This window comes from Sylvia atricapilla, chromosome 5 (assembly GCF_009819655.1).
Source record: "Sylvia atricapilla isolate bSylAtr1 chromosome 5, bSylAtr1.pri, whole genome shotgun sequence".
Classification (NCBI taxonomy): Eukaryota; Metazoa; Chordata; class Aves; order Passeriformes; family Sylviidae; genus Sylvia; species Sylvia atricapilla.
The window spans coordinates 20,121,460-20,265,638 of record NC_089144.1 but is presented as its reverse complement, the minus strand read 5'-3'; the positions used below and the strand labels follow the sequence as shown (position 1 = coordinate 20,265,638).

At 43.9% G+C, this 144,179-nt stretch overlaps 1 protein-coding gene across 1 annotated transcript; it reads right to left on the bottom strand.

The window, feature by feature from the left end:
* Positions 1-61,225: 61,225 nt before the first annotated feature.
* On the bottom strand, positions 61,226-115,915 carry PRKCQ (protein kinase C theta). Its single transcript, XM_066318855.1, has 19 exons — positions 115,703-115,915; positions 98,851-99,242; positions 97,610-97,735; positions 92,594-92,793; positions 91,432-91,492; positions 89,659-89,821; positions 89,027-89,058; positions 88,843-88,928; positions 87,590-87,719; positions 86,837-86,946; positions 86,559-86,682; positions 85,361-85,536; positions 82,143-82,316; positions 72,469-72,560; positions 70,915-70,977; positions 67,246-67,384; positions 64,449-64,637; positions 63,781-63,909; positions 61,226-63,164 (listed from the first exon to the last, which is right to left on the bottom strand). Exons 3-19 carry the CDS (start codon positions 97,725-97,727, stop codon positions 63,009-63,011), a joined length of 2,142 nt encoding a protein of 713 aa, XP_066174952.1. The 5' UTR covers positions 97,728-97,735; positions 98,851-99,242; positions 115,703-115,915; the 3' UTR covers positions 61,226-63,008.
* Between the last annotated feature and the right edge of the window lie 28,264 nt (positions 115,916-144,179).

Here is a 144,179-nt window from a genome sequence, read left to right as displayed (position 1 = left end):
CCTTGGCCAGGACATTTAAACATCTCTGGCTCACATTACCAGTGTGCTAAACAGGAGGAACAATGAGGACTCTGCAGGAGGGATGAATTCTTCACTGTCTGCAGCTTGACTGGAGAAGACTTGGGTGCCAGGGAATGCAAAGATCCTTATATTTTCCAGTTTGTGGCTTCAGTTTGTGATCTCAGCATCCATGCCACGCTCTGGAGTGGCCTGTGATGGCAAGTTTGGGTTTGGCTTATGACAACCAACAGGAACAAAGGGATCCACACCTCTGGGAGAAAATGCTCTAAAATCAGGGAGGCAGATGCCGGGGGGGGGAGTAAAAGCTTGGGTTACTCTGCCCTATTCAAGGCCATGCTGGATGGAGGTTTTCACCTGGTCTAGTGGAAGGTGTCCTGCCTGTAGCAGAGATGTTGGTCTAGGTGACCATTTTAACGTCCCTTCCAACCCAGACCGTTCTGTGATTCTGTTCCAAACGCACAATAACAGAGATTTAAAAAGCTTTGTATATTAATAGAATCTAACTTTATGAACTAGTGACTCTTTATGAGTAGCCATCAAATTCTGCTCATGTGGGCTCTGGTCTGAGCTGTCTGTCATATTGACTCTACCCGTGGGTGGAGTTTCCACAAGGAATTTCTCCACTGAGAAGTTGCTTCTCTTTTACTCTAACAGAGGTTAAATTAGTCAGATGTCAACTTTGGGCCACCTTCCCGGAGATGTGCCTATTTCCGGATTTACAGAGATAAACATTTCCAAGCAAAGAGCTAAAAGCAGCTCAACTTTCCCTGGTGGGAAAAAAAGGACATGTTTAATCTGCTCTTATCCAGCACAGGATCATCTCTTACACTTGCCCTTCATCCTTTCCTGTCAGTAGTGCTTTAGCAAATTTTTTTTCTTTATTTCCTTTTAATTTTTCCCCAGGTTCTTGTCTACTCTGAGTCATCTGTGGAAGACATAGAACGAATATTTTGTAAGAGTAACAAAAGCTCCTGGAGGACACGGTTTGCCATGCCTTTCACCCATCCTCAAGGATGGCTTGGGGCAGAATTGCCTCTTCAGTGCCACTTTACACATGGATTGAATGAAATTGTGGTAACTTGCAGTGAGAAATCCCACCAAAATCATTGGGAATAAAGATGAGTCACACCAAGTAATCCAACACAAAGAGTTTCCATTATTCTCACCACTCCCTCTTGTTTAGAGCCTGCTAACACGCTTGAAACAATAGTGAGCAAAAACAATTCAGGGAGGGGTGTGATGTTGAACTTGGCTAGAGCCTCCCAGGAGTTCTAAAGCGCCTGAAGATTCTTGGAAGAAAAACGGATTATAAGGGCAATTATTATCAATTGTTAATTATCACTATTATCAGTTTAATTTCTGCTTTCCAGGCACGTTAAGTAACAAGATCCCAAGGTCAGGGCAAGAGAGAGCTGCACTTCACATTCAGCAGTGGAATTTGATCCATGCTGAAGGGTGAGCTGCTTTTTGGACTTAGTACCACCTCAGACAACATTTCCATTCACAGGTTGCTTACAAGACTGGAAAATTAAGTTTTGAAGCAAGCAGATAATTTGGCAGCCCAATGCAAAACCCCTGAGATTTAATTCTGAGATGTTCTCAAAGACACAAGGCAGAATCACACTGTTCTTGGCAAATTAATCTCTTGGTGTGGGAGCTGACCTGGACTTAGACAACTCCCAGAATATCGGAAAATTTTATTCTCACCTTTCAGGCATTATTAGCAAAATAATGTGTTTCGTGTGTGGCTTCCTTTGTTTGTTGCTTTTTTGCTTTCTTTCTCTTCCACATCAGAAATTTGCAGAAATAAAACCAAAAGTAAAACTGCGTTTGGCACATGAGGAGCTACATGTACCCATTCTTGACTCATGGTCATGCAGCGAGGAGGGGCCTGTTATGGGCAGCATCTTGGAGCTCATTGCCTGGACCTGAGGACTGCTGGAGACCTTGGCTGAGAAGTGCTCCAATCCCACACTGTAATTGCCTCTGGCTGCAAAATTAACTAACAAAATCAAGAAAAACTGCCTTATTTTGATTAATTGATCAGAATTGCTGTATCTTCAGTAGGAATGCTGATGTCAAATGGAATGGCTTTTGTCTCTGGCTCTTCCTCTTGAGCACTGCACAAGACCCTACAGGTGAAAATCTGGTTATTTGGTCTCAGGCATCTCCATGGTGAGTGCACTGATAGCCTGAGATGACAAGTGAAGGTTTGCAAAGCCCAAAGCTCCTTTCTCTTCTGTGTTGCCCTCTGTCAGAGCTCTGTCAGCTGTTCCCCACGCTCTGGGAGATCTCCTGGGCCTAAAGTTCAGGGTGATGGGAAAAGTCAGCTCCTCCCCCGGAGATAACCAACACGTGGAAAGGTGATGCCTCTACCTGGACCTTGTGCCTTCCAGAAGTCTTCTAAGAACTCCTGAAATAAAACCCAGGTGTGACTGTACAGCAATAGCAGGGTGATCTTTCCATGGATCTGCCATTCCCCTGGGCCCAGCAGAGCTGGGCAGGGAGCCTTTTCCTTCCCAAAAGCTCCCATTGTCCTGGTGAGAACAGCACTGGAGATAGAGCTGGTCCTTCTCTGGTGAAACCTCTCAATCCCACCCTCACCAAAAACTCCATAGGAGCCCCTCCAGGTGAACACGTGGCTGGATGAAGCCCATATCCCTTCTGAGGAGGAGCAAACCTGTCACATAGAGAAATTCAGTGGAAGATCTCTTCAAGGATCAACTACAGTGGGCCACTAGGACTTACATCCCTGCAGAAGAAAGGGGAGGCTGGAGAGAGCAAGTGAGACATGGATCCAAAGTGGATCCTGGTGGTGTTAAGTCATTGCTACACATCTACTTTATTTTGTGCAGGGGCTGCAGATTATTTTGCAAAAGAAAATGAGACAACATAAATGAGAATTAGTCCTCAAGCTTTTGGTTTTGGGTTAGTGTCACCCAAAAAACAAGGCTGGATTCTGTTTGGCTGACCTTGAAGGCTGGAGAGGGACTTTTTGCAAAAGCATGCTGTGATAGGACAAGGAGGGATGGCTTTAAACTGATTGAATATATTTTAATTGGATATTAGGGATAAATTTTTCACTTTGAGGGCACAGAAGCTGTGGCTGCCCCATCCCTGGAAGTGTCCAAGGCCAGGTTGGATGGGGCTTGGAGCAGCCTGGGACAGTGGAAGGTGTCCTTACCCATAGCAGGGGGTCCGAATGAGATGATCTTTAAGGTTCCTTTCCAACAAAACCATTCTGTGGCTGTATAATGACATTTCTCTCACATAAATCCTTTTGGGACCAGGTTGCCCCTAAAGCAGCTGACAAGGACAACGTGGTGCAAGACAAGTGACAAGACTCATTTTCTCATGTTCTTGTGAGCAATTTCTGCCCAAAACGAGAGGGACACAGCAACATCACCTGCTGCAGTGCCAGCCTTTGTGAGGCCTGGGGGGAGGTGTTGATAATTAGGCTCCTGACTCATGCCTTGGGTGCGGAATTTCTGCTCTAGCGCTCTGCTAATTAGCGCACACTTCCTGATCAATGGCGCGGTAATTACGAGATTAGGGTTAATGGGTCAGGCTCATTGAAGGCTCCCTCCTCTAAGTCAGATTACTCCTGCTGTCATTGGCTTTACCTTTCCAGGTTGCTGGATACAGACAGAAGGAAGCACCCACAGGGACAGTGATGAGGCTCCAAGGACCAAGACACTGTCAAGGGAATTTTACTTCCATGACTGTGCCAAAACCCACAAACTTTAAACACACTGAAGTCTTCAAAGTGATGCTTTTCATATACCCACGGAATCCTTTGTTTCTCTGCTAGAAGGCAGGCAAAAATAGTCCCTCTGCAAGGATTATTCCAGTGAAGTGGTGTGAGTGGACCTATTTTGCTTCAACAGGCTCTGTTCAAGTAGCAGCCTGTCTGAGAAACAGAAATTCACCACACAAGCTGGCAGTGTTCATATTTCCCTTGCAACTGTATCTGAACCAGATTTTGACATTGCACTGATGATTTCAGTCATTTAAAGTAAATTTTCCCGTATTTTTTAAGGTTTAAAGAAGAGCTATTTGGTCCTGTAACATCACAGAATCGTAGTATCATTAATGTCAGAAAAGACCTCCAAGGTCATTAAGTCCAACCTTCAACCAAGTATCGCCATGCCCACTAAACCATATTGAGAAGTGCCACATCTACAAAGTTTTTTGAACATTTGAACACTCACTGACAGGGATGGTGACTCCACCACTTCCCTGGGGAGCCTGTTCTGGCTTCCTTTTCACACTTCCTCAAGGTTTTTTCCTCACCATTTAAATTCAGTTAACTTTGAGCCTCAGTTTGGGTGTGTGTGTTTTTTGGGTTGTTTTTTGTTTTGTTGTGTTTGTTTGTTTTTTGTTTTTGTTTTGTGGTTTGTTTGGGGTTTTTTGTTTGGTTTTTTTTTTTTTTTTGGTCGTTGTTTCCAGGAGTCACAGCCACGTTGTAGCCTCTCTTCTGGGATATTTGCAGCCAAACACTAAAAACAACCGACATACCTGGCAGCAAAATCTAAGGTCTGCCCATGAGGATGTACAACTTTTGGGGACACGAAGAGTTTCTTATCCAGCGCACCAAACATCTGGATACACCCTTTGCTGCTCATGCAGCAGGACTATCCTTCACAGAGTTATTCCAGTAACACAGGTCAGGCAAAATCCTGTTTATTTGATAATAGGGATCCCATTAAACATCCCCAAATAACCCAAATCTGACTATGGAAAAAGAGCAGTGTTGGGAGCTGAGGCTTTTCTGTGCTGTGTGCTCTCCTGTTTCCCTGGGACCTTCACCCCTATCCTGGTGCTGCTCTCGGAGCTGCAGCACCTTTACCTCAGTCTTTTTAAAGCACAGGGGATGAAAAAGCAAAGCTCTGTGTATCCACAGATGTTCTCCATTGCCAGGGACATATTTTCCATTACCAAATATGCCACGGACAGAGTCCTGCTGCTTTCAGGGTTTTGAAAGTTATTTGCACAAATTCACTGGGACAGCATTCAGGAAAAATGTGGCCATGTGTTTATCTTGTCATATTTTCCCTTAAATCACTTCTGTAAACCAAAATACTGGGCTAGATGGCCCTTGGCTAGTCATTTTTATGTTATTTCCTACAACTAAGTACAAGACTTGTGTTTGTACTCTCTGGTTCCAGCCCACAGTGCACAGGATGAACACAAGAGTGGGATGAGAGAGGATCAGGTCAATGTCATCCCTGAAATTAAAGGAAACAAACATGTAAGAACAGGATGAGGAGGAGAGCAGCTGTACAGGATCACACTGATAGTCCACATGAAGCACTGCCAGCACTGACTGAGCAGAATATGGGAGCCTTCTCCTAGGACAGCCTTCCTGTGGCTGTGAGTCATGGAATACTCAAGGGAAGGGCTGAGGTTGGAGGGAAAGTCTTGGCCTGAGCAGTTTGGAAAGTGAAGCTCACCTCTGGACATAGTTGCTGGCTGTTCTGAATCCTGTCTCTTCCACACTGGGTCTCAGCTGTTCAGTGTAAAGCACTGACCTTAAACATCAGCAAGGAAAATGTACAGAAATTCATGGGATCCTGCGGGACTGTGAGCAGCAGGCATTGAGGTGGTTGTGTCCACAACAGACACTGGAGAGGATGAGTTGGGAGAGCTGACAGGGCTCAGGGCAGAGGACAGGTTCACCTCTGCAGGCACAGAAGAGGTGTTTGGCCACCTTCAAGCCCATCCCAGAAATGTGGGAAGCTTCTGGGGGAGGTGCATCCATGACAGAGGGGCAGAGGTGCTGCTGGCTCATTTTTGCCACACCCGGCTAAAAACCCATCAGCTCTGGAGAAAAAGCCAGCCCAAAATCCCTGCCCTGAAAGTTTGATATTTGCCAAAATCTCCCCTTGAAACCTAGGGGACCTTGAATCTCCCTCCCTCCCCAGGTAGGCAAGATTTCCCTACCGGGACATGTCTGCTCTGATCCCTCAACCCCAAATTCCCCAAATAGTTTAGATACTGAAAAAGTGCCTGTTTGCATTTGCTTAGAATATTATTTCTACCTTTTATGAGCAGGGTGGCAGTTTTCACAGGGAAATAATTCCAGACAGAGTTATTAAAAGATTAAAAACACACCCAAAAAGGAAAAAGAAGAAGAAGGAAAAAAAAAAAGAAGAAATCCAAGCTGAAAAACCAAATATCTCTACCAGAACTCTAGGGCGTTTCTCATAACATCTTGCTTATGTTATGAAGTCTGTTTTATTTTTGGGTGGTTTTTTGGTGTTGATTTTTTTGTTTTGTTTTGTTTTTTTTTTTTTTTTTTTTTTTTGTTGTGTTTTTTTTTTTTTTTTTTTTTTTTTTTTTTTTTTTTTGTTTTTTTTTTTTTTTTTTTTTTTTTTTTTTTTTTTTTTTTTTTTTTAATGGGGTAAGGTAGATTCAATTACTTCTCTGAGATTCATACGACCTGCTGATAAACCAGATTAAAAGTCACCTGTTGCAGTACCTGGAAGTATTGTAAGAACCTCCCCAGCTCTGTAATCTCCTTGGTTCCTATGCTGACAGGAGATGCCTGGCTGGCATTTCCAACAGGTTCATGCCTTGTTCTCGTGACAGCTCCTGTGTGGACACATGTTACCTGTGGCCTGGCAGCTCCCTGGGGCTCGTGGCTGCTGGCTGAGCTGAGTCACAGCCCCAGGTAGTGCTTGCAGGTGTGTCACCTTGTCCTGGAAAGAAAAGGTGACGTGATTGCAAGTGGCTCTGTTTGTACTCCAGCTGAAGGACTGAGATATCAAGGAGGTGAACCTGGAAACCGTGCAAAGAAAAAAATATGCAAAAATAATACTAAAAAAACCCCAGAAAAGCTGCGATTTCAAGTGAATCTCAGTGGAAACTCAGAATCTCTAAAAATGATGAAGGATTTTAGGGGGCTTGTGTTTAAGCTGGTGCAAAATTTGCTGTGCTGAAGGCCACTACAAACAGTGTCAATACTACAGCTTTCCATGGAATTGTTCAAGGCCAGGAGGGATGGGGCCCTGAGGAAGCTGATGTAGTGGGTGGCATCCACAGCAGGAGTTTAAAACTGGATGATTTTTAGAGTCCCTTGCTACCCAAACCTTTCTGTGATTCTCTGAGATTCACCTGCTGCCCCAGCACTGCTTCACCTTGCCCATGTAGGACGAGATATTTGCTTCTTTCTAAAGTAAAAAGTGAATATAAGACATCTAGTAGGGAAAGCAGATTTATTTATAGAGTTACTGATGTTTGCTTGAGCAGGCAGATGCTGGGCATGTCTGAAATATCTTCACTGTTTTGTTTTGTTTGGGTTTTTTTTTTCAAGTCACCGAGTCTCCTGGAGATGAAGTCATCTCAGAGGTGACTTCAGGACACGGAAATCACCTCTAAGCTGTGTTGGACTTTTGCCTTATGTCTATACCAGGTGTTCTGTAGCACTGTTTGCTTTACACATACTTCTGCCCCTTGAGACACCCAGGACCAAAACAAAACCCTTTGATGCCCTCTCTCTCCTTTGGCCATTAAAATCACAGTGATTCCTGGCAGCAGGCGTGCTGCAGCTCTGGTCTAAACATGGCTTTAGAGGAAACTCAACATCCTCACTCGAAGAAAAAAAAAAAAAAAAGCCAAACAAGCTCTCTCCCTGCCTCCCCCGTAATTACACTTCGACATAATAAGTGGAGTTTATTAACTTCTGGTCTCAGAGCTGATGTCACTGCTGAGCTGGGGTCCGGGAAGCCTCTGAGTCATGTGGAAGGTGCAGAGACAGGAAATGTCAGCAGAAGAAAAAGGAGTTAATATTAAGGTGAAAGATGTTAAAACCTGCTGGCAGCTTCCTGTAGGAAGCTGTGGGGAGCTGGACAGTGCTCAGAGCAAATCGTGGCCTTGGATTAAAGGTCAGTATTCAGCTTGGTTGGCAAATTAAGGCAGAATATTTCCCTGTGATGGCTCCCTAAGGATGTAAAGGAAAAGGGAGACAAAATGCTCATATGTGACCCAAGGTCCTGTATTGTAAAGTGTCTTTTTCCTTCACTGTTTCAGATATTTGAGAAAGCAACCAATGCCTGAATAGGGGGATGGGGAGCACTCTGTTCATTTTCCTAGTAGATCCAACCTTGCAATATGTGGGTTAGGACTGGGCTTTGGTGTTCCAGAGACTTTAAAGGCTCAGGACTTGGTTTTGGCATGACTCAGAGCTTCAGATGGGCAGAAGCTTGCTGTGGATTCTGCATGAATTCAGCAAATGATCACAGGTGAAGATGATTTTGGAAACATATATGTTTGGTTTTTTTTTAAATCTAGGGTGCAGGCATCTTTTAATAATCACTGTCTGCTAAAATCCATGTAGTTTTAATATTTTTTCCTCATTTTTACCCACTGTATTGGTGGGAGGTGTTTTGTCACTAGATAAGCAGGAGAAAGGGGACAGTCTTGTGGTGGGAAGAGAAGCCAAGGACCCATGAGACCCTGATGGTCTGCACTGAGTATAAATTCAGACTGGGCTGCCCCTGTTCTGGGTGGCTTGGTGGAGTGTCTGAAAGCACATGGGACTGAGGCAGATTGTGGCTTCTGAAAACAGTTGAAGAAAACCCACAGAACCAAACCACAAACAAAACCCTAAGTCTATTTTTTAAAAAAAACTTTTCTCTTATTTTAGATTCCAATTTTTCCTTGTGAGGTCATCTTAGTTACAAGAGTGCAGGGCTTCGTATAGACAAGCAGAGGACCAGGTAAGAAGAGAAGATTTGTCCTCTCCTGCATCAGTGAAGAGAAAATGTCTGTCTGATGACTTCATGTAACCCTGGTGTGTTTCTGCTTGATCTGGCGAAGAAATCTGAGTTTCACTTCGCTGTGGGGACTTTGCCTGTGGTCTGAGTTTGCCGTCACTTGCAGCGTCGGGTATTTTTTGACACAAAGCTTTCGTTGGTGTGTGCCGAAGCATGGCAGAATTTTGTCTGATTTCACTTCTGCAACTGCAGCCCTGAACTGGGGAAATGGAGTGTGAGCACAGGGAGAGCCCAGGACTTTGCTTCCAACACTGGATGTGCCTGGCCATGGAGCAGAAGCTCCACGTTCATACTTTCCTCTCCACCCCTTGGATATGGCAGCACAATGAGGAGGAAGCTGCTGGTTTAAGTTTTCTTTCAGATGTGTCCTTTCACAGCATGACTCTTTCTGTGCCCATCTTTGCCACGTAATTTTTAACAGCTTTTTCGTCTAAAATAAAAAGCTCTTTAGCCAGGAAGAATATCCCTTGGTTCTGAGGGATGTGTGAATGCAGTATAGAGGTGATGGAGTGGTGTGTGAACAAATTTAGGAAGGATGTCTCAATGAGATTGGCTTGCACCAGAAATCATGAACCTTTTCTCCAGTTTCCCAAAGTTACTGAGAGAAGCTTTTTATCATCTCCAGCCTCTCAGAAATCCCAAAGCTGGTGCTGTGTCTTGGTTGCATCTCTTTTAAGCTGAGCTCTCTGGATGTAAATGGGTTGAGGCAGATGGGAGTTGCAGGGGATGTTTTCAGACCACGCTTCCCCCTGCTCTCCTGCTGCTCTTCCTCCATCACATGTGGCTCCATCCCTCACTGAGTCCTGCAGCTGCACAGTCTAGACAACCTGCCCTTCCACAAGGTTCAGAGTGAGCAGACACAGCTGCACTTCATGTGCCTTTCTGCTCAGTCTCATGCATTTGCATTTTTTTATCGTGGGTGCTTCTTGCCTTTTGTCCTCGTTCTGCTCCTTTGAACTCTTTCTGACCTCCTGCGAGGCTTATCTCTGCCTCATGCCAACTTGTGATATGCTCTGGGGAGCTGGAACAGCTGACTCTGGATAAGGCAGTGAAGGTTGGCATAATCTCTTGTAAGTACGTCTGGAAATAAAAACTTTGAATAAAATCAGGAGGATTCAGGTGGCTGCAATTTCCCCTTTTTTGGCTAACTCTGAAGAAATCTTTGTCCTGTTTTAAAGCACAGTGACAACAACTTGCAGTGCTGGTTCTCTTCAATTAATCATATTTGATAGAATGAAAGTGATTTTAAAATCACCCCCAAAGGGCTTTATTCCCCAAAAGGGCTGGGATCAAAGACCTTTCGCAGGGTAATTCCTTTGAGACTCAGATTAATGCTATTTACAAGATGATTAATGATTAAAGGAAAAGTTTAGCATTAAGCTCTCTGGTGCATTAATGCCACATGACTTGATGTTGCTCCAATATTTTGGCGACCCTGCAATCCCAGTTTTATCTCTCATTGCTATAGTCCAGTTGAAAAAAAAAGCCATGGGAGACAGCAACAACATTTCCGGTTGTTCTCTCTATAGTAAAGAGCCTAAAAATGTGGCACATCCTGTATTGATACATGGTGGAAGGGTGAAACAGGACCTGACTGCTCATCTGCCCTTCTAAAAGGATCAGCCACACACAGAGGGTTTCTCAGTGCTTTTATTCAGCCTGCAGGATGTGCATATTTCTTACCACATGATGATTTTGAAGTAAAATCAGTACCCATAAAATTGTGGTCTCTGAAAAAATAGAGGAAAAAAACAACCCCCTGAAGGCTGGGCTCTCCATCAGCCCCATCAGATCTTCAGGTCTTTAAGTGGTGACACAACTTGCACCAGTCCAAATTTAGTTTCTGTTGAACTTTTTCCCCTTGTTTGTTTCCTTTATGGGATGTGTCATCCAAAAACTGACTCTCCTGTATCTGTTTTAAGGAGGTGTTTGAGTGAAGACCTGCCAGGCGGGGAACAGGGAGTCCTGAAGGAGGAATTTGGATGTGGATGGAGACATGGAGCAGCTTTATTCCTGCAGAAAAGGCTGTGTGGTTGGTGAAGGGTAAGAAATGAGGGCAGAGGTGTAACACTGATTGGAAGGGAAGGCTGGGATATGTCAACATGATGCAGAAGCTGAATGGAAGCTTAAAAATCTTAATAGTCAAGGAAAAATGGATATAATCTGATGTGTTTTGGGTGGAGAAATCTGAGGGAGCAGACAGGAAGAGCAGTAGAGATTCACAATATTTTCATTCTGAGTTCTAGGACTCATGTGTCTACTATTGAACTGTCTATTACAGAACTGTTTGTATATTTTAGTGTAGGATTCTAAACTTTTACTGATATTTGCTCCAAAGTGGGACTTCCCACCTTCTTCATCTGCTTCTGACTTCCCAGAGATGATGTGTCCCATCTGCAAGTCCTTTGCAGATGTTTCTGGACCCATGGGTGTCTCAAATGGCCCTGGAGCCTCTGTGCCATCGAAACAACCAACTGCATCAGTCTCCTGGATTTGGTCCCAGCCACCTCCACAAGGCAGAAGGGATTATAAGTGGGATTTTTGTGTCTTCTTGGAAGAGCTGATCAGTGGGATCTGGATGTGTCAAGACACAGAGCCTTAAGGCAGTGAGGCCACACAGCTCTGGGTGAGAGCAGAAATAAAGGGCAGGAGGGAAGTGCTCTGGCAGATAGAACAGTTCTCTACACTCTGTGATTCCTTCCTCATTTCACCTGTTTCCTGTTTCGAGCACTAGTGGTCATGCCAACACAGACCGTGCAGAAAACTGTGGTTTGGGCATAAATTTTGTGTTGGAATGACAAACTTCCTTCCTGCCAGTCTATGAAGAAGTCAAAGGAGGACACATTGCAGAAAACATCATCAATGGATACCATCTCCACTTTAAAGAGTCATCCCTGCTATTTAGTGGCTCTGTAAAACCCTGGAGGGTTGCACTAAAGTGTAAATTATAGCTGTGACACTTAGAGACAGCTATGTTGTGCCGTGGTTGTTGTTTGAAGGCTGGGAAATGGAGCCTGCAGGGCAGAAAAGTTGAAATCTCACATTTGGAAGGCACAAGAAGGTGAAGCAGAGATGGGTCTGAGTCAGTTTGTAGCTCATTCCTGCCCTGGCTGGGAATTGGACTTTTCCATCACTGAGGTACACTTAGGAAGATTTTAAATTAATATCACCTTTTTGAGGATCTGTGGATGAAGATGCCAGCACAGCTTGTGGGGACTTCTGCTGGCAAAGCTTTTGCCTTACTTTTGCAGTCACCAGCTACAGGTGAATTCCCCTGTAGTTGTTTAGGGATGGAGTTGGCAATAATCTCACCCCACTTCAGGACCTTGATTCATAAGTTCAAACTCACCCCAGGGTGTGAGACATCCATGTGCAGCTGGCAGATATGACCCAGGATCTACAGGACCACAAGGCTGCCTTTGGGGGTGGCAGCTGGAGGCCAGACAGGTCTTGTTGGTTGACACTGGGTGTCCTCTTCAAGGGACTTCTCCACAATAAGGATGGTAAGAGTGGAATTCTAAGGGCTGGATCCACAGGGATAACGAGGTGTGGTGCCTTGTTGAAACCCTGGAAGCTGAGAATTTCAGGCTTTCTGTGCTAAAAGGCACTGACTCTCAAAGAGGCACCACATTTGACCTGAGGCTGTGGAACAAGCTTCCCAAAGTGAGTGATAGCATTATTTGATAGCACTATTCAAACTAGCACTATAGTTTGAATAGTATTGTGTGATCTCACAGAGGGAAAAACTTAGAATTTAAGGTTTTGGTATATAGTAATATATATGGGGCAAGATAGAGTATTTTAGGCATTGACTAAGTCCTTCTTTTTCACCTTTTTCTTCATGGTTTTGGGTGTTTTTTCCCAACTGGGTGAAAATGATCCATCTTGCAGACCTTGAGTGGTCAGTATTGGATTAAAAGCAAAAATAATGTCGGTGTCATCTCATTATTGAGCAGTTTATATTTAAAAAGACCTTGGAAAGAGTTAGAGGAATCCATTTTCCACTTTGTTAGTTAGAACTCACCACTTGTGAGACTGTACTTTAGATAAGAATTAATAAACACTGAGTTGGAACATGAAAAACTGCATCAATCCCAGCTCTAACAGGAAGAAAAGGAGATAACAACCCCACAGTGCCTCCTTTAGCACTCAGCCACCCACGGGTCTTTGTGGAGGCTTTATTTGACTCACCTGCACCCAGGCAAAGTGGCTGCTCCAGCTAAAGCTGAGAGAATCTGTCAGAAAATTCTTAGGAAGCTACCCAGGAAGCCCCAGGGATGTCTGGCACATTAGGAACACAGTGTGAAAAGGCAACCTCTGTTCTGAATTGCTGTGTATGAGGCTTGAACATTGGCTTTGAAGAATGAGGCTCCTGACCTTAATCTCAACCATCCCACAAATTAAAAAAAAAAAAAAAAAAGGAGGAAAGCTACAACTGTAATTTAATAAAATAAAGCTCTTTTTTTCCTCCTTTTTTTCCCTCCTAGATAAATTGCTTTCCTTATTTATCTCAGTTTTCTCAGACTTTTCAATGCAGCTGAGAGTATTTTTCATATTGAACCATTTCCACTGACAGTACCTTTCTTCCAGTAAAATCACAGCACATTCCCTTTGTTTTCAGGCTTGTAGACAATCACATTTATCTGCTCACTGCCCTTCAATAGCAAGCAGCTTCTAATGGATTTCTGCATGAGGACTGTACCCCCTACCCACTAATTGAAATTCAGTGCACAGAGTCACGTCAGTGCACTGGGGTGGTGGAGAATATCAATGCACACAGCCAGAAGGGGGAATGGGCAGAGGGAATTTTCAAATTTTCAGTGCTCAGCAGCAAATGGGAGTGAGAATTCTGAGTGCATCAAAGCACTGGGATGCAGTCATGTGCTTCAAACCTTCCTCTGAGGGTCCCAAAATGTAAATGGGATTGACATTTGTCCTCCAGTCACTTTAGGAGTGAGGCTTAGGGGTTTAGATAAAATTAATGTTGGAAACTTCAGTACTTTTCTCTGTAGTACATAACTCTAGTCATGGGAAAAAAGCAGCCTTCAGCTGGCAGCTGTGCTCCATCTGAGGATCAGAGCCTGGCATGCAGAGCTTCACCTCGTGGTTAGAGGGCCTGGACTGATGGTCAGGAGAACCTGGCTTTGTTCCCAGCTCTGCCTTCTGGATGACCACAGGCATCTCAGCTCCCCTCGCTGTGCCACACTTCCCTCACCCATGAAACAGATCCTTTCCCTGTGGAAAGTCATTTGGGGTGCTGCTGGAAAATAGTCACAAGAACAGATGAACTCATAAGGAAGATGATGAGAGATTTTTAAGACCTGACAGAGGAGGATGCACTGGATGGAAGGGATTTCTCTCGAAGGTTGGGGACACGATTCAGCTTCCCAACAGAAGCGTCCTGTGCATTATGTCAGCACCTCCCACCTTCCAGCTGCCACTCCAAAAGGGAATAATTTTCCAGAAGATATCATGTCTTTTGTATTTGTGCTGCTTAGATGTTTCAGGAAAGCCAGAACACCTCACGTGGCTCTTGGCAGCTCCAAGTGCTTAGTGGAGCCCTCTCCACTGGTTGTAACAGGGGGTTAAAGGGAGACACCTGCACAGAGAGAAGGATCTGCTGCTTAAACAGAGGTCTGTTGTCACTTGAGATGTCCCCACATGGGGCAGGCAGATATGACAGAGGTCTGTGAGTCATCCATGCCTTGAGGAGGAGCAGCTGGAGAGCTGCTGGGAAAGTGTGGTGTGGAAAGAATGATGCACAATGCTTATATTTACTCAGTTGAGTCCTGTCCCTGTGTCACCTTAGGCACTGTAGGTCTCCTGTATACCCCAATTCTCTGGTGCCCTAGAAAACGGATGCCTATTTTAAACAAGTCCCTAAGAACCCCAGCTGGACTATGACTGAATCCCTAAGGAGACCAGGACAACGAGATTCCCTTAATGAGTTTCTTTGGAAGCTTGACTTTAAGAGGTGGGTTCAGGTCGCCTGGGTCAGGTGGTCCCAGGCAGTGACATCTGTGATCAAAACCACCTGTGACCAAACTCCAGTTTAGAAGAAACCTGCTCCTCTGAACTAGGAAGGCTGAGCTTCAGGAGATCTTCTCGTAGGTTTTGGCGGAGAGTTGCTTCATCTCCCTGTTCCTCAGAAGGAAGTGGCAGTACTTCACTATTTCTTATCTAACTAGGAGATAAAACTCCTTGGTAAGAGGAGCTATCTCTCAGATAGATGATTTGGGCTGCACTTATTAGAACTTCCTTGCATATCCAGAAGTCTCCTCTCCTTGTACACACAGGGCAACCTTGCTGTTACTGAAAAGGAATATTTTTTTAACATTTGTGTTTATTTTTGCCCTGGGAGAAGGGACCGTTTCTCACAATATTTGCAGACAGGCCTCGCTAAAAGGAGAGCTGATCTCAAGCACCAGAACTATAATTCGAGTGGTGATAATAATAATAATATCAAACACAGCAATAATCATGCCCAAATATAGCACTTGGCACTGCTTTTCCTGTTCAAATCCCGGTTCCTGTGACTGCCATTCTTTGCACGCTTCCAAATGCTGGCATTTGGAAATGACAGCCGCTTCCAACAAGGCCTTTTTGTCCCAAAGGGATTATTTCCAGTCGAGTGCACTGCAAACTGCCATGCTGCACTTCATCCCTCCAAGGTAGGGATGGGGACAGCGTGTGACTCATGCCTCTCATATGATCCTGGAAAGGGAATTGTTGGTGCAGGCTTCAGCTGAGCACTCTAATTTCAACTTGTACCTCCTCCTTTTAGGCAAAGGCAAGTCAGTCCACTCCAGTGATTTCCTCTTTAGGATCTACAAGCTCACCACAGATCCTCCTCTTTCCCCATTATTCTTGCAGTGCTTTCCTCAAACTTGCTCCATCTCTTCTTTCACCCACCAGGACAGGAGCCAGCCTCCAAAGAGCCTGGGCAAATTGTGTTTCTCATGAAAGATGTGGATTGCCCAGTTCCCAGAAGGTCTGGAGATGCTGGATGTGGGGCTGCATTACAGGCAGTCAAAGCAAGAGCTGTGGGCCCAGAAAAATGCCATTATTCCCAAATTATTCAAAACCAGTCTGAAATATTCTCCGTTCTAGAACAGCTGTCCCTCCCTTTTAACATGTCTCTGGAAAGACTTTATTTTGGTATTTCTAGTCCAAAGGAAACATTTTCAAATTCCTGGATTTAATAATGTTTTTATTTGGGTTTGGTTTGTTTTATGATTTATTTTTTTTAAGTTATTATTTTTTGTTGTGGGTTGTTGTTTTTTATGGGGGTGGAGTGTTTTTTCCATAACAATTAACCTGAATCTTTCTGAGCTGTCAGAGACCATCTGTGTTTGGGTTTAATGATGTCAGGCTCCATTCTACCCCCACCCAGGCGCTTCATTCCCCTCTTTTACTGGATGAACATGGACATGGTGCAAGTCAAGGTCTAGGACGTACCAAGGAAAATGTTGTCCATCCTGGAATGTTGCATTCTAGCTGAAGAAAAAGGTCTAAGACACTGGAAAGCACTTTATAACAAAAAGCCCCTGTATAATGAAAATAGGCATAACATGAGGTCAGCACGACTCAAGCAAAATGCTTCATTTCTGCTTAACAAAACAAAACAAATGGTTTCAAGAGATTTTAAGCAGAAATGAAGTGGTTTGTTTTCATTTTCCCCAAGGGAAAAGAGCAAAACTGTGCGTACATGTGGAAATTCAAATTCGCAGGCAAATTACATGAACCTCCAGCTATACAGAGACTGTATTTTTCATTAACCTAATGCACAGGAATGGGTAGAAAATCCTCAGGCTGATGGAGTGATGGGATTTCTCAGACATGCTTGGTCTCATGAGCATTCAAGAGAAATTAATGAAAATGCAAAAAATTAAAAAGCTTCTTTATCCAGGAAGAAGAGTGGATTGTCAGCCTCCCTCACAACTTGGGATGCAATCAGGAGAAATAAAATCACATCAAAAACAACCTCTTAGATGGGTGGGAATGTAATGTGGAGGGCAAAGAACAGCAGTGAAGAGGGAGAGGAGACTCTAAGAGGTTGAAGGAAGAAATGGGAGGGGATGGACCCAAAGACAAATCAACTTCTCTGCCTGCACTGTTTGGGGTAGGATTTACTGGACAGATGAAGAGGGATGGACAATGATAAAGTTTTCATCCCTTCTGTCCCACTGTGGCTGGTGTAGCTCACACTGACAGCATGGCATATTCATACAGACCCTGCTCTGGGCTGGATGAGGGGGATTGATCCTTCCCAGGACTCAGGGACATGAACTCCCTGTGCTGTGGTGGACTGGAGTGCCTTGGCCTTGCTGTGAGGCAAACGGAATCACAGAATGGTTTGGGTTGCAAGTGATCTCAAAAATCATTTAGTTCCAACCCCCTACCATGTGCAGGGGCACCTTCCACTATCCCAGGTTGCTCCAAGACCCATCCAACCTGGCCTTGGACACTGCCAGAGTTCTCTGGAAAACCCATGTCAGGGCCTCACCACCCTCAAACTGTAGAATTTCTTCCTAATACCTAATCCAAACCTGCCCTCTATCAGATTCATGGCCACATCCAAGATACTTGTGACTGCCAGGGTTTATTTCTCCCTTCTCAATCCAATCATTTTCAGTGCCTAAAACCATTGGGCAGGTTCTGGGCATAATGCTGTGATTACTGTCACCTCCCTTAGATCAAGGCAAAGCAATGGTTTAACTTTTGTTGCTATAACTGGTATTCTGGATATCAGATGGAATAGCACAGGCTCAGACATGTCTTTGCACTTCAGCGCTGAAAGACCAACCTGTCAGTGTGGGCACTCTTTTGGAATGGTGGTTTTTAAATAGTCACAACTTTGTAAGACAGAAAGGAGCATCATGATAATCTAATCTATTCTTCACACCTGTCAGAAACACAGGATTCCATCCTGTGTTTTCAGTCCTGCAACGTGGTCTTAGATCAGTATTCCTTGGCATTGCAGCTGAACCTATGGCCTAGAAGAGGAAAGTCTAGGCCAAGGAATGGACCCCAAGCATGGAAGGACTAGAGAAGAGATTTGAAGGTTTCTCCTGACCCCTAACCTGGTATATTCCTCTTCCCAGAAGTTGAGAAGGAATTTGGGACCACAAAAGAGCTTAAGTAAAGAGACAGAGGTTTTCTTTTCCTTCTCTCCCAATCCCAATGCATCCATGTGGTTCCTGTCCCATCCCAATAAGTTGAATCCCCACCGAGAAGCCAGTGCTGACCACACCTGCTGATTTTACTCACATTGGGAAGGCTGTGTCCTTACCCGCTGTCCTGGGTGAGGGAAGCCAAGGGATGTGGGGAGCTGGCTGGAAGCAAGGACAAGTTGGACCTGCTTTCCAAAATCTGTGGATCTGTGGGAATCCAACAGGACAGGAACTCAGCTGTCCAGCTCCCACCTGTGCTTCCTTCCAGGAATTCACTTGTGGTGAGCACTTGACTTTCCTGAACCTCCAAGAAACCACACAGACCCAGGAAATGATGTGTGAAAATGGAGGGGGACAACATTGACTTGACTTGTTATCCCCAGACAACAGTGTTTAGCGTTAAATTGCACTTTCAGTGTCTGCTGTCCTGATGACACCTCGAGCTAACCACTGACAGCTTCCTTCTGAATCCCTGGAAGACCTCAGCCACTTGGAAGTGTAATTCCTTTGCCCTGTTGAGGTTAAATAACCCTCCATCCAGACAGTTCATCTTTATTGACATTGGAAACAACTGGCTCAGATGTTGATAGATCTGAGTGTTGGATCTGTTGAGTCCCATCCCTACATCTTAAACCAATCAGGATATTTTCTTACAGTGTCCAGCTCCATCAGGACAGCAGAGCTGAGTCACTACCAGGCTGATGAGATGGTCACAATGACCCCCTTCAGGCTCCAACCTTTGTGTCTGTGAATAATCACTGCTGAGTGGTAAACTCAGGGCTTTAATGAGATCCAGGGTTGCTTTCTTTGGCTCTCAAAGGTCAGTTGTCGTCCTGCATCTCATCCACCCTGAGTCCAAGTTACACTCAGTAATTTCAGGGCTGAGTGGTCAGACCAGAAGTGGCAAGATCTCTCCTCATTTATCCCTGCTCTGTTAGATTTATTGTATGTATTTATACAGGGAAGGGAGGAAACTTCAAATTCTAAGATTTTTACCTTTTGGTGTGTGTGTGCTTATATGTGGTGGTTTTATTCTTGCTGTCAGTTTTTCTTCATTAGGAAATGCCATTTAAACACCCCTTTATCTTGCCTTATCTACAGTGTGGATTGTTTGATGACTTGTGTCCATAACCACCATCTGTGCAGGCCCCATCAAAGGCTGCTGGATTTATCTTCCTCTTGCATCATATCCTGGATCTGGCAGTGCCTGATGTTATATACTCCAGCATGAGGTCAAACCAGAACCCGTCATCTCCTTTCCTCACGTGTCCCTCTCTTTCCCCTTTTCCTGGCCACTCCAGATGGGTTCAGCTCCATGCTTTGGCACAGGTTGTGACTCTGCAAGCAGATCACTTGCCTTGCCTTTCATTCCCCCAGTAAAACCACAAAATTTTAAATGATCCCAGCTCAAATCTCATTTATCACCTCTGCTGACAAGTTTCCAGTTACTACAAACTGTGATTCCCACTTTTTTTTTTCATTTCTATTGTTTTTTTCTGCAACATCCCAATCAGATGGGGATGGTTGTTGTTCTGCAGAAGGCAGCAGTGTCAGGAGTAACAGGGAAGCTCAAAGGATACTCAGGTGAATTTTTTCCTGGATTTAATGAGGAAATCTGGAATTTCTTCATGGTAGCTGGAAGAAATTCTGGATGACTTGTTTGTTGAAACTTTAGAAAAAAATCTTTGTTAGGGAGGAAGGGGAGTGGTTACAATGACAGAAGAGAGGACAATGATAGAGGAAATTACATTAAGAGTGCCAGAAAAAGAGAAACAAGTTTTTTTCTTGCTACTTCTATTTTTCAGGCTTCTAAAGCTCCCCTTTAAATTAAACTTAACCTTTACTTTCACAGACAGCTGAGGAAATATATTTTCAGCTGAAAAACAGGCAGTTGCTCTCTCTGAGACAGGCTTCCCCTTTGGGGCTGCCAAATCTCAATGCAGCTCTCAGCACTGTCCTCACTTAACCTCTCCCAGAGCCAAAAAAATATCCAAACAACTGGCTGTCTCCTGCCCTGGCCATTAATGCAGCTCACACCGATCAGGCAAATTAATTCCAGTGCATTTAAACAAAACCCTCCTGTGGCTCTCAGACAGCCAGTGGAGTCTCCCAGCTTTACTGGAAAGAAAGTGGGAAAGGTAAATTATTCCCATCAGAAGTCTTCTCCAAGTGTGTGAGTGTGGCTGTCCAAGGAGTCCTCTGGAGGTGAAGATCCTACAAGCAGCAGGGACTTTGCTGTCCTTGAGGGACATATCCGTGCTGACCTTTCCAGAATCACCAGGACACCCCTGGATTTCTGTGATGTGGCCAGGGGTTCTCTCCTGGAATCATGGAATCACTAAGGGTGGAAAAAACCCTCAAGAGAGTAGAGAATAGAGTCTTCTTATCATTGCAATTATCAATGTTAATTCACCTGAGATCACAGTGTGAACTTTTCAGAAAATTGCTTTTCAGCATGTGGCATCTCCTAAGAAGAGATACAAGTGCTAATTTTTTTTTTTTTTTTTTTTTTTTATCTTCATGTTGTGCAGGAATGGGAAGATGAATGTTGAAATCCCCTAAAGCCCTCTAGGTGAAGTGTTAGGGTAAACCCCAGTTAAAATCTCTTTGATAGAAATAAGTCAAATATCCTGAAAAACAGTGAGATGTCCATGGACACACACATATATAGATAAACATATAGATAAATAGATAGATAGACAGATATTTACACACACACACTCTGCATGAGTATATATATATAAATATGTCTGATTGTGGTTAGATATCTGGTAATACATTTAATTTCTGATCAATCTATAAAGTCAGAATAACATTTTAAGCCCCAATACAGTAAATTTAGTTCAAAGCACTGGATTCTTAATAAGACTTGTGTTTGATATAAGTGGTTCCTGCAGATTGATGTCTGGTGTGACCCAGAAAGAAGCATCCAGCTCATCTCATATCTCATCTCATATCTCATCTCATATCTCATCTCATCTCATCTCATCTCATCTCATCTCATCTCATCTCATCTCATCTCATCTCATCTCATCTCATCTCATCATCCTATCTCATGCCTTTTTTAAGGAAGAGGAGGCACTGCACTGAGACTTAAACTGAGGACCTGCCACAGAGGAACATCAGTTCCACAACTTTCATTGGATGCTGCAGTAGGGAAACCTTTCCTCAGCAGAGTATGGACAGAGTACAGAAGGGCTTGTGTGCACTTAGTGGCCCTAATGGCAAGGAGCTACTACAGACGTAATAAAATGGGAGAGATAAACTATAACCAACATAGATAAGGAGAGAGAACATTCCCAGGCTCTTGGCACTGCTCAGGCCAATACCCATGTGCAAACTTGGGTTTGGAATCTCTTATAATGACTGAGGGGAACAGGCAGTGTTGTCCCCAGGGAGATGTTGTCCTCCAACATCTCACTGTGGTTGCATTGGCCAACCCCACCACACTTCTCCCTTGGTTTTTCTTGGTTTGCTGCCTGCTCAGAGGTCACCACCTGCCCCTGGGACAGAAACCCTGGCAGGGCTGAGCAAGTTGTTGCCTCAGTCCAGCATCCCTTGGTGAAATGAAGATGTGAAGTGGCATGGTGCCATCTGTAGCAGATGGGCACAAACATCTTGTCACCCCTAATGCAGGCCCATGTCCCTCCTAGGAGAGCTCTGTGGGAGTGCCAGACTTTGTCTGGGATGTCACCTTCTGTCCATCCATGTGCTGGTTCTGCACTCACTGAGTTACCCCAGCTCAGAATAAATGGTGCTGTGTTTTGTCTTCCTGAGAAACAATATTTACATCCATAGCACTGTGGAAGAAGTTAAAGGTCCAAGCTGATGGTCTCCAAGGCTGAAGGCAGCTCTGCCTCTTCCCTCAGCTCTGCTCTGATTTAATTTCCTTCTCTCTTCTCCAATCCTTCTGACTCACTGATGTCACCTACAGCTGGGGCTGGAACACAGTTTCTGTAGCAATCATGGCTTGAAGAAAAAAAGCAATATGGAACTTTAGTCCCAATGTTCTCCCAGATGCTCTTTTATCCATAAGACCTTAGGGCCAAGGACATGTCCTATTCACCAGGACAGGGAGTTCTGTGACAGCTTCTCAGCTAGCCTGAGGAGTGGGGAGATTGATCCTGGTACCACACCAGCTTTCAAAAAGATACTGTAGAAATTTAAGGTGGGGATTGGGTTATAGGATGACTAAGGATGGACCCTGGAAATGTTTTGTGACTTCATGTTTCTGGAGACATTGAATTTAGGTGTTTAACTGAGCCAAGGCCAGAACGGAGCAGGGGCCACTCAGGAAAACCAGTTGTTTGGGAATCCCGAACGGGTTAAATTTGTCCAGCAGGAACTGGCGGTTACTGGAAGTCTTTGATTCTCTTTCCCAGCTGCTTTCATAAAGGGTTTGTTGCTGTCTGAGTCTGCCCCAGCCTGACTGTCTGCAGCAAAGTCAACAATCCTGAGTGTGCTCGGCCAGGAGCATCCCCGCTGCCGGGAGTAGGGCTCTGCAGTACCTGCCCTGGGCTACGCGGGGTGAAATCCCCTCCTGCCTTTGCCCTGCAGCTCTGCACTCTGCCACTCATCTCCAGGGGCTGTCACACAGCAGTGCTGAAGTTCCTTGGCCGGGTCAGGCTGCAGTGATAAATTTTTTTTAGTGAATGAGGGCGCTGTGAATGATCTCACAGTGTTTTGTTAATTTATTCCCTGTCTTGCAGGCTGATAACACACACACACAAAAAGGATGAATTGTGTATTTTTGCCTAATTCTGAATAAAACTGCTACGAATTTCTCAAGATGTGCATGATTTAGACTCAAGGGGTCCTTTCTAGCAGATGCCTGAAGCCAAAAGCAGATAAATTTTTTTAGCAGGGTCTGATTTATGGTCTGATTTGACAAATATTCATAGGGGTGTGAAAAAGCTTCTGAAGAAGTGCCACAGAGCATTGCATCCTCTGTCATCTTCCTCTCTGCTTGCTCCCCCTCAAATTAGATTTGGTAATTCAAGTGGTTTCAGCTTCAGGCTGATTTTTCTTGCTTCAGTTAAATCTCAGGTTTCAAGCTGATGATGTTTCACACATGGCAGATTGGCACCTGTTATCTAAGGGTCCAGCAACACCGACCATGATTGAGTTTGGCCCAGACAACACACTGGAATAAATCAACATGATAGGTTGGAAGCGTTGTTGCTGGGCTGTTTTACACCAGGCTGGTTTTACTCTCCAGCAGGATTAATAACGGGCAATTTTCTAATGAGCCCATAAAGTTCTTACCCATAAAGGTCTTTGCCCTTTGCTGTCTCACAATCCTGCAGCACATTTCTGTGGCTCCAAATGCCAGGGATGACAGGAGAAAATCTCAGTTTAATTGCCCAGCTGCGCAGGCAGGAGCCACGCAGGAGGTGCATGCCCAGCACAGGACACGGCAAGACGAGAAGGCAAAGGAAAATGTGTGGTTATAAAGCAATAGAAAGAAAGTAATGCAAAGATAAACATTTCGTGCACACTCGGGGCACCTTTGCTGCCTCGAGTAATATCCAAAACGATGTCAGTTATTTCTGAGTATTTTCTGGAGTGTTTTCCTTTCTTTCCTCTTGGCCCGGAACAGGTGGAAACTCCGTTTCATTATGTTTTGTAACAAAAGAAAGGCAGCTCTCGCAGTCTCTCACGCACTGTGTAAAGTTCTTTTCCAGCCTTAAGGATTCCGTGATTCTTCACCAGCAGCAGTAGTGGCTGACAATGTTTCCTCAAGAGAAACACCTGAAACTTGGGTAGCAGGTGGAGATAAACAAAAAAAGACAAAACTTGCCCAACAGCTTGGTTTCCTTGTGTGACTAATTCAGTGTCTGTTCACAGACTGTTTTCCTGAAGAGCTGGGAAATGACTTAAAACAAAATTATGGTTTTGCAGAACCAAGTTCCCTTGTTTGAGTTGGTGAATAATAATGTTGTCAATGTTTTATGCAGAATTTGCAGCTCAAAGATCTTTGCAAAACAAGGGGTGAAGAACCAGATCCTCATTTTACAGAGGGTAAAACAGAAGCATAGAGAAGTAAAAAGTCTTTTCGAGTTCGCCCTAAAGGTTTTCTGCAACTGATGCTTTGGCTGTGCTGCTTCTAGCAAAGAAGCTAGATTTTTTTTTTTTCTTCTAGCAAAAAAATTCTAGCAAATTTCTTCAAAACCTGAAGAAAGGAGGTTATCCAAATCCCCCTGACCTCACTGAACTCCTTGAATCTCACTTCCAGCCTAATATCTGAGTTCATTTATGAAAGGAAAAAAAAAAAAGCCTACTTTAGGAGCAAAGAGTCGATGAAAGACATAGACTCATTTGAAAGTCTCATCTTAAAGCCATTTAGTGACACACGCATTTTACCAGAAAGGTTTAATGAAGTCTTTCAGATGGACAATTGCCCTTAGCATGTGACAGCTCACAGTGAGTTGTTTTTGGAAATGAATACAAGCAACGAGCCAAGACGGGCAGTCTGCAAGAGGCAGGGCCAGGAGTGGGTCACTGGGACACCCGGAGCTGGAGCACAAAATGGGTCTATGAAAATCAGCTCAGGATTTGCAGGAGGATGTGTGGATACAGTCTCCCTTTTTAACCACTACTGTCTGTGTCCTACATAGGAGGATCAAGAGAAACTCACTCCCAAATAGCCTCAGAGCACAAAAATTTTCACAGAAGCCACTGTCACTGATTTTTTTCTTCTCTGTATGGTTGTTTTATGACTTTGCTCAAATTTCTGAGAAATATTGGCTCTGTTTGGGTTTGACTCCAAGCACAGTTACCACCCCCCTTTGTGGCTTGGGATAGGAAGTCTTTAAAATGGAGAGTGGACCATCTCTGGTTTTCAAAACCTGACTTTGCCAAATGTATCTATTGGGTACAGGAAACAAGGAAACCAGGATTAAAAAAAAAAAAAAAAAAAAAAAGGGGAAATGACTGACAGAAGTGCGGCCAGGATACCCCTCATGCATTTTCCCCTGTTGATATTTTCTCCCGTGACTGCTGAATCAGCATTTTCCTTCTGCTAGCCTGTAAACAAGAAAATAAAGAGGCTGCTGACCTTGGCCAAAGAAGCCCATTCCACTCCCCTGGAAGTCTTGGATCAAGGAGAAAATCTTTGTCCATCTCAAGGCACAAAGCCCAGCCAGCCCTCCTGGAGTGCCCAGCTATTGGTGAAAGGCTTTCCAAGCATGCAGAGCTAAGACCTTTGAATCCCTCAAGAAGGGGAGTGAAGCCAAAAATTTCAACAGAAGCTGCCATCCTCAGCTGTCATTGCCACAGTAAAGATTTTGTCTCAATACAATAGAGGAAAAAACCCCAAAAAAGCAGGAGAAAGAGAAAAGGGTGTTTCAAGACCAGAGAAGGGCTTGGAGAAGAAGTTGCTTCTAAGTTCACCCTGAAGTAAAATGTAACCTTGCAGAACTGAGACTCCTTGGTGCTTTGCCATGTAGGGTTGAAATCAGCTTTTTCTTTGAATTCAGATGCTAAGCAGACCCAGAGCTGCTCAGTGCTTGCACCATGAAGACACCACAAGCATAACTGAAGAAGTCAGGGTCAGGTGCCCTACTCCAGAAAATGCTGAGATAGAAATCCCCCAAATCCACCCAAGAACAGCAACAACAACAACAATAACAACGTCTTCCCACCAGCTTTGGGCTGGCAGAGGGGGAACGAGGAGAATCTTGCCATGCTGACTCACAGGGTACAGCCTGCATGTCGTTGACTTTGCTCTCTGTTTCCAGGGATTTCCCTTCTACCAGCAAAGGAGCAACTGGGCCTTAGCAAAAAGGAGAAACTGATATTTTGGTCACATGTCGGTGGCAAAGAGAGGCTTGACAATGAGCTATTTTCTTCTTGGACTGAACAAGGAGCCTCAGTTACAGGGAGAAAACAATATCATCTGAAAACCTCTCTGTTTCCTCAGCTGGCAGAGGCTATCAAGGGTCAGGCTGGCTGGGAAGTGTCTGGACAGAATTATTTGCAACTCCCAGATCTCAGATCAAGTGCTTCTTAACTGTGGTGACCACGGGGTGCTGGGGGATGAAAAAGGATGTGTATTTATTGTAACCTCTGTGTGACATATGATCTTGCCATATACTACTAAATTCCCAGAGGTTTTCTAAGTGAATGGCAGGGATTCTCTGCCTCAGAGCAGAGGGAAAACCTGCTGGAGCAGTGCCAGTCAGCAGGGGCACAAGAAAGGGTGGGGACCTTTCTGTTTTGAGGGTGAGAAAATCATTTCAGGAGACAGTCTGCCTGTGTAGGCTTCCATCCGAGGGCTCCTGGAAAAACTGCTATGATCAGCCTTGAGAACACAAGGAAGGAAGCTGCTCTCCACTGTTTTGCCTCGTGATTGGGTCAAGAAGCCAAGTGGCTTTCAGTTTCACTGGCTTATCCATCATCTGAAGGATGGGTACGAAGTGGCGCCTGCTCAAGGAGCCTTTCCTTGGATATGTCATCAGCATCATGCATTAGCCAAATCTTCTTCCCTCAGAAAACTGTTTAATTGATGACACATCATTAGTGGAAACTGTTTAGGCCTGTTTTTGTTTCAGCAAAGCTGGTCAGACAAACAGGGCTTAGCATTCCCAGAAGGGTAAAAATTCCCCCTCCCTCCACGGCGCCTTTTGGAAGAGGGAATATATTTTGAGCGTATAAACTGCATTTCATGACAGATTCGCTCAGGCTCCAGGGCTGATGTGTTTGGCAGCCTCTTGAACTTGGTCCTTCACCAAGAGAACGAATCGGATGTGTCGGGGTCGGGAGGAGGTTTCACATGCTCCGATCCCTCCAGGCTCTGTGAAAGCAGCACTTTCAGTGTTTTTTGCCAGTGTTCAGTCACAGTCAATTTGTGGGACACCCCATCAAAAGGCAGGCATCAGAGAGCACCCACGGGCTGTTTCCAGTGATGGTCTGGAGGAGCTGAGGCCTCCAGAGAAGTGGGCAGGCACCTTTTTGTAGAGTGAGGGAGAATTGGCCAGCTGGAAGTATTGCACAAAGAACTCTTTTGGAGCAGATTTTCTGAGACCAAAGTTCTGTGGCTCCATAAAGATCTTGAGTGGAAGCCACATGGGATGTCCAGCTGCTGTCATGGCCCAGCCTTAGCACCCCAAAGCCAAAACACAGTCAGGTCTCCTTACCCCAGTGGAGGGACTGTGAGTGGGTGTATGCACGGCTCGCTGGGGTGAATTCGGTGGACAGCAGATCCACTTCCCTGGAGAATCCTGCTCCGTGCCAAGGGGCAGGGAAGGTTGGTGATGTGTCACCTCCTGGTGTTCGTGCTCTGGGGTTCAGCTGGGGCACTGTGGACGTGTGTGCTCGTGCCCCCATCTAGTGGCTGTCCCCAAGGCTGCACTGTCCTCTCCTCTTCCTCAGGTGACATCTTGCTCAGTGCTCCCAGAGAGAGCTGTGACTCTGCTCTTGATATTTTTGGAGTTCTATCTGACTTGGGATTGTGCCTTTTTGCAATCAGGCTGTATGGCTGGTAAATCACTCGTGCACAAAATTCCTCGGGGGGCAAAAAGTCAAACTCTGATAAGTTGAAATGCCTGTAAGTGAAACAGGATTATGTTTCTTACTTCTTTCCACGTTCCCAACACACAATCTGGCATTGAGGAATGTGTCCTTGAATGGAGCCCATCATCCCAGATAGAGCTTCAAAGAGAAGAAAATGTTTTGGTGATGATAAATCAGGTTTTCTCTCACTCTCACGTGTATGACTCGCTTTTGTGTGAGCAAAATTCACTTTGCAATGTGGTTACCTAAAGGAAAAAAAAGTAACAAAATCATTGAATAGTTTGGGCTGTAAGAAACCTTAAAGACCATCCAGTTCCAACCATCCTGCCATGGCCAGATTGTTCCAAACCCCATCCAATTTGGCCTTGGACACTTCCAGGGATGGGGCAGCCACAGCTTCTCTGGGCACCCTGTGCCAGGACCTCACCACTCTCACAAGGAACAATTTCTTTATAATTTTTAACCTAAATCTCTTCTCTTTTAGTTTAAAATTGTTTCTCTCTATCACATCACTGCCTGTATCAGAAAGATTCTTTCCTTCTTTTTTATAAACCCCCAAAAGTTCCCTAAAATCACCACCAGCAACAAAACAAAGGACTATGTGTTCAGGTGTGAGCTGCTTCCCCAGGCACGGGGTGAGCTTTCAGACGGTGCCTGAAGTGAAAGTGGAAGTTGGGTGTAAACATTTGGCTGCTCTGCCAGAGGCTGGGAAACAACACGATGTGATTTTAGTGCTGGGTGTAACTGGATTCCCCCAGTGAGCCCGAGACACTCCAGCAGACATGTGCCTTTCCCACAAGCTGCATCACTTATCAGCTCCAGTGGTCGTATAAAGAGATCTCTATTTTCTGTAGGTATTTTTTACAGCTCCTGTTACAACATTATCTCAGCTCTTTACAGCCTTTATTGTATCTCCCCCCACTCTTCAGGCAGGTAGTTAGAGTCATTTCTGGGAAAATTGAAGTGTACAGAAAGATGTAATGAAGATCCCAGAGGAAATAACGACCAAAGAATGTAGGGAATTAAACTTAGATCTCTGCTTACCTCTGATCTGCTTTATCTTAAATAATCCCCAAACAAAAGCCACAGAACCTCTACAGCAAGAGCAAGTTCCTATAGAGTCTAAATTTGTGAATAGATGTCCTTTAGGTGCATCCTTAGGGGTCTCTGGTTGGTTTTTCATAGCGTGCCTTGTCTGCTCTTGCAGGCATAAAATAATTTTCAGCAGGAGAAACCCATTATCTTTCAGCCATGCCTGCCTGACTGAGCAAGTGCAACCCTTTGTGAAGAAAAACCACTTGTCACGACACATGGATTGGGGACCGCCAACTCTGTCAGTCAGAGAGGCACAGCCAAGGCTCAGGAGATGAAGGTGGGGTTGGTTCCCCCTGAATTTTTTATCTGGCAGGCCACTCATGATCTTTTAGGCATTTTATTCCACTCACAACACCCCATTTCTAGCTGAAATGCTTTATTTCTTGAAATACAAGGTCAGATCTTATATCTCAGCTCTCCTGTTGCTCCTTTCTGTATCTCTTCCAGTTTTGCTAGTATTTTTTGGAAAGCAAGAACTGCACCTCATACAGACGTGGAGAAGGGTCTGTATATCTGATCTTTCCAGTTACATGCTGGCTTTCATTCCCATTCTTCCAATGTCCTTCTTCACCACCCTCCTTGAGCTGTCCCCAAAACTCTCCCCTATCTCTCTGGGTTCTCACATGACAAAGTGGAGAGGTGAGTAACATCTGATATAAAGCCTTCTCAGGCCTTTTTTCTGCCAGAAAGAACAGCAGCACTGAGTAAAGTCTTCCAGAATTAAGTTATTCAGTCAACAGCTTCCTGGAGGCATGGAGGGGAGCAGGATGATCTCGTGAATCTGTTTTTCTGTACTCTCAGCCAAAGGTTGCCAACTGGGAAGCTGTCCTGGTGAAAACTATCCAATCTAAGGGCTAATAAACAAGCCCTCTTGGATGCAGTATGGTTTACTGTTGGGCTGGAAGAGAGAGGAAGAAAGTTTTCTTTTCAGGCCCTGCAGCGATCTCAGATTTTATAAACCCACTCTTTTCCTTCCCTCTTGTTTCCTCACCTCCCAGAGGTACAGCTCCAGTATTTATGAATGCAAATGTTCTGGGGTCGAAAGCAGGTCAGAAGACTCTGTGCAAGCAGGATAACACATCCTCTGTTCCACCAGGGCACATGCTGCAACACAGAAAATGCTGCCCATACCCTTTAAGTGCTCTGTTCTCACTGCCCTCCCCTGTCCTACCCTGTGGAGACTTCAGCTTTCTGAGCTCATGAAGGCTGAAATGATCAATATTATCCTGATCTGCTGAGCCCTGGTCTGCCTTTCTAAAAATGGATGGGATTATGTAATTTTTCTGGCGGGGAGGGAAGTAAAGGATGGAAAATCACCATCAAAAACTAAGGCTATTCTCATCAGCTGCAGGTCATTGCTAAGGCAGAGAGATTTCTCAGGAAATTCACAAACTCACCACCTCTGTGGCAACAAGCACTAAGTGCCCATGGATTTTGGAAGGGAAAACATGATCCTCGGCCTCCCAAGGCACAGTGCCTGTGCACACTGTGGGCTAGGCTGAGCTCTTTGGCACTTTGTTCACCTGCCTAAAACCCTCCTGAAGCCTCTAGGGAGAATTCTGACCCTTATTCCCTGTCTTTGCCAACTGAGTGTAGAGGAGTAAGGTCTCCTCCTCGGCAGGCAGCAGCCTGAACCTCCTCTTCCATCCATCTTGATCTCCTCAGCAGTGTCAGTCATTCAAGCAGGTTCCTGTGCTGTGTGAATGGTGCTGTGAACTCTAGAAGACAGTTTGGCTTTCACTGGAGCCTAAACCCAGAGAAAACCCTTCTGATCCACGCCAGCATTCCGGCCTCCACAGGCAGCACATCCCGGCATCATCCATGTTTCTGCCTGCCTGGGGACATTGGCATCTTATTAACTAATTGGTCCTCATGACAGTCCTGTGCTGGGTCTGCCCCGGGCCAGGGGGAGGGGAAAGCTGATTTCCCATTTCCATCATTGCCTGGGGAGTTGATGGGGAGCACAGATCCACCCTGCCCAGCTGGCAGGATCCCAGCCCTCTCCTGTCTGCCCGTGGTGCCTTCAAAGATCCCCTGATGCTCGTAACAAGGTCTTTTATAAATGCTCGTCGTGCTCAGCCCCCTGCACAGGAAATACAGGCAGAATCCGAGCATGATCACAGTATATTAATATACTGGTTATTCTTTTAACCTTGGTCACCATCTGTAAGTCCTGATCCTATTTATACAGCGGCTGTCATGCTAAGCAGCGTTGTACTGACCCAGCTGGCCTCCTTCCTGCAGATAAAGATGAGATAATCTAACTTATCATCCTGCTTCCTGCTTGGAGGACTAAGAAACATATTTAAACACGGGCAGCTGGGAGGGTAGAGTTAATTGTCACCCTCACTGATGCTCTAAGAACTAGCTTGTAGGTAACCCAAGAAATCGAAATCATCCCTTCCCTGTCTGTTTTCTGCTGAGCAATAGCTGACACAGGTCATGCTGTTCAGTGAGCAGTGGAGACCATGTTCAGTGGAGAAGAGGGATGACTCCTGAGACTGTAAAGTCACCTCTGGACCAAATTTGACTCCTAATGTCAATGGAAAAGCATTTCCAGCCTGGGCTGCACATGACACTGCATGAAAGTGATCTGTGATCTGTGTGTGAATGAGCCTGGAGCTGCACTGGTTGCTTAGACAAAGTTGATATATGGAAATCATACACAAGACTTTGTAGAACTGATTAAAGGTAAGGCTAGCAGGGGTAGGACACCCTCCAAAGAAAGCAGGTGCTCCTATCACTTTTACTTCACCCCAGTTCTTCCTTCCCCAGCAGAACACTGACCCATCCTTGAAGAGCTGCTCATCCTGTGCATGGAGAAGAAAGACATTTTGGGGGAGAAGAAGCTGAAGACCTAGTCCTGGTGTGTGAGGAGGCCAAATTGCAGTTTCCCAAGCATCAATCAGCTGTCAGCTTCCAACAGTTTGCCATCACAGCTTGGCAGCTCACTTATCTGATGGAACACGTCAGAATGTAATCCACAGTCGCACAGGCACAGATTAACTTCACTAAGAGCACTCATGGCCTTTACAAAGAAAAGGACAGCCTAACGAAATTCAGTGGATGTATTTCTACTAAAACCCATGTGCCTGCAACTGTCTGGGTTAGAGCACACACAGCCTGGCTGCAGTTCCCCTCCAAATGAGCTCATCTGAAACGGTACAGCAAACATTGCTAATGCTGCTGCATCATGCTGGGCTGTCAGACAGATCCCAGGGCTTTAATGCAATGCTATATACATATTTATAGAGTTGCCCACACTTATTTAATTAGGAGATGCAAATGCGGGTGAGAGACAAAGCAGAAAATGCCAACAGAGGCAGACCATGCTTTCCCTGGCATGGAGGTGTTTGCTGCTGGAGGGATACAGCTGCATCAGCGGCTTCTCTCGGGGCTGTATCTGCCCCTGTTAAATCCTATTGATGAGCAGTAAATTGTCTGGAGTGCTGTCATTTCCACAGGAGGCAGAGGGGTAGGCATAGAGGGGTAGGGGTTTTCCTAAGCTGATGGTTCTGTGGGAGGATGTACTCATAGAATCACAGAAAAATAACAGAATAATTAATATTGGAGAAGACCTCTTATATCGTTGAGTCTAACCATTAACCCAACACTAAAGCACATTCCCAAGTGCCACATCTACACATCTTTTAAATCCTTCTAGGGATGGTGACTCCACCACCTCCCTGGAAAACCTGTTGCAGTGCTTGATAACCCTGTGGTGAAGAAATTTTCCCTAACATCCAGTATGAACCCCGCCTGGAACAACTTGAAGCTGTTTCCCCTCAACCTATCATTTGTTACTTGTGAAAAAAGCCCGACCCCCACCTGTCTACAATCTCCTTTCAGGGAGATGTAGAGAGTGATAAGATCCCTCCTGAGCCTCCTTTCCTCCAGATTTCACAACCCCAGTTCCCTCAGCTGCTCCTCATAAGGCTTGTGCTTCAGACCCTCAAGGCAGGAGACAACAATGCCTGGGATGGAAGGGCACATGATCTAGGAGAAACTTGGGAAAGGCTGCCTGGCACAGGACAGCATGGAGGTGACTGTCCCTCCTTGGTCTGGTCCAAAATTTCCTGGTGCTGCAGCTGTGGGTGGGTAGGGGCATGAAGGGGATGAATGTAGTGCCCTTTGCAAAGCACAGTGTGGATGTGTGGGATGGGGCTGCAAGAAGCAGTTTGGATGAAATGAACTTCAGAACAGCTGACCCTGATCATAGAATCATAGAATCAAAGTATCATTGATGCCTTGGGAAGGCTGACCTGGAACAGAGATTAGACAGTGCTAGGAATGTTTATTGAAAGGCCTTTAGGGTACACCTTGAGCAGTACAAAAGCCTGGCCATGGCTACACTCAAGGTGGACCTAAAATGGTCACAAAATGGACAACTGGTCATGAGGTTTCACACTTTTATAAGTTTTGGTCCATTTGCATATTGGGGTTTAATTGTCCAACTACAGCTTCAGATTAGGAAGTCTCATCCTTGGTCTCCATCCGGGAAAAGATTTGTTTTGTGTATCTACTCCGTGAAGAGAGCTGACTAACACTTAATATGACCCTCAGAACTGCACCCCTAGGCAGCACAGAATCTGAAAAACATGAAGCTAAAACTTAAGGCATCATCATAGAATCGCAGAATGGTTTGGGTTGGAGAGGATTTTAAAGATCATTTAGTTCCAACCCCCTGCCATGGGCAGGAACACCTTCCTCTAGACCAGGTTGCTTCCTGTCTTCTGTTGGCTGGGTGTGCCCAATCATCTGCAGCATGTGGTGGTAGGAAATGTCCAAAGTTTGGATAAGGAGGCTTTGATATTTTCTCTGTTTGCAGTGAAAATGGGAAAGAAAAGAGGAACTCAACTGCAAAACCTTGTCAGCACATTCAGACACCATCACACATCATGTTCAATAGCAGGTTATGTCTGTCCCAGTCCATGCTGGGAGGTGTCACTCCCCCGGCAGTGGTGTAGAGACAGATCCTGCCAGTACACCACCCAGATGTGCAACAGTGACCTGGTAGACAAGATGGAGGTTGATACAACACAACCTGATCAACCTTTTGGACATTCCCAGTGCTCCCATTTGCCACAGCTTTTCTTGGAAAATTGTACTCATGCCACTAGAAGCAGAGTGCAAGAGGAGTGAGATTGATTGTAAGACTGTGTACAAAATTCAGACTATGGAACAGAGATCCCTGTAAGATCCCTTCCAACCCAGGCCACTCCATGATTCTATGAATTTTGCTATAGAAAAAAAAGCAAACCAAAAACCCAATGTGGAGAAAAACCCCTGAAAGCTAAGATGAGTTTACTTTCGTCCTGAACAAAAAAAACCACCACATTGCCTCTCATGATACTCATTTGGGTCTGAAGTGGGATCTGCAGCGAGACTTTCAAATTAAAAGTATCAGCCCTTTATTGATCTTGAAGGTTAAGCTGTCCCACAGCTGTAGGATGCACACTCTCTCCTGAATGACAGAGTTCAAAGTGGAAAGACTAAATATTCATGAGTCTACTTCCTCAGGGACGTATCTTCATGATATTTAGAATCAGTGTTACTGACCATATACTGAACTTCCTCATATACCAAAATCAATATGGCTGCAGCAGAACAACATTTCAGCTAGAATTCTAGAGCAGACAAGTCCTTGGTGCAGAGGCTTAAACTGAGATTCAACTCTGGTTGAATTTCCAGCCAGACCAACATTTTTTACTCCTTTGTTTTGCTTGTAAAATATGTAAACCCTGAGGTTAATATGTTTGATTCTCCGATTTCAGTGAACTTGGTGTTATTCTCTTGAAACTGTCCCACCCTGAAGTATTCCTGTGTAGCAAATCCCAGAGAGTTTTACTTTGAAGCAATGGTGCTGGGATAATATTTGGTACCCAAGAGAAGATTTGGAGGAGACACATTCTTCTGCTAAAATTAAAGTTTATCAAAATTACTACAACATAGAACAGAGTGAAACCTTTTGGATGATTTTCTTAGCTTTGGCAAACCCTACTGTTTTGAGCTGCCTCCTATTCCCCAAAGAATCCTGAAAGTAAAAGAGAAAATTGTCTCCAAATAAGAATAATTAAAGCTTGCATAACAGTCTTGCATTCAGTTACAAAGTCAAAGAAATCAATCAGGGCATCTCACTTGTACAAACAATGTCTTAAATTGCATGGAGGAATGTTTCATGATACCCGGAATTTAAAAAAATATCCGGCTACACTTTGTTCTAAATTTGAAAGTTCAAAAGATTCACAAAACCTAAACAATCCTCCTACTTTTCTCCACTCCCTCTTGCTAAAGATCTGCCTTGAAAACCAATTTGGGTTTAGGGTTGCAAAAATGAGGTTAAAACCATCAGTTTTGCCCTTGAATTTCTCTGTGCTTGCCCCAAGGTCTTTAAAACCTCAATAATTTTGCACTCTTACGCACTTTTCTCTCTTTATTTATTTCATCTTTGTCAGGCTGTACATGCTTTAGGTGATGAATATCTGCGTTTCAAGTGTTTTCTTTCTAGTTGACTAGCATGTAGGGAGACAGGGATCTCTGACTGCAATACTCTCAATAAACAAATCATGAACAATTCAGTGGTGGTTAGTTCTTTGGGGCAGGACTCTGTAATACAGCCCACCCTAAATAACTCTGTCTAGACATGTTTTGGGATTAAGGGCTAATATAATAATTCCGGGGAATTTTTTTTTAATGAAAGCAAAGGCATGCAGAGCAATGCCCTCCTCCTCTGAGGAGCATCTGCCAACACCCTGGCATGCTGCACGGTCATGGCAATTATTGAAAAGATGGAATAAGCTGGCAGTAGTGCCAGCAAATTCCATCCTGTTGAGAAGGACGGGTTGCAGTCTTGGTAAGGGCTGGATCACACAAACAGAAGAGCTGCTTTTCAATAGCTGGTGCCCAAAGGCTGGTGCACTGTGACTCTGCCACTTGAACATATCTAAACCCAGCAGCCAGCAAACATTTTTCTGTTGAAAGAGATCAGCCCAGGGCAGAGTGTGCAGATAGGGATGAAATGCAGGTTCTTTTTCTTCAGATGCAAGTTATGGTGTGATGTCCCAGCAGATCTAACAGCAGTTTCCATGGTTATCCACAATCTGGGGTGCCTGGAGCACCTGCCTGGTCCTCATTGCCTGTTTAGAAACCAAATGACCATTTCTAACTAACTAGATGTCCTTTGGGAAAAGTCCTGTTCTCAGGCACAGGATGTTGTTCTTGGGGCTGTCCTGTGCAGGGCCAGAAGTTGGACTCAATAATCCTTGTGGGTTCCTTCCAATTCAGGACATCCAATGATTCTAGGTTTTCAGTGATTCTCTCCAGACTTAATCTCAGCCCATTTCCAAGTTAGAGAATATCAAAATATTTTCCTCGGTGCTGCCATTTCAAGGAGGGAAATTACTACTTTCACAGTCATGTTGGAATAGTGTAATGCAGCCTACCATAAAGGTAATCTAGTCTGGTCTAAAAACAGCTTTTTAAAAATTTTTTTTTGCAGTGGTGATGAGCCCAACTGTTGTGTTCCGAGAACACTGAGGGACCTGCAAATCCAAGGGCCAGCGGCAAGGCAGGAGAAATTTCCATTTACCTTTTTTTTTCCCTCCCTTTCAGTGGACATTAGAGACCACAGGGGTGTTTCATGCTGTTCTTTCCACCTCCCAAACAAAGCCAACACAGGGATCAGATCCTTCTTACTGACACAGGCACCCAGTGCATGCATCCAGAGGTGTCTCCTTGTGATTCAGGGGCCCAAAGGAGATTTAGTTAAAATAGTCAACAGAATCTGGGCAGGGATCCAGCCAGTCACATGCAGGTGCCTGACACAGAGTGAGTTATGTCACTGCCCAGATTATTGACTGCAATGTTCGATTCAGTTTTCCAAACAGATGTGTAGCAGATAAATTGTGTGCTAGAAGTGTTCCCTGGCTGTGGAGGGAGTCTAACTCTGGTGGCTTTTTGCAGAAGACATCTGCAAGACATTGGTTTGATGAGCTCATCGCAGTAAGAGGGTGACAGGAGCAAATGACCTCCATTGCATTACTTAGACAAAAGTACAGGACAAACAGATGTTTGTCCCTCTCTTTAGATTATGACAGCAAGAGGTTCATCTTCATTCTGCTGCTTAGATAATTAGGTATAAATATCTCCAGTTCTCTTCCCTGTTCCCCCTTCCTCTAAATCCAAGGGAAAAAAAAAAAAAAGAATTTTGAACATCCACAGGGAATATTTTCAAGAGACAAAGTGAGTTTGAATGGGGAAATCTTCTCTGTCCTTGCTCCATTTTCAATTAGTTTTATGAATTTCTGTGGTTTGTGTTTATTTCCAGGAGATATTAAGCCACTGACCTGATCCAACAAAGAGTCAGACCCAGGTCCTGTAGACACAGGATGGTGTTCAGTACCATCCGTGGTTTGCTTGCAGCCCTGGTCACCACCAACACACTTTAGTTTCCTGTTGGGACATGAGATTAGTGTGACACCAAGGGCATGAGACCCTGGCCTGGGCAACAGGGTAAGCAGGACTGTGGGGTACACAGCCCATCCTTACAGCCAGGGATCCTTCCCAGTCCTTCTCATAATCATCCTAAACTACCCAGAATCCTTCCAGGACAGAGGGAGCTTTGTGGGCACAAGCTGGATAGCCAGGGAGACCCAAAAGGGGGAGTTGAGGGTAAGCCAAGGGCATGAACCTTATTGAGATCCCTCCTGAGGGCAGAAGAAACCCTTTGTGGCAGCCAGGAGTGCCAATAATGTGGGACAAGTCCTTGTCCATCATTTTCCATCCATATTTCCTGCATGGGAAGCATTTCACACTGAAGGTTTCCTTAGCTGCAGTGTAGTCTGTGTTTGGAGCCAAACACGGGAATTTATTTTGCTTTGGGGCCATGGCTCAACTGGAGAATAAATTGCCTTTGGGTGGACACAGGAAGGGAGCAGGGTACATTGTGTGCTCCTGAGCTCCCCCTCGCCTTCCAAGCTGGGCTCAGGCAAGAACAATAAACAAGATCCGGCCTCAGTGCCCCTCCTGTCTGGATTCCCATGGCACGTGTTGCTCTCACGTGGCTCCTACCTGAGACCCAGGAGCTTTGGAGAGACAATAGTTCCATTTAGTGCCTCCCCTCTGCCCCTGCACCCTGTAATCTTATCTGACTGCGAGAACCACAGCTGAGAGCTCTTTCTTGCAGAGGGCAAAACATCAGAGATGTTAAGAAACGTGTTCCTAGTGCTTGCCTCTCTCCATGGTGGGTGGGATGATTGGAAAACACCAAAGCTTTCCCTCCCTTACCTGGCTCCTCTCTCCACCAGCATCCAAAACCTTGCTGGGGAGGACTGAAAAGCTTCCCAGCTGGAAATGCCTGAGTATTTTTCAGACTTGTAGCTCCTTCAAAATTGCCTCCACGATTGGACCCTGGCCCTACTCATGTGCCAGCAGGGCAAAGCGCACGTCTACCAGCTTCCCCCATGAGTGCAGCGAAGCTCGGTTCCCTCTGCCTGGTCCCAACATGTTTCAGGACAGATTAAAAGCTACAGAGGCCTGATGCTGCCTTTACAGTGCAGAGATGTGGGTTGATTACCAGGGAGTGGTCACTGCACTCCTGCTTTCTTGGCAGGGACAAAGGAACACAGGGAGGAATACACCAGAGAAGGGCAATTCTCTCTGACAGCGTCTCCCTGTCCACAAATCACAAGAATCTCAGGTATGCAAGCTGAAGCACACACTCAGGCAACAGTTGCAACTCTTATCCCAGGAAATCTAATTTCCTTTTCCTGAAATTTGTGAGACTAGTGACACTGACACCTCCATGGGAACTGTCTTGTTTTCGAAGTATGGCAAAATCCCACATTTTTCCAGCTGCATCCCCTGTTTCTAGCTGTGAGGATGCTGAGGTGAGTCCTTCCATCCCAATAGCTTTGGCATGACTCTTTAAACCAAACCTGGCAGAGAGAAAAAGGCTGCAAAAATACCGATTCCAAAGAGTTTAATGAAAGTAGGTAGCTTGAAGGAAGACAGAGAATGTAGCAATTCCTCCACTGAAGGAAGGTCTGTGCCATGAAATCATCCCTTAAAAGGCACCAAAGAATTCAAATTAAAACTTGAGGTAAAGGGAAAGCCCCTCTGGAAGCTCACAGGCATTGAAAATCTAACCACAGGCTTCCAAACAACAAATCCAGGCAGGCTCTGCCATCCAGGAACAGCTCGTTTAGCCCTGGTTAGAATAAAATGGATTTGGAAATAATAAATAAACTTTCCCTCCTGCCCCACCCAGTTCAGGCTCTGCTAGAGCCTGAGATGATTTTACATTTTCGTGGATGCCTTTCACAATCACCTGAAGGCTCTGGGCTGCAGCTGCTCAGTCTTGCGGAAACGTTGCCGAGGTTTTTGTGATGATAAACACGGTATGATTGAAATTTCTTTCTGTGATTTGCCTGCCCATAAATAACAAGGTGTTGTGCTTACACAATGATTCACTTTTCGACCACTTCAAGCAGATAATATTCAAAACTATGGCTTCTGTCAGTGTGGGGGAGAGGAAGGAGCCTCCTTCCATTCTTCTGTTGGAGAGAATAAAGGAAAACTTGTGTGAAGCAGGTCTGGAGGAGAATGTTGAAGGAATTTATGGAATCCTGAAGATAGAGCATAAATGCATGTCAGAGGAGTTTTTAATCCATACAAATTAAAAAGATCTGCAGGACCTGAACTGCAGAAGAAGCCAAGAGCTAAGGTTCCCTGGCAGGAGATGGAGAGTCTTCCAGATGTGGACATTGAAGACACAGGCTAATAAAGTCATTTAAGGCAATTAAATGATGGATTCCTGGAATTTAATGAAGAACCTCAGCTCTTCCATTGAACAGAAGGGAATAAAACAACTCTGGGAGAAGAGTGATGATCTGAAGGTTGACTGCAACCAGACTGTGGGGAAATGCAAAAACTTGGGCAACAAAAAATCCCTTGGCTTTGGTTTTTGTTTATTTTTTGTTTGTTTGTTTGGTTTATTATTATTACTATTATTAATAATAATATATTTATTATATATTAATATATAATATATGTATACGTATAATATACATATAAAGATATAATTATATATTAATTATATTATTATTATTAATAATAATAATAATACTCCCCCCCTCTTCCTGACTTGAAAATAATTCTAATCTTTATTAAGAACTACTAAATATCAGTGATGCTATTAATGACACACAGACACTGAGAGCAGAGGAATTTCCAGTTGTCCAGGAGAAGCCTTGCTCAAAGATGTAACCCAGATTTTCTTCAAGCACACATTGAAGTGTGAATGGATGGAGTGAATGAGGGGTTACAGCTTCTATTGTAAATGTCTGGTAAACAAAGCCCTTGGAGAAGTGGGAAATGATCCCAGTCCTGGAGATTTCTTCATTCTTTCCACCCCTGCTTATTCATCTCCTTTATCCACCTTCTGGACAGTCCGCTTCTGGATGAAGTTTTGGGAGAAGTGATCAGCTCAATTCTTTTTCTGGGCTCTCCTGTCTGGAAAAGAACATTATTGAGGATGTAGCTCCATCTACTGCCGTAAAGGGAAATGTCAGTCCTCCACCACTATCTGTTTTGGGCCCTTCTGCCAGTGCATTAAACAAAGTCAGCACAGCATAAAAATGTCCCACTCAGCCTTTTTTTTCGAATAAAAATAACCTAAACCAATAAGAAGCAAATTGTCATTTCTCAGCATTCAGAATTCCTATGTAAACAATTGTTTTAATTGTTTTAATAGCAATATGCAGACTTTTTTTGGTGTCAAACCCTACAAAAGCTGGTTTACCTGCTGTAATTATATAAAATTGAAGAAAGTGCTGAAAAATTTGACTTGAAACACTGTGGCCTAACCTTGTGCTTGCCATGGTCAGTGGGATGGGTTTGCTTTCTGTGGGTCAGTTTTCCTCTGGGCTCTGTCAGTGAAAGTGCAAGGACTTAATGTAAAATACTGGTTTGGTTCTCTTGTGATCAGTATGGAGAACAGGACAATTCCAGAGGGCAGCTCATCCTCGTCTTGTGCCTGACTCATGATTTCATGGCTTTATTTTTTAATTATTATTATTTTCCCCCCCAAATCTGAGAATCATTCTGATCCTTATGAAGGACCAATTAATGTCAGCAATGTTATCAATGACAAAAAGACAGTGAGAGCAGACGAGATCCCAGTAGTTCAGGCGGAGCCTTGCTCAAGGATATAAGCCAGGGGGTTTTGCTTTTAACATGAAAACAGGTTCTTGGATGGTTTCAAGCAGTTAGCTGATGTTTATTTGGCTGATCTCCATTCCCCAGCTCAGTTTTTGCACTAGATAAAGGTGTTGCCATACACAGATAGTGGTTTCACATCATACCAGAACAGCTTCTGGGAGATGCAAGGCTTTCAAAAAGGGTTATGTGGGAGCAGGACAAAGGAGTACATGATGTAAGAATTCCTTCTGAGAATGAAAGGCATCTAAAATATTAAAAAGCTGCTGCAAATCTAAGCCTTTATCCTGAAACATTCAGAAAAAAGCAACCATGGATTTCAGGGTCCTGAGGGACACGCGCCGTGGCCCCATTTGGATTCAGCTGTGGCCACTGGTAATACTTGCATTGATTTCAACAAAAGCAAGAGCCAGTCTCGTTTTGCAGAGTCCAGGGACAGTGCATTGGTCACCAGAGACAATGGCAGCCTTTCTATTGACTCCACTGGGCTCAGGCTGGGGGCTGTGAAAGCTGGTCTTGTGCTGCACAGAAAGGGAATGGCTTTGGGACTGTATAGCTCCAGGGATTAGTAATAAACAAAGAGCCTTTAACTTCTAGGTCACTGCTCTGAAGCCCTGCCAACCTTCTGGCCAGTGAGTGCTGCTGCCCTTTGTACAGAGGCAGCTGATGAATGAATTTGACAGTTCTTGGCATGGTCCTGAACAGAAAATGTCCGTATCATTGCAAGGCCAGCCTTCTGTGCCTTCCTTTAGGAATCAAGGGGACTTGTGGGGTGCATCACTGCTGCTGGCAGTGTTCCCAGGTGTGTGGTACCTGCTGACAGGGAGCAGAGAGGTGCTTGGCTTTTCTGAAGGAAGATGCCTCCACTCATTTGTCTGACCATTGATGTGGTCTGGACAATGTATTCCTGCTTAGCCTCTGTGATAAACAGAATAAATGAGCAACTGTAAGGACCTGAATTCCTGACCAATCCAAGCTGACAGCTGTGTCTTCTGCACAATCCCTGTTGCTGTCTGTCTCCACTCCAACAGGCAGAATCTGAGCTGTGTGTACATCCTTGCAGCTCTGGGTGTGTACTGGATCCCTGAGCTGATGCTCTTTGAGCTGTTACTCACTTTTCCCTGCTCAGACATATTGTGAACTTCCATGACTTAGCTCTGTTTTGTAGAATCATTGGATAATTCCGTTGGGTTTGTACCCTGCTCGTCCTTCTCGCTGGGAAGGACACAGTGACAGGACATGATGTAAAATTGTGATATTGAGAGGAATCATATCCAGGATGTTTGTTTGGAATTGCTTTTTGGCACTTGAAATTTCACAGGAGTACTTTTCCCACTTCTTTTCCACTGGTTTCTATCCCATCCAGTATTTACCGTTGCTGGGATCATCTATCTGTCTCAAAAACAATCCAGAGTTTTGGACCAGAGAGCTGTGTGTGAGTCTGCCTGTGAGTGACTTTCCCCACCACATCCCCATGCAGACCTTATTTATTTTAAAAGTGTAGGATGTCACAGAAATAGGGACAGAAAGGAGGATACTTGTGTGACAGCAGAAAGGCCTTTCCAGGAGGGGAATGTCTCTCCAAGCAAATGATCCTGAAGATAAATCAGCACAAAGAAATAGATGGGTTACTACAAAGATCAAGGTAATTGCAGAGAGAGGATGACTAAGTGGGGACCTAAAGAAGGAGGAGGATTTGATCACAGAATTCAATGCCCACCACTGAATTGGTGAACATCTGAGACATCCTGCAATCTTCTACTGCTTGGTTTTTTCACCTCTGGCCACCCAGCTATCAATGCTGTCAAATTGCAGGCAAATCTCAGAGCTCAGACTGAAAAACTGCAGGCTGAAAATTTACAGGCACTCCAAGGGGAGGATTGGCTTTTGGTAATGTGTGTCTATGCCTTGGAGAAGGAAACTTGGAGTGGAGACCTCTAGAAATGGGTTCAATCCAGTTTGAGGGGTCTGAGAGGAGAAGGTTGGTTTGGTTCAGTTAGAAATATCAAGAACAGCTTCTGGGTTTTCCCTGTGCCACTGAAACTCACATGAGCTGCAACTTGGATGATACCAGGATCGCAACTCAAGACACTTCCACAGTAGCTGATGATCCTTGTGGGTCCCTTCCAACTCAGGATATTCAGAATATTCCAAGATCCAGTGGCATGGCTGTGTGAGGGGGAAACCATTGGGATTTTGATGAAAAAAAAAAAAAAATCAAAAACACCTGAGAAAATGTTAAAGCCACATCTGTACAAACGACAGCCCCTGATGCTGCCACAGCACCAAGAAGACGGGAAAGACACAGATCCAAATGGTCTAGTCTGGACTGGGAAGCCAAGAAATGAGGGGTGGGACAGGGCTAATGCAGTATGAGTCACTCAGAATCCAAAACCACAGAGCAGTTCTCTCTCCTCATGGAAAAAATACCTGAATTATGTTTTTAATGCATGGGAAAATCTCCCCAGCAAGGAAAGAAATCTCCCTTTAGCCTCATTTCCTTTGGAAAGAGACTTAGTGCTGTGGGTGCCTCCAAGAACCATTGAACCACTTGGCTGGTTCCAACCACAATCAGGAGGGAGAGAGAGGTCTCCCAGGAATTGAAATGCCCATGGATTTTGCAAGCATGGGGCTGGGTGGAGAGAAGAATCTCCATAAGAGCCTCTAATGAAGGGGAGACAAAGTCACTGGGCACAAAAAGCACTGTGCAAGAGCAGTGAACATGAATGTGATTCATAAATATCTCAGTCACGTGCCTACAGAGCTTTAGCCAAAGAAGCCCAGAAAGGAAGGATTTTGACTTTATGAGGGATTGGTTTTCTCATTTTCATTAAAATTTGCTAGTCTGGCACATCTTTTTCTGAGTGAGCCTCACATAATCACATGACTCTGGGAGCAGTGAGTTGCCATCTGCTCCATCTCCCTGGCAGCTGATGCCTCTTTTCCTCAAGTTCTTTTTGATGTTGGCTCTGTCTTGTCCAGTGGCTCAAGTCTCACACACATCAGTCAGAGCTTTTCCTCAGAGAGGAGCAAAGAGCTGAGAATTTGCACTGCATCCATCGTGGACTGAGAAGTCTTTCCCAAATGCTGACTGGGATGGGAACACTGCAGACACAGCAGCTCTGAATTTGGTTTCAGTATAATCCTGGATAGTGCATTTTTTTGTTGCTAGTTTTTGCTCAGCTTGTGTTGCATTTGCCATCTGGCACTTTCTGCCTGGACTAATGAGGATTTTCATAGTATCAGGGCAACATTTAGTTTGGAAAAGATCTCTAATGTCATCGAATCCAACCATTAACCCAGCAATACCAAGTCTGACACTAATCCACATCCCTAAGTGATACATATACCCATCTTTTAAATCCTTCAGGGATGGTGACTCCACTGCTGCCCTGAGCAACCCATTCCAATGCTTGGCAAGACTTTCAGTGAAGGAATTTTTTCAAATATCCAGTCTTAACCTCCTCTGATGCAATTTGAGGCACGTGCTGGGTTTAGATGTACTTTATTTGGGTTATTGATGCCACCACATTTCTGGGGGAAAAGCCCTAATTTCTACATAACCATGCCCAGGCATTTCTAATAACTTTCATTTTAAACACCCCAAGAATTAGAATCAGTATAAGGTTACATGCAAGGCTGGCAGCTGGTGGATGGCAGCACCATCGTGTTCTCACTTCTGGAGAAGGGACAGAGGCTTTTTTCTTCACTGAACAGGCTACAGATTTTCAATCCCTTTGGCAGTTGTCCTGAGAAAAATAGTAACTGCTGGCAAACACTGGATCAACACAAGACAGAGGCATAAAGTCTTGGTCTAGCTCCATCTCTGTCCCACCCAGAGTCTCCAGGTAATACTTTAAATTTTTTTTTGCATATCACAGTTCATTAAAGGTATGTGCCACTCATATCCCAGGAGGTGCTCCACCTTTGTGTTCATCCCTATCAAAAGTGGTCTGGCATGTCACTACAACCACCCTTTAAAACCAGATATCTGATTATTTTTCCCACCCTGTAGAGTTTCAGTGCATGGAGACTTTGCATTATCTAGTCTGGTGGGCTATATCTGGACTTGATTATTGTGTTATTAAACCCAACCAGCAATTCCCTCCCAGAAAAAGCTCTTGAAACTATTAAAGACAGTTTCAGCTTCTTTTCAAAAAGAGGGGCACTACCAGATTAAATCTTGCCCAGTCAACCTACATGGACCAAAAAGTTGTTCACAGCAACATTTGCATTTGTCATTCTGTGTGATTCCTACCCTGCTGTCAGCTCAGTGCCCAGGTTTTTGACCTAGACCTGCACTAGACATTTGCAAGAGAAACCAGGTGACATTTGGCCAGATTTGAAGCAGTGACAGATTTGCTGCTGCTTACAGAATTTCTGTGTGTCATCATTGCTCTTTGGGAAAAGTGTGAGATCAGAGACCATGCTTTTGAAGAAGGGATGAGAATGACCATCATTTATTAATTTATGTGACCTGCTTTGGGAGATAATTAGGAATTCCCACCATGGACCAGGTCTCCCTGGACACAAGCACACCAGCACAGGTATATACCCCATGTATAATCATGAAGATAAAACTGGTCAAGGGTGCTGGAAATATTATTGGCCACTGCCAATGCTTGTGAAATATTAAAACGCTCCTTGGCACAAATTTGGCTTATTTCTACTAAGTTATGTCCCAACCATTCCCGCATTTGGCAATTAGTCCAGCCCAGGGGCCATTCCCAGCTGGCAATTTGCCCCCAGCCTTGCTCTGCCTGCTGGGTCAGTGCCACAGGGTCAAGCCATGACATCCAAGGTGGCCCCAGGTCATGGGACCATCCCCTGGCACATTTATTTCACTCATCAGTGTGAACAGTTTTCACCTGAGTGCACGGGAAAGAAGGGAAGTTTTACAATCCAGATGGAAAACAGGAGAGGAGAGGTTGATCCAGGGACAGGAAAAATGCAAACAAATGCCATGAGTGGGAAGAAGGTTTTGCACTGGCATTTCCTGCCCTGCTGCCCACCAAGCCACATCAGTGTGGGAAAAGATAATACAGCTGGAGAACCTCTTGAGAAGTGTCCCCTTTCCTTTCCAGCCACAGAGTTTGGGCACTGTGTTTGATGATACAGGCACCTCAGGGAGAGGGCTAAAGAATTTGGAAAGGTATAAGATGTGATATAAATTGTCATGTTTCCCAGGCATGCAGCTGTTGCACAGGCAGCACACAGAAGGTTCAGAGAGAAAATGCCAATTGTGGCCCTCCCTGAGTGCCTCGTCATAGAATCAAAGGATCGTTTAGGCTGAACAAGACCTCACTGTGTCCAACCATTTAATCATAAAACAGTTCAGGGGGTGTGAGTGTGAGTTCTGTTGCCCTGAGCAGGGATGGCAGCTTTTGCTCCCTCTAAGCTCAGGGGCTTGGGATGGTGCAGGATTCCCAGCCTGTGGATCTGAGCTGAGACCGACCTTGTTCATCCGTCCTGAGGCTTCTCTGCAGGGAATGATGTGAGAGTTGGGAATTATTGGTGAGGCCTCTCAGCAGCAGGAAATGAGCTGTGATTGCCAGCTGATTTTATTGTCACCAACAAATGGCTGCTGGATTAAAATGACTTTCTTTCGTACCCGACCTCCACTGGATACAGCAGCTGTAGGAGTGAAGTGGATGTATAGAGCAGACTGAGAAAACTTCAGTACTCAGGAATCATGGTTCCAGGCATAAAAATGCCCCAGATTTAATACATCATAGCAATTACTGTCAAATCAGTGCAGTGGATATTCACTCTAATTTCTAGACACGCTCACAACTGATAGATATTCTTCTGCATTTACCTTCTACGCATATTTTAGTAAACGAGTTTGCTGGCAGAAAACTCCACTCAAACAGCTAATTAAAGCAACTCATTTGGAGAGCAGACTTCAAATTTACAAGAGTCAAACAGGCACACTGGAAATGTGCTCTAAGTGCAACACTCACCCAGGTGGGCACAATAAAAATGCTGTGAGCGACCTTTATGGGGTTCACAAGGATGGGCACAAATGAGTAAGCTTGGTCACCCAGAGCTACAAAATATCTCCTTTAATTCCTTGTTTTCTCAGGAAAAAAATCTTTGCTAAAAACTCCAGCAGAAAGTCATGGTCTCAGAGCTATTTTCATCTCAAGGGCATCAGATCCCAATTACTGTGTTCCACACTTAGAGTCCGACTGAGACTGTGGTAGTGAAGTGTTGCTTGTGGAAGAATTACAAATAATTCAAGAGAATTGGGCAATGTCTGACCATCAGCTGGGATTCAAATCTGAAGAAAAAACCTTGTCTGCTGATTCCAAGACCAAGGGAAAAGAGGGAAAGGAGCGATTTTAAATTACTGGTCATGTAGCTGTCCTCCATGTAGCTCGTACTGTCCTCCACTTTCGAGCAGTTTGGAAAGGAACAGCAGCTTTCAGAGAAGCTTTTCTCTTCTCCCTTTAGGACTCTGTGAACCTTTGAGGTGCTGATGGATCAAAAGGAGAGTTGTGGAGTAATCTGGCAGTACAAGGATAGTTCTTGATTTGCCATGAACAGGCACATTTTAACCACATCTGGTAGTGTCCATAGCAAGAAATTGCACATGACCTGGACTGCAAGAATTTTAAAAAACCCTCAGAAACTAAACTCTTGATGGCTGACGTTCTTCCAGACAACTTCCAGCATCCAAACTTTAGCATGAGTCAAAGTGCAATTCAAAAGTCAGTTTTGATGGGGCCTTTCTTGAAGGTGAAAGAGTTGCACTTGATGTAGATGAACAGGTTGTTTTCTGGGACCTCAGGGCCTCAGGAAGAGCCATGACTACGGTGATTTTCTTTATAGGTACTCTCCTTTTTCTGCTGATTAATTTACTTTTCAGTAAATCCAGAAGATGAATGGAGCACAATAAAAAAAGATAAGTAAAGAAGAAATCAGAGAACAGGATAGTTAAGTCTTATTGAAGTAGAAAAGGAGGAGGAAAATGAAGACTGAAATATTTTCTTCACTGAAATTGGTTTCAGTGCAGTATCTGGGATGGTATTTTTAGGGATACCCCTGAAGTCTACTTCTTAAGTCTGGGTTATGTCCTAAATTCAACTCAGGTGCTTGAACTTCAGTTGTTTTTTCCTCTTGGCTGTATAGGATGGTAGAACCTGTTAGATTTGTGTTTTAGGTGGCTATGATCACTTACTGCATGTGTTAAATAGCCATGTTGACTGGATTAGTGTTTAACTTTAGGAGAAAGGTGATTATCCAGGTGATTGAAGTTAGGCTCAGGATCAGGCTGCTATCCTGGAGTCAGAGTTCCACCCCTCTCCTGGCTCTCTGTTATTTCTTCTTTCCTTTGGCAGGAAAGCACTGAAACAAGAGTATTTTGAGGAGAACAAGGTGAGTACAGATGGGTGTTGCTGGATCTGTCCTTTTCTATGCAAAGGTTTTAAGGAGAGAACAATTTAGAACCAGCACAGTAGCACCAAATATGGTTGAGAGTAGTCCCCTTGAAGTGTTTCTCTGAAATGTGACTGGAAATTGATTGATTATGAGCCAGCTCTGTTTTGGAGAGCCTTCTTTTATGCCATTGTTTGGGTTTGAACTTGTCTGTTCTTTATTTTTGAATCTGACTCAAGCATACACAAGGGTAATCAACTAGCAATGTGGTTTTCTGTTTCAGAGAAAAAAAATAATTCTGTGAACTATGAAAGGAAAAAAGGCTGGTGCATTGCCTTGGGAATAAGCTGTGGTTACAAGGAAGAGGGGTTCTGAGAAAATGGGACATTTCTCTGGCACACAAGAACTAAAAAGTTCATAAGAAGTTTCCTGCAAGACTTTCCTTTGCTAACAAGCTCAGACTGGCAATGAGCAAATCTCTGCAATTTTAGCTTCTTTTATACTTTTAAAAAAATTATTTCACCCTGTTGTCAATCTGAGGAGAACCAATTCAGGAGAGACAAAATCCACAGATCAAAATACCAAACTTAAATGACTATCCACCAGGAGAAGCTTACAGTGGACATGAGTCTTGGAATTTGATTTATCTCTGTGCTCAGGCAGGCTTGCAAATAAAACCCAAGGGCTTTAGTAACTAAACACTAAGAATTCACTAGATGAAAACAAAGCATGTAGTTATTCCTGGAAATAGAGAGTGTTCCCTTTAACCAGAAGAGATGTGAGTTTCAGGTTTTGGCTAAATAAGGCTGTCTAAAAGTGAAGAGCGTTTTAGACCCAGAACCAGCAAACAAAGGGAAGATTTACAGTGAGACCACCACCCAACCAGACTAATTAAATGCAAATAAAGACAGATGTTGCAAAAGAATAAGCTACAAAGATTAGTGATGAGATGACTGCTCAAAGCACTCCTCAAATAGCTCCGACTGACAAATGAGTTGGCGAAAATTAAAAGTCTGTGCACAGACAAGTCTTAATCAGAAGATGCTGTGATTTTGGGGGTTTTTTTTCCTTTCCAGTATTTTGATTTTTAGCTGGCTCCAGAGCTCCAACATCCAGATGCTGGATGTACAGCATCTGTCTTTGCATATATTATTTACTATGCATGGAAAGGTGAAAAAACATTATTTCTTAAGTTCCAGTTATGTCTGGAGAGTCCATCCAAGTCTATTCTGAGTTTTTATAGATGTACAGAGAGGGAGAGAGTAGATCTGTGCCAGAGAGCTTGTTGTAATTACATTCTACCATGTCATCTACAGTGACTTAAAGGAAGTTAAACATCTCAATATTCTGAAAACATAAAGCAGTTAATTACAGCTGATATGGAAATGATACCTAATTACATGAAACCAGTCTTTCCAAGCAGACAGCATCTCTGAAGGCTTTGAAGCACCACTGGGCAGAACACACAGATTTAGGAGAACTTGGGCTGTCTAATCTCATCCTGAGAAAATTTGATCCTATTTTACCTGGGGGCTGGATATCTAGAGGGTTCAGTGATGGGTTTTGTGGCTCACCGGCCATTCCATTCTCTAGGTACTGCTGGAAACACATCTGCAACAAGCCATCCATGCATGGGGAAGGCAAGACACATGTGAGAAGGGTTGAAGAAGTCAGGTGGCATTTTGAGCTCTCACGTGTAATTCCTTCATTGAGCTAAAATCCGGTTGTGCTCCTTGTGCACCCAAAAGTTGTCAGTTCTGTTCCTGTTCCATCACTGCACATGCTTTTTTGCTAGTCTGATTTTCTCTGCATCTTCAGAATTTGTTTACAGACATCCACATTTAACGAGATTAAAAGGAAATACTGAATAATTCATTCAAATGAAGAATTGAACTGCAGTGACCTTTATGTTAATAAAAGTGCCCCTTTCCTCTGTGCAAACACTGTAGCCTTTGCAAAGCAGGGAATTCACTGCATCTGTTGAATTCACAAGTGGCTTTTTTTTTTTTTTTTCCCTTTTTGTTTCTGTTTGTTTTGTTTTAAATAACTGCCTAATAGCTGGAACCAGCATTGTGTTCCTCCTGCTGACTCACTGGTTTGCAAAAGCTCTGCGATGAGTGTGACATCTTTAAACAGCACAGAATATACTGTTTCCTTTCAGCCAGGCGTAATCTGCAACGATTCAACTCCTGCAAAAGGTCCGTGTAGGGGAAAAGTGTCCCAGCTGAACACATCACCCTCCATACCTCCAGCCTCTGTGGCTTGCACTCGACGTGCTGCTGTGCCATTCAAATGTGGCTCACCATGGCAATCCATGAAAGGATCCTGCCTTTCAAAGAGTCGTGCAGTGGACGTGGAATTTGGCTGAGGCAAAAGAGCCCGTGCTCATTAATAGGGATAATTCCAGCCCTTGCCTCTGTTGGGATGTGGAGTGTACTGACACTAACTACAAAGTGCTTATACAGGGGGTGTGATCCACAGGACCTGGACAGGCTGGACAGGTGGGTGTCTGCAAACCTGGTGGAGTTCAGAAAGGCCAAAGAGATCCTGCACCTGGGTTGAGGCAATGCCAAGCAGAGACACAGGCTTGGGGGAGGAGAGAGTGAGAGCAGCCCTGAGGAGAAGGACTTGGGGTGTTGAGAAGCTCAGAATGTCTGGGCAATGTGCACTCACAGCCTGAAAGCTCAGCCACGTCCTGGGCTGCGTCTCAAGTGTGGCCAGCAGGTCTGGGAGGGGATTCTGCCCCTCTGCTCTGCCCTCTGCTCATCGCTCAGTGCTGCTTCCAGCTTTGGAGCCCCCAGCACAGGAAGGACCTGGAGCTGTTGGAGTGAATCCAGAGGAGGTCATGAAGATGCTGGAGCCCATCTGGAGCCAGGCTGGGAGAGCTGGGGGTGCTCACCTGGAGAAGAGAAGGCTCCAGACAGACCTCAGAGCTCCTTCCAGTGCCTAAAAGGGCTGCAGAAGAGCTTGAGCGGGACTTGGGACAAGGCATGGATGACAGGACATGGGGGGAATGGTTTTAAACTAAAAGAGAGCAGGTTTACATTAGATATTAGAAAGATATTCTTTATTGTGAGAGTGGCGGGGCCCTGACACAGGGTGCCCAGAGAAGTTTGGGCTGCCCCTGTATCCCTGGAAGTGTCCAAGGCCGGGTTGGATGGGGCTTTGGAGCAACCTGGGATAGTGGAAAGTGTCCCTGCCCATGGCAAGAGGGTGGAATAAAATAGGCTTTAAGGTCCTTTCCAACAGTCTGAGATTTTACCTAGGGAACCGTTTACAGGGTAGTACATTTTTTTAAGTTATCAAAGAGTGAAAGGCCAAAAATCCACACACTAAAAAAAATCCCTAAATCACTGCCTGGCAAAAAGCACCTAGATCTAAACCTCGTGCAAGGCTAGGTATTCAGGGAGAGCAGAGGCTGATTTTGTGATTTATTTTTTCCTATTTGCTGTCTAATTTAGGAGAAGTCTCCTCTGTGGTCAGCATCAGCTCCATGTCTGGAAAATGAGGACAGTATTGGATCCTTTTTTTTTTTTTTCCACTTAGACCAAGCTCTCTACTAAGGAGGTAATTTCTCATCTGTGCCTCTACAGAACTGAACACAAGAGGGCTTTTCTTCTGGGTGAGTTTTCAAGATACCGCTGCAAAATAAAGGATCTGTGAGTTTTCTTTTGTTTATGTGCAAAACCTTTTTATTTGCTTTTTGGAGACTGTTTGAATGTTTACTTGTAAGAATGTCTGCAGAAAGTTAAGTTGTCAGGAGAATTGGTGAGAATTAATATTCATGAGAACACTCTAATTTCAAACTCCTTTGCGGCCATCTGTAAAAGCTTTTTTTTTATTATTCAAACAATGCTGAGCTTTTTGCAGATAATTTGCCAACAAGGAAAAGAAAAAAGGAAAGAAAATTTTTTTTTTTTAAAATTTCTGAGAGGCAGCTGATGCTGTAGTAGAAAATCATAATTTCTGATGTGTGATTTAAAATCCAACAGTGACAGAAATAACCAGGAAGTATTAATGAGAACACTACTGATGTGCTATCAGAGAGACAAAAATGTGTTTAAACCAACTATTTTGAACAGAGAACAAATTAGTAAAAGTACTACCTGTTTGTGAATAATTAAGGCAAACAAAACATTCTCAATGTAACAAATAACTTGTTTATAGCAGCAATTCTCTTTAATGTTGCTGTGATGCCTTAGTGCTGTTCCACAGCAACCTTCTGCTCATAAGCATAGTTCTTCACTGTGAGAATTTTCTTCTTGTTTTTCATGTGAATCAGGAGTCACACAACTTCAACAGCTTCTCCTTTATTGGTCTTCTTAACTAATATTTGGATTTTTCATCATCACATCAACAGATAATCTCCAAAGTGCTCTGGCTCTGTATTACCACACCTACTTTTTAAGAAAGACTGGTAATCTCTTTTTCAGAGGAAAGAAAGTGTACAGAGGTAATATTTGCCCTTTGCTAAAGGCAAATCTGGAAAATGAGATTATACCCAAATCTCTTCAGTATTGCCATTGACACAAAATAATATTTTCTGTTGATATTCTATTCCTTCTTTACATTAAGTTGGGAGATCAAAGAGAGGGAAAATTAGGAGGATCCTTTTTTTCTTAGATTTTCCCTGTACAAGGTTTTCTCACCATGGCTGGAGAGCTGATTATACACCATGAGTTCTGACCCAGCTGTGAATTTTTTCCTTTTTTTTTTCTTTTCCTAGTCCACAAGTGTTTTTGTTCAAGATTACTAAAACATTTTGTGTGCTGTTAAACTCCACATTATCCTTCAGCAGTGATTTTCCATGAGTTAATTATTCATTGCAGCATGTAGCTGTTTCAAGATCTTTAATTGATTTGTCTTTTTGGTTATGAGGCTGCGTAAGAAATTTTGCTTCCCTGCAGTGCTGTGTGCCTACACCTCAAATTCCTAGGCTGTCACATCTGCTGAAAGTCCTGGGGCCAGATATTTAATTTATCTCTACATTGAGAAGTGGAATCTGCTTTAAAAGTCGTTGGGATCTCTCACTTTTTCTTTAAATGGGGATTTTCCCAGAGCGCCTCGAATCTCTAAGAAATTTCCCCTGAAAACATCCCAGTGGAGTCTGTTCAGGGCATTTCAATTTTTCTGAAATCAGTCCCTGGAAGCCTTGAACAAGCCATAGGTGCAAAGGAGAGAGTTTCCTCCTGGCCCATTGCACCAGGGTGGGAAGAGAGCAGGGACCCACTTCATGGCGCCCAGCCCCACACAGTGGGTGAAATTCAGGGCTCAGGCAGTGAGATTCCAGATTTCCTCCTGCAGCAGCACTGATGAACACTTGAGGGAAGCAATGTCCTTCCAAAGGAGCCATCCCCAGCATTCCAGGGGCCAGGGCCAGCCCTTCCATCAGTGTGGGTGCACCACATCCTTGAGCACTTTTTGGGTGACATAGGTCAATATGACAGCAACAGGGAATGGGTCCACAGGAAAATTCTTTTTTCTCCCTGACAAATAACTTGCAAGAATTCTTTTCTCCTTTCCTTTTCTTTCTCTCTCTTTTTCTTTTTTTTTTTTTTTTTTTTTTTTTTTTTTTTTTTAAGCATCCTGTCCCTCATCTTGAGCTATTATTATAATTTTGAAGACTTCTTCTGAAGTGCAGCCTCTGCTGCAGGCTTTGTCCTGATTCTGACTGATCAGCAGAGGCATGGATCAGGAAAACATAGCATTTATTTGAGGGAGAATAACAGCCCAAGCTCAAAACGAATTTTCTTTCTCCAGATCTTCTCTTTGATACATAACCTAAGTATTTTAATCTGTTTTTTATACCTACCATGATAACTGGGAGTCACAACCAGCTGGGTACTGTGTGGTTTGCGGATGGAGGAACACATGGATTTTAAGCACAGATTTCACAAAGCTCTCAATCCTGAAGGACTTTGTACATATCAAACCTGAACCAAAATCAATAAGGGTACATCTCATCCATGGCTTTATACCATGCCCTGCCTTAGACCCCAATTTGGATGTCACACACAGCAGTGAGTTTGGGCCCAGACTCTGAATTTATGATGAAAAATAAATTTCCCTCCCCACTCGGAACGAAACTGGCTCACACTCTGCAGCTCCTGTCCTCCTGCTCTCTCTCCCTCATCAATTCTCTTTTCCCTTTCACACATCAGCTGCAAACATCTCATTTGGCTGGGATGCTGAAGGCAGGCTCATCTCTGGCAGTTCCAGACTGTTGATTCAATCAGCTCTTACATCAGCACTAACATAAGTAAGTGAAAAAGGCTCTTGAATTTCATCACCTTGCTGAAAAACTGGGATGGATTTCTGGAAGGATTGTTCGATTTGCTTCACTGGGTTTTATAAAGGTTTGTACACAGCATTTAAACTATTATTATTTACTTCTAACAAGCTATTTATGTCCTACTCTCAACTGCCTAATCAATACTGCTCTCCCATCTGTTCCGAGATCCCAACATCAGCAAATTTCAGTTCTCTGCTGAGTGAGTAAAAAAGAAGGAATAATTTAAACACAGTGAGTGAATGAACGAAAAAGAGCCTGAGAGAGACTGAGGTGAACTAAATCTCCATGTCCAAAGTTGGCCAGACATGCAGGAATCCAAGTCCTCAACTCCCTGAGGACATTGCTGAGAGCACTGAAGGAAGATGCCAGGATTCAGAGTACATAAAAATGGTTTCTTTCCCTCACAGGGAGAATATTTTGATACTCATTAAAGCTACTTGAATAAATTTTATTTCAAATTAAATTGCTGAGGCTTCTGGATTTTTCTTTACTTCATTCTGGAACAGACCCAGAGGCTTCACCCAGGCATTTCCAAGGGCACTGCTGGCACAAAACAACTTCTGAAATGATTCTGGAGAGATGAAATCCTCCCTTTGTGAGCTGAAAGGTGAGAGAAGGATGAACATCTGCACATGCAGAGGGGTGCAGAAGAGCAGAGGGTTGATCCAAAGGAAAGAGGTCTCAGCCCATTGCTGCCCTGCCATTGACAAGGACACAGGAGATACCTGGAATCTTTTACAGAGGTGTAAATAATAACACTGGATCTTTTTGGATGAGGTCACTCCAGCGTGAGGTAATTTCTCCTTATTTGGAGATGGCAGGTCTACGAAGAGACGGACAGGGCAATATCTTCAGCCTATTGGCACTATAACCAGGCTATCACAGAGATCACACCTGGGTTTACTTCACAGCAGTTTTGGTGCTTGTTATCAAGGTAATAAACACTTAGCTCTCCAGGGGCAGGCTATAAGAGGGTTATAAGTTTCTCTGACAGTAATAATTAGTCCTTAGTGACTGTAGAGGGAGCTGAGACTGTGCTTAGTCAGGTACAAACACCTACACTATACACACTCTAGTACAGGTATAAATCACAGACCTGATTTCTACAGCACTTTAGTGTTATATGGGCTGCAAATGTGTCACAGGCACAATATTGGCTTAGTCCTGATGTTGGTCTTACAGGCAGCTGGAGAGTGTTTCATTGGACTTGTTTATGGATCATTTTGGGATGAGATCAACCTTCCTCTCCATGTGCCTCTGTTGATGGTGTAGGAAAAGCCCTTGTCTTGTTGAGCTGGACCCTTGGAGTACCTGGCAGTGTTGGATTAATGGCTGGAATCCATGGCATTAGTGGGTTTTTTCAATCTAAATAATCAATCCTATGATTCCATGATCCCTATAGCTAAAGTCAGATGAGGAAAACAAGGCTTATCCTATCATGGAAAATAGATTCCAAACTTAAAATCCGACTCAGGTGTACAGACTGTGGAGAAAAGGGATCCTTAAATTAAGCAAGGTTTATGTCGTTTGCAGAGCCATACTCAAATAAAACCACTTTCCAGACCTCTCTTCTGTAGCAGCAGAAGAAGCTCAAGGTTACTCCAAAATCTCAAATCAAATGAAAGGCAGATGTTTGGGGCTGATTCCTTGGTGTAAATCAGACTTTGTGCCAGGGACACTGAGCAACACCTCTAGTAAGTCATGGTGGAAAGCTGCCTCCACTGGGGTGCTGAGTTACTTCTTCTGAAAATGGAGAGCTTGGTCATAATTTCACCACTCTTCAGTGTCAGTGTTTGGCTGAGCACTTATGGTGAGGAAGAAATGTGCATTTCAGAGAGTGACTCCACAGCGACCAGTCTTTATTACTTCTTTATACCAAGAAAAAAAATGCACATTTTCTCCTGCAGTGGCCCTTTGCGGCCCCAGCCTTGAGTTTTCCTTGTCACCTTCTCAGCCACGTCTAGACTTAAAATTTTGGAAGGCTTTGGAAGCACAAGATCCTAATCTCGCACATGCTCCTGTGCTGATAAAGAACCACATCACAGTTCCCCAGAGCTCCACTGGAGGGGACCTTCTATTTGGAACATGGGAAGTGCTGCAAGGTGGTTGCTGCTGCTAAAAGCAGTGGCTTGAGCTGTTACAGCTGTTTCTCTTCAGTGGTTATTCCACATAAGTCTGTGAAAGCCTTGCTGATTCTCAACAAGGTATTTAATTGAAATATTAGGACACTTGGTCCACATTTCAGAAGGTCCAAGCCCTGCTTTTTCGCTGTTTTTCAGCCAAAGCTGCTGTGGTCTTTTGTGGAGGCTTTCTATTTATTCCTTTCTTTTTAGTACACCCAAAGATAAAGAAACGAGTCTGTGATCTGGTGTAGAGACAGCTCAGCACAAAGGAAGAACTAACATTCCTCTTCCCATCTGAATTCCAGCGTCTCTGGATCTCCTGAAGAACCAAACCACATTATTAAGCTTTAACATCTTTACGAGAAAGGTCGCTCGATGTCACTGCTGACCTCTGCCTCACTACCTCAAAAATGCCACTGTGCCCAGGGATTTATTATCCCTATGATGATTGTGTGCTCCATTTCCCCAGTTTTGTCAGGTTTTTTCCTTCCTTTCATTCTGCCCAGAATGCCCAGAACTGAGCTGATTTGCTGGGTGGATTATTGTTCCTTTGCAATGAGCGTTGCTATTTTGTCCCTTTTTCTCCACTGCTTTGGCCCCATGACATTTTTTGGGCAGGAAAAGGGGAGGCAATGAGAGGTTATATCTTGAACAATTTCACCCTGGTGGAAAATACCAATAACTTAAAATAAATATGCTCACTGAGATATCACATTATCCTGCTGAGCTCATGTACAGCAGAGATAAAATGGCTTTTTTAGAACTGATTTTTCTTTTTCCACCAGCTGAATGGAATATGAAAATACACAATTTAAAGTAACTGTTAGAAAAAAGGTTACACATGATGCTATCAACAGAAGGGAGCTGAAAATTAAATGGAAATGATTACCGAAGAACTCATTTCCTTTGCTACTGGGAGGCTAACAACAATAATAAAATAGAATTTAGAAGTGAAAGCTGAGATTCTTCCTTTGATGTCTGAATATTTTCAGTTTATGTTCCTTTAAAATAAAAGACCACATCATAAATTAAATGTAATACTTAATTTTTATTTTCTCTCCACTGAAGCAGCATGTTTTCCTCTAGGTGATTATTAAAATAATGATTCACCTCCCCAGCTGCTGTGCACTGGCAGGTTTTTGTTTAGGCAGAGAAGCAGCATGAGTTGGGTGATGGCTGGGACCCAGACAGGCAGAATCCAGCTGACTCTTGGAACAGAGATTAAGAGTTGTTGTTTGTTTGTTTGTTTTTAAATTCAACATGTGAAAATGCAGAATGAGAAAGAGCTGATGCCTTCGAGCTTAATCATAGCTGAGCATCTCCTCTGATGTATCTCCTGTGATTGAATCACAGAATGGTTTGGATTGGGAAGGACCTTAAAACCCATTTCATTCCACCCCTGCCATGGGCAGGAACACCTTCCACTATCCCAGGTTGCTCCAAGCCCTGTCCAACCTGGCCTGGGACACTTCCAGGGATCCAGGGGCAGCCACAGCTTCTCTGGGCACCCTGTGCCAGGGCCTCACCCTTATTTGAGAGAAAACAAAACAAAACAAAGAACCAAAAACAAACAAAAAAACCCCAAACAAAACCAACCAACCAACCAAAACCGCAAAAACACACACACACACAAAAAAAAAAACAAACAAAAAAAACCAAAAAAAAAAAAAACACCACCAAAAAAAACCAACACCTGATTCAACCTACCTTCTTCTACCTTAAAAGTGTTTCTCTTCAAAAGCAAGGACAGTTCTCAAAACATCATAACTACTGAGCTTGGTGTCTCTCTCATTATCACTGCTTTAGTATGGGAGAAGGGAACATGCTTGTCAGTGAAAATGGGAATGCAGTGCCCTCTGTTCCTCCTTAATGAGGAACATCCTCAGGAGGATTTTCTTCATGAAGTTTCTTTAGCAACTGCAGAAAACATGTTGATAATTAATTTTTGATGCTTTCTCTTACAAGACTTGACTGAGTGCAGGTGCCGCCTGCTGGAGGCTGAACTCCAGGCATGATTCCACTGCTTACAGAGAGGTGTCCATGGCTGCTGGGGGTATTTCGGGGAAATAGGGCTGTGGGATAAGTCACAGGTTGTAGGACAGACCCATATTTAGCAAAAGTCCTCCAGGATAACCCAAGGTGTCTCAGAAATATTACCTGACTAAAAGCAAGCAGTTAAACTGCATTCCTCTGCTACAGACAGCCTAATTAAAATACTTGAATTGGGAGCTGAATCCAGATTCAAAGCAGAAATATTTGGATTTCTAGGGGAGATGTCTGGAACATCCATGTCCCAGATGTCTGATCTGGGAAGCCAGATCAGAGCCATTCTGGTCTTAGGCTGTCACATCCTCTGGAATCTCCAGAAGTTCTGTGCTTTGGCTTCAAAAGCAACTCTAGGATGGTACTGATGGCTTTGAAGGAAAACAGCAGAGCTCTAATTGAAGCCAATGGATGAAGGGGAGTGTTATTTATGTAACATTACACCAACCTGTATCCCTCTTTTCTGACCTTACTTGCCTTTTCTATGCTTATTTCACCTTCCACAACTGGATGCTTTCTTTTCTTTTGTTTCACATTTTATCTATGTTTCAATTCTGTCTTTGTGTACATAAACATTGAGGTGATGTAGAAGATAAAGGACTCCAAAGTGCCTGTTATCAACAGCGGAATGGACCCTCTACAGTGGGTACAGTCACAGGGCTGCAGCCAGTGCCAGTTACAGAAGAGCCAAAAATACACTTATTTCCTGTATTTCACCTGCTCTGCTGGTGCTGTGATGTGCCAGAGATAAAATTTCTGTGTAAGCAAGGAAGGTAGAAAAGCTTCCTGAGCTCTGCACTGACACCTCCGCTGCCTGCACACCACAAGACACACTTTGAGTCACACACTGATGATGAGCTGGTGGCTGCAGCTGATGTGGCATCCCTGGAGCGAGGGAGCAGGTCAGGTTCCAGCTGGGATCTCTCATGTGGAGTTTTGATATCTGAGGTACAAATATAATTACAAAGGGAGGAGCATTTGCACTGCCAGGACCCACTTTTTGGAGTTGTCTTGTCAGACAGGGACTTTTCGTGACACCTCTGTACTGCAGGACTGTCTTGTAACAACTGGGCAAAGTTGCCTTTCTTTTCAGCACAGACTGTAAGGAGCATGGTGAGGTGCAGGACAGAGCTTGGTTTTCCTCTTCTGAACGCTGAGGAGCTGTGACACCAACTCAGCTCCTCTTGGGAGTCTTTGCAGGAGTGCTGAAATCAGGCCTTGTCATTTACAGGTGACTCCCACTCATCCTGATTTGGTGGATGCCAACAAGTAGGAATTCATACACTCATCAAGTGAGGCAGCAAGACTGAGGAAGGAACACTTGGGTGCTGGAGACTCCCAAATCTTGAGTTGAAGCAGGTGGTGCTGGAGGTCAGACCCTGATGTTTGCTGGTCCTGCAGTAGTGCTGTGATCTCACACGGCTCCAGAACAGGATTGAGCCTTTGGCAAATGAATAACCAAACCTGTCAAGCCCCATCTACTATACCATAAAATGAGCAGTTTACGGAGGAGGGGAGAGAAAGAAAGAGAAATAAGATGAGAATGGAGGTTCCAGGTTCAGCTAAGGCAAAGGAGCATCTCTGTGGGTACCTGGGCTCCTGCTCATTTCTGTGTGGGTGTTTGGCTCTCAGCCCTCCCTGGCTGTTATCTCTCAATCACTGTCACCACAGGAAAGCGTTTGCTGCTTCCCACGTCACTCTTCACACTGCACAGGCACAGCTGGGACACACAGTGAGCACGTTTGTGGTGGCTCATACCCACCTTTCCCCATCTCCCTGCCCCCATCTCAATGGGTTGGTTGGGTTTTCAAGCTGAAGGTGCCTTGCAGAGAGAAGCAGGTGGTGCTTCTTGTGGTTTGCATCAAAAGCTTCACACAAATCTTAATGCTGTGCCTGCTCTAGCAGTTACTCAACGAGTTCCTTCACAAGTCATGCTTACTTGTGGTTCTGTGGGACCACAGTTGGAGTGCAGAGAGCCTTCCTGCTGATCAGAGAGGTGTTAAAACCTGTTTCTCTTCAGTGACTTAATCACAAAAGGTGAACCAGCACCCTCCTTCCTTAGTCTCTGCTCTTGGGTTGTCCCTGCATTGGTGTCAAGACCAAACTGCTGTGCCACTGCAGAGAACATCCCTGACAGTCCTTCAGGGATACTGCCAGTCTTCAAACACTTAGAAGTGCAGTCTCTAGTCTGGATCAGGCTGGTCAGACTCTGTCAGAGTCATGGACACACTCAGGCCCTCACAGGACTTGGCTGACCCAGCCTCATTCAGGTGTCAAAGGAAGATGTCATAAGTCAGTCTCTATTAACAATGACCTCTGCACATCTCCTCTGCAACCCCTCTGAGATACCAGACACATTCAGAGCTGAAAAAGGAACATTTCACTCTCTTCCTGGATACCTTTGAACAGCACCAAAGCCTTGGTTTAGATACTGCCTTGTGGAGTAGTTACAGTTGTTCAAGTGCTTGCTGCTGCTGTGTATTTATGGGTTGGAATTCCCCTGGGGAATGTTCCCCACACAGCACAGAGCCATTTTAATGGCTTTTCTAAGCACCTCTGTTCTTTGTCCCTATTTAATCACTTTAATTCCCATTTCCCAATTATACACAACATTTTATTAAACTGTACAAACAGCACTGGCATTTAAAAAATTAATGTTAACCGTTGTAATTAAACATGATGACCAGCTCCACAAACTGCGAGCACAAATTCCCCCTCCTGCATTTTATACAGCACAAACAAGATTTCATCAGAGTCACAGGACTGAAACCTTTCTGAGGGTGTTCTGCCCTTCTTGTTGACTTCAGGCACTTCAGCCTTTGCTCCTGCTGGATTCTGTGCCTGCAGTCACTGCCAGTGATATCCCAGCACTGCCTGCAAGGCTGCATTCATCCTGTTGGGAGGTCCTAATTGACAGCCTGGACCAGCAGAACCAGGAAGGCACCTCTGAAGGGAAGCTGATTTTGAGATAATTTACCCTCTAGAGCTTTTCTTCTCCATGGACTGGAGGTTGATGTAACAAAGCTCCAAATGTATATTCTTCAGATAGATCCCAACACCAACTTGAGTGACTGCCTAAGCCTAAGTTGTTACAAAATCTTCTTTTTAAGCTCTGGCTTGATTTTGACCCAGCTTTCCACAGGTGTCTCAGTGACAAGCAGTAACTGGGTGGTTTCACAAAACTGCAACCTCAGAAAACAGTGCACCTTTATTTAAAAGGATCCCATGGTGAAAGGATCACAGAAAATATTCCTGTTTTTTTTAAATCCACCAACCCACCTACATTCCCACAGACTGCAAAGGGATAGAACACACAGCAAAATGTCACAAGGTGGAGATAAAGGCCACCCTCACCTGATGTGCCTCCTGCCCTGTGACCATCCTGTGCAGCTCATTGACCTGTGCCAAAGAGCTGGGACATCATTTAGAGAAATAGAAAATAAATCAGCCTTTGCAGGACCAGTTAGTACCTTTCAAGTGAAATCCCCCAATTCTGTGACTTGGAAGGCCACTTTTACAATTCTTAAACAATCATTTGAGGAAACATGTTGCATTTTTCTCATGTGGTTTTAGACTAAAACATCAGAAAACCCCATCGAGATCTTGCCCTGAGTCAGGTGTGTGAGAAGACACTTGAAGCTTTAGAACAGGGTTCTCGAAGCATTCTACAACTTCCCATCCTTGCTGCTCAGACACTAAGCGTAAACCTGGTTTTCTGTACTGATCTTGGCACTTCCTTTGGTAGCAATCCACTGAGGTGTGCAGATGGCAGAATTGGCACCTGAAAAAAGTCTCTTTGTCCCATGGAGAAAAATTGAGCCCTAGCACCCGTGAACAGCATTTTTAAAGGGTGTAGGGAGCAAATCTCTTCTTCAAATCTCTGCACACTTTTGCAATGCTGCACATGTGCAAGTGGAGGTTACCAAAGCATCCAACCTGAGTCTTCTCTGATACCCTCAGGTCCTGAGCCAACCACTTTTCCTTCAGAAGGTGGGTCTGGGTCAGAGTAACAGAAATGGGCACTGACATCACCAGAAGCTCAAATATACTTATTTTTCCCTACAGAGAAACCTGTTGGCTGTGTGTACCAGTAGTGGGGAACAGGTTTTGGCACCTCCTCGTTTTCAGATGCTCTCAACATTGGAAAGAGAAAGAAGAGAGACCAAAACATACCACAAAGAAACTTTATCATCAATGAAGAGTGGGCTGGCATCTGCTATGGACTGGAATAAGTCAGAAGCCTCCAGGCATGGTACAAGCTTTCACTGAGTTGCTTTCTTTCTGGAGGGTTCTTGACAAAAATAACCATGCACAGTCTTCAGTTGACAAAGTGCTACTCAAATCATTACAGAGAATTCCTTCAGTAAGGTAGGTCTCAGGAAAATATTTTCTCCATTTTAGGGTTCACAAAAGAGAAGTTGCTGAACATATTTTGGTCCATGCTGTTAATCAGTGCTCTGTCAGCACAGGACAGTCTGGGTTTTTCATTTAGGAATTCCTTGTCGAAGTTGCTACAGTCACTCGGAGATTTCTTCAAGAAAAGGAAAAAAAAAAAAAGTCAAACCACTAACAGTCAGATCTTCATTACCATGGTACTGATCCTATCAGGCTGCTTCCTATGGGCTCTGCTCAACCTTTAGTTGGGAGCCAGTAAATATAAATATTATAAAGGAGACACTGAGCCTGTGATCCAGGAATTCTGCCAGGCAAGGATGTTACAGCTTTGTAACATGGCAGACTGAACTCACCAATTGTATAACAGTTGTGGAAGACTGTAAAATGAAAGTATGGTGTGCTTGTCAAATTAAGTTCTATTATTATTATTAATAGAACTGTAAGAATTTAATGAGACTGTTATTAATAGTCAGAATTATTCTGATTTAGCCAAACACCTGGTTCCTGTTTTACCTTCTGCAGTGCAATGAAAGGTAATAATTTCAGAATGGGCTGCAGTTACGTGGTGAAGGGAAGGTGTTACCCTGCTGCAGTAACTGAGAAAGACATGAGTAATTTATGGTGTGGGTGTGCCAGACCCAGGCCTGCAGTCACCACAAAGCAGTACTGTGAGGATCAGGTCACGCAACCAGTAGTAATGCACAGTTTAGAAGACCTGAGATTGGTGGAACTGAAAGAAGATCTATCCTTACCACTCTTGGTTTGAAAGGAGGCTCCATCCTTCTCTCTTCCAAAGCTTCCCAGTTGATTTCCCGGAAAAAGGCGTGCTGGCGGATGTTCCCTCTCGCTCCCAGTCTCCTCTCAGGCTCTCTTACAAAAAGCTGGAATGTTGATTCCATAGGTTAAATTCTCTGATGATAATACAGGCGCAAAGCAGGGTGGAATGTGTAATTAGCCAGAGTTGGCGCAATGAGAAGAGGCCATAATGGAGAGAATGTTGGGATTTTTTTTTCCTAAACAAGGAAGTTTACTGATTGGTATAAAGATGATTGCAACCTCTAATCCTGACAGATGTACAGGCTGTTTGGGCAGAAAGATGGCAGCATGTACCCCAAAAAGAGATGTTCAACATCTCAGTCTGATGTAATCCTCAATTTGAAGTATTTTTTTGAGGAGTTAATGACACTTGTGCCTTAGGGACTGCTCTGCAAAGAAACCGATCTCTCCGAGGAGCCACCATCACAAATCAGGAGAAGGAAGACACACAAATCTCCTTATGGGAGAGGTGTGGTTTTATGCCCACAGGACGAACAGTGTCTAAACTAAATCTGTTCCTCTCTACAACTGAAGCTGAAGAGAAACAAATTGAAGACAACAATTCTGGCAGAAAGACCTCCATTTGATGGGTGGTGATCCTTACCTTCACCAAAATGTCCTTTGCATCCTTGTCCAGCCAGCGAGGGTAGAAGGGGTTATCCATACGGATGGACTGGAAAAGCTCCTCTTCATCTTGGCCATGGAAAGGGGATTGGCCAATGAGCATCTCATACAGGAGGACACCAAAGGACCACCAGTCAACAGAGGTGTTGTACTTCTGCCCCAGCAGTATCTGCCCAGGAAGAGGAGCCACAGAAACAGAAGTTAAATGTTTGACATGAGTTTTTCAACTTCAGGAGGGTGACCAGACCTTGCAACAGCTGCTCTGCAGATTGGGCTATCAGGGGTGCTTCTCTTGCCTGAAGCAGGAGCCAGAAATCTGCCAGTGGTGCAGGGCCTGTGGCTCCTGCAGCAACGAGGCACAGCCACACCTGAGTGCCAAAACAGTCCCATGTAACTCTTAAGTTACTTGAACAAGTCCTTGGCTACCACGGAGATCACAAATAGAAAAGATGAGACAAGTCATTTCAGCCTGCTCTCCAAGGGTTCAAATCAGGCTTGAAGTCCAAGAGGACAAATTAGTATTTTGGGATTGATTCCAGTGATCCAAGCTGAGTTTTAGAATTACAAATGTGGCAGCATAAAGGTACTTTAGGACTATCAGTCACTTAAAATGGTGTGACTATCCCAGCAAAATCTTCCCCAGGAAAAACATGAAAGGGGTTGCTGCTCTGTCCTCTTGAGACCAACTGGATTTTAGATGGAGGAATGGGAATTTGTCCTCAGTCAGTCCCTTGGTTTGTGCATTTCAGTGTTACTTACAAAGTGACATCCAGCTGGAGTGACACCCTCCCCAGGGTCCAAAGGACCATCATCACGTTCTCAAACTTCCTCTCTGGAGAGGCAAGATTGACCTCAGCTGTTGAGGAGATATCTAGAGCTGAACCAGTTATCACTATCTCCTTTTACAGCTAAGGAAGGGAATTTGCCCAATTTTAAATATCCAGATAAATATCTACCTGCTGTAAAATACAATTCCTGTTTGTCTCCTTTGGTTCTCAAAGAACCACACATAGATTTTTACATTGCAGATATCTAAAGGTTCACATGATGACTGTGGTGTGTAGGATTCTCATTGAAATTTTAGAGCTGTAAAGGGGAAAATTTAATTTTGAGGCACAATCTTTACTCTCAAATCTACATCTTGGTTGCAATGGGATGCTCTATACTACATCTCTCTCCAAAAGAGGAGATGCCAAAAGGACAAAAAAGAGATTTGAATATATGATATAATGTATATGAGTTCCACTCAGAGCCAGAAAAAAAAATAAATCAGCAAGACCTCTTAATTTTTTTTGACCACTTACAAATGAAATCATCCCTCTGAAAAAACCTGTCCCTCTGAAAAGAGAAATTATTTTTATAAGGTTTTATCTTTTAAAGTCCAAAGTATCTGGAAATTGAAATGGAAGTGTTTTATGACAGTCAGAAAGAAAAAACTTTATTTTGTTTGAAATTATGCAGGAAAAAAAAATAAACTCAGCAATTTAATTGCAGGCTGTCTTTTTTTTTTTTTTTTTTTCCCCAGGTATTTTTTGAAATGAAAAGAAATTGCTTATCTACTGACCAAACCCCCCCTTATTTGCATGGCTGTGGCCAAGATGCTGGGTCTGTAACAAATTACAGTGGTAGCAGCTGCAGTGAAATACTGACAGAGTCCAGTGCTTCTGCCTGTGGCAGGAGAGATGATCCATAAACTCTAGAAGTGCTTTCAATTTAGAGCTAAAATGTTTTATATGCACTCGTTGAACCCCTAAAATAAACATAGTGCAGAAATAAAACTCTGAGCTATTTCAGTTGTTCTCTTTTCTGTAAAATAAAATCACAGATAATGGATCAACACTTGGCTATCTTTTTTTTTTTTTAGGAGCAAAAAATAGCTTTTTTCTTTTTCATAAATAAAAAGCATACTGAAGTGGAATAAAAGACAATTGCAGCTTGATTGCAGAGCACACTTAGACCCATTCTTAGACAACAGAAATCCAATTGATTCGAAGAGACCCTTGAGCCAGCAGTGGTGTAACCTCAGCCAGAATCAAGCCCTGAGTGCACAGTGAAGGACCAATGAATTATAGTACAGGGAAAAAAAAAATCCCTAAAGGCTTTGACAGCTCTTTGGAAAGTACCAATATCCATCATGAAAACACTAAAATTACGAAATGGGTTCTTGAAAGGTAAATAAATGGATTTCAGATCGATGTCAGACATGATGCATGGATGACTTGTAGGTTTTTCTCTGAGCTAAAAAATATTTTCTTTGGTCACCTAATTAGGCAAAGCCTCTCCATAGTAAGATCTATCATGGTGTGAAGTCATCAGGTTAAGGAAACTTTCTCTTTTCTGGATGGATTTAGTTCAAAACAACTAAATTTTCTAGGGGAAAAAAAACCAAAACAAAAAGCAACAAGTTTCTGTCTGGTTAAAAATTGAAAGAAATAAGGGAAAGGGTACTGTCAGCGTTCCTCATGCTGTGTCTATTCCTCAGTTACAGAACTTCTTGGGGTTCTTTCTGCCATGGCCCAAAAAGTAATTTCCATTAAGAATTCTTCTTCTTGGTTTAAACCAAGCTCCACTTGCACCAAAAAATTAATTAGCCACAAAAATAAACAATGCCAAACAGCAACACAGGCTCTGAGCCATGCTGAAATCCAGTTTCTGGCCTGGAACTGCTCCAAACAAGGTTATTACTCTTTGCAACCTCCACCACTGCACAACAGTCGCATCTTAAGGCTTTTCCTGTCCCACAGCACTTGCTGACCCCCCCAGTGCCCCACACCTACCTCAGGGGCAATATAGTCAGGAGTCCCACAGAAAGTGCTTGTCTTTGCATCTCCAAACATGTTCTCCTTGCACATCCCAAAGTCAGCAATTTTGATGTGCCCCTCATTGTCCAGGAGGACATTATCCAGCTTCAAGTCTCTGAGGAGGAAAAGAAGAAAACCCCATTCTTCAAAGTGTAAAGCACACAAGTTATTTTAGCAGTTACATTCATTACACTTGTTCCCTGCCTCTGTGTAGTGCCCAGATGCTGGAAATACAAAGGAAGGCTGAGGGATAAATGAGGAACTGCTCTCTTGGGCTTCAGCATCCCTCTTCTGCATTTCTCTTGTCTCAGCACTGATTTATCTGCTGGAGAAGACACAGAGTCATGGAATCACAGAATGATTTGACCTGGAAGGGACCTTAAAGACCACCCAGTTACAATCCCCTGCCATGGGTAGGGACACCACCACTAGACCAGGTTGCTCCAAGCCACATCCAGCCTGGCCTTGAACACTTCCAGAGACCACATCACCCAAGACATCTAAAAGCTGTTTCCTTCAAGGATGCGGAATAGAGAAGCTAAGAAGGGCTTTGTGCCAGCTGGTGCTTCTGTCCTAACACAGCCTGGAGAAACAGAGCAGGTAATTCTCACTCTCTCATTCCCTGGGGATCTCACTATTCTCTCTGAAGCTGCTGCCAGATCTCCCTGGTAGTGCAGTCTCTACAAATGTCACAAGAGGCAAGGACCCACAAGCCCTGCAGAGAGTCAGAGTCATCCCAGGCATCAGCAGAGCTCCCATCATTGCTGGGCTGCACCATCTGAACCCTGGGATTTACAAAGCCTTTCACACTCAGCTGCCAGGCTGTTATCTGAGTTTTCAGGCTCTGAGCTACTCTGGGAAGCAAAGATCCCAGAGAGATGAAGAAAACAGAAATGCACAGAGAAGGAAATAAAATGAGCTGATGAATCATGACCATTGGTGGAGAACAAAGAGGTCCTCTAGTGGGAACTAATTCTGAAAGGAGAGAAAAGCTTGTAAAGAAGAAAATAAAGGCAGAAAGAAAGGAAGGCTGGCAAGGTTTCTATGTTAATTTTCTTTAATCTTACCTAAAGGTTTTGTTTTTATTTGAAATAATGACCCAGGTAAAATGTTTGGATCAGTGATGCTGCATTTAACTGAGGATGTGGGTAGAATTTGGGTCACCTGGTCCATGAGCATACACATTCCTGCACTGTCTGGTTCATGCTATCAATCACTGCTCCTTCTCAGGGCACCCAAAGCACTCAGACACATTTGCTTACAGTTGAGAGTGTAGCTGGTTTTTTTCACACTAATTCACAGCCTACACATATTTTGGCCAAAAGGCCAAGTTGGATGGGGCCTGATCCAGTGGACAGCATCCCTGTCCATGGCAAGGGGGCTGGAACTAGGTGATCTTTAAGGTTCCTTCCAACCCAAATCCCTCTGTGAATCTGTGATTTTCCACACCTCAGGCAAGAGGTCTAACCACGATGCTACTGCACGGACACCCTCCCACTGACAATTGCTTTACAATGTGGGAGGTTTCTTTTCGGAGATGTTCCTCAAAGAAGGCAATTTCTAATCCTTGATGTTCCTGGGATGATGGCCTGAAATTGCAGGGAAGACGATTCTTCAGCCTCCCTTTGTGCAAAGCTCCTTGTCCTGCTTGGGCCAGGTCCTCATCAGGGTGGGGGACACTGGTGTTTACACACTAAATCGTTGTCATGGGGACATTGTTCGCTGCCGTAAGAATATGGCCCAAGACAAAATGGGAGCCATCAATCAAAGAGAAATACAGAGAAAACTGAGACATTTGCCTTCCAAGTGGCAGACACTCATGTCGTCACAATTTCCAGCTGGAATGACTTATTTTAGTTGCAACGTTGAGATCAATCTCGGGCTGCCAGCACTGCTTTTATTCATCCGGTAGAACGAAGCAAAACAAAAAACCCATCACCTACAGTTTGCTTTCATTATTTTGATGAGTCTCAAACTCATTGGCTCCAGGGACTAGAGTTTCTGCCAAAAAATGCCTTGGCTCATTTGTTAAAGTTTAAGCCAATGTTTCCAAACTTGGGTGCATGAGGCAGAACAGCTGGATTCATTATTCTTATGACATCGCAAGAGACGTAGTTTCAAAAATTATTTCTGTTCACTTTCCTACATGCTTAGTTTGCTCTGACAGAGATACTGATGACTCTGTGTTCTCAGCTGACCTCGTTGTCATTGTCTTCAGTGAAAAAGGGAAGAGAGTAGGACTGGTTAAACCTTTTCTCTCAACGTTTAATACCGAAAGCAATATCACGAACTCCTGGGAATGAGATATTTCCTTCTATCCACATGCTACCCAGTGCCCAGATGTCCCAGTTTCTCCCCAGTTCCCAAGGCTCCAGATTAAACACCTCTCTTCTTTGAGGAGGAAATGGGTCTCAAACCCCAACACAGCACTGGCACAGTGATTCCAAGTAAAAATGTGAATTATAAATAAAATGTCAGCATTAGCAGTCCTGCCATAAAAGTCACCATGTCCTGCAGACACTTTATACTGGATTTTCTGAGAAGGTTGACTAAAATTAACAGACAAGGCCAAGTGATTTGGGCACTTCAGAAAATATTTCCTTTCAATGATGGAGAATAATAATTAGAGCCAGAAAAGTTGCTGAAGCCCCAGAGATCATCTTAGCTTAATGCCACTGATATCGATCTCATGTTTATGCAATCACCATCAGCGGTCAATAAAGACTATAAATGGCTCCCACATGAGTACTAATAAGAATCAAAGCTCGTGTTTTAAAGGGAGAATGGATTGTGAGCAAGTCATCCACTTTCAGCATTTGCTCTAATGTTCACACTACATGACAAACACTGAAATAAGCTCATTTTGGATTCAGCAAACATCGTTGCTGTAGGGAGCTTTCTCATTTATTTGTGACAAGTTATTTGTTTTCTGCTTTTAAAGAAGGCTGCAATTTAGTAACTGAATTTTGCCATGAAGCTGAGCTTAACCAGAGCTCCCCAGAAATTCAACTCCTCTATTGGCCATGGGAAATCAGACTGTGGCCTAATTTCTGGTAGAACTGGGCACTTCCCATACCCATTTTAACACAGACTTGACGAACATAAAAATGCCCTCTGCTTTCTGCTTACCACAAGAAGAGCTTAACAGACAACTCAAATTCATGATGGTGAGATGAATCCCATCTCCCCATTGTGCACAAAATTAATCCGAAATTAAGATGCATCACTGTCTCCCTGCTTTTGTTACTTGAGTTGAGCTTGTCACCAGTGTCCCAAGGTAACCAGCACAACACATGTACCAAATTTCTTGTGTCTGATGACCTTAATACACCTTGATTTGTTGAAAGCTTAAACAAGGTGCCTACACTGGGCGCTGTGTGAATGACTCAGTGTAAATGCACCCAAGGGTTTGTTTTAATGTTATCTGAAATAGGACAGGGTTCTGAAAGAAGGATCAAAACTGCCTTTTCTACACTCTCTCTTCAAAATAAAATACCCAAACTCTGTAAAATGGAAATCTGCAGAGAAATGCAGGGCCAGTAAGTACAGCCAAGAAACAACCTCTCTGTTGCCATTGGTGCTTGCAGGGAAAAGCAGAAAAGGTTTAGCATTTGGCATATTAATTACACTAAAGAGTAAAATTACCTGTATATTATGCCCTTGGAATGGAGGAACTGGAGCCCACAAATGATTTCAGCAGCATAAAACCTAAATGACAGAAGGCACAGATTAGAACAGGAGCTTCCCAAAGGCTTTTTCAACTAGAATCCAAAAAGATGGAAACTTTTTCTCCACAAGAGCCAATGTTTCATTAGGCTCCCAGAAGGTTTGGAGTGTCTCCAGAAGGCTTGGGGTGACTGTGTTTTACTGATGGGTGATGTGAGATTCCCAAAATCAGGTGGGAATCTGGGATGGGGAGCACAGACAGACTCCCAGCCTTGCCAAACTGCCCTCTTCCCTGCTCAGATTTATGACCTGCCTTTAAAAGAGTCCTGGAATTCTGGAATTACTTAGGCTGGAAAACCCATCTAGCACCAAGTCCAACCATTAACTCAGCACTGCCAAAATCATTAAATCATGCCCCCAGGTGCCACATCCACATTTCTTGAACACTTATAGGGACAGTGATACCACCACTTCCCTGTTCCAATGACTGACCACACGTTCAGTGAAGAATATTTTTTTCTGATTTTGAAAGCTTATCCATAGTATGGACTATCCAGCAGGTTGGTGGCCTTTCTCTGGAGCTTTCTTGAGCTTGAATGTGTTGTTCTCAGCACATTTTTACCCAAAGGACACCACCACATCTTGCTGCAAAGATGCAGCATCAATGTGAAGAATGAAAGTGCTGTCCCAGAAGGGAATGAAACCAGAGGATCATATTCCCCTCCAGTGTGGCACAGCTCTGCTCCCTCAGCCTTCAATGCATTGGCTCTTAATTCTGGGCATTCAAATGCATTTGGAAAAAATCATCAGACACTGATTTAAATGATGGTGTGGAGTTTTTATTATTAAATTATTAAATAAAAGTAATTCCTATAGTGGTTTCAATATTGACTTTCAAATTACCTTTTGCTTGCAGAAGGATCAAAAGCACCTTTCATTTATTCTAATTCTTCTATTTATTTAATCAAAGGTAAATACATTTTTAATTCTCGGCTGCTATATTAATTTTTTGTTTAAATTTGCCTTTTGTGGTTTTGATAGGTTTTCACCCTACCCCCTTGAACTTAAAGGGGAAAAAAAGGAAAATCCCATTACTTCTAACAAACAACGGCTTCACCTCTGACCACTGGACTGGGAACCTCAGCTTAAGCAGGTCGTGCACCTTGGCCATAGAGTGTTGTAAAGAAGCAAAGTCATGTCTGAGTGAAACCAACTGTGTGGTGCAGCCTAAAAGTCTTCTTTGGGAGGGAAAGGAGGATGGCAAGTGACTCCCTCCAAGTCCTTCACTGAGCTGGGAGGATGGCCATCAACTTGGTTTTGTTGATTTTGGAGACAGCTGGGACAGAGAGGGGCTAGGCTTCCAGCACAAACATCATCCCCACTTTGCAGATGGGCAAGGCGAAGAGAGGTCAAATAATCTGCCCAAGAGTTCCTCTGCAGGGCAGCAACAGAGCTGGGAATAATATCAAGTCCCCAGTTTGCTCCTCTTTCGTGTGCACCCTGCAGGCCCAAAGGCAATGGTAAATATCTTACGTTGCTCTGGGAAGATCGAACTTATGGCAGCTCTGGATATGGAACATGAGGTCTCCTCCATTGAGGTATTCCATCACAAAAAAGAGGTTTTCCTAGAGAAGGAGACAAGATGAGAATAGATAAAGGGTGGTGAAGAGGGAAGTAAAAGTTTAAATGTTTTAAACAAGAAAACCCACTCAGAAAACACTCAAAAAGAGGAAGGAAAGTATTACTATGAGGGTTTTCAAATTAAAAAAGCTCCTTTTTAGATTCCTAATTTCTCCTCTTGGTTCCCTAAGGCCAGACTCACACCCCCGGCTCTGATTTCTATAAGCACCATTAACAAACACTGTAAACCCACTTCATAACCAGCTGGGGCCATGGATTTTTACCAGCAGAGCTCCAGGCTCACAGAAAGGGGTCAGTAACTTTACAGTGCCCGTATAGCAGAAAGACAGACGGACAAGCTTCTCAGGGGACTAGTGGAAAAGGCAAAAATCACTCGCAGCGCTCCTCTGGTTCCCATCCCAGTACAGTATCCACAGTATCCATCCAGTGCTGTGACTTCAAGCTGGTGTCACCTGCATTCCTGCACAGCTTCTGTGGAGGAACCTGGGTCTGACTTTTTCAAGTTATTAGAGACACCGACCAGACACAGAAATTTGTTTTAATCACATGCTTGATTTTAAGCCTCAAAGCTGCTCTAAGTAGCTTGCTGGTGGGAAAAGTAATGAATCAATCATATTTCTAGACATTGAGCACCTGCATGTCAGAGAAGCCTGGAAAAAGTAGATTTCTTGTCCTCAGTTGCATGCAACCATCCATTGTTGGACCAGGGCAATGAAAAATTCTACTCCCGGTACATAGAAACAATGGAATCTGTATATAATGAGCAGATGTGATCACTGAGGTTTCTTTTCCAATCCTTGATACAGAACCATGGAACCACAGAGTGGTTTGGGTTGGAAGGGACCTTAAAGACCCCTAAAGTTCTACCCCTTGCAGGGGCAGGGACACCTCCCACTAGACCAGGCTACTCATGTACGTGACATTGATCATGAGATATCTTCATCAGCCATAAATTCCCCACCAGAATCCTGCAGAAGCTGGTTTAGATTGATCCCTTCCAGCCTGAATTGTCTTTACAAAGCAGAAAGGACACCTTTTTCTGGAGGAAAAGGATCTGCACACTGAGTTATGGTGCCAGTTTAAACTTCTGTTTTGGGAATCTCACCTTTTGTGCATAAATGCAGGAATAAAACAAAATGGATGCAGTATTTTTTTTCCCCTCAAAAGCCTCTCTGTTCTGTACAGACCTGAAGTCAGCCATTTCTAGGCTATGCTATAAATTTTATTAATATCTACCTTGTGTTGCCTATTGCCCATTACATTTTTTTCTGGGGAGGAAATAGAGTTATTTTCACTTGTATTTTTAACAGTTGAAGGTTTTTATCCATAAGATCTAATGTAAGTATTTCTGGAAGCAAGCCAAGAGCTGGCTATGTTAAAAAACCACAAAAGTGCTTGTTCCTTTCAAACAACAGCTGTCTGCTCTAATTTGTGCAATTTCTTTAGCCAGATCCTCTTAATTACAGCACTCTTATTTAAATGGACTCACTGGAAACCCCACCTGTCATCCAACAAGCTCAAAGTCAGATCTGGCCTCCTGGGGAAAGAATACAAATTCCATTACTAAACGAAATGGGTGCAGGTTTTCAGTGTTTCTTGCATCTGCAGGGGGCTGTGCATATAAATGAGTTCCAGCAAGTAAAAAAGCCAAAGGAAGGTGGGAAATTTAGTGAAGAAATGCATAAATCTTGGAAGCAATATGAGCTCAGGAGCCCATTCAGGAAAATACTTGAACAGATGCTCTTTGGGAAGGTACACAGGAGGTGATAGGGTTTAGCCAACAACACACCAGCCACCTCATGTGTCCTGCTGGGACTGAAGAAAACTCATGGGTCTTGCAATGGGCCAGACTCAGCTATAGTGGGCTGGGAAGGAGAAAACCTCTCAGTTCTCCTGTAAACTCCACTGATTTTGGCTACACCTTATCACACATCTCTAACTGTAAGTTAAAATCCATGTTTATCCAGTAGAATGAGCAGTCACGCTCTGCTTGTTCATGAATTTGAGCAACTATCTGATGTTCCTGTTTAACTAAACCTAGCAACTCTGACTTGAAACTGGGGATTCCAACAGTATCCTTGAGGGGAGAAAAGGTGGATAAACCCCTCAGATTAATTTACATCCCTGTAGCTCAACTGCCTTAATCCGTGAAGCTGGAGAATACAAACTCTACGTAGGAATGTTCAGTACTGAAGTTTAAGATATATCAGGTGCTACAGAGTGGTACATAAACCCTACTGGAAAGACAGACAGGATCACTCTGACTTTCCTACTCTGGGGCTTGGAAGTTCCCCTTGCTTCTTAAGAAGTGCAGATGTCCAGAATAGCTCGTGGAGGAGAACTGGTTGAGATCAGCCCTACGTCACCATGAGTGGCGAGGAGTAACCGAGAAGGGCAAAGTGCACCAACTTACTGGAGTCAGCTTCCTAGGTCTGAGATCTACAGAGACACAGAACACTTTAAATATGGGAAGTGGCAAAACCCATTCTTGAAACCACTGAAAAAAGGGAGTGCTAGAAATCAAACGGTCAAGAGCGGCGCAGAGGATGTTCTGGCTCCAGCTTTACTTCCTCTTGTCCTGGGAAAGTTAACTGTTGGCTCCTGAAAGTTAACTGAGAGGCTCTGGAATCTATCAGCACTTGGAGCAGGCAAGGAGAGGCTAATGGGGTATTATCTGGTTGAAAATGTCCCTGCTCACTGCAGGGCATTTGTAGTAGATGGTTTTAAAGGTCCCTTCTAATCCAAACCATTCTCTGATTCTCAAGGCTCTGCCATGCCCTTATCCCCTGCAATGGTCCTGCCTGTGGATGTTGAGCAAACAAGCAGGAACGTTGTTACTCAGTGGTGAGACCCACACAGCTCTGCAGGTGGCTTGGAAAGAGTGCCCTGCCCCTCTGCCCTGCAGGCAGGTGGCAGACAATTTGCTGACCACCTGCGAGAGCATTCCTGGGTAGAAAATGCTCAAGCCAAACTTTTGGTCACAGTTCCAGACTCACACGACAGAACTGAAAAGTTTGGTGTCATGGCAGATCTCAGGGCCATCTTTTACAGCCACAGAGCTCTAGGAGGACTGGAAAGGCACTTACTGCACTCAGTGATGGTCACTGCACCAGGGGAGTTGTAAAATCATAGAAATTCTGAGTTAGAAGGGACCAGTAAGGATCATCAAAGTCCAATTCCCGGCCCTGCACAGGACACCCCTGAGAATCACACCATGTGCCTGGGAGTGTTGTCCAACAACTTCCTGATGTATTTGACACCAGTTGTTTTAAGAATATCCATGTATCAGCCATTCCCTAGTTCTAGACCATCTTCCAGGGGCTTTCTCCATTGCAGCACTGGGAACAGGACAAACCCTTCTGTGGGAGGGTGAAGAGCTGCTCCTACAGCACAAGGCTGTACAACAGACAGACATGGCTGCTGTGTCCTGCACAAAATAACTCAGTTCCTGCACACAAAATAACACTGCTCCCCAGTTGAGCCAGTCCTTCCAGGTGCTGAAAGCCTGGATTACTGCAAGAACTCAATTTCCTGCCTTTTCAATCCCTCAGTGCCTGTGCTGAGCTGAGCTCCTCCCCACAGAGCCACCTGTTCCCTCTGTCTCTCCAGGACACGGCAGGGATGGAGTTAAACCAACCTGCTCCTGCTCTGCTGCGACTGCTGTGAGAATGAATAGTCACTATCAGAGATGCTTTCAACTTTATAAACAATGAGTATAAAGCAGGCAGCATTTAAATTGATCTTTTGAAGGTACATCCTTTAGCAGGCTCTTAAAATCCTTTAACCAGCTGGAAGCCCTCCAGAACACTTTTCTGCAGAGATTTTCAGATTTTGTTTTCTTTGCATTTTGAAAGCGCTTGCATACATACAAATACACAATTTAACACCATTTACTGAGGAGCAAAAATTATTCTTCCCAGGGCTTCCAGGAGGATGAATGTCAGAATAATTAATGCTGCAGGACAGAGTGTCTTTACCTGTGTTTAGAGCAGTTGTCCTGAGAAATGTCTCCAAATGGAGAAGGCTCCAGTTTAAGTGACCTAATCCTGCTGCATTCCCATTGAATTAGGCTTTCTTTCTGGCCAAAAGAAAGGCTGGAAATGATGCAATTCCTGCAACTGATTTTGGTCTCATCTTTTTTCATGCAGCTCAGCACAGTCTGGGTGCTGATCCACACTCTGGGTCTATTTTATTTCATGGAACAGTTGGCAGCCAAGTGCCTCTCAAACCTCTTCCATCACATCACTCAGGGTTGCAATCCCATCAGAGCATCCCATCCCATCCCATCCCAAAGAGGGCAATGCAGTCCTCACTGTGTCTATTGTCATGAGGAACAGCTAATACAGGGTTACTCCTTGCTGGGGGGTGACTACAGGCATTCACCTGCACTGGAATTTACACCAGAGCAATACAAGCTTTAATTCTGTTCTCTGCTTTAAAGACTTTCCCCCCTATCTTGTGTAATATCAGCCTATCTTCTGGAGATGGCAGCATTTCTTACAGCTGCCCAACGATCCAGTCCAGTCCCTGCTCTCACTGTTTATTCCTTGTTCTAATCCTTGCACTGTCAGCATTTCTAGCTGTGTGTTCAGCTGCTCATTTGGGATGCTCAGCGTGGTGTGCCCATCTGCTCGGTACAAACTATAGGAATATATGTATACACATAAACAAGACACATTTGCAGAGATAAAGGTGCAGACTTGGCTTCCACTCGAGCTCTGAGATCCCAAGACCTTTACTCACACTCAGAGCAGACAGACTCCATCACTCACTGATAAAATGAGGCACTATCAGCCCATGTCTTCCAAGAGGAAGTGGTTCTCCCTATCAGTGCCCAGCAGAATCTTGGAGAGAGACTAATTTTCTCAAGGTTAGAAAAAGATTTGTCTGAAGTTTTGCAGATTAAAAACTAAATAAAAATCACCAGACCAAAAACTAAACAAAAAGTACACAAATCCATGAAACATGAATATTTTAGCTGTTGAAAAACAGAAAAAAAAAAGTTTTTATTATAAGAAGGTTTTTTTTTTCTTTTTTTTTTTTTGTGTGTGTGTGTTTTTTGTTTGTTTGGTTTGTTTTTGTTTTTTTTTTTTTTTTTGGTTTGGTTTGGGTTTTTTTAGGATAAAGTGCATCTAGACTGCAGATTTTTAGAAATCTCAGACAAAGCTGAATGCATTTTGGGCTGATTTGCCTCAGGCCTGACAATGGGGAGTCAATGACAATATGTGTATTGATTATAGCAATCATCTTTTACTTAAAAAACCTCACTTGGGAACTGTCCTCCTGTTTCCTGGCCAATGCCTTCCCCCTGTTCACACCACACGGGCTGACATCACCTAGAAGTGTCTTGCAAAAACTTTATATATTTGATGTTATAATTACAGCTGCTCACACCTTCTCTGGCACAACCTTGTAGAAATCCCAAAGCTCTGCTGAGATGCTGCTATTTCTGTTAAACCACGTTGAAATTTTGGCCAGGATTGAATGAGATCTTGCCAGTTTTCCTGCCTGTTGGTTGCAAGAGGCAAAATCCTCAAAGCTTTCCTAAATGTTCCCATCAGCTGCTTTAAATTTGGCCTTCAATCAGATTTTTTCCAAGCTCCAAGTACCTAAAATACTATGAGATGTTTCCAAGATGATGCGTCATCCCCCCCTAAAAAGCAGGAGGATGGAGTTAGGGGGGTTCAGGAGGTCCATGGCATAACCAGGCAGTGGAGCTGAACATCCAAAGGGTGTGAAATTCCCAGGTGCCAACCCCATGCTTTGATCCAGGGCATAGAAATCAGCCCTGACCCTCAACAGAAAGTCAGACAGAGAAGAAAACTTAAATCAAGCTTGGAAAAAAAAAAATCAGGAATTTAAGTAACCTCTGGGGAGATATTTTAATGAGAAATCTGAAAATACTCATGGAAAACAGAGCCTAAGAATTTTAAAATTAGGAACACACTCCCATTTTACAACTCTTTTCTCCTTCCTGCTAGTGTAAGAGTTTTTTCAGTCAGTGTTAAGCACATGAAGGTAACAGAGCATGTGAAAAAGGCTCACCACCAGGTGAAAACATATAACAGTAAAGCAGAAAACAAACGTTTCTGTAATATTTTCTTTTAAATTGCAGTAACGATTACTTCTCTTTTGGGTTGAGATAGTCTTCCCTGTTGCTATTTTGTGCTACAAGTCAAAATGCCTCAAGATTTAATTTGCATTTAGGTAAAGGGTGTTAATAAAACTTGGTCAATAAAGTAAAGAAACAGAAATAAAAGTGACTTTTAAAAAGAGAAAGCCTATTTTTATGGCAGAAGATCAGTGAAATGCAAAAAAAGAATAAAACATAAGCTCTGGGATGTTAGTCATTTTGACATTACTGATTTGGGGATTTCACAGAATTATAAACATGTTTTTTCCCCTTTAACATAACAGCATCTCTCTAAATCTAATACAGCAGAATAGGTCTCTGAGCTTATTGCTAAAATTTACACTATGTAATTATGTCAGCTGAATATCTGGATACAAAGATGACTGCAGTAAAACAGAAAAATTCAAAAAGAGATTAGACAAAGAAAACCAAACTCGATGGGCTTGCATTTATTCTCCTGCAATAAAGCAATCAAAGTATTCTGAGTTTTGAAAGCACTGATCATTCAGACTCCACTGGAACAGAGAGGCATTAAGTGCCTGGTGCCATCAAAAACCTCTCTTGAAGGGCTATCCAGCTTTATATAATCGAGCAGTCACTGATTACCAGGGTTGAGGTGAGGAAGGAGCTCATCCCAGAGCTGTCAACAGATTAAGGAATTTTTCTCCCCCTCTGGAAACGTGGACTATTGAGGTCCTTGTTTTGGCATAGGAATATTCCTTTTTTACTGTCCTTTGCAGAGATACTCAGCACCTGGGGCAGCTCAGGTAAACCAAAGCATGAGGGATTCAGAAAGGCATTGGTACATATGTTTCTGTTTGAAACTACTTATCTATCCAGTGAAACTTCAAGAAACAAAAAAATGCTGTATCTTCAGTATTAAAATCCATAGAGGTACTCTACACAGCGGTGCCGTGGCTTCTGCCCATGGCAGGAGGGTTGGAAATTGTTGGAACCCTGGGCACTGAGAATTTTAGACTCTCTGTGCTGTCAGGCACTGACCCCAAAGAAAACACTGCATTGGACCTGAGGCCATGGAAGCGGCTTCCAAAGTGACAACACTGGGATTGTGGGTGTGTAGTTAGAATAGAAATGTGTGATACCACAGGGTGGAAAACTTAGAGTTTAAGGTTTTAGAATATAGTAATACATATATAAAGCAAGATGGAGGTTTTAGGGTGGAGGCCAGACATTCTTCTTTCACCTTCTTCTTCATGGGTCTGAGTGATATTTTGTAATTGAATAGAAAAGTCCACACTGTGGGCCATGGGTGGTTGGTTATTGGGTTAAAAGTAAAAGTAATTTAGGTGTCATTTCATAACTGGACAATTTGTGCTAAAAAGACCTTGTAAAGTGTTAGAGACAGAGCCATTTTCTACTTTGTTAGCTAGAACTCACAACTTGTGAGATTGTGCTATATATAAGAATTAATAAACGTCTGAGTCTAAACATGAACTGAGTCTCTCGAGCATTTAATCCCGACTCTAACAGAAAAGAAGATAAGAAACCCACAGGAAATAGGTGATCTTTAGGGTCCCTTCCAATCCAGACCATTCCATGATCCTAAATGATTGTCATAAAAGACAGTCTGACAACCACACTGTCCTTTGAGCCGTGGGAGACCATCCAAGGTTGTCACAGCTCCTCTGCTCTGGGTGACCTTCCTGCACTGAGTGATTGCTGCTGGCTTGCAAAGGTCATAGGACAAAAAACAGGAGCTGAAAATCCATCAGAGCCCAGAGCAGCTTTGGCCTGGGCAGCCCCATTCCAGCTTCTCTCTCTGTGAAGCCAAGATGGGGAGATCACACAGCTTTAAAGTGGCAGTGATGGCTTGGGATGAGATGGATGGAGACATTTTCTCCATGACAGGAGGGCAATTTTGTGCTGCTGCCCAGAAGTGTAGAAAAAAAAAATCATCTGGCTTTTTGAGCCTGGCACTCATGAATTTTTCAGGCACTCATAGCTTTTCCATCCTTTAGGTTTTCCATGGCTGGAAGCACTCCCTTAAACAGCCAGTAAATCCCACCTGGATCCTGACATGACTCCTTTTGGTCTCTCTTCTTTTTGCCATGGTCTCAAGATGGAAGGGGACACATGCATGTCTGCACTGCTTGAAAGCAGAGCTGCAGACTGTCCCTGTTGTGTCATCCTGAACCTGATCTACAGCTTTCAGACCAGGCTGGAGCACAGACAACATGGTTCTGCTGCTGGCCTCAAGCAGCATTCCCTGGAGTAAAAGCCCCCCTTAGAGCTGTGACTGTTATCAATGTTTTATCTCTTCAATTAAATCTTCTTTACTTTTGGAGTTGTGGCATTTATATTTTCCTCTGAAAAATAGCCCCCTCCCCTCAAGTAGGAAGTTAATTCCTTTCCTTGCCAGGCAAGGATCCATTCCCAGGACACATTGTCTTCACTGTTAGTCCCAAAGGGGTTAAACATGAATGCCTGCGCTCAGTGTCACATCACCTATAGCTGTTCCCAGACGTTCCCTGTTATAATTTAACCTGGCTTTAAACAGGTGCCACATCCCACAGATGACTGGGGTGTACCACAGAGGTTATATTTGTTTCTCCTCACCCTGCAGAAGAACCTCCCATTGAGCAGGTCCTAACCTTACACTGGGCAGTGCCTTGTGCCACTAAATCCTGTGGCTGAGCACGGTCTGGGAGCATCCTAACAAAACCCTGAACAAGCAGCCATGAGACAGTGCTACTCTGAATTTGTGCTAAGAGATATCAATAATTTCTCAGGAATGGTTCAAGTAGTTTGGACAGAGAAGACAAACTGTCAAACTTCCATTGTTTCTTTCTATGCCTTGTGTGTGCTCTGGCTATTGACAGTGGCTCTGGGAAGTGAAGCAGTTGGTGGTTGTTGCCATGTAGGGCCATGAAAATATGTGCATTATTTAAATGTCACTTCAGTTTTGGTTTGGAGTCACAAGGGAGATTTCAAATGGTGCTCTGTGTTGCCCCTCTTCTGCAGAACCACCAAAGTGTCTGATGCCATTTAGGAGTAATTGGGGGCAAAGAAGTGAATGACAGCATGTTCATCCTCCAAATCCAGGGTTTCTTGAGCTGGCTTTGATCCAGGCTAGCTGCAGCACAATGCTTCATGGTATAAGAGGTTCAGAAAACCTGTCAGTGTGGGCACATCCTTGGCCCAGGGCATCAGAATGCAGATTTTAACAGCAGATTTTACCTCAATGAGTCTTGGATGCCCTAATCCTCAAATACACCATACCATCCCCTGACTGATGGGGAAAATAGATTAAATTTCTGGAGTCATTTCCTGAGTGCTTAATCTGAAGATCCCTTCCCTCAGCATGACTTCACGTTCCAGGTGGACCCCAGCAGGCTGAAGCCCCTCACCAAGTATTTGTATTTCAGCAAAGCATTCTCAGCTTGTGGAAGAAAGTGGCAAATCCTTGTCTTACCTTGGTCTGGAACGTGCAGAAGACATGAGTGAGGAATGGGTGCTCCCAAGCCAAGGAGAGGACTCTCTTCTCCACCATTGTACACTCAACATCATCATCCATCAGCACCACGTCCTTCTTCAGGGCTTTCACAGCAAAATACTGGTCTGTGCTCTTCAGCTCAGCCAGGAACACCTAAAATGGAAACAGCTGCTCAGAAAGAGGGATTATCTCCTCTCAAAACAACCATGTGAGGGTGGCAGCTGAGCTCCTGGGAATTCACTAGGGTACACATTAAAAACCTTCCTGCTTAAGGCCTCATTCTGCCATTAAAACTTTGAGTCTGCTCCCCACACTGAGAGTAGTTTTATGAAGTTGAGCCCTGGAGAAGGACTAGAAGTTCTTGGCAGTTACAGGAGCAGGGTCCTACATGCCTGGATGGACAGGCCATGGCAGAGAGCCAAACATCTCTGATAGCAGAAACTATCCTCATGCAAATGCTCCTGAGATACATTTCCTGTTTTCTGACTTCAAATAAAACACACAATATTGCTTCATCAGCATTTGAAATGCAAATACCCTGCATCAGACCTTCAGCAGGTAGAAAACTATGTCCACCAGTAGTTAAACTGGTTTTATATCAGATGTCTTTCTCTCCTTCCTCCCGGTTTTCAGGTCTGAGCACACAGGCTGGGTCCCCCATGCTTTTGCAGGAGTTCTTCAAGAATGGGAAAACACATCCCAGAGGAGTTGTGACCTCTGTCTGTTTTAATAGGCAGGGAAAATGAGACTCTGAGCAGCAGAGAAGGGTTTTCTAGAGACCACAGGGCGAAGAAGTCTCTGCTGGAAGGTAGTAACAGTCCTGATCTTCACACTAACAGCCTGCTGACACTGTTTCTGTAGACTGAATAGATGTGTAAAGATCCATCAAAGAGGTCTTTGAAGTTCTCCACCAGACTCTATTTACTGAGTAAGCTCGGACATGTTTTAGCCCTGACAAAAGTTTTATTTACCCTTTTGGCTACTGCTGCATTTCACTTTGTAGCACCAGACAGAGAGTAGAGCCTAGAGCCTCCCTCTGTCTCTGCACTGAATGACCAGAAACGCTCACAGTGCTGATGCTGCAGGCACCCTTTTTACCCTCGTGTTTGTGCTGGGCACTGCTCTCCTGGGGAAACCGAGAAATGTGCTGCATTTGTGACCTGTGCTGTGACTTCCAAGGAGCAGGCAGGCAATGCCAGGCCACATACAGAGGTGGTGGTGGGAGATATCTTCATGGATCTGCCCCTCAACCTCCCAGGATAATGCAGAGCTGGAGAGACCCCTTGGGCACTGAGACCTGCACACCCTGTCCCCTCTGGGGGAAGTGAATCTCTCTCCAAGCAAATGAGGGCACCAGGAGTGACATCGACACAGGAAACTTGTGGGTGAGTTTTTGTTGCAGCAAGGCAGAAATGGCCCATCCTCTCCACCCACAATGTGCGCTTCACAGAGATGCAGAAGCTGGCAGGCTTGGAGAGTCTATGTCGGCATGAGGGCTAAAAGAAGGTACAAAATGTGCCTCAGTGGAGGCATTCAAGACTTGAATAGATGAACACCTGAGCAACCTCATGTCATTACACCTGTCTTGAGGAATGGTTCAGACTAGAAGACCTCCAGAGATCCCTTCCTTCCAATAAAAATGTTTCTGTTATATCTGTGCTCTTGATTTCTGGTCAGTCTGGAACGTGGGTTTGGGATATTCTGCTTTAGCTGTGAGATGCCTCAGCTCTGGTTCCCATGCAAACTGTGGACATGACAAGTAGACACAGCACTTTCTAATGAAAAATTTCCCTGTCCATTGAGTTGGAACTAGATGGTCTTCAAGGTCCCTTTCAACTCAAACCATTCTATGATTCTATTACTTTCAGATAAGAAAGGCCAACACAGGAAATATTTCACCAGTCGAAGAACTGCCTGCAGAAATTGCTCCAGATCATTTAGCAGGCAAAAAGCAGCCCTTTGTCAAGGCAGTTTCCTTCTTGGAAAGATGTGGAACTTGAGCACCGTGATCCATACTCCTCCTTATTGGCTGTGAAAATACAGTGAGGAGTCCTACTGAAATTGTTTCTCACAGCCTTGTGCTGGCACTGAGTAACATGAATCCCCTCCCAGAGGATATCTACAATGGAGAAGAACAATCCACAATTCATCAGGATTAATGAATCCACTGAAAACGGGTGGTTCTTGTTTCAAAAGTACAAATTCTTGGCTGTTGTAAAGTTTGCTTTGGGCTCCAGCACAGATCAGAGCTGGGAAAGAGCAGATACTGTTCCCAGCTGGGGACCTGCTGCTCTGGAGAGCAGAGGTGATTCACACTCAGCTTCTCAGCTCATGCTTCCACCTCTCTGTGCAGAGGGACAGCATAGAGACCTTTCCCAGCAGCTCTCTGGGGATATCCAGGATTTAATCATCCTTCACAGAAGCAGAAGTTGAAGCTGTGCCTGGAGCATTCTTGTCCTGACCTGGGCAGTCATGAGAGAGCAGCTGATGGGACAGGGAGAAGGATGAGGCAAGGAGAAGATGGAGTTCAGGATTTAGCCATGCCAGAACAAGGATTCTTTGAAGACCTGGAAATGTATCAGCCATCATGTAGCAGCAGGACCTAAAATCCTGTATTCAGTTTTGGGTCCATCACCACAAGAAAGACACTGAGCTGCTGGAGTGTGTCCAGGGAAGGGAATGGAGCTGGGGAAGGGGCTGGAGGACCAGGAGAGACTGAGGGAGCTGGGAAAGGGGCTGAGCCTGGAGAAAAGGGGGATCAGGGGGGACCTTGTGGCTCTGCACAAGTCCCTGACAGGAGGGGACAGCCGGGGGTGGTCGGGCTGTGCTGCCAGGGAACAGGGACAGGAGGAGAGGGAACGGCCTCAGGCTGGGCCAGGGGAGGTTGAGATGAGATATTAGAAAAAATATCTTTGCTAGGAGAGTGGTCAGGCATTGGAAGGGGCTGCCCAGGGAAGTGGACCAGTCACCATCCCTGAAAGTGTTCAAAAAACAGATGGATGTGGCACCTGGGCACACAGTTCAGTGGTGGACTTGGCAGTGCTGGGTTAGCAGTCGGATGCAATAAACTTAGAGGTCTTTTCTAACCTAAATGATTCCATGTTTTTTCCTAAGTGTCCCTTTAAACTAGATATCATTTAGTGCCACACAGAGGAACATGCAAATGCACACAGTGGTGTCCCAGTCCTAATGCTTACCTTGCCAAAGCTGCCTTTCCCCAGCATCTTGTGCAGGACAAAATCTTCAATGGTCAGTTTTAACTGCACTTGGTGCTCCTGCTGTTCCTGGGATTGCTCTCCCAAATCTGACTCTATGAGAGACTCCCCCTTCACTGTGCCCTCCACTGGAGTCTCCCAGGAGATGCCTTGTGGCTCTGCAACACAAATCAAAAAACTCAGATAAACCCCTGGACAGGAGCAGAAAATCCCCAGAACACTCACAGGTATTCTGCCTAGAGGTTTAAAAGGGTACTGCAAAAAAATGGAAACATGGTGGCCATCTCTAAGTAGATTGGCTCTGCTCCCACACTGCTTTCTCTCCAGAGGAAACCTTGCTCCAGTGGTAACTGCATCTTCTTCAGTAGCTTTTTTTAAAATTTACAAACCCCTTTACAAGCTCCTTCATTTGTCTCTCTGTTTTGTGGTACTAAATCCTTAACTTCTGGCCACCTATCATCTCCAACCCTTATTGCTGCTTGCCATTACAACGTGGTTCAATTTTTTCAAGGTTCTTTCAAAACCCTAGGCAAAGCTAGATGAAAAGGTGAGATGGCATTTTCATACTGTGGTCCTGCTCTGGATGTGAACCATTCCAGATCAACCATTCCAGCTGGCTTGGAGTGGAATCATTCTGAGTTTTTTCAATAGTCCACTATCCTGGATTTATAAGAACTTGTAAGAGATTTTCTCCCTCACTGGATTCATGCCATGAGTGTAACTGTTCTAAAACCCTGAACACTACTCAGCAGACAAACAGACCCACACGTGAAACAGATGTGAAACCACTTGAGGATTTACTGTTTCACACCAGCATAGCCAGTTCTACTAGGACAGAAAAAAAAAATAAACACAGATAGGAACATCATTTATTCTTCCCTAGGGTCCAAAGGGCACAGTCTCTCATTTACCCTCCTAAACACCTGCTCTTGTAGCATAGAGGGCTATGACACCTAGATCAGCTCCTGGGTGAGTAGAGGTCTATCAGTGGTTTTCAAAGCTACCAGAAGTCAACCTCCACCCAGAAATACGAAATCAGAAAGAAAATTGGCCATGGTGATCGGAAGGACTCCAAATATTCTATTTAGAGCTTGGTGTCACCACTCGTGTCACTTCCAACTAAGCAGCTACCAACCAAACAACAACAAAACTGCTGCCCCATAGCACCGAGAGGAATTACCTTTTTTTCCTGTTGTAGATGCTGGCAAGGCCTGAAGTGGTGTCACGTCCTTCACAGGAACAGGGAAGCCGATTTCCAGAGGTCCATCCCTGGAGATCTGTTCACTGTCACGCTGGCAGCGAGCCTGGGCCACAGAAAACAGAAAATTTTAGAGCCAAAAGTCACATGCCGAGCTTATGAACAACACTGTGACTTCTTGAGTGTGACTCACAAAAGCCAAGGTCTAGAAGAGGTCTCGGCTTTTGAGAAGAGCATCTAAAAATGCTTAAACCATTTACCTGCTGAGTGCTCTCTATCATTGCCAGAGCTTCAGCCATTAGTTTCTGGTTCACCCCACAAAGATTTGCTACTTTGGTCTGGCACTTGTGGTGGACATTCATGCCACATGCTGAAAGAAAGAACACGAGGGGTCAAGACAATGAAGGCTGTAAAAGGCTGGGCAGGAGCAAGTGCTGCTGCTGTCCAGGAGCAGTAATCAGTCACCTAAACAGTTCCTGAGATGGCACTCAGGTAGTCTTTTGGTTCCCTATGGAGACTATTTTTGTATTTTTTTCTGGCCAGAGGTTGCACCTCTACTCCATCAGCCTTGGTTTGTACAGGCTACTAAAACTACAAGCCATTATCTCGGAGATAAAGTGTAATCACAGAAGAGGATCCTCAAATTGGTTTAGGATTATGAAGACAGTGAAATGTCTTGGGTCTGATAGTGGTAACAGAGCTAGCAAGTTCGTACTGGGCATGATTTGGGAAGATCAGCAGAATCACTGTGATGTTCTTTGTCTCTTTGAGAAACAACTCATGATCCTTCTGGATCAAGTATTTCTCAGTACTTGGACAGTTGTCCTCATTCTTGAAGAACAATCCTCCTTGAAGGACAGTCCTGTAGACCACTCCTTCACCCTCCTGGGTGCCACCTCATACTGGTTTTGTAGAGAAGGGTGATAAATGAGATCTGGATTTTCAGACTGCTGCTATCCACAGACAACAACCCCTCCCGTGCCCAGCTGGTGCCACCTTCACCAGGCACTCACCGTCACACTTCAGCCCCTGTCGTGCCAGGCCCCAGAGGAGGGTGCCACAGTGCTCACAGAAGGTGGGGCTCTTGTAGTTGTAGACTTTGAAGCGGTGGGGCATGTCGATCTTGAACCTCTCCTTGTGGAACTGCAAGACAAAAGCCAGGCTGAGAATCCACTCCTCATTTCCACCCCAGCCCCGTGTGCAAAACCAAACGTGTACCACAGAAGTTGGTTTGTCTCCTGCCCTCTTATCCTCGGGTTAGACTGCCAAGGAGAAACTGTCTATCAGGCACACAATCCCAAATTTTGATACTTAGGAACTCCAATTCAGAGGGAATTGGGTCATTTCATCCCTGGCCTTGATCAAAGGACTGCTTGTGCCTTATTTAATACCCAGGCTCCCCTAATGCTCAGTGGGGAAACATTGGTACTTTTAAAAATTATTCACCTCATCTGCAATGGATGTCTACATTTGTTGTCATGAATCAGTCCCTGGAAGAGCCTGTTGTAATTATTTTAGTATGAAAGGTGATGACAAAGTTGATTACATCTACCCTGGAGATGTCAGAAGAGAAGTGAGAACAATCTCATCTATAAAAATTGTAGAAGGAGAACAGGAGCCAGGGTGGGACTGAGAGTAAACAGAAGTTGTAGGACACAAGGTAAAGGGAATAGTCATAGCAGGAGTTCAAGATCTGTTCTTGCCTACCAAAAAGAAAAGTATGGAATAAACTGACATGAGAAAAATAAAGCAAATAATAGCAGAGATATCAGATCTCTCATTGACTGTTTCAGATAACACAGAATGGGATGTTCAAGCACAAATCTGAAAATTCAGCCTGGTGTCCAGCCTGACATTGACAGTGAAGAGTTTTCTCCAGTAAATCTCCACCTCATGTCCATGACTAACCTGTGAGTTATACTTTATGCATTAGAAAAATGTCAGTTCTGATTCAGCAACTGCTTATTCTGCAGCTGCATTTGAGTAAATCTTAAGTAGGAGGTAATGAAATCACAGGGAACATAAAAAGCAAAGGGCACAGATCAGATCACAGAGTCCTTAGCCCAACAGGACCCTTTGCTTCATCAGAAGTTGCTTTGCAGTGATGTAGGAGAGATCTGAATGACACTCAAGATTTTTTAAAAGGAATCATAAAAATCCCAACAGAACAAAACATAATAATAATAATAATAATAATAATAATAATAATAATAATAACAATAATAATAATAACAACAACAACAATAATAATAGTAATACCACCTACCATTGTTTCTCTACTATTGATTGCTGATCCTGTACACTTGGCTATTACTTTATCAATGCACTTCTTATGAATGGCAGCATTACATTCTGCAAGAGCAAGCATGTCATGGTGTTAATAAAGAAATTCCTTAAGAAAAGATTAAGTAAATAATGACAATAGGAAAGAAAAAAAATAAGTTTCTTACGTCTGCATTGATAGCCTTGTTTATTCAGACCCCTGAAATGAACAGAGCAGTGGTTAATTCTGAGTTATCTGAAAGCCTCAGTAGAAGAAAGGAGAGCAATTATTATCAAAGGAGAATAAAATTGCTTTGCTTTTTATCACTCTTGTAGAGATTATTTAATTTCATGATCTTCATTCAATCAAATGGTGGAGTGATTATCTGTGGTCCTCACAGCCTTTTCAGCACACATTCACATCCTGAATTTCACTATATCCAAACAGCACACTGCACCAGTGAGAAATGTCTGTGCATTTCATCAAACCCAAAAATACTTGTAAACAATAAAGTAAAAAGTGAGGGGGATTTTCACAGTTGGAATAACAACTGCAAACCACATCCTTGAAGTGATGCAACACCTCTACATGTAAGATGCCAAGGGTCTTACAGGAGGAGCACAGATATTCATCAGCGAATCATGGAATCTTTTACGTTGGAAAAGACCTTTAGAATCATAGAGTCCAGATCTGGATCTCCAGTTAATCCAGACCAACCCAGATCTGCCATGTCCAAACCAGGTTCCCAAGTGCCACACTGACACCAGAACTGGTTCCTAGGGTTGAAAGGAGAAGCAGCACAGATTATTTTCCATTTACCATACAAACTCGTGGCACACTGAGCAGAAGGTGGGTTGTGGAAAGAAGGTGGCTGTGAACTCGTGACACTTGACGTTGTGGATTTTGGCTTGTTTGATGGCTCCCCTGCGCTGGTGCAAGGAGAAGAAGCCTTCAGTCTCACAGTCAGCCAGGTCCTTTGCATCTGGGAGGAGAGGAAAGATATTTAAGTGTACCCTTTCCTAATCAGGTGCCTTGAGAAAATGCAGTTGTACGAACGTGACAGAAGCTGATGATTCACTCATAGTAATGAATACTCAAAGAAACATCATTTTATGAAATCCAAAAGAAGTCTCATTTGGATGGTTTTTATCCAACATTCTTACACTAAAATGACTTTGGATTTGAGAGTCTGAGCTCCCTTGACTATTCATAACGCTGTTTTTGAAACGTAGAACAAAAATTTCCCAAGGAGAGGTAATTTGAACATAAACCCCTAAACTTTGCATGGCATTGAAGAAGCACACCCTAAAACAGGTGAAATTACATAAAAATTAATATTTACTGATATATGGATGCGAACACACGTGTATATGTGTGTATATATATATGTATATACATTTAATCCTTTCTGTGAGCATACACATGTGTCAGCAGGCAGATATTTATGTCCTTAGGATATTGTTCTCATTAGTTTTCCATGCCAACACTTGCTTTGCTGTTTACTGTGCCCTTGCTGCTATTCACAGTTATTTAAACATTTAGGGACAGCAAACAAACCAATTCTGACTTCATGTGCACTTCTACATGCACTCGTGCCTACAAATCTGATATTCACACAGGAAATCAATCTCTGTTTTGTCTTACTCCTGCACTGCACAGTGAGTCACAGAGGCAACCTGTGGGAACCTGTGGCCCCCTTTGTGATCTCATGCAGATCTTGATATTTGCAATAGAAGCACAACTTGCATTTTCTATGCTTCAGCCTCCCTAACACCTTATGACACACAGACAGCACTCCAATCTATATTAAAGGTAAGAGTGGTTAAGAAAATATCAATGTGGCCATGGCTGCTGCGCTTCTCTGTTTCTATAAATGGAAGAGCCTTCCAGGTATCTGCACCTCACAGCTTCACCCCACACCTGAGAATATGAGAACTTTGGCAACAAAGATGGGAGAATAAGACCAAACATTTGAATTAAACCCATTTTCTTTAACAAAGCAGAATGCAACACTTTTGATGAGAAATTTTCCCTAAAATCCACCCTGAGGCTCCCCTGGCCCAGCCTGAGGCCATTCCCTCTCCTCCTGTCCCTGTTCCCTGGCAGCACAGCCCGACCCCCCGGCTGTCCCCTCCTGGCAGGGACTTGTGCAGAGCCACAAGGTTCCCCCTGGTCCCTGTTTTCTCCAGGCTGAGCTCCTTTCCCAGCTCCCTCAGCCTCTCCTGGGGCTCCAGACCCTTCCCCAGCTCGATTCCCTGCTCCAGCCCCTCCAAGTACTTCTCATAGTACATAAAGCAGAATGATTTCAGAGGGAGCTGGATCTTTATTTATCTGTTCTGTCTTGTTTAGCATAATGGGAATATCAGCCATTTAGTAGTAAACCAGCCAAAAAAATCTGCCTTGCAAATCACGGAAGAACAGTCACCATGCAATAAAAATTACTTTTCAGGAGTTTTCGTTTCAAACAGTTATTGTTACATTTCTTGCTATGGATCAGTCAGTAATAACAGAGGCACTGCTTTTGGTGAAGACACCATGTCTGCCCCACAGCCCAGAAATCACAGCTATAAATTAACAAACAGAATCACTTGCCACTTATTTCCAGGAAGTATCTTGCATTCATCAGCATTCGCCCTTGAGGCTTGAGTTCTAGCTGGTTGAGATAAGTGAAAAACGAGAAAAAAGTCCATTAAACAGTCATTCAAAGAAGGAAAAATCATTTCAGATGACTTTCAAGCTATCTCCTTTTCCCAGTGGGAACTGATGAATACCAATGAATGCTAATTTTCAGGTTGCTCATACCCATGTGAGACAACAAGGCAGGGTAGGAGCAACTACAGAGAGAGGAGGGTTCATCACTTCATATCAAACAGCCAGAGCAGCATGATAGGAGAGATGAATGTGATTAAACCACAGAAGATGTAGGCAGCTTTTTAGACACCAAATTAGGACCAGCACTATTTATAGAGAAAATTTGCTCCCAATGGATCCTGCAAGAGGAAAATGGGAGCAGTTCAGAAAACCCAGCCAGCTTCAGATGATGCTGAAATTTTTTAGGCACTCAGTTCTGCAAGTCTAGTTTCTTTACAGTCAACCTGAGGGATGCTAAAGGCTTATTCAGGCATTTTTGGGGACCTTCCCACTGGACTACCTGACTCATCGTCCATAAATGTCTTGGAAATCTGAATCCACTGGACTGTGAACAGTGTGGATACTACATATTAAAGATTTCTGCCAAGATCTTCCTTGCTTGGACTACCAGGGAACACAACCTTACATTTAGCATTCTTGTGAAGACTTGTTCAAATTTATGCCACCGTAACTTCAGTGATTTTTAAGGAGTTGCTCTGACATAACTCTGAACTCAGGCAGCTGTGAATCAGCTACTTGATATTAGGTAAAATTTTTAAAGCTTTTCCCCCAGAGAACATAAAATAACTCATGTTCAGCCAGTCATACTAACATTTGTTCCCAGTGGGTTTCCTCAGCAAAGATTAATACACGGACACAGCTCACCTGAAGCAGAGTCCTCACTAGCACAGGGCAGGTTTCAATTAAAATAAAAGTGTCAAGCTCTTCTCTTCTCACAAGTCTCTCCCTCTAAGTCACACCCAAGTAGTCTCAAAACATTATTCCAACCAGTCACTGCTGTGCTGCTGGTGACAGCCACAGCCTGGCATGGGCACAAGGACACATCCCCTTACCCTGCAGCAGCTCCCCAGCACATCCTGCAGGAGAAGAGAGTGATGCTCACCCATATCTCTGTCTTCCCATTGCTCTTTTTGCACCTCTCTGCCAGCACCTTGAGCTCCACCGTGGTCTCTGAGACCATTTCAGCACTTTTGTCCTTGACCACGATGTGCATGACCCGGCCATTGTTGATGTGGGCATCAAAAGTGCTGTTCCAGGGTGGGTACATGGTGGGCTTCTTCTGCACATACACTTGGCCATTCTCTGTCGAGAGAGAGAACACAAATCCACGCAGTGAGGGCAGTTCATGAGACCAAATGCAGACACTTACCTTTAAAAAGGTAATTTCCACCCTTGACTCCATCAGTTGGGTTGAGGAGATCCCTAATGCTGACTCCAACACCATAAATACCCACTTCTAATCAGGTGAATCCCATCCCAGACAACTGCCTTGTTTATCATCTGTCCCAAGGCACTGCAAAATGAGACAGGTTTGCTTCAAATCCCTCAAGAACTGGATGCACTTTGAGATTAATGCCCAACCCAGTAGCCAGCTAAGGGATGTTTAAACATGAACTGTCCTGCAGACCTGTAAGCATCCCACAGGGATGCAGAGTTTTCAGTGAAGCCAACTCTCCCTAATGCTTTAATTCCTCTTCCTTCACAGCATCTTCAAATGGTGATGGGTAAAAGAATGGCTATCTCTGGGGTTTGCAGAGGGTCCTCTCTAACTGGGTCTGTTGAAAAGTGTCTCAGCTAGATTTATTTATCTCACAGAGCCAGTTTTGCTTCATACAGCCCTGTGAAAGCCTTGAATGCTCATTCAAGGTAAATTCTATATCACAGTTACCCTCTGCAAATGTTCAACCCATCAAATGCTGAGGCTGAAGGAATAAGAGGAAAAAAAGCAGCAGAGCTGTGACCCCTGTCTAAAGACCCTGCTCCTATTTCCAGTAATCCCAGATGGAAAAGAACATGCAGCTGTTTGCCTGGAAGGTGACATGTGCTGAAGAAAATTTTTCCCTAAATAAGAGGACTAATTCACAAAAAATCAGAGACAAAAATGAGACATAAACTTCCCAGCATCCTGAAAAAGAGAAATCTCAGCAAAGGACCATTATTTCTTTGCTGCATGAGTGAAAAAGCCACAGATGTGAGAGACAGCACTTGCAAAACAAGTTGCTTTCATTTGCCTTGCACTCCAGGACACCAGGCTTAAATAAACAAACCCTGGAATGTGAATGAACTGCCTGATATACGGGATCAGACAGTCACCCCTGGTGCATCCCCGCTGACGGCTGTGGAATTCTGCCAGGGATTAACCTAACCCTGGGCTCCTGGAAAATGAAACAGCAACTGTCTTTCCAGGGAGCAGCTCCCACTGTAGCTGGGATTGCTTTTCCTGGAGGCTTTGTGGAGTTCAAACACGGAGCAGGATCCTTCACGAAGCAAATGTCACCGAGGCAGGTGGCAAAATGGCACCCGGCCAGGTGGCTTGTGAAGGCAGAAGCCACTTTTAAAGGGCAAACTCTTTTTATATCTCAGAGGCACATATAATATCTGAAATGTTTTGTTGTCAATTATAAATTGCTGTAACACCTCCAACTGTATGTAGCAGTGGTTTGTTTTTTGGAGGTTTTTTGGGATTTCATTTCTGAGGTTGTGTTATAATGTGACAGGGTCCCTTTTAAAAAAATGAGCAAGTGGAAAAATGTAAAAGGCTGCCCAAGATCTATCCAGAACTTCTGAAATTCTTCACTGTGGTCTTGCTGTGGTATTCCTGTGTCCACAGAGGATGTTCATCAATCCCAGATCCCTGGGGACCTCTGTCCCAATGGCCTTTTCATTATGGCTGGCTGACAAGGGACAGCCTCTGACATGAGCCCAAAGTCAAACTCCCTGTTTTTGGAAGCCAAACACATTTATCATCTACCACTGTTCTGTTTGCAAAAACCCAACCAACCAACAAAAACAAAACCAGAAAATCCCACACTTTGCCAGTGCTGAACACAGAACCACAGAATGGTTTAGGTTGGAAGGGACCTTAAAAACCATCCAGTTCCATCCCCCTACCATAGGCAGGGACAATTTCAACTAAACCAGGTTTCTCCAAGCCCTGTCCAGCTTGGCCTTGGACACTTGCGCATGTCCTGCCCTGCCCAGCAATCATTTCTGCCCTGAAAATCTTATTCATGGCCAAGTGTCAGAGCACATGGCTGGTATCAGGGTGATTTGCATCTCTCACCAGCTGTGCAGCTGGTCCACTCCTACTCCTTGGTCATGCCAAAATTTTAGCCAAAATTTACATATCAGGGAGATATATATATAGTTTTTTTTTTTAAATCCCATTACAACTGAGTAGCAAGTGCTTGGTCAAACCAGGGAGCTGGAGAGCAAGTTATGACCAAAAGAAAAATAATCCTGAAGCAGGGATAAGACACAGTTTAGTGGTGGAACTAGCAGTGTTGGATTAACAGCTGGACATTATGTTCTCGGAGGTCTTTCCCAATCTTAATGATTCCATGATTCTACCTCAAATATAATTTAATTAATGTTTGTCTGGAGACCTTTTGCCTTCCTGAAGCCTGTTAGAGCATGACAGCTCCTTGGGATGGTCATGCTGAGAGCATTCCTGGCATTCAGAGCCAGCCTCATCTCCCTGCACGTCAGACATAGACCTCTGAGTGGTCTGTCTGGTCAGGGGAGGGCACAGGGGTTTTCCAGGGTGTGATTCACCACACTCATCGTGGATGTGCTCCTCAGCCTGGGATGGCTCACACATCAGTATCTGGGAATTACAGGGCGGATGGATTCTGTGCTGGCCTCGATTTTCTCAGTCCCCTTAAAGTAAAGTTGGCCATCCACACACATGAACAGCCTCCAGCAGCAGCAGATTAACACCTCCCACGGTGCTTCAGCCCACCCTAGGAGGGGAGTCTGAGCTTGATGCCCTAAGTTTCAGCTTTCTTATTTTCCAGATTTGGTATTGCCTTAGTGTGTGACTCTGAACTTCATATAAAGTATTAAAAAGTTGTCTTCACAGTTTAGTTAAACAAAATAATCCTTTTTCAGCCTGAGAACCAGGGACACCATTGCAGCTTCAGGCCCAAAAGGTATCAACAACAGCAAACTGAGGCAAGCAAACTGGGAGGATGGGACTTCTTAATCTGAAACTGTAATTGGATAATTAACCCAAATTTGTAAATGGACCAAAACATATAAAAGTGTGAAAACTTGTGATTGGTCATCCATTTTGTGACCATTTTGGGTCCACCTTGGGTATCGCCCTGGCCAGGCTCTTGCACTGCCCAAGGTATACCTTAAAGGCCTTTTAATAAATATCTACTTTATTCCTTTAACTCTGTCCAGCCTCTGTTCCAGTTCACCTCTTCAGGCATCAGGGTGAATCAGTCCCAGAAGGTTCACTGATGAGATGAATCCCTCTGGCTGTCCCACCATGCTCTGAGCCATCACCAGATGAAATTACATCCCAGCAAACAGAAACCTCTTATTAGCAGAAAGTCACTTTTCCTGTGCTCAGCCCTCACTAATAGAGAAAAGTTCCCTCAAAGACAATTTTTTATTTCTTGTTGGTAGAGGATTTATTCTTATATTTTTTTTAAAAAATTACAGTAATAATTAAAATAACAATAATTCTAATTATTATTATTATTATTGACTCTGAGGAACACAGAAATTATATCCCTTAGAAAATACTTCTGTGTTTGTTGGATACCAGAAAACACTTTCAGCTCTGCGTCAGACAAATAAATACAAGTCTGTTCTGACCAAATTGATTTTATTCATTTTTGAACTGACACAGATTTCAATTTGAGTTACGGTTTTCAAAAGCCTCATTATAGCAAACAGCTAAGCTCTGCACAGAGCTAAAATAGAACATATTTTCTGATAAAAGTGAGATCTTAGGGATATCTTGTCATGTAGTATTTTCTTTCCTTTTGAATTTACTATATACCACATCTTCCATTATTATTTAAAATATCATTTAAGGCAAGACAAAGTTCAATGTGATAAATGCTGACTCTTAAGCAAAAAATGAACCCCAGTGAAATACTGAACTATTTTAAAATTCTAATTTTTTAAAACTACTTTAACATCTTCTGGGGATTTCAGTCATGGGGATTCTCAGTAAATACGGATTTCTGAGTGGATTTTATTTTTCAAAGAATCACAGCAGTCAAACTAGAAATTTATCAAAGATTTAAGCTAAAGATCAGCCAGTATGAGTAATTCCCTAACACTGAAGGTCTTGCTCATCATGATTCTTCAAAAGCACAACTGAAGAACTTTTCATCCTTTTACTGGGATTATTTTCATGCATCAGACATACAATAAATGTTTTCCGAAGGAGGACTCATCAGTGTTGTTCAATCAGGATAAATGTGCAACAATCCATAGACCCAGATATAGGAAACAGCTTCTCAGGAGGTTTCATTTTTCAACCTCTTGCACAGTATAACAATTACACAGAGAAATTAACTCTCTCTGCAGAGACTGGGCTGTTCAAGTGTGCTTTTTTTTTTTTTTTTTTTTTTTTTTTTTTTTTTTTTTTTTTTTATTATGGAGGTAGTTGGGTCTGTCAGTTTGCCCCCCATAAAGGGATTAACAAAGATAGCCGTGCCAGAATATTTTAGCACACTCAGATTTCACCTGTCTGGAATCCCACTGACAAACCAGCAACTGCTTGTGGAAGGATGAAACCAAATACAGCTCAGCTCATCTGCTCTGTCACATGCTGGGGCTTGTGATGCAGCTGATAATATCCTCAAATTGAAGACACAGATTTGTTTGGCATCATCTTAAAATCAGATTTCCTTCCAGACCATGCTAAACCTAAATTTTCACAGTGCTGAGACACACAAAGGGCTTCACAAACCTTTATAAAGGGGGGTTGGAAATGGATGATCTTTGAGAAGAGTTTGAGATCTCTTCCAAACCAACCTATTTTATGGTTCATTCTATGATTTACCAGCCTGTTACTTACACACAAAAATGGCACAGAAAAGCACAGACACCACTTACAGAAGCTCCCAGCCACACTTAACCCCTCCCCACTCACCTGACTCCACGGCTTCTTTCACCATCACGGCACAGTAGGGGTTAATCACCTCCCCCTGGGACGGCAGGTAAGGGCCACTGTCATAGTTGGACAAACCAATACGCAGGAAGGGAGACATGACAAATCCTGTGCCAAACAAAAGGCGAGGGACACTTGGGAGAGAGTCTAAAATTCGCCTTGTTTTAACCCGCGCCTTATCTCCGTCGGACAGCAGGACGCCGGCCGCTAGTCATCCATCCAGCTGGAGCCTCCCAGGCTTCCTTCCACAGACTGACCCAGCGCTGCTTGACGTGCCCAAGGTACTGAAACTCGGCTGTTGGCTTAACCACGGAGCTGAACTCATCACAGGGCTGGAAAAACCCACAAGAGCAGCTCTGAGCACCGATGACTTCACACCGAGAGTCGGGAACACGGACGGCAATGCACAGGAGTCACAAATCAGAGCTTTCCTGGCTTGGGATAAACCTCTGCTGTAATTTATGTTGAGTCACATCAAGTCACACCCCACACTATGGGAATAGAGAGGGGTTTGGGAATACTGTTGGAAGCCTGCAGGATGAACATGAAACTGCGAAATATCTGTGCACTATTTATATACGGCACGTAAAGGCACTCCAGGCATTCCTGGGTGCTGAACCATATTCACAAGTGAAGCTATAAAGAGAAAGTTCAGCTCATACAAACTGCACTGTATAGACAGTGAAACAAAATACCCCACCAGCAAAAACAGCACCTCAGGATTTATCTTTAAGCAGCTGAAAACAGAAACATATACAACCAAGATGCCAGGAAACACTATGAAACTTTTGGGTTGAAACACTACAAACCTTTCTCTGAAAGGTCTTTTGAAGCCTTCAGAGAAAAAATTTAGTGAAAACAGAAATTAACTGCTATAGCTAGTGCCCATCATTGTACCATCTGGGCCCAAAACTGGGATTTGTCACCCAACTTTTGTCTCATCATCTGAGCTTGTCATTCCTGGCTTCTCTTGGGGAGCAAGAGGCACTTCGAACTCAGCTGCAGATGTCTGTCTTGGACCACCAGAGTTAAAAGACATCAGTGCTATCACCAGCTGTTATCTGTCAAATAAATTGGCAATGACACATTGCTCAAAAAGGATGAATGACTCGCGGTGTGGGATTCTGCATTTTACACATAAAAATAATCTTCTTGAAGGGAAGTTTTTCAAGCCTCACATGGAAGAAGTTCCATGTTCTTTGCTGGGAATAGCATTCTCTTACCTGTAAATTGGATATTCCTGACAGATTAGTTCAGTCTCTGCGAGATGCTTCTCTTTTCATCACTGTTGTGGACAACATGGAAAGGTTTTTCTCACCTGAAGGAATAACTGCTCCTCTGGCCAGACTGACTTCAAAACGTGCCTCTCTGTTCAAGGACATAGGAGGCGAGACCACCAAGGAGAGAGGAAAACTTGAGGAACCAAGACAAAGCTTTTTGCTTGAGCGTCTTCTCTCTCCCCAACAGAGTGGAGTGATGAGTTTCCATCAGCACTTTGTACATTAATCTGAGGCTGCTACGAAACCCAGAACAACTTTTCATCAGTGCATGGCCAGGTTGCAGCAGGTTGTTGTTCCACTTGTATCCTGGAGCTGATGAGATCTTCTCCTTCCTCCTGTTTTATAAAACAATGACAAACAGCTGCAGTTATTGCTGGGACTGGAACACCAAATCTTCTGGCTGAGCATTCACAAGCACTGAGCACTCACATTCCAACATTTTCTGACACAAATGGCTCACGAAGCCAACTGTCCGTGTTCTCTGACAAAGAATTTGCCTTCCCAGAAAGTTTCCCTAAATTGACTACTCTACATCAGGCCAATCTGTACAATAAACAGCATCTAAAGACTCTTGTTCCCGTTTGAGCTCCTGGGTGTGTTAGCCAACAATCAGGCTGAGTTTTCAGGAAAACAGCAAAAATTCCACAAACTTTTTTGGATACTGCACTTAAAAGAGAAGAAACCCATCAGGCTTCTGATGAAGAGACAATGGGGCAGAGAAAGAGAAAAATGCCCTGTGACTCACATCTGTTGTGTATCTCTAGGAATGCAGAGGTCATGGATCTCTGCATGTGGCATTGCCCTCGACCAGGAAAACATCAGGGCTTCTGAAAATTCCCAGATGCTGGTGGGAAAGGCAAAGCACCAGATGGGGCTGGATATAGGCAATCATGACAATCCTGTTCCCCTCTGGATAAGGGCAGCATCTCTGAAGGATGTTTCATATTTGCCAGGTGGCTGATGAAGCTGCTTTGGAGAGCCACTTGCATTTAGATAGATCCTCAAGCACAGACAGACCTGTGGCACTGCACAGAAATAGAGTGAGTGGCTTGTGAGTACTCCAAGGCAAGAAAAGGCTGCCTCAACTATCAGAAGCAGAGAAACCTGATCAAATTAAGAAGGGAAAAATCTCTTCAGTGGAAAGAAGAATTTTTCCTCTCTGTGTGATGCAGACATTTATTATTACTTAGACATTTTCTTTGTTTCAAAAAACAAGATGCCTATGAAGTTAAAGACAAAAGGAAAAAAAAAAAATCAAAGGGTCTCTGGCAGCAGAAGAAAAATCCAAGCAGCTGTACATTCTGTAGCATCATTATGGAAAGCTAAAGATGTCCAAACAGTAAAACCAAGAGCCAAAACATCTTCATTGAACCTCTGTGTGTGAACAGAAATGTGCTCTCTGCCTCTACCATACTCCGCCAATTCTGGTCACTTCTGGGCAAGAGAAAATAATGATCCTCTTCCAAATCCCTAATTCCTGCACCTCTGGCTTTAGGAACATGTTGTTCCACAAGCAGGAGCAGAAGGAAGTGCAAGGGGTTAAGCATTCCCTTACCAAGACTTTCCAAATTCACCTTTAAAAGCTCAGAATGTCAGTCAGAATCATTAGTCAATATGTTGGGCATCGAAGAGCATGAGTGTTGCTAAGAGAATCCAAAGATCTTTTGATGGCTCCTCAGCAATAAAATGTGGTGACACTATTGACTCAGGTACTAAAGAAATAAAACTAAGACTAAAGGCTTGAGCTGAAATTCATCATGTTTCAATTAAATCAATGTGTTCACAACATAGGTAGAACTATGAAAGCATCTTGTCTTGCTAAATACTCCTATCACTGCTACAAAAATCACTGCTTGGATGTGCTACAAGACACCTGAGCAGCTCCCTGAGCAGTGACATTTCAAACTTTCCTTACATTAATGCTAAATGCATTAATCTTAATGCTCCCTCCGGTGCAACATCTCATTTTGGCTCTCTGCAATTAAGCACTTCCTGATCAGGTATCCCAGACATGTTGTGGAATCTTCACTCTTGAAATATTCAAAAGCTATCTGGGCATGATCCAGGAGAGCTCCTGGTGTCCCTGTTTGGACAGAGAAGGGGACAGGAAGAGGTCAGTTCAAAGCTCAAGCGGTCTGTGGTTCTGTGAAGACACAGTGGGATAGATCTCATCAAGATTCAGATGTCTGCAGCATCTGCATTCCCATGTCAGGCAGTCACCTGGGCTCCTGAGAGAGGAACAGAGGGAAATTGGCATCCTCAGATCCTGTGCTGGAAGGACCAATGTGAGATTTCCCTCCTCTGAGAGCCAATGGGAATACCTGGGGATGATGGGTTCACATGAAGCACCTTCACTGCTAGATCTTGCTTTGATCAGATTCCTCAAACCATTAAAATTTCACTGGATCCCTTCAATGTATCAAATCAAAAAGACTTGTTCTGGGACTTCACATAAACCAGTTTATTGCAGGAGATGCTCTGCAGCCTCCAGCAAACAGGTGAGAATTCTCCACCAGCTGCAGAGCACGTGGGTTTGGCACACTGAGAGTCAGCACTGACAAACCAACAGCTGCCCTTCTAAGCCTTGCAAAGGCTGGCTCAAGCTTGCTAAAACCAGAGTTTATTGCTGTACCAGCCTGGGGTGGATTTCTTTACCCTACCCAATAAATCAGACAGATAACTGGTTTCCTGTTTCTCTCCCACCATCTTTGCTGAAACCACCTTTGGCTTTAGCCCAAACATCTGTTTTCCAGGTCAGATTTCCAGCGTTTGCCATAACAGGATTGCTACTTGGCTGGCATCCACAGCCATGAACAATTAAGCAACAACACAACTCAGCTCCAGCACGGTTCGCTGTAATAGCAGCAGTTTAATTTAACAGCAGAAACAGCTGCACTGGATATGGAGAGTGTCTGCTTAATTTCCCAGTGGAAAGGATACTGTGAGGTATCTGAAAACCTAGGATGAAATGCAGCTTTCTGTAAGAGGCCACCTGCAACCTCTCCTACAGTGAAAACACTAAATATGGTGTAATTGGGGTTGAGCAATGCTGCACCCCACTTTGCTGGCACAGGGGAGCTCTCCCCACTCTGGAGAATAATGCAACATACGGAAATTATTCCCAGATGATATTAGGAAGTAATAAACTCCTTAACATCCTTAATTAATTGTGGCTAAGTAGAGAGGAAGAAATGAGTTCCTGCTCCCAGTCAGCAGAAGATCTGGATGGAGGACAGCTGCTTGTGATGGGATTTGTGCTTTTGCCTTCCACTGACTGAAAATGGATGCATGCATGACACAGTAAAAACGGCAATTTACTGAACAAGGGCCAACTGAAAAGGGAAATATTTCTGGATTTGAGATGCTGCTTTCCTAATGTCATCAAACTGTCATTTTCTCAAGGTCAGAGGTAACATTCCCGCTCATTCTTTTTTTTTTTTTTTGTTTTGGTTTTTTTTTTTGTTTGTTTTGGTTTTTTTTTTTTTTGTTTTTTTTTTTTTGTTTTTGTTTTTTTTTTTTTTTTTTTTGTTTTGTTTTTGTTTTTTTGTTTTGAGGCAAAACTGCTTGCAAAATGAGTTCGTAATCTCCACATCAGCATCACTAAGAGGGAAAGGATCCAGGAGTTATAGCTGGAGGATATGAACTTCATTTCACCCCCTTTCCAAGGCATCTCCCTGCAAAAAAGGCAGGTCCCAACCCTGCAGAGATCTGTTTGTCAGGCTGGTGCAGACATGAGCATTACACTCCTCAAGGCCTTCTGCAGATTTCAAGGGCAACACTGAACATTGGTAGTGATGGCTGAAGTTCCTTTCTCCATCCCCTGATTCCTCATATCTCACAGACCAAACAGGAGGGAATGGGTATCTAAATAACTTCCTGGAGTGACTCATTTGGGGTGCCCCTATCAGCTGTTATTTCGGAAGAGATCAAACCAGCCTACTCATGAAGGATCAGGATCAGGGGATCAGGATGAAAGGAAGAAAAGGAGGGGAATTTGCAGAGCCCTTCGATTTTCCCTCTCTCTGTTGTCAGCCACTCCAACATCTCACAAAGGTGGAGGAGGGAGGAGTGAGGCAAGCCAGGACCAGTACTCTCTGATGGGATTGGTACAATACCAGACTTCATGCAACTGAAGAGCCTACCAAAACTTCTTGGAACCACTTGACTTCAAAACAGAGGCGATGTTCCCCACACAAACCCAAAGCAGAAGACCTGGGCAAAGCATTTCTTTCCCATCTGGTACTAAGGCTTGCAGGCTTTTCTAGGACCACTGTCAGGAACAGGGATGGGCATTCCTCTTTAAAACCACCTGGGATGTCTTGTGAAGCTGTGTTTGGAGTGAGTGGTGTAAATTTGTAACAGGATCTATCTCCCATATATCCCCTACAAACTCTGCCTGGACCCTGCTGAGCTCAGGGGTTTTCTTCTGTAGCATTTGTGGTGCACAAGGCAAGACCAGAGCCTCAGGTCTATTTTCACATCTTAAACATGATTAAATCACAGTGGAGTTAACACAGGTGAACAGATTTACAGCTGTAGAAAGGTTGGTGTCCATCCCACTGGGGGAATTGCAGGAAATAGCTCCTGGGAATGCCAGTGGTCACTACATTCATCCATAGACTCTAGGATGCAATCCCCAAGTTTTCTAGCAGACACAAGTATAGCTGGGCCTTAAAACCAGGGAATTTGGGCTTTGCTATCCCCTTGGCTCTCCACATAACAATTTCTTCAACTTGACTGTCTTGAGTTGCAATATGTAACCAAAAATGTATATTCTATTGAAATGGATGGAGAGATGTTTTCTTTATCTCTTGTATAACCCATTCCTCATAATTCCAGGGAGAGGAGGCAGATGTCTTCTGTTAATGTGCCAGCTTTAAAACCAGCTGGGGCAGTGTTTCTTTATCCCTTCCAGGCCCCATCCTCCCTCCAGGGGAATCTGCTGTTCATGGGCCATCGAGGCTCACTGCATGGCTGATACAATTCCAGCATCCCATTGGGAGAGGCTCCACCCAGGGGAGGACCCAACTGTTCCTACCTGGATAAAAACTGAGAGTCAGGAACATCAGCACAGCCTGTTTGCACTGGATTCCCAGAGGAAGACTGGACCCATCTCACCACCATTGGACATTCAGAGGAAAACTACATCCTCCTACAGGATCATCTCTATTCCAACAGAAACACATCTGTCACTCCAGGAGGACTTAATTGGGCTGCTCTCAACACCCTGACCAACAAGGTGTCTGGTTGTATTTCTGACTCTGTCAGTGTTTCTAGGGGGCTTTTTGTTGTTGTTGTTTTATTGGGTTTTGTTGTTGTTTTATACTAGTACATTTACATTTTTAATATTCCTAGTAAAGAACTGTTATTCCTATTCCCATACATTTTTCTGAAACCCCCTTAATCACAAAATTATAATAATTTGGAGGGAGGGGGTTTACATTCTCCATTCCAAGGGAAGCTCTGGGTCTCCCTGGAAGACACCTGTCTTTCCAAACCAAGCCACTGACCTAAACGCAGGCTGTGTCCAAGGATTTTGTTCAGCTTTTCATCCTGTCAGGCTGCAGCTTCCCAATCTCCCCCAGCACAGCCTGATGTCTCTTTAGAGGAGATTTCTCTCAAAGCAACCTCTCTTTTCTCTGTTTGACCAGCGAGCCTGCAGCTGCATCCATCCCCTGTTCTGACAGACCCAGCAGGGAAACAGGGGCTTGTCCTAAGCAGGAGTAGTGATGATGGTGATGATGATGATGAGTGGGGGTGGTGTGCAGCAGCTGCTTTTTGGTTGGGATAAAGAGGCTGGAAAATCATAGCCTGGCTGCCTCAGAAGAGATTAAGGGTGGATTCACATGAATGTACACAGACAACTGCCCTGCACATGGGGGCTGCCAGCCCAGCTCCCACAACACCCAGTACAGAGGGATAAACATTTGTAGGGATCCTGAAGAGGATATTTAAAAAAAAGCCAAACCCATCCTGGAATTGCTGTTTCTGCCCCATGGTTACATAAAGATGGCCAAGGTCAGTTCTAGCACTAATGTTCAGCTATCCAGTGAAAAGGACTCAGATTTTAGGGTTTGATCCAGGAGCAGATGCATTCATGCCTAACAGTGATGACAGCTTGCAGACAGTGAAAAAGATCTAGGTGAGGACTCCACACCAAAACCATCCACTCTGAAATTTGCTTAGAAATGGAAAAAGAGTCCAATGCACAGAAACCCCCTTGAGCACTTTTTAATTTGCTCATCAAGGAGACAAATTCTTACACCAAAAGAAGAATCTCTCTCAGACATGCCTTTTGTTTTCCAGCAGACAAGGCGAATTTATCTACCTTGGCAGGACTTTTAAAGCTGAAACCCTTTTTATTTGTGCAAACTGGAAAGAGAAGCAGAGCAGACTCACCAAACCTTTATTTGGATTAAAGCCCTTCTGGTCCTGTCCCTGAAGCCAGGTCAGATCCCTTTTTTTCCTCACATTTAATGATTTTTTGTCACGTGTGGTCCTGAAACAAAGCAATCTTTTTCACTTGTACTGTTGGAAAAATGCCCAACTATTCAGTTTACTCTCTCTTTTCTCTTTTTTGGGCATTTTTCGTATCCAGTGTATTGGGAGAAACTTGTCAATTTTGCTTCCTTATTTTTCTGGAAATCTTCTGGTTAATTTATTTTCCTGTATCACTTCATTTCTGTAACATCTGGACCACACAAGCTCAAAAGAAATGTTTCCACAGTAATTATCCCTATCATACTTGTTTACAATTTTTAATGCTATATTTTCAGGTTTTAATTGTCTGCTAACAAACACAGACCAAACTAGGAGTGGCAGAACACTGTTTAACAAAACTGAACACAAAATTCCTTCAAGAGCTTTTCAATGTAATGAGGGAAGTAAAAATATCCTAAACTGAGAGGTAGCTACAATATGTCATTTCCTTTTGCCTCCTGTTCATTAGCACAGCAATTTCTGTATTTCTGCATGACTTTCGCATTGGTTCACAGATTTCTTGCTCTGGCCTTTTGGGTGTTTTTTGTGCTTTTTTAAATGACACAGGTGGAGTGTTCCCTAAATACTTCACCATCTTGTACCAGGATGTTTTCTAATGCACTGACTTCCTGCCAGTGCCAGCATCTGCACCTATTTTTCATTTTATTTATCTTAAAAAGAAAGAAAAAATGCCAAAGAGGGCTACAGACTTATGAACACCCTTCTTTGTGCAGGTACAGTCTCATGCTGTGATGAAACTAATTCAGCAGTTGAGGTATTTAAGGTCTTTGTTTAATCCAGAAATCTGCTCAGGGTATTTGGACCCTGGATTACAGAAATGTTGGGCTGGAAAAGAGCATTTCACTCACCCCTCTGCCACCCATCAGACTGTCTATCTTATCCTTGAGGTATCTGTCTGGCCATCTGTCAGCTGTGAAGCTTCTTCTGTGCTTGGTGTTACCACACACTCCTCGAAAAAATGGGAGGATTTGTCCCAGGAGACTCAGATCATAACTGGAGTCCACACTGGACACGCATGCCTGATTTCTGTGTGACAAAATGGGCTTTGGAGACGTAGGCCAGGCTGGATGGAGCTTGGAACAACCTGGGATAGGGAGAGGTGCCCCTCTCCATGGCAGGAGCTTGGAATAAGATAGTCTTTAAGGTCCCTTCCAAACCATTCTATAATTCTTCGTATTTTAGGAAACTAATTTTGATCTAGGATTGTCCCATGTTTCTCCAGAGCTTGCACCATTGTCTGAAGAGAACCACTGTGTTCTCCTCACTCTTCTGCAGCAATGGATGTTTTTTAAATCAGGCTCAGCAGATAGAACTGCAAAAAGATGTCTGACCATCCAGATAATTCATTTTTGGCACTCCAACACCATGAGCCCAGCTCTGGTCCACAGCCCTCAGCAGCCTCCTCCTTGCCTGAAACCCTCCCAGAAAGTCTGCAATAATCTCTGCTCCTGTGAGCACCTGGCCCAGCTCACATCTGAATGGGAGAAAATGAACTGCACCAGGGATACCTCAGGTTAATTCGGCCTTTTCCACGCCTTTGCAGTTTCATCATTTAGCACTTTATTCTGCTACATATAATTACATAAATATATATTGGAGTCAGAAATATTTAGTTTGCACAGCAGATGCTGGCAGAGCTGCAGTCTCCGCCTTCATTGTCTGCTCCACCAAGTTTTGTTGCCATGGCTTTGCCACAACCACCCCAAATTTGTTGTTGTTTCCATCAATTTCAGGTGCCACATCTGTGTCACCTCTTGCCAACACCATCTCAACTCCACCTTCTATGTCTTTCCCATGCCCAATGTCTCTAGACTCCTTAAATAAACTCTGATATATAATTTCCTCTCCTTCAGTCATATTTAATTTAAAACTCCACTTCTACTTAAATAAAGAAGCTCTGGCTCCAGTTATGATGAAAATCCTCTTCCCATTTATAGTCTGATGTCCTATTCTCAGTGTCAGAGCTCTGGATCAGTTCCTGGGAGACTTTCCACTTCTCCATATCTTCCCACACCACTCACCATTTAACTCACATCTACTTTATCATTTACTCACCAGTTTCTTTCTGTGCTTCTGCCCTTAGTTATCTCCCTGACTGGGAAGAATATAGGACACACAGAGGGATGAAGAATAAAATATAAAAGAGAGAGAAAATTAATTTTAGACCAAAGTGGTGAGAATCAGGGTTTGGGGATATTTTGTCGTTGTTGTTTTAGTTTCTAATTTGGGTTTGGGGGTTTTTTGGTTTTTTTTTTTCTATAAATCTATGGCTGCTTAAGCAAACCTTCAGGAGTTCACATTCACACTGTGAGAAAAGCTAAATCATGAACATGCAGACAAACATCTGCTTCACCTCAGCATCACTGTCCCAGCTCAGCTCAGCAGTACAGAGCATAGGGAACGTGCTGCTCCTCCTCACAGACCACTGGCCAAGGAAAAGCTCAGTCACACCCACAGATGTCCAGGTACACTCACAAAATCCCAGACCGGGACACACTGAAGGCGCCTTCTCTCTCCTCTTCACCCAAATAAACCAATTCCTGACACCCAGCTTTAGAGATTCACTGTCCTACCTCCTCCATAAACATTTGCATGTGGACTATTCACCCCAGGCCCCTTCACAAGCAGCAGAAAGAAAGAAATCTGCTGGGTTTTCAATTTCCATTATCCCCATGTCGCTGACTGAAATGGGTCAAATGCCTGGTGACCTCAGATGCCTCCTTTCCCCAGGGCTGGGGGAAGCCAGGTTCAGGTGGAGGCGTGTGTCTGGCACCCCAGCTCCTGAGACAAGAGGGGATGGCTCCTACATGGGGGGGGTCTCATCTGCCAGAAGCCGAGCTAATTCAGAGATCAGCTTATGGGTGTTTTTTCTGCACTGAAACCCCCATAAGCTATCACAGGTATTGCAGACAGGGACAAACAAGCTGAGGACAGGATGGTTTATGGCTCTCTGTAAGTACAATAGACTGAATCCAAACGCACTGAAACCTTCATGTACTTTCCATGGGGTTTGAATCTGGTCTACAAATAAGGCAGAAGGACAGTGCTAATGACCAGGAACTGGTCAGCTGGAAGCTGTATAATTGAAATTTCTAATGAAGAGATTCGGTAAAAGCACCATCCTTTCCAATTTTACTACAAAATATATTGCAGAGAATCACCTTGCTTTGATGGGGGAGGCAGGGAGAAAAAGAGCTGCTTTCAGGAGTTTTTATTTACTTAAACTATGTTTTAACTGTTTTAATAAGAATGTCTGTAGTTGTCCTGACACCCTCCCCTGGCACGAGGGGGAGGAGGGACAGGGGAGCTGAAAAAGGAAGCTGGAGGATGCACGTTTTTTACTATTTCGCCCCTGTTGTAAATCAAAACATAAATAGCAACTGTTACTGTAAGGGTGGGAGGGGAAAACCTGGGTAAATTCAGCCCTCAACACGTGCACACTCCTTCAAGACAAGCAACAGTGACTCCTACAACTGCACTTGTTTCTGTGTTTTCCGTGGATAAGCAGGGCACAACCTTGTTCAAATCCCATTCACAGATCAGGGAAGGTCTCCATAAGCCTCAGTTGCTCTTTCTGTTCTTGACATATCAGCCCCAAAATGCCTCCCCTCTCAGGTTCTCCTCCCACCTCAGCTGTCCCTGACTTTTTGCTGCTGATTTAGGTGAGAAAGAGGAGCAGCCTTCACCAGCACACAGAAACTCCCCAGCAAAGTGAAACCACCACATCAAAAACCTCTTCGGAAGAAAACGTTTGGATCCAAGTGAAAAATTAATCATGTGTAGGTTTAGATTTGAAACAGAAGTTAAGCTTCTGCTTCTACCACAATCTGGAGTCAGGTTCCTGAGGATTTATGGCAGCAGATGGTCCCAAATCTTGCTCCCTCTGGGAATGTGACAGCCATCCTGCTGCTGGCTGTGCTGTCCCTGAGTATCCCTGGGGATTGTTACCTGCTGCTTACAAAATCATGGGGTCATTCAAAGACCAAGCTGAAGCAGGCCTCCACTTGTACCAAGGCAAAGCTGTGTCACACCTGCACGGCTCAGGAAAGACACTCCAGCTCTGTGTGAGTGTGTGTGAGCTCCTTCCCCATCCCTGGAATTGTTCCAGGCCAGGATCTGAGCAGCCTGGTCTAGTAGAAGGTGTCCTTGACCACCGTAGGGGGGTTGAAACAATCTTTAAGAAGCCTTCCAACTAAAACCATTCTGTGATTCAATGACTCTATGACAATACTGCTGCCACCCTTTAGTAATTCTCCCTCATTTACTTTTTCAGGTTTGTTTGTTTGTTTGTTTTGGGGGTGATTAAAAAATAAAATTAAGGTCACATATCTGCATTTTTTATAGATTAGGGGTTGAATCTCTCCAGCAGTCATTTAGCCCAAAGGAGGCAACTGCTGTTGTGTGTTTGATCCCAAGGAAAGAACCAGGCACAAAGTGATGAGTTACTGCGTCAATGAGGACAGACAGAGATAAAATATTCCCCCATTAAACCAAAGAAAAACCCTTGCTGTCAGTCCAGAGCTAGGAGTACATTTGTCAGAAGGGTTCCTTATTCACAAAAACCCAGAATAACTTCACAAAAAAAATTCCGCCAAAGCCCTACAATCAATCTGCTTTGAGAATCCTTTCATGCTCAGTCCCTGAGATGAGCTACACTAAATCCACACTCTCAGCAAATGGGTGCACTGACAGTGGTGTGACAGCCCTTCTGCCTTTTGGGATGGACTGGGCTTGTTTGCTTGTCCAGAAACACGTGGTGCAATGACATTTGAGGCAGGAATTGCACTTCCTGCCCTGGGTGGGCGGCTGCCCCGCAATAAAACAACCCAGTGTCATGACAGAGGAGGAATCTGTGCTTGACTTAGAGCTGTTCTTCAGGGTTTAAGCTGTGTGCTCTGCTCTTCCTGGATCTTCCAAATGCCTCATACTTCATAGAATCATAGAATGGTTTGGGTTCTAAAAGATCTTAAAGATCATTTGCCATGGGCAGGGACACTTCCCACTAGACCAGGCTGCTCCTGTACATTGCACTGACCCCCCACTGCTTCATCAGCCATAACTTTAGCACCAAAGCCCTTCAGTAACATGTGCCAGACCTAAACACAGCTGCATCTATACCCTAAACCTTCATCCTTCTGCAGGAGGGAGGCCTCTACAAGCTGTCCCCAGCCTCACACACCCCTCTCACCACAGACTTACCTTATACCTCCTTACCAGCACCTTTTCCTTAGGGTTTTTTTTTTTTTTTTTTCCACTCAGGTGTTTTCCTACCAGAGATTGTGGTCCTGATGAGTCTGAAGTCTAGCCCTTCTCAGCTCAGGGGTCCACTTCTGCAGACACACTCACACCCTCTCCCATGTTACTACCAGTGTCTGACATCACCTTTTCAAACCAGTTTCTAACATCATTTTCATGCCTTTATCAAACCTCTGAAATGGTTTGATAAAGCTGACCAACCATAATGGCTCATCCATAAGGTTCCCACATGTCATCATTCTGCCAACCAGATTTATCCACAGATCCACATCTTCCCTGATCATTATTGGCGTGGACCAACACCTTTCTGCACCACATGAAGATGTCATGTCATGTTTGGAAGTCCCAGGAAACAAATGAATGGAAATGCACAGATCATCTTTAACTAAATTCCTACAAAATACATTAACAGAGTTCAGAATCAAAACATCTTTGTTGCGGAGCAAAATATTTTCCGTTAAAGAACTTAAAAACTTGTGACCATGTTCTGTATTTTGGAAAGGAAAACACCTCCATTTCTCTTGTCCTCTAAAGCCATCTGAGCCTGTAAACCCTGATGCTTCCAGCCCAGATCCTGCTGTTGTAACACCTTACCAGGGAGCAGGGCAGTGTGTCCAGGACGAGCTGGAATCTTGCTACGCACAAGGCTGCAACATCTCCTTCTTTCTCCTTTTCTACTTTCATACGCACCATTATCTTTGCTAAGTTTGCTTTCACCCATATACATTGTAGATAAGAATGTATATGTATATAGAACTAACTTATTTTTTATGGGTTTATGTGCAGTCTCATCCGCTGCTCCTGTCAGGGGCAGTGTTAATTATGGAAACAGTCCTCCCACTGACATGTTTGCTGATAAGTATCACGTGATAAGTACAAAGGGTTCTTAATGTTACTTTTGGATTTCTTTAAGTATCATGGAAGATGTTCTAACTTTCTCCTCCAAATGTCACATCAAATACTTTCCTTTACCTACCCATGGTCTGGTAACCCTGGATGAAAACTGATATTTTTCATCACTGTGGGTGCCCTGTCTATGTCAGGAGACAATATTTTGGTAAATGAACACAGATTATTCATTAAAACCCCCTGGAAATGTCCAGGGCCAGGTTTGACATGGTTTGGAACAACCTGGTCTATGGAAGGTACCCCTGCCCATGGCAGGTGGTGGAACTGGATGATCTTAAAGGTCCCTTCTGATCCAAACCATTCTGTGATCTATGATTCTAAGAGAATCAGGCTGAATATGATGCATTGATGACTCCAAGATTCATCAGCTCCCTGTCCTCACTTGTTTATCAATCAGAACCATTTTTGTCTTTTGTCTAGGTATTTCCTTTGCAAATGCTCTATTTTGTGTTTCCTGCAGATAAGTGAGACGATCAGGAAAGGAAGATACACCGCTTCTCACTGAATGCCAAGCAAATTAAATGCCATAACAATTGAGGCATTTGATTACTGAGAAGCAATCCAGCCCAAAATGGGTCAAATGTGAGGTGGAAGTGACCATTTTAAAAAGAAATAAACCAGAGAGATGTCATGTTGAGCTTGTCCCCTGTACATCTCAAGGGTCTTTATGGCTCAGATAGATATTAAGAAATTCACTTTGAGAGATAATTGAGCCTAACACCCTCACTACATGTGGCACTGTGGTAACAGAGATGAGGCACAGTTTAGTGAAAGCTGCACCAGTTTCTTTTCATCTCACCCTGGGTGCATCCTTTAAAGCCATTAGCTTACCCCACTCAGCATTTCTGCCCCAAAGAAGCAAACACAGCACATGCTCTTAGGCATAGGTGGAAATAAAAATATCCCCAAAAGGGATGTCACCACTCTGCCCCAGAAAACTGCTTCAAAGCAATGGTGTCACTAAAAGCTAAAATACAGAGGAATTATCCTTTGCTAAGACAGCTAGGTATGATTTGAAAAGTAATTTGGGTCCCTTCCTCTCTCATCACTACAGTTAATAAATGTTATCTCTGCTGCTGGATGTGATTTGGCTGGTGGTGAGAGATGAAAAACCTCCAACAGGCCTCATAAATAACAATATTAACACAAAGAAGCAATGATGCAGATAAATCACAAAATCGACACAAACAAGCCATGATACAATAAAAACTCTGTGCAGTTGACTACAGAGAAGGGTTTGCAGTTTGGGCTGCCTTTGCCAATGTTTTCCTCCCAACCAGGAGCTGGATGCAAGGCAAGGAGACAAACAGAGAACAACAGCACAGGATGGAAGCAAACTGTCAGAGAGTGTTTGCAGGCTGCTTTCCCATGTCAATCACCAGCACCGTCTAGGGAAGGTTTCTGTGTGAGAACAGGCACATGAGCAACCCTAGGAGGGAATTGTGCAAAGCTCCTCGTACTTGGTGACTACAGGCTCAAGGCTCTGATTAATCTTTTCCATGGTTTCACACATACAGGTTTTGGATGGTCATACTCCTGTATTGACTTTCTCTTCCTTTCCTATTTTAAGAGTCACTTTCTCAAAGCTTAGGCAAAGAACAACACTCTGTTTACACAAATCCTGGCTTCAGCAAAATGAGAAGCAACAGCAGAACTTGCAGCCAAGTGTTTTAACTTGGATCCACAAACATATGCATTAAAAAGCCAAGAGCAGACTATCCCTCCTGGCAGAGCCCTGGAAGGTGCTTCATAGTTCGCCTCCCTCCCAGGCTGCTGCAGAGCTCTCTGCAATTAAACTCAGATAATAAAGAAGAAACCAAAAATCTGACATCAGAAGTCCTATTCACCATTATCACTTCCTTCAGAACAAAGTGGAAGGATAAACAGATACTATTCTGGAAAAGATCCCAAGGAAGAAAAATAAAAATTTGGCAGGCTGGGAAAGCTAAGCTGTTTCTCTTGTTCCCTCCATCCCTCCCTCTTTCCTTTGAGCTCTCCACTTCTGACAGGACACTGAGCCACATGCTGCTTCTGTGAGAAGCTCTGAGAGTTGACCAAGTGACTTTCTTTGAAAGGAAACACACTTGAGGCAGAAAAAATTAAAAAGCTAAGTTAGCTCCACCCTGGCAGTGCCATAACCCTCACAGCTCTCCTCGGGGTGGAAAAAAAAAAAGAAAAAGTTTCCCTAGTGTAGCAACATGAATACAAAACTAGCCTGGACACAGGGGGCTGCTGAGCTGCAGGCTGGAGGTTCAGGAGGGAGACCTGAATCTTCAATAGGACCTTGGAAAACAAATCATAAAATACATGTAAAAGTGAGGGGAAAGTCTAACTAAACTCTGCATTGCCTGTTCCAGTGCGACTGTGGCTTCATCTTAAGGCAGGGAGTCTTTCCAGGCCAAAACCTCTGCACAGGCTGAGCATCACTTGTTTAACTCACTTTATGTCCACACAGGGTTTGGCTAAAGAGCCATGTGAGGAAAACGAGGGGTGCAGCAGGGCTCAGGGAGCCATGGCAGCTAAAGGCTGGCAGACACCAAAGTCTCATGTCCAGCCGAGACAGCAAAAAAGAGGCAGAGGCAACAAGGGTTCAGCTTCAACTCTGATGTCAGGAGTTCAGGGAAGGGCAGCTCCATGGTGAACTCCAGGAAAGCAGCATTTTAGGGGGCTGGCTGATACTTCCAGCTGAATGTAGTCCTGCTCCACCACAACCAGGTGGGACAAGAACATCCTCGGAGCAGGTGCTCTTCGCAGGTCTCTCAACTCTGCTCCTAAAGCTCATTCCCCAGAAACTCACAATGCCTGGTGGCCTCGACTGGGATGTGAAGTCCTTTCTTCAATTAAAAAGGATGAAAAGAGAAATACAAAGAACCCCCAAAATAACCCATGCCTGAGGGGTCTCAAGGACTTGGCTCTTCAAGAATACAAAAGTTTAAACGTTGCCCTTTTCACTGCAAATAGTTGTGCTGCTCCCCCCGCTTGCCTTTTTTTTTTTTTTTTTTAATAACAAGTTCAGTGAAACTTTATCTCTTCCTGCCCTAGTAACCCTACTAAATAATCTGCTGTTAGCATGACTCAATTAAGTGGCTTTCAGCTGCTGAAGTCGTTTTTGATGGTTTTTTTTTTTTTGTTTTTGTTTTTGGTGGGGTTTTTTTGCTACTTTCATGGCAGCGGGGGAAAAAAAAAAAAAAAAAAAAAAAAAAAAAAAGCTTTTCCCCTTTGAAAAGTATCACACTCCTGGAGATAAAAGTACAGCGGAGAAGTTGGTTTACTTGCCTTGTAGTTGCAATTAGGTAGGACGCGATTACACCCAGGGGGTTAACTCCATTCGGGTTCAATGTGCACGGAGGGAACTCGGCCGGGCTGGGGCCCGGGTCCCCTCCTCCGAAAGGAAACGCAGCTCAAACACTGCGGAGCGGAGGAGGGAGGGATGGAGGCCGCTCATTCCTCTCTAACTGCCCAAACCTGCTCTCAAACTTCCCGCAGCTCCTGTTTCTAGAGCATCACAAACTCGAGCCCAAAGTGATACACCCCGCCGTTGAGATACAGCATCGCATCTAAAACTACACTTCCCGTCCGGTTGTCTTATCACATACTGCTGTAGCCATGAGACACCTACAAATCAACGCCGAACCCCGCAGGAGACAGGGGTTTCCCTCTACATTTCCCCCAGTTTGTTCACTCTGCTAATTAAAGCTCTTTGTAGTCGGTTTTCATCGTGTTTCTCACTTTCCCCTTTTCTCTCTTATATGAAGACACACGGGAGAAAACAATGCTCTTTTTTAAAGGCAGGAAAATGTGATGGCGAAACCACAAACACTCAGTAGAGACATCAGGTGGAGAAGTTGAAAACAATTTATACTCTTACTTAAAGAGAAAAAAAGATAAAACAGTAAAACACAACTCTCCGGACAAATGCCACCTTCAAAATCCCGTGACGGCAGAGCCGACGGCTGCAGCGGAGCGCCCAGCGACAGGGAAATGCCGACAGCACCAAGCAGTGCCCTCAACTTTCCCGGTGCTGCTGCGCAAGTTCTCCCTCCGGAGGTCCCCCCCGGCCCTGGCACATCGCCCTGCAGCGGGACACCGTGCCCGCCCCTGCCCGGCCCTGCCCGCGCATCCCCGGTACCTGCTGCCCGCGCCGCGCAGCGTGCCTCGGCTCCGTTCTGCCCCTTCCGCCTCAGCTCGGCTCAGATCAGTCCAGGTCGACTCAGTTCAGCTCGGCTTGGCTTGAGCCCGGTCCCGCCCGGCGCGGTTCTGCCTGACTCGGCACAGCCCGGCTCGGTTCAGCCCGGCTCAGCTGAGCTCCGCCCGGCACAGCCCAGCACGGCACAGCCCAGCCCAGCCCAGCCAGGCACAGCCCAGCCCAGCACGGCACAGCCCAGCCCAGCACGGCACAGCCCAGCCCAGCAAGGCACAGCCCAGCACGGCACAGCCCAGCACGGCACAGCCCAGCCCAGCACGGCACAGCCCAGCCCAGCACGGCACGGCTCAGCTGAGCTCCGCCCGGCACAGCCCAGCCCAGCAAGGCTCAGCCCAGCCCAGCACGGCACAGCCCAGCCCAGCAAGCCTCAGCTGAGCTCCGCCCGGCACAGCCTAGCCCAGCCCAGCCCGGCACGGCACAGCCCAGCACGGCACAGCCCAGCAAGGCTCAGCCCAGCCCGGCACGGCTCAGCGCTCCCGCCGCCCCCGCAGGGAAGCAGCGCACCCGGGGCAGTCCGTCGCCACCACCGGGGCTGCCCTTGCCGCTTCTTCCTCCTCGTCGTCCTCGGCAGCACCCCCCTGCCCGTCCCCGGGTGTCCTCTCGTGTTTGCCCCCGCACATCCCGATCCCAGGGACTGGGAGCTGAGCATCGTGTCCATCCTGCACAGGACTCGGCCTTAGGGCTGGCCGACGAGGTCCCTGTTGCCGACAGGGAAAGGGTGGCTACAGGGAAATTCTCTCCCAGAATAATGTAATAGGACAGCCTGATTTTTTTTCCAGGCTGCAAAGCGTTGCTGTCGTTGCTGAGGGGTGCAGGGGGAATATCTGCAGAGAAGTCCTTTCCTCGTTTGTCTCTCCTGTTGTGTTCTGTTCTTGGACATAGGTGTTAGAAACCTCAGACCAGCTTGTTGTGTGGAAGAAGGATGGGCAATACCTGTTTGGTGAACCCCTTTCACCCTTTTGAGGGTGTCAAAAGTGAGTTTTGCTCAGGATTTTCTCTGGGAGACCTTCTCAGCTCCACAGGAATCATGATTTCCTTCTGTGCTGTCAGAAAAGGTGTGATGCTGGTGGTCATAGACGGGTGGATCTGGAGCAGGAAACTGGCCCAGGAATGTGGGAGAGGAGCCACAAGAAGGAAGGGAAGCCCCAGAAACGTGCTAGCAAGGGATCTGGAGAGGACAGTGGGAAATTCCGCTGTCTTCCAGGGCCACACCAGCTCTGTGAGACTTGTGGGCTTTGCTGACAGGTGATCAATATGAGGTTCTTCAGCTGAAGAGGTTCTTCAGCTCCTTTGTGTACCCACAGAAAATACGAGGCCACATTCAGCCACCTTCTGTGGCTGCAAATGCTCCAGTGAAGAATCTCAAATAGTGTTTCTCTAAAAGGCCAATGTACAGAACAGGACACCTGCCAGTTCTCTGAAAAACGTTTTGTTTGAGATCACCCAAATGAGGTGTCTAGAAATTTAGAGCCTGTCAGTGTTCACTTTGAGCAGGCTGGGATGGCCCTTTGAATATTATTGTGGTTATTTTGCCCTTGATGCTGATCTCTGAAATGTAAATTATCCATTAAAATAAAGAAAAGAGAGGCAAGGCAAAGAGAAAGGCTGCTGAGATTTTGGAAATAGGGGAGAATTAATTACTTTCAAAGAGTGGTTCTTTCCTGTTTTCTAGGACAATTAGAGCTGACTGCAATACCTGTTCCTGTCACCGGCAGGAGAGAAAAAGACATTTCATGAGGCAGATGATTTTGCATTTCAGTTGCTCATACCCTATTAACTTACACATCCATCCTTCCTGTCTGCATCAGGGACCATTACACCAGGCTGTTGGTACCAAAAGTATACAGAATATGCTCTTTCACCCCAGCTGAAGGAGAGCCGTAGGTAATTAAAACTCCATGTATTCCCATCCAAAGCTTAAGTTTTCAGCTTTACTGCTTGCTGATGCTGTTGCTGAAATTCACACAGGAATCTGATGTTTAGAGGATCATATCCACCTGCACTTAGGCTGGGTGCAAGCTTTGGGTGGTGTACTGGTACATCCCCAGATGGGATGCAACCCCATGGTCTGTCCCCCATTCCCTGACCCCATTGCTTCAGTCACACAGATCAGATCCCATCCCTGGAAGTGTTCAAGGCCCAATCGGATGGGGCTCTGAGCAACCTGATCTAGTGGAAGGTGTCCCTGACCATGGCAGGGGGTTGAAATGAGATGATTTTTAAGGTCCTTTCCAACCCAAACCATCCTAGGATTCTGTGTCAGAGCATGACACAGCGGGTGGTTACATGAGGATCACTTTGCCTATAGGAACTTGGAAGATGTGCAAATATTTAGGCTCAGGATTACTGTCCATGTATCACACAGAAAATGGTGCACCAGGCCACTTACCTCCAGTCTGGAAGAAGAAGGTTTGAGCCTCCATCCTCCCACAACAAAACATTTGACTGTGCAGCAATGAGATCTCAGATCAGGGAAAATTGTTGGCAAGACAAGCCAAGGATCCCATCGCCTGCTGCAAGGGAACATAAATCAACACGAGCCCTTTCTGAAGGGGCATTCACCCATCTTGTCCCTCCAGACCTCTGGTGACAGTTCCACACCTGCCTGCCACAGCCTGTCCCAAAGTTTTCCTTCACTGCCCTTCTTGTGTAACTTAAACCTTCCTTGCTGGGATTGAAGCCCATTTCTTGTTATGGGATCACAGAACTAGAGGATGGTTTGGATTGGAAAGGATCTTTAAAGGCCATCAAATTCCCTGCAATGAGCAGGACATCTTCAACAGATTTGAACAGAATTTCCATGTCTTTCCACTTTTTTTTTTTTTTTTTTTTTTTTTTTTTTTTTTTTTTTTTTTTTTTTTTTTTCCCCACAGCAGCTTTTTATCATATTTAAAAGCTCTGTGGTCTGGGAGGCAGCTGCCATATCAATTACCCAGACTCAGGATAATTATGTAGCTGACACAGAGCTTCCACTGAAACATGCAAGTGCTGTGCATTGTTATTGTCATTTAATTTGACTTGTACAACTAATCAGGCGTAGCCTTCTACAAGACAAGGCCACTCCTGTGGGTGGAGGTATCTGGAAACCAAAAGCTCTTAAAGCTGCATCTTTCTGGTGGAAAATATCACCACAAGCCATCGTGTTTTCTTTCCTGTATTTGAAAACCACCCACATTTTCAGTAAGAAAAAAAAAAAATCCTAAACTGATTGAGCATTTTGCCTGGGCAGTGGGCCTTTCTGAGGAGTTTAATTCCTTAAATATTTGGTCTCAGTTGTTTGTTTTTTTAAGGGTAATATTTGTAATTTATTGTTAATTTAGAGGAGGAGCTAGGCAAAATAACAAGGGAATATATTCAATAGCTGCTGTGAATACAAATATAATATTCCTCTTGTTCTGTGCTTGGAATTAATTGAAACGAATGAATTTATGTGTTTAGAAAAAAAATAATAAAATATAGCAGGTCAAGTAATTTTCAGTTTTCGGTATTTTTGTTTCTTTTTTCTTTCACCCTCAAAGTTTTCTATTTCTTTTCTATTATAGAAAAATAATTTCTATTTCTTCCATGAGCGTGCACTGTATGTTACCATGACGTTTATTTTACATTTCAGTCTCTCTTCTAGCAGTGATTAAAAAAAGAGCTTAGAAAGGAGCAGAGAGGTCCCTTAATCTCTTTTACCATACAGCAAAAGATCCAGCACTTCCCAAAACCCTGTTCCCATGAGATGTCAGCGCAGCTGGAGGTTACACAATTCCAACTCAGGAGTTCCCTGGCCTGCCCAGAAGAGGACAGGAAATGCAGTGAGCAAATAAAGCCGCTTGCAAAATGCTGTGTGACGATGCCCATCTCCCAGAAAACAAACATTGGGTAAATCTTTCTACAGGATCCAGCCTGACTTTACTTCCTTGGAACTCCTTGACTGGAGATATGTGTTGTCCCTTTCAAGCTACAAAGATAAATAAATCAACTGTGATGCTGGTCCTATCACTGGCAGTGTTTAAACATCCTTCAGGTTTTTACTCTCATGCCAAGGATCAACTGAGCATATGGTGCTAAATGTGTTTCCAGCCCATAAAGTTTGCTCATCTGTGATTTTCTAAAGTTTCAAAGCTTTTTATCTGTCATTTTGGGTTCACTACTCTGGTTTGTCTGCTGCTCTCAAAATAATCAATGTAAGCAGGTGTATAAATTGTATTTTAGGGCACAGGTTGAGGGAGGCCAAGCCTCTGCCTGCCTTCACCTGGTGATTTCCACACTCTACCTCCCTCCTGTCTGTCCCCTGCCTCCCCACTCCAGACTGTGGCTTCCTCACTTTGCTGACTCAACCCATCATCTATCTCACAGAGCTCTCAGCCAGAGCAGCAAAACAGCCTGGGTGTAAGAAACACAAGCAAAGCAAAAGTGAAAAAGGAAAAAAGAATCTAACAAAAAAACCAAAAGAAAACAAAACAAAAAAAAACAACCAAAAACAAACAAACAAACAAACAAAACCAAACAAAGACAAAAAATCCAAAACAAAACAAAAAAGGGTTGCCTTTTGCCTGTGAGAGACATTGTTTTGGCCTTGTGAAGGGCTGGGTGATCACAGTGATGGGGGGAAAAAGGTGGAGGGGTGGGAGTGGGTGAAAACCTCCAATTTTCCAAAAGGTTCATGGTGTGTGAGCTACACCCCAGGTGACACTGCATGAGAGGTGAGCTGCTCTGAAACTGCTGGAAAAATGCAAAGTCACTTGTGACTGAAAGCTCCTCTCTTGTCCTGGAGAACAGTCTCCTATTGCTTGTGTGAAAGCAATATCCCCCCTCTGACTTCAACAGACACACCACCCCTAATAATTCTCCCTTGAAATGGAGATCATGGAAAGCCGTTCCAAGCTTGGACCAGACAGTCCTCTTGACTATACTTGGAGACAAAGTGCCTGGTCTGAGGGCTGCATGACCATTTCTGTGTCTTTTGGTGACATAAACTAATCACAAAGGCAACTCTGAAGCAAAATCAACAGACAAAAATCAGCCTAGAAATCACAGAGTCACAGAAAGGCTGAGCTTGGAAGGCACCTCTGGAAGTCACCTTGTCTAAGCTCTTTTCTCAAGTAGGGCCACAGAGACCTGACTGCTCAGGACCATGTCCAGGCAGCTTCTGAATGTCTCTCCAAGGATGGAGAGTCCATCTGAAATGACACTGGCTTCTTTTTGTTGTGTGTTTATACATCCCCTGTCTTCCCAATTATAGGACCTTTTAGTTTTATTTGGAATCAGTAGAAGGCATTGCCCAGGGAGGTCACAGAGGTTAAGAGATCTGCAAGATTTCCAGTACGCTTACATTTATCTTTGTAATCCTTTTTACCCCTCTAGAGGGTACTCTAAAGGCAAGATGACTGAGAGGCTGATTTTTTTTTATTTATTTTATATTTTCAGTTTTAGATTTGGGTGTCTGAATTTTGTTCCTTTCTGCTGACAACTCACACCATGGAGTCCTCCCATGACTGAGGTCTGTGCCAAGACTGAATCTGCAACATAAGTGAAATCTGAAATGAACATCACGGCTGGAAGGTGCTGCTGATGCTTGCAGAGATGGGACAGAGGTTCTTAGAGTAATTTCCTTCAAACTAAAAGCTGGTAAGGGCTCTTGCATTTGATGTAGTGAGTGTGCACTCACAGCAGGTTTGAAAACTCCTCCCAGGAATCCAATTTTTTAGTTGTTGTTGTTGTTTAATCTGTACATTAAAATGTACAATTTCAGCAGACATTCAGTTGAAATAGTTTGCCAGAAAGAGCAATAAGACACCAAATTTGGATCTGCCCATCTCACGTGATGGTCAGGAGGTGGCAGGTTTTGCCTGATAACTTTGACTCTGCGCTATACACTGTAGTAAATCAAAGCAGTTTATCATTCATAATTGGGAAGTGCTGAGTGTCCAATACAGAAATCCCTTGTGCAAGGTCCTAAAAGGGACCAACTTCTAACAGCAAATAATCTGGGTGGGGAAAGATGGAGAGAATAGGATGTTTAAGGAAAGACCAAAGCTTTTCATATCCACTATATTAATAACTCCTAGTCTTTAATGCATTTATCCTTACTGATCCTGAAAAGGATCAGCCTTCCCTCTTTTACAGACAAAGGATCGAAGCCTCAGGGCACAGAAAGGCAGTGTCTGGCTCTTGGGTAATCAGGCACACATCTCCACTTTATCAGCCCCAGGACATTTTATTTTTCCGGTGTCTTTTGCCCTTGGACACATCTGTAAGGCATGGGGTGAGGAGCTGACAGGTCAGGGATGACAGGATAAATGTGGAGACTTGTCCCACTGGAGACAAGTCCAGTTTCCTGAGGTGTGGCGTAAGTTAATGACAGAATCCTGGAATGGTTTGGGGTGGAAAGGACCTTAAAGATCTTTCCACCCCCTCTGCCATGGACAGGGACACCTTCCACTATCCCAGGTTGCTCCAAGCCCTGTCCAACCTGGCCTTGAATACTTTCAGGGATGGACAGCCACAGCTTCTCTGGGCACCCTGTGCCAGGGCCTCACCACCCTCTGCTTAAAGAATGAGGGAAAGTTCTGCAGATGGTGAAGATTCAGGAAAAGGAAGAGCTGATTTAGCAAGGGAAAAGCTTGAGAAGATGTAGCAGGAGCTGGTAGATGTGCCCACAGCACTGATGAAGATGTAAGCACCAAACCCTTCACTGAAACAACATCAGGTGCTCGTCAGAGGCCTTCACACTCTCGGTAGTGCTTTTTCCAAGAAAGGCTTTGAGACAAGTCATCAGTAGTTTAGGAAATGGGTCTTTGAAACTGAGACAGAGTTTGGAAGGTGCTAACCCTGGCTCAGCCCATTCTGCCTCCCCCAACCCAACACAGAGTGCAGAGCAGCCCCTTCCTTGCTCCACGCCCATCCCGCTACCTCTCTGTATGCTGGGGCTGTGCTGGCACCTTCTTGGTGCTGCAAAATGAGCTTTGATCTGCCCTCTCTGTTTGCTTTTTCAGTGCCACCCCTCAGCTGGGACCAGCCACCCAAACCTCAGCCCTTTCTGTGAGTTTTACCTCTCCTCTGCAACCCACCATGGGCAGCTCAGAGCCAAAGATGATCTGGGAGGGTGCTTGTCTTATTTCTCTGAACTCTCTCTGTGTTCCTCACACGTGCTCACTTATTAATTCTTGTGAAGTGCCCCGTTCACAAGAAACGAAGGCACTGCCAGACAGAGTTGTTTCCCAGTGAAATTTTGCTAATGATGCGTTGTTCAGCTGAGTCCTGTGGTCTGCACGCTCCCTTAGAGTTTCCCAGAAATCATCCCTCTCTGCTGCACAGTTAACGTAAGTCAGGGTGAGCAGAGGCTGCTGACGGTAACATTTCAGACCTGACCTCTGTGTGGTGAATATTTTGGGTGAGGAGTGGGCCTGCTGGCTTGTTTTCTCTTAGTGGTTAAGGTGAAAGGTCAGAAGGTTTTCTCAGTGCTATGAGAATGTCTGACATGAGTGCATTTACCATCAGGGCTGGCCGGTGGAAACATACCAGCATCTGGTTAATGAAACCATATTTTAACATTAATTACCCAGACTCAGGGTAATTATTATTAAGAAAAAAAAGCTCAAATGTGCCCTGAAATTTTAATAGATTCTGTAACTCTGCATCAATTGATTCTGTGATTCTGTGTTGAGAAGGTAGAGGTTGGTCATAGGTTGGACTTGATGATCTCAGAGGTCTTTTACAGCCTAATTGGTTCTGTGATTCTGTGATACTTTGTATTCTGGCCATAAAATCTCCAAATGATGGCTTGCCACAGTAACCTCAGTTCCCTGGAAGACTCTGGGTGTCCAGGATACTTTTGCCATTAATGGTCTCAGCTTTGGGACATAGAGACAAAATTGACTCAATTTACAGCAGCATGGAAAAGAACAAAATAAGATTATGTCAAATGTGTCACCTTCCCTCTGAAAACCAAGTGCCCTGAGACCAGCTCTGGCAGCCAGGACAGCTGGGCCTCAGAGATAGATGGTCCAGAGTTCTCAGCTAGGCTCAGGAGGAGGCAACTGGGGCTATGTCCTGAGCAATTCCAGCTTTAGGAAAGCTGAAGTTAAAATAAACAATGATCCTCTCTGTCAGTGTCCACAGTCAACTGATTATAACCCACCTAGGTGCCTGCAGCATTGCTAGCTGGAGTAGAAATGGGGTTTCAGCAAGAAATTCTAAATGAGAGATTTCCAGGCATTTCATGACTGTGGTGCTCCCTGTTCACTATTATTTTCCTACAAATGGCTGAAGGCCACTCCATCAACCCCTTTGAAGCATAGCCTGGTGTGACACTCACGTCCACTGGTGGCCAGGAGGTATTGCAGTGTGGAATATTTCAGAATATTCCAGAAGTGCGAAATATTTCAGAAGCACTGAAACCTCCACGCTCCTGTTAGGACACCAGGGGGAGAGGAAAAAGGGGAGGAAATGAAGGACAGATTATTGCTGCAGGTGACCTTTAGTACCCTGTCTAAGCCATGGGAAGAGCTGAAGCCTGTGAGGGAAGCACAGAAGAGCTCCTGTACAGGAGGTGAGGGTTTGGGGCAGCACCCAGCGGGGACACTGCCGTGGGCAGGTGTGAACACACAGGCTGTCACCTCACTCGGGATGGTTTCGGGTATGCCGGTGCTGCTGCCCTCAGCAGAGTGCAGAAACACCTGAGCTCAGCTGAAATGAGCTGTTGTAGCTGCTCAGGGAGCTGCTCTGTGACAGTGCAGATGTGGAGAAAGGGCTGGTTGATCACAGGTATCTGTCTCTGCACTGTATCACAATCTTTGTATATTGTCACTACGGCAATGAAAATGCGACTTTGGGATAACCTAACAACTGGCTGCAAGTACTGTGGACCCCTGACATGGAAAAAAAAAAAAAAAAAATCCTGGGCTGTTTCACTGAAAATCTTGGAGGTATTTTCCAGCCTTAATGATTCTGTCTCTCAGTGCTCTTGTTGTATGTTGGTAACAAATGAAAGCCATGATATTGCTGCATTATCTTCTCTTTCTGGAGAAGGTCAGGACCTGAAAGGTGATAATATCCCAGAGCATCCTTCCTGTAGGATATCTCCTAGCTGTGCTCTAGGGGTCTCACACATTTACCCCAAACACACAATCCTGAAGCTTTCATTTATTATTGAAAGTAGGTCATCACGGTGTCAGCGCAGGCTGTTTTGTCTCTGGTGGATTTGAACATTTTGCTTTCCAGACAATGACAAATACATCTGTATATGAATCATTTTCTACCTCCAGCTTTTTCTGATTCTTAGAGAGTGCTCTCAGAGAGGATTAGGTGGCTGGAAGCCTGCTTGGCAGTGCCTGCTAATAAGAGGAGAAACAAAAGATGGAGAGGAAAACAAAACTACAATCTGTTCGTTGCTTTCTGATCCCAGGTGGTTGATCCTATGATTTCCTTCAGGATACATAAGAAAAAGCTCAAACATGCCCTGAAATTAAATTACTGTATTATAGAGGGTCCCCCACACAGGAGTTTAGTGCAGCACTCCAGTTGTACCTGAAATCTATTTTGAAGGCTCAAGTGGGACTTTGGTGATAAGAAGGCTTTGTGTTTTATCTTCCAGTACAGCCTTACAGATTTGGACTTAATCTGGATGTTGTGTAAGGCATCAAGGTGCTGTACCACTAAATGTAACAATTGAAACCAGCAATTCTTTACACTGGTGCCTCTGCTTTGCGCTCAAATGCTCTTATAATTTGTGAGCACTCTCCTGTGCACAGTAGCAATTGTCAGAAGTCCTTTTCCAGGTGAGGGAATGCAAGGCTCCATTTATTAACAACGTAAGAGACTTAATTCTCTTGAAGTCTCAGAGTGTATAAGGCTGCAGAACCAGGGGAACAGGGCAATAGTGCGGTGACAAAAACTATTTTGAAAGGTCACCGCACATAACTGAGAGAGTCGGGTCTTACCCACCAACCCTAGGAAAGGCAGGGGCTTCTTTAATATTCATTGTGGGCTTTCCCTAAAAGTCAGTGAATGTTTAAAAATGTCACTGCACAAACTCCTAATTCGTGTTATTTCTGATGCCTTTGCACGTTCAGTAATGGGGAATCAGCTCTGTATTGCAATTGGGAGGTCAGGAGGAGCAGGGGCCTTGGCTTTTTGTAATGTCACAACACTTAGAACTGGGTATGAAGACTATGCATGTCTTTTTGTAATTTCATTCCAGTAATGTGTCTTTCTTCCCTCAGTTCTTTTGATTTGGATCTTTGAGGTCTTTGGGACAGCAATTTTCACTTCTACAGGTCTGGACACATCCTAGCATGAGGGTTTTTAATGAAGGTGCTGGTGAAATATGAAAGCTAAATAATAGCTGTGATGGTGAGACAGTATATATTCTCTTCAGGAATTATGTCTTCTCCTTCTGAATTTATATAGAATTTCACTTCCATGAAGAACTGCTAGTCAGATTCAGATCCATCTTGTCAAGAAGGTGAAGTCAAAGAGGCAGCTCTTTGTAAATCAGAAAAAATTCATTGACTTGAAAGTTTGTGCTCATTTCAACCACAGCAGCAACATCTCCAATCATTTTAGAAGTCTGGATCAGGAGGAATACTTGTATGAGTTTAGTTCGGTGTCACTGGAAGGGTTTGTTTTATTTGAGCCTGGGGACAGAAGGAATGTGCTGGAACAAAAAGTTACATGGACGGATTTGTATTTGAAGTTTGATGGGAGGGTAAGTTAAGAGCTTAATTTAAGAGTAAGATCTTAATCTAAGAGTTAAGGCCAAGAGCTTAATTTAGGAGTAAAAACCATGGTTTTTAAGAGCCAGAAAACTGAATGTTGAAACCATTGTGCCTTAATCTAGAGGCATACGAGTAACAAACCCCAAGGTACTTACGCATGCAAATCCATATTCATACACAGAGTCACTTAGGTTGAAGAAACAGTTTTTAGATCATCGAGTCCAACTGTAAATCTAACACTGCCAAGACACATCCATATGCACTCTGCAGAAATGTTTAAATGCAGGGGTGTAACAGAGGCATAATCTACATAGGGTATCAGAAGATGCTGCAAATAGACACCCCCAGATACTCCAGGGTATGACCACAGTGTCTGAATCTAAAATGAAGGAGAGGCCCTTGTCACCTGCAGCAGCAGCAGGGCAAGCAGGAGGTGACAAGTTAGAGACAGAAAGAGATGCCCAGATGATGGAAGAGAATTGCAGGAACAGAACAGTCTTGTGTCCCATCTGCCCATGTGAGTATTTATGCATGTGTTTGTTTGTATTCCCCACCACTCTCACTATTAATTTTGCAAATGTTCTCAATGCATTTGCCCTTGTATTGGAAGCCAGGGGGATGTGCTGTGCCATGCCAGTGACATAGAGCCAGGGAAGCTGCTAGTCCAGGCTGTTATTCCTGTGCAGACATTTCCCCCTCTCCAATAGGAAAGAATTGTGGAAGTGTATGGGCTGACTCTTCCATGCTTGAACCTTTAGTCCTTTCTCTAGTTTCTCAGCACAGCGTCTGAGTCAGGTCCAGTCCCTCAGCTGAGGAGACTGATGGACACAAGGGAAAATGAGAAAAAAATGCAGAGATGGGTGCAGCCATGTGTTGCTAGAGATGATATAGGAGACATTTCAGAAGGTGAGAATCTGCTTTTGAGGAGATATCTAGAAGATGTGGAGCAGGAGATGGAAAGGACCAACAACTATAGCTCTATTCCAGGTTGGAGTTGCACAGCTGTTTTCTGCCCACTAGAACTGAGTTGGTGTAATTTTGCTTTTGCTGTTCCTGCTGAGGTCTGTGGAGTTGTGGAGGTGGTGGCTGTTCCTGTCTAACCAGCCCAAGTGTCCCCAAAAATAGAATGGCTTGAGTTGGAAGGGACCTTAAACACCATACTGTTCCAACCCTCTACTATGGACAGGGGCACTTTCCACTATTCCAGGTCATTCCAAGGCCCATCCAGCCTGGTCTTGGACATTTCCAGGGATCCAGGGGCAGCCACAGCTTCTCTAAGCAACCTGTGACAGGACCTCATCACCCTCACAGGCAAGAATTTCTTCCTGATATCTGATGTAAATATTTCCTTTTTCAGTTTGAAGCCATCGTCCCTTGTTCTATCACTACAAGCCCTTGTAAAAAGTCCTTCTCCACTTTTGTTTCACACTCTGCTCTCCAGGATCCTTGCAGCAGAGGTGGCACTGTCTCCCCAGCTGACTAAAGAGAGGGCTGTCACCTACAGCTTGGAGGAGTTGTGCCACTGACTTACACTGCCACAGCCTGGATGCGACCTTCCTCGTCCAGCCTGAGCCCTGAGGCATCACTTTGAAGATTGTACACGTTTGTTTGCCTGCTTTTCATCAGGCTGCTGTACTAACCCCCACTTGCAAGAGTTTTTCCCCTTGCCCAAAATAAAATGCAACCTCCCTGTGACCAGTTTCTCCCCTCTGGTTTTCCCTTTGTGTGGTATCTGCAGTGCAAGTGGAGAAAGGGGAACTGATCACTTGTGATGGGGCACTAGGCACTATAATAAGCAGAAGATGATGACACATGCAAGGCAGGAGGGAAGGCAGGAAGTGCTTGTTTGGAGATGAGTAGGTTTGATTCTAACTCATGTGACTTATGACCACGTTGACTTGAGGACAGGCAGTGGCATCCTAAGGCAGTGAGCACACTAAAAACCACAGCAGAACAGCGAGAGATAACCAAGACATCTCTGCCCAACCTCCCAGAGGTGCACTCGTGTGCCAATCAATCTTCCAAACCGGTTCAGTGATCAAACTGAAGACCACAGTTTGATCAGGAAAGCCAGAGGGATCATTTTCATGTGTGCTGGGTGTGTGGCTTTCACTTTGAATCCTTCTGCTCTCAATTTGGCAGAAAGACAAGAACAGAGGAGACTGCTCAACCCAGCGGGGAAGATTAAATGAAAATTCAAGGTCATCAACTGCAAAATAAAGGGATTTAATGTCTGCCTCCTGGTGGAGATTGTGCAAGCAATTACATCACTATTTTTGGAGTGCCAGCCAACAGCATAATCACAGAATGCTTTGGGTTTGAAGGGACCTTAAAGATCACCTAGTTCCAGTTTTCTGCTTTGGGTAGAGACACCTTCAACTAGAGCAGGTGGCTCAGGACCCCATCCAGGCAACCAGCATCTGGGACACACTTGCTTCTGGTAGGTGCCTCAGAATTTATAACAATTCAGGCAACATCCTTGACATTAGTCAGAAGTAGCTACCATGCAGGGAGTTTCATTTTCACTGTGATCACTTTATCTGAATACGAATCTGAACCCTCTGTACATCCTCAGGACACGAAAATGTCTCACCACCTAATCATGTTTTTCTCAGATTTTTTTTTTTTCTCACTGAAAGGCTGTTGGTTTATTGCTTCCTAGGGTAGAGGAAGAGTGATTTGGGTTTGCCCTTTGCTGTTATGGATTTGAGGGTCAACATTGTCATCGGGGTCACTGCAGCATGTGAATAGTCCCCAGCTCCAAAGGGGAATCTCATCCTAAAAGAGATTTTTTATGGTCTGCATCACTAACTGGAAAGCTGGCAGCTGCTGAACCTGGACCTGCAAACCCACAAGTTTCCTGGAAGCAGACTGGATCTAGAAATAATTCCTGGGATCACAGCAGTAGTAGGCTGGGTCTGGTCACTCCCAGGACAAGATCATCCTGAAATATTTTCTGGTGTACATATGAACAGTGCAGGAATTCTCTTTTACAGATGAACTTAGGCTGCAGTATGGAATGACATCCCAGAACGTGCATAAGTGAAACTTAAGGATTCAGATTTCATCACTGATGGAAAATTATTTGGAAAATTTTATCAAATCCTTGCTGTAAAATCCTTGGACTCCTACCTCTGAAAACACTGAACAAATGAGCTCTCTCTCCTCTGAGCATGGAAAAGACAACATTTCCAATGGCAATTTGTCACTCGAGTTTGTGGGCAGTTTCTTTGTTTTTATTCACCCAGATGAGAAAAAAACCCCAACAGAATAAAGCTATTGATTTTTAAAGTAATCTTTTCTGTCAATACAAGCCAAGCAGACTTTGACTTCAAACAATTTACAGAGGTTTGCACACCTCGTTTCAAGTATCATGCCATGATCCTGCCTCCACGCTGCAGCTTATTTAATTAGACACATTAATCCACTAAGTGATGGCTAAGTGTTTAGTAATGATGTCTAACCAGGGCATTTCAAGGGAATTTGGTTGTTTAATTAGGAGATAATTGATGATAGTGCAGGGAGTACCTGGTTATAAAAGGCTCCTGCATGTCAATTGGGCTTGTGCTGAGCCCAATTCAATGGCTGTTAAATGGGCTGCTCATATTAATTGCCATTATTATGGTACATAGATTTAAAAGTGGCCATTTTTCACCAAAAAAACCCACAAACAAAGCATTTAAAAATAGCTGGCTAATTAGATGTAGGGATAATGAAATGAACCCAGAAGGAGTGGAAAGGTGGTGGATTAACCAGCTGGCTTGGAATTAGCCACAGGGATGGCACTGACTGAGGAATCAGCTCCATGAGGGACCTTGGACATGGAACTGTTGAGGCTTCCCCTTTGTGCTGCTGTGAATGTAGCCCTGATTTAGGAACCCAAATACTCGTGTGGACGTGGGCTGTGGAATCTAGGCCAGCCCTTGGTGCTGATCTCCTTGGCTGTGGCACAGCTGAGATGGTGGTGCCTGTCAAAGCCAAGGTCATCCTTTGGTCATTTCTACCATGGAAATAATTTTGGGCGAGCAAAGCCCACCCAAGCCCAATGCCTGTCCTTTTGAGGGAAGGTCAGCTGTTGATCCCTCAAGTCTGGAGATATGAGGAAGGAAGGAGCATCCTAGTGTGCAGAGCCACAGTGCTGGACTCTCAATGGGAAAAATACTTGTTACAGGCTTTACTGAGAACAAGAAACTCAAATGATTCCATCTTTTCCTGCCACACTTCAGTTTCTTGGCTTCACTTCCATCCCATGGCCTGGCAGAGCTCAGACACTGTGTTCTGCTGCCCTGGACAATTTGCAAAGTCAAAATACATGGGAGTTGAACTGCTGCTGTGAGCCTGGCATCAAAGAACACACAGAAAAAGCTAGTTTTTGTAGCAATAACTCAAATCATCATCATGGCATTTTTGCAGCTTCCAATAATTTTACAGTTTTGCTGAAGATGAAAGTTTGTCAGTCCTTCTTTGCCTGGGTGGACTCAAATGGATGGTATTTTCCTCCTCTAGCTTTAGTTACCTTTCTGTAGGTAAGGCTGCTGGAGCTTCATGGTTGTCACTGAAGACCCAGTCAATAGTCTGTGGAATTTAAAGTGCAATTTCATTGACTGAATGTGAACATTTACTTCAGAATGAGATAAACTGCATCATGAACAGCATTGATTGTCTGCCTTCTTGACACATGCAATCAAGTTTATCCTCCTACCACACAATCTATTTCACCTCCTCGTTCCCTTTACCACTAGAAAGACAATTTATCATTAACACGAAATCCAAATCCATCATGATAAGCCTCTGGCTTCTTATTCTGTGATGCAGACCTCTAAAAATCACGAGTGTCATTGAGACAACACATAAGAGACGATTGTCCACAGTCTTTTCTAGCACAAGAACACCAAATTACCATCAAATTACATGAAAGAAATAGGTTCAGGCAAACGTGCAGATGCAGCTCTTCTTGCAGCATGCAAGGCCTGCAATTAAATTATGAAACCTCTCACTGGAGGATGCTGTGACCACCGAAAGCTTAGGCAGGTTCAAAAAGCACTTAGACAAATGCACAGATAAAAATTCGGGTTTATTAAATTCCAGTGGACTCTAGTTCAGGAAATCCTGAAATGCAAGTTCCTGGAGGTGGAAAATATCAAAGGAAATGTGGGTGTTTGGCTTATAATAATTTTTCTAGTTCTTTGGGTGTTAGTAACACTCAGAGACCAGACACTGTCTCGTTTGCACTGAATTTGTCTTGTTTTGACACTAAATTGCTCCAACTCATTCTACTTTTTCTTGTAAGTGACACTTTCTTAGCCTCTGAGCAGTTTTTGCCATCTTTTCCTTTTCCATACCTTTCTTGAAGAGCAGGCTCCAGGACCTCACCCTCCATGGATACCAAGAAAACACCACAAACAAGAGGATTATCTCACCTTCTGAATTTTTATTTAAGCTGATGAGGGGAAGAAAGAGGGGGATTTGTAGTCCTGTGAATTTACCAGGTATTTACCTTCCATTCCTGGGAAGGTGTAGTATCCACCTCTAGTTGTCTTCACCACATGTCACTTCATCTCTGGTAGATCTGGGAAGAAATGCCACTTACATGGTGAAAAACCCAGTAGAGGGGTACAGCACATCCGCAATTAATTCCTGCAGCTGAGAAAGACTTGATGAATGAACTCCTGAACACTGAATTTATCTGATACCTGTGGCTCCACACCTGTCTTGCTTGCTGGGCTCATCAGAGACCTTGGGTGCTGGGATCTCTGTGTTAATATTATTCCTATTTTTTTCTTTTTTCAGCAAAATCTGAAGCCTGGAGCTCTTGACAGTTCATGAGGTGTGAAATCTAGATCCAGACACAAATTTTTAAGCTTGGGGCCATTTTCTAGAAATGAGACAGATGTTATTTGCATATACCATCTTGTTTAAAAATGGTATGATCCTCTGAATTAGCACAGCTCTAATGAGGAACATCTATTTCAGGATACTATTTAGTAATTCCCAGATACATTTTATAGGAGATATTATGTTCCAACAAACACCCTTTATAGAAGCATTGCCTCCCAGTGCTTCTCAAATCCTTCAGTGGGTGGAATCTGATTATCAGGAAAAAATATGTAAAATATGCAAAGGTTAAAGCAGACAGTTGTTTTGAGGTATTTTCAGATCTGAACATCTTGATCTTTGTGATAATTTGTATTCAGACATGCTATGTTTGCTAAAGGAAAGCTCAGAATGAAAGTTAGTAGAATTCTTTGCTTTAGGGATTTGCTGGCTGGCTGTGAAGTGCCAGACTGCTCTTGAACTTTCCTTGGCATTTAGAGGCTCAGCACTTGCTGCTTTGCACTGAAATGTCACATCCTCGGAAGAAAATGGAGATGATTTTGTGGGGCCTGGACTCTGAGGGTGCCAGACTTGTTCTGTTTAGATGTTTGAAACAATTTTAGATGTACCTGAGTGCCACTCGTCCAGAAAGGCACAGAGCCAGACTCACTTGAATATCTCAGGTATCCTTTATAGTTTCATGCATCTAAGTTTGAATCAGTGAAAAAAGCCCTGGCTCTTTCTCGTGAGAATTCAATTTGTTGATGGTTGCTTTAGGAGCATTCCACTGAAATATAGAAACAAACAAACAAAAAAAAAAAGGCAATTAAAGCATGATCCATGTTCTTCATTGAAATTACAATCTCTAGATGTTTCTCCACACTTTTTGATTCTAGCCTGTCATCACTAATCTTGGAAGAGAGTCTTGGAAGGGAATGGCACAAACTCCCTTGCACAAGGGCTCCCTGATGCTCCATGAATTTGCAGAATATCACTTGGGTTCATGTGTCCCTCACACCTCACAATTTCACACCTGCAGTTTGAAATAAGTTTGTTTTCTCAGGTAAAAATGGAAATCCTGCAGCCCAATTTTCCTGGAAGGCAAAAAAAAAAAAAAAAAAAAAAAAAAAAAAAAAAAAAAAAAAAGATTGACCAGTTCTTTGACATCCAAACAAAGCTCTTACCCATGTCTGGTGAAGATAACATCTTCTTCTGGGTTTTCACCCACAATTTCTGCCATGATCTTTCATGTTTGGCCTCCTCCAACATTCTAGCCAAACACTGCCTTCCTCCTCTCCACAAAAGTCAACTGGCCTCCCCCCAGCTGAGGGAAATGAATATTTGGTGTTGGTGGGGGGATAGTTTCGGACAGGGGAAGCTGTGGGCTGTCCTGGTGCAGGCAGGTGACACAGAGATGCCAAAAAGGGTTTTTGAGGCTGTTGTCTGTGATCACCCCCTGCACCATTGTCCCACGACAAAAGCAGAAATGGCAATTGTACAGCTTAAGGTGTGGCACAGTAGGATGAGGTGAGGGATTAAGCACACAGCTCAGGAAATCTGGAGTCTTCTTCCCTTCAACACAGAGGAAGATCCCTGCCTCAGTTTCCCCATTTCCCCCTCTCCCACAGAAGCAGAATGCACAGCCTGGGTTATTTCAGAGCTGACACTTTGGGGAGGAAAGAAGTCATTCCATGAATTACCTGTGGATTTGCTGTAGGGAACTCGTTTCTTTCACCAAGGTGCAAGGTGCAGCACACAGGTCTTGCCTGCGTGGATTCTCCAAGGTCTGATAAAGGTTGTTTCTGCAACTACAACATTTGTAGGGGAGGATGGATCCCCATCTTCATCTGCCTGTGTCTTTCTGTGAGATGTGAAATTCTTAGAGCCCTCAGGCTGCTCTTCTGACTGACCCAAAGGTGTGGAGCAAGGGATGCACACAAGATATGGCTCCACAAACCCCATTTTTAAATGGAATGAGGCTGAGGCATGGCTCCAAGCATGTTCTCCAGAGGAATTATTGCCCTGCAATCATGGACGTAGCAAAGAAATGTTCCTCAGCCATGTCCAACACTGAAATAAATGCCGGAGGTGCCTTTGCAGACCAGGAAAAATCAGATTAAACTGAGAAATGAAACACTGATTTAATTGTGATAATGAATTGTTTCCACTGCTGCAGTATTACAGGTCTCCTTGTGAGGCTAAAATAAAAAACAGATACCCAGGACTATGGATGTGTCTTGAGGAAGCAAACTGTTTTTGTAGCCAAAATGTATCACACATAGAAGTGGCTGGAAACACAGGAGAGTAACATTTAAAAAATAGCAATGGCTTGGAAGAAGGGGCTGGGAGTTAGCGCCTAACAGTCTTCACAGCATGGTTAGGGATTAAGTTTTGTTTGGTTGTTTTGTTTTGTTTTGTTTTGGGTTTTTTTTGGCGGGGGGATTGTTGGGTTTTTGTGGGGTTTTTTTGGGTTTTTTGTGGGGTTTTTTTGTTTGGTTTTTTTTTTTTTGGTTTTTTTTTTTGTTTTTTTTTTTTTTGTTGTTGTTGTTGTTGTTGTTGGTTTGGTTTGGTTTGGGTTTTTTTCTGTTTGTTTTGGGGTATGGTTTTGTTTGGTTGTCTGGTTGTTGGCTTTTTTTTTTGTTGTTGTTGTTGTTGTTTTTGTTTGTTTTGGTTTTGACCAGAATCTGGTCTCTCCCAGACAGCAGCTGAGGTTGTTGCTCTGCGGGGAAACACCTAAAAATGCTTATTAATACCTAACCAAATCAGGCACTGCTTGCCTGCCCTGGGAATATTCTGGTCATGTCCAAACTACATTGCACTTGGGCCTGGCTCTTCTCCATGACATGTCTTATGTTCCTGTGGTCCTGAGGTGTCCCTTTAGGGTCTTATTTTCAGGCCAAGGTCACAATAAGACTGCAGTGGAGTCTGATACACTTGTGCTCCACAGCAGGAACCTGTCAGCAGTCATTTTGTCCCTTGAGATGTGGCGTGAAGATACATTGGTGGGCATGAAGGTGGCAAGCAGCACCCCATTCTTGAGCTTATTCCCCATCCCTTTTTCATTTTTACAACATCTGCAGGGCCAGGAGAGATGCTGTGAGAGTTCTTGCAGTGTTATCAGTCTGGTGTCAAACAAGGGAAGAACATTTAGGAGAGGGATAGAAGTGTGATAGACCCTTCTTGTACTCCTCAGCCACCTCCTCAGTCTGGAAGTGAGTCCAAGGTTATTTTTTTTTCATCTTTGTCATCTCTCTCTGCACCTTTCCTGAGCTGTAAAGCAAAGCTCTCTCTTTCATGTTTTTTTACAAGTGAGTAAACACAAGACCTGAAAGACATATTTACAGAGAAATTCTCCTTAATGTATTATTCATCTGACTTTTTACTAGAAGTGTTTCTGTAGCCCTGATGCTCTGAGGGTATCAATAACACAAGGTTTGTAGAGAGAGGTAATGTTTTTATTAGAGTGATGGATAGATTTAAAGAGGTGAAAAAAAACCCCAGTGAGTTGTGGGCATATTTTTTGGGTTTGAGTGGGATAGAGCAATTTTTCTTTCTAGTAGCTGGTACAGGGCTGGATTTTGGATTTAAGACGAGATGAGTTAATAACATAGTGATGTTTTTGTTGTTGCTGAGCAGTGCTTCCACTAAGTCAAGGGCTTTTCAGCTTCTCATCCTGTCCTGGCAGTGAGGAGCCTGGGGAGAACAGGACAGGAGACCCAAACTGGCCAAAGGGATATTCCAGACCATACAGCATCACTCTGAACAGGAAAATTGAACAGGAGGGAATTTTCCAGGGGGTGGCAGCTGCTGCTTCAACACTTGTTGGGCCTTGGTCAGTAAGAGGTGACAATTGCAATGTGCATCACTTGTTCTGTATTTTTTTTTTCTTTCCTCCCTTTTCTGTGCTACTAAACTGTCTTTATCTTAACCATTAATTTTATCCTTTCTCTGATTCTCTCCCCCATCTCTCTGAGGGTGAGTGAGCAGCTCTGTTCAGCTTCCCTCCAGGTTAAACCACACCAACAGAGAAGCCCAACCTAAAACCCTTTTGAGAATGGTTTTTGTGAGTACGAAATTACCTATATTCCAGTCGCTAGCAGGAGTCATACAAGTTTTGATATCTTTCCCCCCCAACACTGCTTTTTCCTTATTTTTTACAGAGACAAGGTGCTCAATGCAAAGATTAAAAGCTGTGCAATTAGTTTGGTTAAACTAATTATCCTCATACCCTTGTCAACGCGAACTGCTGGGATGGTGCGTGTCTTTCATTGACAGGCTGATGTATTTTGGGTCTCCATTAACCTCTTCTCATGGATTTACTCTGCCAGAGAAGATTACCTGCACCAAAATAAGTGTCCATTTCAAAATTTGTACTGATTTTCCTCTGTTGATTCCACTTCGCACTTTCAACAGTGTCATAGTTGCTCATACTGACTAATTTGGACCTGTGCATCTTCATTTAATAGTGGTGATGAGATAACTGCATGTCATACTCTAAGCATGTTAGAAGATAAGCAAATAGAATTAATGGTATTTTAAAATACAATAAATAAAAAAAAATCCACAGTGTATTTAATCTGCTTAAAGTGCACATTCCTTGATAATAAGATTCTATCTTGGCTTTTTTTTTTCTGATGTTTGGGATGAATTATTATCATTTGCTATATCAAAACAACTTGAAGAAACCTGATCTAGTGGAAGAGGCTGGGATCTAGATGGCCTTTAAGGTCCCAAACCCTTCTGTGATTCTATGATTATAAACTTTTCCAAAGTTAAAAACTCCATCTGGTTTTACCACCCTACCCCACAGCTTTCACTATAGAGATTTTTTAGAATAGATGACACCACTGCAGAGTGTGATTTCACAGGCTAAGAACCTGTCCTGCCATTCATTCCACCAACACTGCTCCAGGGATGGGAATATCTGGTGGAAACAGAGCAACAGGCAGGAAGAGAGGGTCAGATCTGGAATGCAGCACGACACCCAGCTCAGTGCTCTGTGCTGCTTCCAGGGCTGCTGTAACAGAGCAGTCTTGGTGGCTGGAATTCCCTTGGGCTCCTGTGAGTTCCTGAATCATCCTGAGATATTAAATTAAGCAAAATAAACAAAGCGGGTCAAGAACAGATGAGGAAAGCAAAATATTGGGGTAATGCTTTCAACCAAAGCTCAGCTTGTGGCTGGAACAGTAAAAAGCCAACCAGGCTGGATATAATGGACAAATCCCAGTGAAACAGGCTCCATTGAAAGGAAAACCTACTGTTTTAATACAGACTGGGAAACCTGTATTAAAGGCTGGACCATCTAGGTGTCATCTTCTCTTTGATTGCAGTGAGTGCAAGGTGGACTGTAATATGTTTTTTTTGAGAGGTAACAGGGATTAGGGTGTAGAGAACCTGGCCATGGAAATAGATGGAAGCCATCAAGGATGTTCAGGTCCAGAGAAGTGAGAAGTGATGCATAATTGAGCAGTGACACCGACTTCTTTCAAATTAGTCAATAGCAGCAAAGAAAGAAAAATATATATCTTTTCTCTGCCTGCTGAGGAAGAGAAATTTTGGCCTGAAATTGCAGGAATTTGAAATTACAGGCCTTAAACAATGCTGGGATGTAATTGGAGGGAAGTGATGTGGGTAATTTTTGGGACTTGTTAATGAGGCAGGTAACAGCAGGGTGCTGAGTGAGCTGAGGTCTGGGTATCTGCACTGGATGCATTGGATCCAAACTGGGTAAATCAGACATGTAGCCACATAGATATTGCTGCCAGGTCCTGCAGGGTGTGGGGCCATCAACTCCTGAAGACTGACCCCATGGGCAAACAGCCAAATGCAAATCTTTCACTTTAATTTCTTTGTTTTTTCATGCATCAAAACATAGGATTAGGTCAACGTTGCTTATATTTCCTGTCCTACAAAATGCAATCAAGATGCAACCAACCTCAAATCAAACCCTTTTGTGGAGAGCCTTTGAGGGACACATTTTCCATGAGAAAGTCAAGGGTTACAGATGCTACAGAGGAAGAAGAAAGAATATTTAAAAGAATAAAGGAGTTTTTACAGCAGCCTTGAGTTATACCATACAAAGTTAAAAAAACCCCAACGGTCCCAGCTGAAAAGCCTGGGAATAAATGAAACTAAAATAAACTTCTTCAGTTTCATGCACAGAGGATTATCATCCTTTTCTCCTTTACTATACTTTGTATAGTTGGTGTAACTCCAAATAATTCATTTGTGTTGCTTCTGTTTGCTCCAGATTTGGGGAGAAGAGGTTCAGACCCAAACACTGGGTTGGTGATTGACTCATCTTTTCCCATACGAAGAGAAAAACAGTGAATTGAGTGTTTTATGGCTAAATCTGGATTTCAAACTGGACAAATTATATATATACACATTTATATGCATATAGATACCTGTGTTTGCATGTGTATGGGTGTGTACTTTCTTTTGAATTTCAGTAAAACACATTGAATGCTGAGGTTTTTTTTGACAGACTCTTGAAATGCGCCACTTAAAGAGGATTTATGTTTGAGGTAGATCTCAAATGTGAAAATTTGAAGATTGTTTGACAGCATCACTTGCCAAAATAAAACAGATGATACAAGCTGTAAAACTACTGGATAATGGCACATGCTGGTAACCTATTATTTATGTAGGGTTTTGTATAAATATGTATATTCTTCTCCTTTTTTTCTATTTTTTTTTAATGCAATAATTCAAGGAAAGGCTGTTTTCCAGCACATTTCTACAGAAATATGAGGATTAATTCAGACTTCAGCTGTTTGGACTTATAAATCAAGCCTGAAACTCATGAATAGCACTTAATCATAAAAAAAGGAAGAAAGATGTTTCTTTGAATGAATGTTGCCAATATTTATGTGTCCACAAGCTCGCTGGAATAAAATTGTGCAAAAGTTTGCAGGATGGAGCTATTAATTAGATAAGAAATCATATGGGGTGATGTATGACACACCACCTTGCTGTCAGAGTATCACTTTCTGTGTCTCTTCGACAGCAGATGCTTAAGAGAAAAAACATAGTGCCATATTACATGTTCCTCCTTTGTAAAAAAGAGATTGACAATAAGACAATTATTACCCTAAAACACCAAAGGGAATTTGCTGTGAGGTGCATTCACTGGCTCCAATGACAGGAACAGGACTAGCAGTGGTGGGTTTAAACTCCAGAAAGGGGGAATTAGGGCTTGGGCTGCTTCATCAGAGGTGACCAAGAAAGATCTAACCAGGTTTGTTGGAGATGCTCCATCACCTGAGGATTGAAGAACAATTCAGGTGAACCTGCATGTGTACAAAACCTTGTGGTAGAGTTCAGTGAGGAATTAAGCAAGTCAGGCAGTGACAGGACAAGGGGAGATGGCTTCAAACTGGGAAAAGGGAGATTCAGATTGGATATTATGGAGAAATCCTTTGTTGTGAGGGTGGTGAGGCCCTGAAACAGCTTCCCAGAGAAGCTGTGGCTGCCCCTGGATCCCTAGAAGTGTCCCAGGCCAGGTTGGATGGGGCTTGGAGCAGCCTGGGATGGTGGAGGGTGTCCCTGCCCAGGCAGGGGGATGGAACTGGATGGGCTTTGAGTGCCTTCCAACAGAACCCATTCTGTGATTCTGTGCTAGAAACTAAAACTGATCCCACTCTGAGACAGATGATAGAGGAAATGATCTCTTAAGATCCCAATTTATTGGGGTTCTGTGATTTCTCTGAACATGCTCACACCACCTCTGAGTCTGGATTTATATTTTTTCTGTCAAAATTTGTGTACAGCACAAATAAGAGCAATTACTGTAGATGGAAACCTCAGTGGGTTTCAGTGGGTGACGTAAGGTTCCAACCCATGTCACATTTAATGGAAATTATGAATCCAAGTTGCAAATCAAAGAACAGCACAGAAAATAAAAGATGTTTGCAGACTGCCTGTACATCTGGATGTTGAATTAAGAAAAGTTTTAATTACAATTAATGTAACAAAATGTTGCTCTTAGCCTGTAAGCAGTAAATCCTGAGTTCAAAATCCTAAAACTAGTAATATTTGACTTGTCAAAAATAAAATGGGGTAAAGGAGCACTGCATGAAAAATCTACTGCAGTATGTAAATTACTCATTTACTTTCTGAACTCTATAAAGTTTCTCTCCTAACAATGAGGGAGAATTTCTCCTTTTAGATCTTATTCTGATGAGTGATGTTCTGTTTCAGAAAGATGGGCACTAGAGAGGAAGTGGCAGCATTAAACAGACGTGGTCAGCAGCACTGAGGTCACACTGAAGTTGTCAGTGAAATAGATTGACCATGAAATGTCAGAGATTTGTTCACTTGGAGTCAGACTCATTCTTGCTGAACATTCTGGAGAGCCAGAGTTCCAGTCCTGGAAGTCAAAGCAAAAAGTAGGAACCCGAGCAGCCCTCTTAGGACAGAACTTTCAGAAATACTTTGAAGCTGCTGATGGATTTTTGTGTATATGATAGGGGAAAACTTCAAAAAAGGCTGAGTGTCAATCCCTGAAAATGAGGCTTTCTTAAAATTCTTTGCTGAGGACCCAAAAATGAAGCTTCCCTAATCACTGGCAACTTATCAGATCTTGGGAGATGTGCGGGAGGAGAATCCTTGTGAAGATTAACTCTGCAGGGACTGAGGAACGGGGAATGAAGGACTGAAAGCTGACTCTTCTTAGCTTTTCAAACTTTTGAGATCTCTTCTGGCCTTGATTTATTGTCAGACAGGGCTGGCAGGCAGCTCAAACATTATTCCAGCAGCAGTCTCATGCACATGTGTATTGAACACAGCAGCAGAAGTCAGGTCATGAATCTCATTTCACAAGACAGTAACGAGCCAATCAATACACCAAGCGAGTTTTACACGTTTTTCCCAACAATGAGAGCCTTTATCCTGGGATCGATATTCCAGGATGAACACGGAGATGTAGCCACATCACAATTACTAAAAACCACCAGGTATGAGCAAGACAACTCAGTGGCTCTAAATAAAGGAAACAAAGAGCCTTGCATTTGGAAAGCTCTGGATTGGCAATCTCCCATGAACTGGAAAACATGGAAACACAACCAATCAATCAGAAGCAGCTAATGTGTGGTAACAGGATAGGGCACAGCAATCCTCAAGTGTGAAAACGTCTTGGTTCCACAGTAAGAAATAAATGAAACTCAGACCCTGGAGAAAGCAGGGCCCTGGCACAGCCACTGAGAGTGATTAGTGAACATTGAATGGTGTAAGGAGTAAACTAAAGTAATGCAAGGGAGTAATGCAGTTCCTGGAAGATGAGCCTGGACATAAGCACTTAAATGAATTCCATCTTTAAGGAGAGAGAAGAGCAACTGCTTCATTCTGCATCACCTAGATAAGCATGCCATGGAAGACAAACATTTCTGACAGCAGCTGGCTGTGAAACATTTCATTCTTTTCATGTTTTTCAGCCAACACAGGCAGAGGAAGTTAACAACAAGAGTGTGGAGCAGGGATGGAGGGAGCACTGCACGCCACGTCAAGATGTGAGAATGATCCTTTAAACCAGCTATTATCAAAAGAAGCTGAAAACACAGAAGACTTTATGACTGGCCTAAGATTGAAGAGAAAATCTTTCTTTGTTAGAGGCCAGATCCCTTGATAGAAGCTCAGAGTGTGGTGATAATCAGGAACTGAAACATCAGTATTGGCAGATTGAGAATTAAGCCTTGCCAATGTGGTTAGGACCCATTAAGGAAAAACTGAGAGACACAGCCAGAACTGCGACACCTGAACTTGACACCATGAATCGCTGAGGTCATTTCAAGTTCTGCTTTCTGTTGGTACTGCCTATAGGTACTCTTGTCATTCTGTTGGTATTATGGACACATGGGCCTGGGAAAGGAATATCTGCAGAACTGTGTTTTGAAGAGGTGCTAGAAGGAGTTTTACCTCCCAGCTGCCCCCCCCCCCCCAGCAGCAAAGGAGTTCAAATTGAATTAAGAAGTGGACAGAACCAGGGCACTCATAAACTTCTGGGCTCAGTAGGTGAAATTAATAAAATAAAAATAGAGGAGGGGAGTGAGAGATGATTTCATAGAAGGAAGGTGTTGAGGGTAGTTCTTTGGAAATCAACAAAGCAACCCAGAGAAGGTCTTTTTAAGTCAGGTTGAAATGTTTTGTTCCTTGCCAGGCTCAGTGGTTTCTTTTATTTCCCCTGTATTTAACCCCCTGTCTGTGTCACAGTTAACTCCACTTCTCAGAGCAAACAGGCTGCTCAGAGTCCCAACATTTCATTTTTAGAGAAGCAGAAATACAAAATCTTAACACTTTTACTCCTCTTTTCTTTAGAGGTGAGTTTCTTTGTTGCATTCTGTCCAGATTGCTGTGCACTTTTGGCCACCCCATCTTTTCCTTTTGTTCTCTTCCTCACACACTCCCACTCATCAGCCTGAGCCCATTTCCTCATTTCCACATCATTTGCTAACCCACCCCACCAGTGTCAGACACCACTTCTTGTCCCACTCACCATGAATCTGAACTTGTACCACCTGATTTGGAGGCTGCAAAGGTCTGGAGGGACCTGGTCCAGGGACCAAGAGTCAGTGCCTCTCCTGAGATTGTGATCTCTCGTTCTGTACTCTCCAAGATTCCCTTGGGAGTATAATTCCCAGAGGCAAGTGAAGTATCTTGTGGGTCCCTTCAAACTCAGGATATTCTGAGATTATGTGATCTGATCTTTTTGTGCAGGGACCATGGAAGAGCACAGCAAATTTGGGCACGAAGTCTCTGACTCACAGACTTTTCCACAGGGTTCTAATCCTCTGACTAGGCCTTCACGAGGGTGATTCCTCTTTAACTTCCTCATAAACAAGCACCATAATATTTGACTTTCCTTCTAGGAAAAGCAAAAGATAGTGAATCACAAAGGGCCTTTGTTATGAGAGCAGCTCTGCTTTCAGTCTGCCTCCTCAGAGCAGCTCTTTGATGCCTGTTTCCTGTGGCAAGTAAAAACAAAAGAAAATAAGTATGGGAACACATTTTTATTGTTTTTCTTTGACCCTGTTTATGATGTTTCAGTAGCATCTATCAGCCTCTCCTGCACTGCATTATTCTTCCCTGGGGTGAATGCATGAGAGGGAAGATGGAAAACAGCGGATGGATCCATACTGTGGATTCATTGAGGCTTGGAACTTCTGCACCTGGGAAAACTGCAGAGTCCCATGGACCAAGGCCACAAAACTTAGCTGGGACTGATTGGAATGGGAGACAACAAACTGAGTGCCCCTGAGGTTTCTTCTTGATTTTATTTTCCTCTTGCTCAGTATCTCTGAGGGTGAATGATTCAGGGAACTGGAAGGAAGAGTGAGAAACTCTCCAGCCTCTGCCCCCCCACGAACCCAGAGGAAGGAGATATTGTCTCTGTGGTTAGAAAACGAGACATGTGTCAAACGTTTGCCTTCAAGTCTTCAGTAGAAAAAGTTGTCACATGAGCTGCACCGTAGCTTGCGGTGGAGCTTTATCTGCTTGGCCCACCAAGGGCTGGTTTGAGGTGGAAAAATGTAACACCCAAATGCAACTGTTTGCCTCTTGAAGAAGGATACTTGCAAACTTTCCCACCTTTGGGGGTTTTGGGCATCTCTCCTCCCTGATGTGCAGCCCAAGGCCTGGAGGAGAAGGACAGATGGCAGGAGAAAAGCAGCTCCCTGAAAATCAGACTTTCTGACTGTGACTTTAAGAAAAAAGTGGGGTTTGGCCTTTCTTCTTTTCTTTTATTTTCATGTGTGAAACCAAAGCAGGGTGAGATAAACAAGATGGTCTGGCACAGAATTACAAGTTTGGAAGCGACCTTCAAGATCATAGAGTCCAACCCAGCCCTAACACTCCAACTAAACCAAGTGCAGCATCCAGTCTTCCTT

What these genes read in the sequence shown, in the direction of transcription:
- PRKCQ (XM_066318855.1), bottom strand. Translation starts at nt 97,727, where the DNA reads ATGTCTCCCTTCCTGCGTATTGGTTTGTCCAACTATGACAGTGGCCCT. An exon ending in GGAAAGGCAGCTTTGGCAAG is followed by an intron (nt 82,317 to 85,360) that starts GTAAGCATTAGG and finishes TTTCCATTTTAG; the next exon opens with GTGTTCCTGGCTGAGCTGAA. An exon ending in TCTGCACGTTCCAGACCAAG is followed by an intron (nt 72,561 to 82,142) that starts GTAAGACAAGGA and finishes CTCCTTCTCTAG; the next exon opens with GAAAACCTCTTTTTTGTGAT.